This window comes from Ascidiella aspersa, chromosome 5 (assembly GCF_963924565.1).
Source record: "Ascidiella aspersa chromosome 5, kaAscAspe10.2, whole genome shotgun sequence".
Taxonomy (NCBI): Eukaryota; Metazoa; Chordata; class Ascidiacea; order Phlebobranchia; family Ascidiidae; genus Ascidiella; species Ascidiella aspersa.
Window position 1 is genome coordinate 20,065,065 of NC_139451.1, and position 144,179 is coordinate 20,209,243.

General features: G+C 37.2%; 8 protein-coding genes and 1 pseudogene across 9 annotated transcripts; 3 read left to right on the plus strand and 6 right to left on the minus strand.

Annotated features, from left to right (window-relative positions):
- The first annotated feature begins 543 nt into the window (after nt 1-543).
- Nucleotides 544-14,267, plus strand: LOC146145292 (protein Spindly-B-like). Its single transcript, XM_083390006.1, has 13 exons — nt 544-655; nt 3,749-3,870; nt 4,000-4,134; nt 4,512-4,642; nt 4,950-5,073; nt 5,367-5,456; nt 5,856-5,995; nt 6,397-6,466; nt 8,256-8,393; nt 8,990-9,090; nt 11,066-11,253; nt 11,934-12,071; nt 12,521-14,267. The coding sequence occupies exons 1-13, from the start codon at nt 568-570 to the stop codon at nt 12,658-12,660; spliced, it is 1,605 nt and encodes a 534-aa protein (XP_083246132.1). The 5' UTR covers nt 544-567; the 3' UTR covers nt 12,661-14,267.
- Nucleotides 14,268-14,878: 611 nt separating this feature from the next.
- On the plus strand, nt 14,879-21,327 carry LOC146145293 (uncharacterized). Its single transcript, XM_083390150.1, has 5 exons — nt 14,879-14,965; nt 16,918-16,986; nt 17,609-17,868; nt 19,139-19,314; nt 20,325-21,327. The coding sequence occupies exons 1-5, from the start codon at nt 14,956-14,958 to the stop codon at nt 20,701-20,703; spliced, it is 894 nt and encodes a 297-aa protein (XP_083246276.1). The 5' UTR covers nt 14,879-14,955; the 3' UTR covers nt 20,704-21,327.
- A 357-nt stretch (nt 21,328-21,684) lies between these two features.
- LOC146145294 (beta-1,3-galactosyltransferase bre-5-like) lies at nt 21,685-26,508 on the minus strand. The gene is made up of 7 exons (XM_083390277.1): nt 26,399-26,508; nt 25,716-25,784; nt 25,347-25,463; nt 24,179-24,310; nt 23,685-24,008; nt 23,454-23,585; nt 21,685-22,138 (listed from the first exon to the last, which is right to left on the minus strand). The coding sequence occupies exons 1-7, from the start codon at nt 26,473-26,475 to the stop codon at nt 21,727-21,729; spliced, it is 1,263 nt and encodes a 420-aa protein (XP_083246403.1). The 5' UTR covers nt 26,476-26,508; the 3' UTR covers nt 21,685-21,726.
- A 23,800-nt stretch (nt 26,509-50,308) lies between these two features.
- Nucleotides 50,309-56,659, minus strand: LOC146145295 (solute carrier family 35 member B1-like). 2 transcript variants are annotated; one of them, XM_083389507.1, is made up of 8 exons: nt 56,352-56,659; nt 54,844-54,935; nt 54,394-54,521; nt 53,578-53,781; nt 53,138-53,264; nt 52,380-52,504; nt 51,469-51,604; nt 50,309-51,170 (listed from the first exon to the last, which is right to left on the minus strand). In XM_083389507.1, the coding sequence occupies exons 1-8, from the start codon at nt 56,642-56,644 to the stop codon at nt 51,106-51,108; spliced, it is 1,170 nt and encodes a 389-aa protein (XP_083245633.1). In that variant the 5' UTR covers nt 56,645-56,659; the 3' UTR covers nt 50,309-51,105. The 2 variants fall into 2 exon arrangements, with proteins under 2 accessions (XP_083245633.1, XP_083245634.1); XM_083389508.1 differs by lacking the exon at nt 56,352-56,659 and adding an exon at nt 55,006-56,102.
- A 5,161-nt stretch (nt 56,660-61,820) lies between these two features.
- On the minus strand, nt 61,821-65,006 carry LOC146145296 (uncharacterized). Its single transcript, XM_083389975.1, has 4 exons — nt 64,855-65,006; nt 64,374-64,466; nt 63,914-64,072; nt 61,821-63,110 (listed from the first exon to the last, which is right to left on the minus strand). The coding sequence occupies exons 1-4, from the start codon at nt 64,915-64,917 to the stop codon at nt 62,484-62,486; spliced, it is 942 nt and encodes a 313-aa protein (XP_083246101.1). The 5' UTR covers nt 64,918-65,006; the 3' UTR covers nt 61,821-62,483.
- Nucleotides 65,007-68,015: 3,009 nt separating this feature from the next.
- Nucleotides 68,016-69,179, minus strand: LOC146145297 (small subunit ribosomal RNA; annotated as a pseudogene).
- A 42,713-nt stretch (nt 69,180-111,892) lies between these two features.
- On the minus strand, nt 111,893-123,620 carry LOC146145298 (kelch-like protein 40). Its single transcript, XM_083389937.1, has 10 exons — nt 123,352-123,620; nt 122,898-123,096; nt 121,623-121,847; nt 120,306-120,452; nt 118,937-119,498; nt 117,435-117,590; nt 115,117-115,283; nt 114,446-114,667; nt 113,797-113,921; nt 111,893-112,525 (listed from the first exon to the last, which is right to left on the minus strand). The coding sequence occupies exons 1-10, from the start codon at nt 123,516-123,518 to the stop codon at nt 112,339-112,341; spliced, it is 2,157 nt and encodes a 718-aa protein (XP_083246063.1). The 5' UTR covers nt 123,519-123,620; the 3' UTR covers nt 111,893-112,338.
- Nucleotides 123,621-124,898: 1,278 nt separating this feature from the next.
- Nucleotides 124,899-133,722, minus strand: LOC146145299 (carbohydrate sulfotransferase 3-like). The gene is made up of 8 exons (XM_083389760.1): nt 132,818-133,722; nt 131,862-132,050; nt 130,715-130,839; nt 129,763-129,902; nt 128,993-129,104; nt 128,122-128,202; nt 127,044-127,222; nt 124,899-126,479 (listed from the first exon to the last, which is right to left on the minus strand). Exons 1-8 carry the CDS (start codon nt 133,512-133,514, stop codon nt 126,155-126,157), a joined length of 1,848 nt encoding a protein of 615 aa, XP_083245886.1. The 5' UTR covers nt 133,515-133,722; the 3' UTR covers nt 124,899-126,154.
- Nucleotides 133,723-140,013: 6,291 nt separating this feature from the next.
- Nucleotides 140,014-141,338, plus strand: LOC146145300 (uncharacterized). Its single transcript, XM_083390275.1, has one exon. It carries the CDS (start codon nt 140,062-140,064, stop codon nt 140,887-140,889), a length of 828 nt encoding a protein of 275 aa, XP_083246401.1. The 5' UTR covers nt 140,014-140,061; the 3' UTR covers nt 140,890-141,338.
- Nucleotides 141,339-144,179: the final 2,841 nt, after the last annotated feature.

A 144,179-nucleotide genomic window follows, 5' to 3' on the forward strand; every position in this document is an offset into this window, starting at 1 on the left:
AAGTATTATAATTTTACACTTATAATAGTTGAGAAAACGACTTGAAATGTATTAAGACAAGTCGAGAGCAATGTTTCAATTTAAAAAAAACATAAGGAGAAGCGCATAAGTAGCCCAATACGAAAGGGCACTACTTTAAAAATTGGTTTTGAGTTGATTCGTGTTAAAATTTATTTTTCTACGTTCTTTACCGTTATATATGTGGACCTCAAATGATATAAATTATTTGTTTTAAATTTTTTCCAGATTGCTATTTTCTGCAGTAAAATATTTGTACTATTCGCAGCATTTCGAACGATAATGCAAAAATCAATTACCACTGACCAAAGTCTCAATATTTCTATGGACTTTGCCCTTAAAGTTACGTCAGGTACAAGTGTACATATATATTTAAAACAGTTTGACCAGGCCAAAGTTCATACAATAGAGACTTTGGACCAGGCGTTACAAAAGCCCTGAGATCTATACGTAATTGAGAAATTGTTTAGCGGGAAAAATAAAGTTAAAAATTGGCATCACAGGAGTTACAGTGCCTTTTCGGATATTTAACATTACCAAAAATAGAAAATGGCTCAAAACGCTAAGGAAGATATTGAAATATTAAAAGACAAACTTTCGGAGAAAGAAAAAGATCTTTTGGAAGCTGGCAGGCATGGTAAGAAACCAATATTTCTGCCCTAAAAGTATGTCATATCTCGCGGTGCAGTGTAGAGCGCACGATTACATGTGCCCCAAAGCAGTACCAAAAAGTATCGGGTTGACAGGGTGAAACTAAGTTCAAAAGTGTACTTTGCTAGTGTCACATAAAAAATCAGTGTGAAGATTCATTTTTTAGGGGTTCAGGTGTGGTCTGTTAATAAAAAATCACAGGTATACACTTGCCATACTTTCCATGCTTTCCATGCGATGTTTATGTTAATCTTTCATGCCACTGTTACCCAGTCTGCATTCTGTGGCATGTTCTCATCTAATATTTTTCAAAGCAATTTATGTGGACACCTAAACTTATATATTGCACACTTCAATTTCAGAAAAACGTCAAAACAAACAAGACTATTAGGAAGTAAATGAATTAGCCAAAAGTTGCGCCGAAGGCGCCAAACTTTTTGTAACATAAAAAAATAAATATAGCGTATGCTGAAGTACAGCTTGGGGACTGGAGGTGAACATGTCTAGGAGAGAAACAAACATAGCTAAAGGAGGCAGAAGTTCACACGAAGCGCGGAAATTTTTTGCGTTTACGTAATTAAAACAGCCAAAAATATAGTTTAAGCCTTAGGTGGAACAGCATGGCGTATGCGAATGTCATACCTGTCTATTTAACCGGAATGGCGACTATCATGATTGCTTTCTTAACTTAATAAAGAAGTACTTGCCAAATCAAGTAAACTGCAAATACACAACAGTCCTATCGAAATTTAGTACTTTTTAAACTAATAAACAATCTATATGCCTAACACTGGCTTTTCCCTGCTAAACAACGTGCTTCGTATTTCCCAAACTGTTTTCAGAATGGCACAAAAAATTATTTCCTGCCAATTTTAATGCATAATGTTCATACAAATTTTTAAAATAAATTGGATTGAATATGTGTAGAACAAGCACACGTCTTTTTAATTAAATTTTTTTGGGGGCTAATTTACTTATAAAGCTATTTTTTATCATTAATTTACAAGGATCTTTCACACAAAATTTGTCATGGAGGTTTTGTAAAAGCATTCCTTGTCAAAGATTAAATTGGCAGAAATAGGCCGAAATACATTTTGTCAGACTGTCAGAATCTTGCCAGCCTTCTGGTGACAAGCATTTTTGGCGAAAATTCTTCGGTTTTTGGTCTCCCCCCTAAACCTAAATGTGTTCGCTTAAGGAATGTATGAACCTTGCCATGTTTTAGCAATAAACAGGGCTATTAAGTAAATTAGACAACAAAACGTAGCAACATTTTTTGTGACATTAAGTCATCTTTAACAAATACATAAAGGACATGTGAAGGTACAACCTGGGGCCTGGGGGTGTACGTCCATGTCTGCTTTTCTTATTTTAAAAGTGTTACATAGATAGCTGTTTTCAGGCAAACTTATGTGAAAACGTGCTGCTCAAAACCAGATTGAAAAGCAGAAAAAATATTCTTTGGATAAATTTCCAATTTATATTGCTCGAAATAATGATATTTATAATTAAATTTAATGGAAACTGTCACAGTCACAGTGCAACATGCCCCATAGTATGCATATTACCGTTGGGATAGATTTGTTGAAAACAAAGACACATAAACCTAGCAAAACCAGGCTAAAGTTCGCGAATTTTTTTTTGCATTTGGGTAACTAAACAACCAAAAATATACTAGGCCTTAGGGGGAGAAGCATAGCCTGGTACATCCTTAATATGCCGCTGCGAATGTTATACCTGTAAATTTAACAGGAATTGGGAATTGAACTGAATATACAGGAAATCAACTCAATATAGACTTGCCAATTCAAAGTAAAACTGCCAACACGTAACAATTGTATGATCAAAAGTGTGTACTTTTTAAAATAATAAACAGTCTATATGCCTTACACTGGCTTTTTCTCACTAAACAACGTGCTTCACACTACTGTAATTTTTTTAAAAATGACACAACAAAATTAATTTCTGCCGGTTGTAAAATAGATGTGATTATATATGTGTGGAAACAACCACAATGCGTTTTGTAAATTTGATGTTGGAAAAAAAATTTTCAAAAAAAAAAATTTTTAATTTAAAATTTTTTTTTTTACTTAAATTTTTTTTTGCACCAATTTCTTTGGTTTTCTGGCTGATTCTTCGGCCGACATAGTCGCCAAGTCGCCAGCATTCTGCCATACTGCATTTTGTAATCTGGGTCCTAAGAGACCTTAGTTTGAGAATAATTGATTACAAACAACAGATAACTTTATGTGTCAATAAAATAAAGTTTTTAATTATTATACAGTTTAATTCAGGGCCATTTAAACCTTTGTTTTGCTATCTGGCAAACTGAAAAAACTGTTTTGTGCAATTTTAAATTAAACATAAAAAAAATGTGAAAAAAGTTTAACATGGTAATTAACTTATTATTTTATATTTTGACTTACCCCATTTCAGATTGGAAACTTTGGATATTGCGCAAATATGCACCCAAGATTTTTTTGAAGCAATTTGTTTGCACACCTAAATTTCATTAAAAGGAGTTGTGTCAGATTGTCTTCCCCCAGGTGTAAATAAAACTTTAACTTATGCACACTGGCACACCATAAGTTTTTGCACCGCACACCCAAGATCTAGGTGAATTTGAAGACTGACACTTGTAAAAATTAGTGCGCAGGTGCCCCAAAATTTGCACAAAAAAGCAGAAAATACAGCTGAGCAGGAATACTGTTGCCGTCACATTTTAGAGGTCAACAGGTGCGTCCTTAGTTTAAAAAAGTTTTAGAAACACTGGCGTGGGCTGCAAACTTAAGGAAGGGCATTTAATAGGGTAGTAAAGCGGTTCCAAACCAGTTGGCTGGGGTGGAATTAAAAAGGAATGTAAATTTATTGTCCAGCTGCAAGTATTTCACTAATGCACAGTTGAATAAATAATCTGTTTTGAAATGTGTTCTGCTGTGTTTTGTTCTAAACATATTTTACGTTTTTTTCTTTCATAAAAATTTATTGGGCCACAATTTTTTTGCAACGTAAATGGGCCATGGAGAACCACTGGGCTAGTATATTTTGAAGTAAAGTACTCATCCTAACTTTGAAACAGGACAAACTTTGTTGGAAACCAACTCACATTTGGAGGAAGAGGTTTTCAAACTTCAGTCCGAGCATGAAAGCATGTGCGAAGAGTTTGAGCAGTTCAAACATTCAACTGAAATGAAGTTAAAGGTCGACTGGATTTTTAAATCATATATGATCATAAAAGGTTTTTTTTTATGATCATATATGTTAAAGATAATGTACATTAATTGTATTTGTTAAAATAAACAACTTAAGTGTACTGTTTTGCTGCAACAGATGTATGAAAATGCATCAGAGCGTTATGAAAGTAGCCTGCACGAAGAGAAACAAGCACAGCTTGCTCAATTTAAAAAAGAAACAGATGTTGAGGAAAAAAGACACTTGAGAGAAATTTCCAGCCTCAAAAACAAGGTATTAATTTAAAATATTTTTTATGTAAAGGGTGTATAAATATTTTATTTAAAATTTCTACATTTAAATGCAACTGTAGCTGGATATTTTTTTGCAATGTTTATAACGTATGCACAATAGTATCCCAAATTACTTGGTCATGGCAACTAACAATTTTTTTTTTTCGATTTGTATGGTGTAATATTTAACACATTCAAGAAAGTTTATGTATCAGGGTTGGGATTTTGCACTCGCCATGGGCGAGTGGTGAGTTGCTAAACTAAAAAACAATATTTTTTCTTCTATTTATTAAAAGCTTTGTTTACCCGTGGCATAAATACTTTGTATTACTTTTATAAATACTTTGTATTTATAATTAAGAATACCTTTTCATGTAGATGCTTGAGTTGAACAATGAAATGGATGAAAAAAATCTGTCAATACAGCAACTTACAACCAAAAATGATCATTTACAAGATAAAATCACAGATCTTGAAAGCAATGCTTTTTACATGACTGGTTCCAAAAAGTAAATTTATTTAATGCATAGAAAACTATGGTGAAACGGTAAACAACTAAACTAGGTTTGTTCTGTTTTAGGTTTATGTTTAGTTGAAGTGCATAAAAAATATGCTTTGAAGCAGGTTACTCTATTTTTATGGACTAATTGAGGTTACAATAACATTTTAGAATTCCTTGTCATAACACCATACGTACTAATAACCAATCTTAAACTATTTCAAAAATAGGATAATTTTTTAGTTATTTTTTGTTTACCAATAACTTCACAGTGTTAAAATTGCGTGTTGCATTCATGCCGTGGTATTGCTCTACAGTGAGTCTTTGTCGCCAGAAATGTCGGAGCTAAGTGCGGAAATCCAAAAGTTACAGATCCAACTCAATTCACAGAGCAGTGAAATTCTTGAGTTTCAGGCCACTGTTGAAAACTTACAATTACAAGTATGAATTTTTTTTTTTAGACTCTTCCTTTTCATCTATTTTAAAAAAAATTTTCATTTATTGCTTACTATATTGGAGGACTAAAAGGCATAAGAAACAAACTACTAAGTATATTAAATGCAAAAAATGTTTTCTCAAAAATGTAATATATTAAAAAATAATATAAGAGGAATTAAAAAAAAAAACAATTTTGAGAGATTCTATTCTAATTCTTATAAAATTCTGGTAGACTTATTATGGGGCCCGAATAAAATTTTTTTTTTTTGTTTTTCTATTATTTGTTGACGTTTCAGAACAAATCATTATTGAGAATGAACGAAACCCTGCAGACTGACAAAGATACTGCGGAAAAAGACAGTATCTCCTATTATAATTCACTTGAGGTGACTGTAGACTAAAACATTCAGATAAACTGTCGTATAACTGTGATTTACCTATTAAAGAGTCGTCCATTTTAATATATTACCTAATACCTTCCAATTTTCTATGTAAGGCTGTAGCCCACAACTCGCGTTTTTTCTCTGTGTTATTCCGTTTAAGCATTGTTTTTACCAGTAACGACATTCGCACATGAATTTAATACATGTTAATACATGGCGATTACGGCTCAAAAAAGAAAATATCAAGGGAGCCCGCGATGGTGAGATTTGCAAAAAAATAAAATTTTAAGTCAATAGGAAACACGATAAATCTGTAAACGCTTCACACCGTTTCTACCAGTAGAAACCGAAAAACGCCTCAAAATTAACAATTTTGCGTTTATTTTCTGTTAAAAAACACAGGAAGCCCGCCAGGAAAACCGGGAACTTCAGGGTGAGATCGAACTGGCCAGACTTGAGGGCCAGGACCCCGAGCGTCGGGGGAATTCCCTGTTTGCTGAGGTCGAGGACAGAAGATTGAAGGCGGAGAAAAGGCTGATCAGGTATTCGGGACCAAAACGGGTCAAGGAAATTCAGACAAGGCCTAAAACCTTTGTCAATCTCTTTTGTCAATCGTAGATTTACTAATTAATACGTTGGTTTTAAAATAAAATAAGCCCGCAAAGCATTATCTTCGAGATTAGTATAGCGATCGTTTTTTGCTATTCTCAGCATTTGCCTATTTTTAACAGCTTGACGTATGCTGAACTTTGAACAAAAGTAATCATTTCTCTAAACAATTCGCTCTTACTTAATTTGATTTGAAATCTCACACTCTTATAAATTAATAATCTTTGACTTAATATGATTGCAAAGAAAACGTTTTATCACTGCATTTTGTTCATGTTACCTTGGTGAACAAGTGTCACCAACTTTTGTACAAGTGTCACTAACTTTTGTTCAGCGCCCAAGTAAAGGTGAAAAGCCTGGAAAAGAAATACACGCAGCAAGTGAACTACTCCATTCAGCTCAAGGTGCGATAAATTGTTGTGGGTAACTTGTGAAGTTTCACTGTCATACATTTTACCATGAAAGCTATAGCGGCTTGTAAAAAAGTAGCGCTATTGAACCACAGGGAGCTATTTATTGTTTCCAACTAAACTGGAACATAATACAAAGCACTACTCTGATCGACGTGCTTTAACTAAAATATTCAGTGGAAACATCGAAGTCGATTTCTTCTCGTAATGCCAGTGAATAGATCATCAAATGCTCAAGTATTTTATACTGAATACTCCAGGTATGAAGCGTTAGAGACTCAACATACGTCAGTGATGATGCATAGCAACGCGCTAACGTTTTGTCAGTCTTTGCAGAACATTGGCGGTTGCATTAACATTTAAAGACGCAAGCATTTATCAAAACAAAACAAATATTATGCTTCCTGGCAATTGATCATATTGTACTATTTGCTTACATTTTTACCCAATACAGCAAAATTGGCCAATTTATAACAGGCAATTCTTAAAAATAGATGATTTAATATAAAGCATTAAGCTCGTTAAGCGAAACTAAAGTATTTTTACTTATATTTTAGCATTCATATTTTAAGGTCCAAACCACGGGAAACAGTTCGATAAACGTTCATTTTTTGTCAAAATCTGAGCAACCCTAATAATTGGTTGGAGAAAAAGTGGCGAATTCTATAGATATTCCTTTGCTGCGCGAAAAAACAGTAGTGCACGGAACAGTAGTTATAAACAAATAAAAACGACTCAAATGTTAAAAAAATCAATGTTTCTTTTCTTATCATATAGTTGTAATCAGTGTTCGAATCGCGAACGATTCACTCATTTCTATTTTTTTTGCAACTTATATTTTATCCGAACCGGAACTTTATGAACCGGTTTTGAAATAACGATGGTCGAACCGGAGCTGAACCGGAACTTTTAAATTGTTCCGAATCGAAACCGGAACTGAACCGGATTCCGAAAAAATCCTTGAACCCGAACCGAACCTGAACCGGAAAAGTCAAACCGTTCGACTCCCTGGTATTGACCCCACAGCTGTATATGCACAAAAATTTTGCGACTGTGTTAAAAATCTACGTCCCAAAAAATGCATTTAGGTTTTACGATCCCGAATTATTGTCAAACACTCCACTGCTGTGTTCAGCACTCTTCTAAACTCTTTTTTTTCCCTTTAATTCTACGTGAGATAAAAAATATACACAGCATGAATGATGAAATCGATTATTACGTCACAATCGTCAATTTGATTTGTTTTCACCTACAAACATCAACGAAAAAATGGCCAATGCGAAATGCTTCTGGCAAAAAAGTGCAGATAGTTTAGTTTTAATTTGAGAAGGATTTGAGTGCGCAAAAGGAAATTTTACTGCGCATTTTGTCTGTGGTAGCTGTGTAATTGCGCAACTTAGAGGGAACACTGGTTGTAATAGTTAAATTTTAATGGTATATCGGTTTTTCAATTACGATTTCAATTTTTTTCCAATTACTTTTAGTACGGCAATCGTGTTATTTCATACGGCGTTTTAATATAAAATTTTCGGTGTTGTTTTTAGAAAATACAACTTGGTATAGGCGCGTGCACAAAACGTTAGGACAGGTTCGTGACGAATACTTGACCACATTTAGCAACTCTCGTCGGCCTTGATGCCAAATCAATTTGTTTCACTACAAATTTCAACTTCAACAAATAACTAAACGACACGACGCAACCGCGGCGTTGCTGGAAATTCTCTGCTCGACGATGGAATAAGTACAGCACCACTATAAACACCGCTATTTTTGTTTTACTCAGACGCAGCTGGTGCGTATGATGCAGTGCGGCGACGGTGGGGCGCACAGAGCCAGGGTCGAAAAACTGGAAAGCTCCCTACGGGAATCAAGGAGTGATGTCGCCTCCCTCGTGGAGAAAGTTGGCTTGCTGGAGAGAGAGGTATGTTGTTCATCAGCTAACTGTTAGCGTTCATTCTTGTTTTAAGTTCATTTTGGGTTTGTATTTACCGTTTATTGTTGGTGTTTTGACAACAATGGATAGTTTCTGTTTGGCAACGCTCCTGATTTTATTTCATTTTCTTTTTAAGAGTAGAGGGGCCAGGGGTGTTTTGTAAGTGAAGAAAGTCACGTTTTGTTGTGTTGACGATTTTAAGGGGCTTTCGTGCTGACAGAGTAAAAACTCACTGAAGCCAATTTTCCAACAAGCCGTGCGTGGTATATGAGCAACCAAGTTTTCGTTTTGATTCTACAAGAATTAAGCAAAAGTTAAGTGTAAATCGGAAATGTAATTTCACGAACTACACTTGCACACTTTGAACCGAACAATTTTATTAGAACTTGACCAGAACACGTTCGTTCTACTTATTATTTTTAGCTAATATATTTTTTTAAAAAGTGGTTATCTCCTTACGAAAAATACTGCCGCTTTAAGAAAGTTATCCTACAAGCCTTCTTTCATTGATGACAGCAATCATTTCCAGATGCGTCTTGTGTATTTTTTGTTTTTTATTTACAGAAAAGTTTTTGTACTGCCAGGTCGCCCAGAAAGACAGCTCGGAACTTTCAAATCTGGTAAACGCGGCCGGCAAAGACAATCACGTCGTAGAACTGCTGGAAATTCTGCTCAAGAAAAAAGAGTGAGTCTTGTTTTTTCGCCAATCTTGCTCTTGCATTTTCTGCCGTGGGTTAAATGCTCAATGCTCATGCGTCTTTTTTATTAGTTAACGTTTTTTTGTAACATTTTTTTGTAACCTTTTTTTGTGTGTAACCGCCTAACTTAAACGCGACTATTAGATTATTTCTAATACCTGGCTGTTTAGATTGTTCATATTTGGTATGACAGACACTTCTCCTATAGCTTAAAAATAGTTATCTTTTTTGACCCATTGTAATTTTTTTTTTATATTTAAACGCAGCTGGAAAGCGATTAGATTCCACAAAACAGCCTCAAAGCTACAAATTACCGCGTTTAAACAGCGATCAGATTACGTCTAAATTGCCGTCATCTTTCACCTAAATACGCGCAAGTTGCAGATAAGGTTCACCTTTAGTCAATAAAGAGAAACTTAAACTTCTTGTGCGTCTTTAAGTCTTATCGATGCTAAATTATAACTTATAGTCGGCTAGGCGAAGTAGGGATTTGCGATAATATCTGACTGGGGTCGTATTTGTCGTAAAATTGTGTCAAACGCTTAAGGCTTAATACAAGGATTAATGCAAACTGAATATGTAAAAAAGAAGATATCTCCTCGCCCTAATGCACGTTAATGACGACAATGACTTCGAATGGTAGCAAAACAGTATTGACTTTCTGGTCTCAGTCAACATCAGTCACTATAGGTTCTAGTTTATAAAAGAATAGAATGAGTCTATTTGAATAAGAGACTGATGATGCCGTGATCGGCGAAATATATTTCTCTTTTATAAACTAGAACCTATAGTGACCGATTTTGACTGAGACAAGAAAGTCTATACTGTTTTACAAGGATTAACCGAGTATTTTGGTTACATTTCTCCTATTTTTCTGTTAAAATGCTCTTGTTCAAAATCATACCATATCGTGAGTCACTGTCATCGCTGGAATGCTCTTTTCTTGTCTTGGTTAAACATGTCAAGATTAATGTTCGAAAAACATTAAAAGCTGTCTTTTCGTGTCCTAGTTTTACCCAGAAGGGCAGTTGTTTATAAATTTTTTCATCCTGTGAACACCTTACTGCTATTTAAAAGTAAATTCACCCCTTAAAAGAGCACCTGTATACACTCCGTGGTAACAATGAAGGACTGTACTCTTCCGTCAAAGTTATTTCTGGTGTGCGAAAAATATCTGCATTGTTTTTTAGATATTTAAGTTTAGGTGGGCTTCGCTCAGAACTTGCACCAGTATACAACTCTACATATTACATATGTTCTTTGCGAATTAGTCCTAAATTTCACTCCCGACTATAATGTGCACATGGCCATCGAATAATTGGATGATTGTTTTAATTGGAAACAATTCTCCGCAACATTTTACACATGTTGATAATGTTTTGAAAACTACTTCACACACGCTGCCACACTCTTTATTTGTCCCGCTTTCCCCATTGATTTATCCTTGCTTTGAACGCTCTCCTCTGTGAGGCATCGGCCAATCCAAACGTAGACTATATTTTGAAAGACCGTTGGTGAAATTTAAGAAGCCGCAACTGTTTAATCAAATTTATTTAAATTGGCAGGAAAGCAGTGCAGTTGGAAAAGCATAATTTCATTTAAGCATAAAAATGTTTTTTTAAACATCTTTGTACGATAAGCGAAATATATGTATATTTGGGTTTCTAAAGGTGCACCTTTCTACAAGCTACATGACATGTTAAACCTGTCATAAAAAAACTCAAAATAAAAGGGTGCTGGTCCTAATATAATATTCTGTAAAAACTAATAACTAGTTTTTTGAACAATTAACTCAAAAACGGGCCCTAAACAATTCACATGGTTGTTATTTTTCAAACAAATACCTAATTCCCGCCATAAAACTTAAAATTTCTCCGCTTATAGTGGGCAATTCCCCTGCGGTTGAGAACCTCTGAAATAGGACATACAGGTTTTTCATCCGCATGCTTTCCCGCGTTTCAGGAGCGAAAAGTTGGCTTTGGAAGAGGAATGCAGTCGATCTCGATTACACCTAATTGCCGAATCGCGGCAAGTCAGCGAAGCGCAGCAGGAAACGTACGCAGCCAACCGTGACCGCGACGCGTTGCGCGCCCAAGTGACCAAATTGCAAATCGAAATCACTCGCTTAAAGCTGAAATGTGGGGAGGAGGGTAAGATAATTTTTTTTTTGAAAATAGGATGATTCTTTATTGGAAAGACTATATGAGCGCTAAAACCGTTAACACCCAACGATTGTAGTCTCACCTCCACTATGGCACTGGCTCCTTGTGATATCGGTTGTCGGGGGTTGGGCTACCACAATTAAAGTATTACCACCAACCTTTTAAAACTAGGTTGGTGATAATAACCATAGGGCTTAGGCGGATGTGTGAACTTTTTACAAGGGTGAACCAACGCAGATGGGTAAATGCGGGTTGAGGTATTTATTTTTGATAGTATTGTTTGTGCCCATTGCAAGGCATACACCAATCTAAAAAATATCAGAAAACTTTATTAGTTACGATTTACGAATCTTGCAACAACTGTTACCAACTGGTGCTCATTTGTACTACGGGTGTGTTGCGTGGTTATTACGGCGTTTGTCGGCATTTGCGTGAACAAACTACATCGGTTTGTCATAGGCGTGAACAAAGTTTAAAATGTTGAAAAGCAGTGGTCCGTATACAAATCTTTATATGGGGTCTACTTTGCCGAGAAATTTGTGCTCTAAAATGAACAAAACTAATTCACGTGGTTTACAAATTATTATCGTTTCTGGTTATAATGTTCTTCTTAGGGTTTGAATGTTCTTTTTTTGTTTACTCGTCTAATTAAGAACCTGCTTTGTTAGTTCGAGGAAAGCAGGGCATTAAGTGGGTCAAAACCGAAAAGATCCCTGGAATTTCAGCGGACAGCGAAGAAGTCCTTTCCGATAACCGTCTGCAAGAAAAAGAAAATCAAGCCGTTTCGCCAAAACGGAAAAAGAAAGGTATTACTATAAATATGCGATCGTGCCTTTTTTCTTTAAAGCGAAGTCGGACTCGATTAGTTTCAGCAGAATACTCTAGCAAAGCTAGCAATTCAGGTCAGACACTCTTAAAATATCTTAAAACTGTATATATTTCGCCAGCAAATGCATCGTCAGTAGCTCTTATTGGAATGAATTCATAATTTCGATAGAATTATATACTGACGATGGCTTTGCTGGCATATACATATATATATCTTTAAGATCGTTTTATACTGTCTGACCTGAATTGCTAGCTTTCCTACAGTATTCTGCTGTTACTGATCAGGAATTAAGGTCGACATTTATCTTGCAAGGCTGTTGGTCATTTCCATTATCACATGTTCAGTGCAACATCGATAAGTTTCAAACCGACTTCGTAGCCCTGCTTTAGACGCCCCAAAAGTATCAATGTTCGTTGTTTCACTCAGATTCTTCCTCGTCTGTTTTGGCGGGCTCTACCGACGAAGCTTCCCCTTGCCTTGACCAGGAGATTAAAACCGGAGCAAGCACGCCTAACAAAGTCACTGCCCAAGCCCCCGAGTGTCCACCGCAATGCAAACAGCAATAGTTTGGGCAAATTCAAAACACTAGCAAGTCGTCAATTTTTCCTTTGCAAAATGTACTTAAAGGACCAGTTGTATAGTCCGACTTGGACAACTAGATTTGTTTCAGCATTTTAAAGTCAAAAGTGAATTGTGCTGCAGCACCAAGAATGTTTCATTGAGAAAATGATGAATTGGTTTACACCAGGAGTCGGCAACCTTTTTCTAGTCGCGGGAAAACTCAGAAAGGTCTTTGTGGGCCGCACAAAATGTTAACTGAGAATTGTGTTATTAAATTGTTAGAACAAACAACTTTTAATCAGGCGGACCTCGGATCTCTTTTTTCACTTAAAAGCGCGTTTAATTACATTTAAGGAGGCAGTAAAGTGTTGGCGCAAAGCGCTCAAAAAGGCGTTTGTTTGGTGTAAAATTCAACCTTTGTAAGTGGGGGGCACGTGGCGAGCGAAGCGAGCGCGATTTTTTTAGGCATACCAGCATTTCCTTTGAATTTCATGAAGTTTTTATTCCATTGCCGAAAATAAAGAATGTTAAAAAATATATGACCAATATTTTTGAATACGTTTTCCGTTGAAGTGCTGATCTAGTTCAAAAGACAGCATCAAAACGTAAACAAGTTGGACGTAGAAAAATCATTCGCGCAAAGCGCGAAATTTTTTCGCACTTACGTATAGTTTAAATAGTCAAAAAGTAAGTATTTTATTTTTTCAAGACTACATTAGAAGATACGCGCAAAACGTTGAAAAGATCCGGAACGGATCGCGATCCGCCATTTGCACATGACCGCTCTATACGTTGACGCAGAGTAGCTTTCATTAATTTTTTTTACTGAAATGTGAACTTTTATTTATTCTGCCATTATTTTCTAAAGAACAAAATATAATTTCTTTAAAATATGTTTTACTTGCAGCAGTTTTCGAGAACTATTAATCGTAGCCGTGCTTATCCCGTTTAATATATTTTTTCTTTAAAACGCCGTGTTTTCTGTGATCACTAAACGAGGGATATATTAATTTTTTAATCTACCACTGCTCTTTTCACGACAATTTTTGTTATTCATAAACAACTTCTTTGCATGCACCCTTTGAAGTACTGCGGAACATCGTCGGAAAATGTGTTGCACATTAATTATAACATTTACATATCATAAATGCAAAAGAAAAAGAAAAATTTTTCAGTCCACTTGCGGCCACCACTTCAGCTTGTTGTGCTGACCCCCAACCCCTTTTTCTCGCAGAGTTCTGACCCCGGATTTGTTGTAAGATGTCAACAACATTCTTGCTTTAGCCAATTATCGTAGACTAACGTTGGTCGAGTCGCTTTTGTGCTGGCTGATATTTTTACCCCCTTGCCAGATTCCCGTGCTCTTATTTCTTGTTTAACAAAACATATATGTTTAAAGCAGCTCCTTTGCTTTAAAATAACATCCCATCAATTCTCCCCGAACCTTGTTTATTGTTTTTGTCGATGATGGACAAATCGGTATATATTATCTATAACGTTTTACGGTGCTAATGTACTATTTTATACCGACGTTGTATTTTTAGTCAGTATATCTTTTAGAAATAGAGCAATGGTTTCCAAAGGCAACATATTGGTAAATGTTGGTTTCTTCAAAGGGGTCCGTGAATCAGTTAAAGTTGGGAACCACTGTCCGAGAAAGTAAGCGATGCGTTATTCAACCACATACAATGCATTTTAAATTAAAACGTTTCAGACACCTTTCGCCTCGTCTTGACGCGAGAACGATAACAAATGCTATATGCTCGTTGGATGAGTGTGTTTGTTCATTGGATCAGGTTGGCACACACAGACTGTAGATTGCTAAGACGGTTCAGTTCACACCAGGCAATATTAAAATATTTTCTAGCCTATAAATACAGGGTGATAATTAATGGAAGGTGAAAAGTTCCCTTTTAAAACTTCTGTTTAGCGCATTCGCCATTCGATCAACTCAATCCAGCACGATTAAAATACACGTTTCCCGCACCATGTAATGGTAAACCTTGCCATATATTGTTGTGACGAATCAGTTGTTCAATCATGTTTATTCGTGTACTGAACACGATTTAAATGTCGTCTACCCAACCCCGTTTTAATATTTCTTTGTTGGTCGCCAAACATTCTACGATTGTTCTTTGCTAAAGCCTTTGTGCGATTTTGTTAAGACAATAAAAAGTTCTAGGGTTCTATGTAATTTGATGCGATTACTTAGGTGCACGATGTCAGAGCCTAAGAATAGGAAGTCCTATTCTCGTAGCTCTACGATCGACTTTTTGGCAGTACAACTTGAAGATTTAAGGATGGAAAGAGGTTAGTCGTGAGATTTTGACGCTTTTTCTCTTTTTTGACTAAATATAGGGCTTAATTGCTATATTTCGTCTATTTAGCGTTAGTTTTTCAGAGGTTTCGTTGAGGTGTATGTTTCAAGGAGTTTCGTTGTCCAGGTTTACGATGTGCGGTTTTACTTCTGGGAATATAAGTATTTCAAAAATAAAATGCTTTTGCGCGACCTAAAAATAATCCTCAACCGACCCAAATAAGCTAGTTAGCGTGGTTTCCGCTAATCAAACCGCATTGCGCTTAAGTTGTATTTTGGTATGTTATAGGCCAGGGATGGCTAACGTGACCCACCACAGATTTTTAATGACCCACTTGTCTTTCTAGAAATCCTGAAATGTTATCAATCCTTTTCAGGAAAGTAAAGTGTGAAAAAAAAATCGTTGTTAGATAGCGCTATACTGTTTAAATCATTGGGCTGCACAATCTGTTGGTCGTACAAAAGTGTCTAAGGTGTGACGTGTAGACCTACATTAACTGCACTTCAGCAAATGTGTGCAGAAAAGCAGACAAAAAGCATTTTGGTTTATCGCTATAAACATAAAAGGTGGTGATCATTTAAAACACATTAAGATCTCGCAGAATAAATATTCTGAAAACCCTGGTTAAACCACGCTGAAAATCTTTTTGTTGAGGTTTTGTAATCCCATAAAAATGCTGCAGCATTTGTGAATTTTCTAGTTTCTTAAAATTCGTGGGAATCCGAATTTGGAAATCAACCAAATACCTTGAATTACCAACCCAGACAATTAACACTTAAAAGGACGCAGCAGCAAAGTTTCGCATGAAATTTGCTGACCAAAAGGTCGTGTTTGTTACCCGCGCGATAGAAAGGTTCGCCATCCCTGTTATAGGCTATTTAAATTGAGCATATTGTCCTTTACGATAATAATAATAATCAGAGAATTCGGTACTAACTTGCACGCTACACCGTTGGCTACGCCAGGTAAACGTAAATAGATGGTCGCAAAACTGTTCAACTAAGGTGGCCAAAAATAAAAAAACTTATAATGATGTTTTCAAAGATCCTAGTGTGTTTGTTTTGCTGCGAGAAATATTTTTACTTGTTACTCTATGACCATATAGCGCGCCTTGAGGACATTGCACTTCATCAAAATAAGTTCTTGCAAAACGGACAAAGCTTCAATGGCTCAATCAAAATTTCAATTTTTGTGAATGGAAAATATCAGTGCATTATAATGTATTTATAAGGTGGCAAGAGCATCGTACTGGTTCTACATAAAACAAACTTATTTCTGTAGAATAAACCCGTTGTATGAAAAGCGCTTCAGGAGGATCTTTACATGGTTTTTGTGTTTATATCCAGGTGTAAGGGCTTAATCCCTCTCCAATTGTTTTACCAATAAATCTATGTTTGAGCGACTTCAAGTGTGGCCATTACGCCGTTCATCCAACGACGCGTTTTGTCACAATTTCGTAACGTATCATGTCTATGGAACCTTAAACAAAATCCACAAGTCATATTAACTTACAAGGCTTTGCTTATACTACAGTATTATTGGCCAGTCAAAAAACAGCACCTAAATCCAGATTTTTCAAGGAGACATACCTAACTATCACTCACCATTTTTGTAGCCTATTAACATTTCCAATTTTGTGGCAAAAATGCCATAAATGGAGCTTAGCAAAATATTGTAATTTAAAGCAATTCGCAAAGCATTTAGGTCGCACGACCTCGGGAATAATGTTTTTGGGTCGCGCCAAAAAGTATTGGCGGATACTGCTTTTTACGTGGTCGACTTTTGAACACTTTGTGTGGCAGTCGGACTGGTCTAAGACGTGTCACGAAAAGGAGGGAAACAACAAATTCTAACCTAGACAACAAACATTGGTCTCCACTGGTAAATGACGTATGGACACCAAACGGGATAGCTTCCATTTGGCACTGTCTTTTTATATTTCAGCCCAAACCCAAAGGGACGTGCGGTCTTCGGAGAGCGCCAAGCTCGAGGAACTATTCAGCAAACTATTAGGCAAGTTTATTGTTATTTGGGGTTTGACGTCGCGTCGTACACCTCGCGACCAAAAAGTTTGAATACTATTTTTCAAAGGCATTCAGTTAAAGCGGTTAACCGTATGGATTGCGAGCAATGTTCTGTTTTTAAAATTCAACGCTGAACAAAGAAATTTGAAAAAACAGCTGGTTAAAATTATGATCATTAAGCAACTTTTTGTACGAAAACTATTGATTAAAGCTTTAACACATGAATCCCTTGGTTTAATTGGTTCCCTAAAATCGTTTTAGTCAAGTTAATGAAAATATTTAACTTCCTCTGTGACTAAATAGTGCCATTGAGATCGTTGTCCTCCATTAAAATAAAGTTATATTCATAACAGGTCTTTGCAATACGGAAAAAGCTTTGAATGCTCTTTTAAAATTACAAATATATTGAACGGAAAATATCAGTGCAATATATCGTACCGTATTTGTAAAGTGGCAAGAACATTGTTAACTGGTTTTCAAAAGAGCAATTTTTAACTGGTTTTCTTTAAAAGAAAAAGTGTCAAACCATAAACGATTCTGTTCTGGATATGTAAAGATCATCACTGAGTTTAATATATTTATCACCCTGGAAAATGAACCTTTTATTGTAGGTCCCGGTCTGCAGTCGGTCGCAAAAGACGCACTTCGTCGGTTTATGATGTGTTCCGTGCTGCTTGAGGTTGGGCGTTTCGAGCAGGCCAAAGAGAGCCAGCGGATCTACACCGAGCTTTTAAAAACACACGCCAACGTGTCCGCAAATGCTCTTTCGGAGCTTGGAAAAGAACTGATCGCCGAAAATCGATTTGTGATCGCTGTACTCGTTTGTCAACTTGCGATCGAATTTGCGAGTCAGGAAGGCGATCAGAATGAGGTGACATCGCAAATTATAATGTGGAATAATTAACTTGCATAGATTGTTTAAACCAGAGGCTCTTAAATTGTGAGGAAGCAACAAGAATATCTCTTGTTAACTACTTTTCTAGTAGTCGTGACTACTGACTATAGCACACAATGTTTGATTCCAATCACTTAATCTATTTATTCTTTATTTTTCATTTATTGTATTCAGTTTCAGTGACCTAAATATGGCAGAATTCTTGCTATCACTGCACACTGCACAATGATTTTCCGCTTTTTTCTGGAATGACAATGAATCTATACCAAGCAATCTTCAACTCATCTTCATACAATTTGTACATTTGACATTATCAACAACTGAAATGTTCGAAGCTGACTTAGCCAACATATTTACATTGCAAAACTAACGTTTTTCTAAAGAAACCCCAAACAGTTTTCGCATAATTTAAAAATTTTACATTTTAGCGCATTTTTCGAGGCCCCAAAAGTTTGAGAACCCCTGGTTTAAACTCTTTCGTGATTTTCGGATTTAAGTTAAACATGCAGCGTGCGACAGCTTGGATAAAGTGTTGCTTCTAAGGCAATGTACTTCTTAAGTTGGGTCCATGAGGTTCAGCATTCCGTACAGCACATTTTTAAATACATTTGCTGATAAATGCTAGCTGAAGTACATCCAACTCAGTATCTAAACTTAGAGTGGAAATTTCACAGTATTAATTTATCCGCTGGAAGTGTTTTTCGATAATTCATTTACAAAAAACAAAATGGTTCGCCTGGTAAAAAACAGTGAAGCCAACTGCGCTAAAATTATTTAACTGAACAATCTTTCTAAGTTAGCAGTGAATTTAACGGCTAAGTTAAAATAGTCCTAAATCAATTACAAACTCAGTAAATTGGTAGAAATTGCATGAAACTTAAGAAAAACATGATCAAAGTGCACAAATTCATATAGTTTCTCTCGGTTTTTGTAGCATATTAATTTATATAATCTCTTTAAAGGTTTATTGTCAATTTCGTGTCATAAAATATGTTTTTTACTTTTAATGATGCTATAGTGTAAAAAAAAGAAATTTTTCCGTGGAAGTGATCAGAGCGTTGGACACTGCACAGTTCTAGTATTCGGCACGGGGTAGCCTATATAAATTTAAGTTTTAGAATTTGTGTACCTTTTCAAAAAGGTAGTATAATTCAAAGTTGTTTCAACTATCTTTTTCATTGACATCAACTATCTTTTTTATTGCCATGTGAATTTTTCACTCACTAAATCACGTTTTTGCGTCTAGGTAGCTCATGTGATCATGAACTGCCTTCAGAACCTAGAGGAACTCACGAAACTCATGACCAGGTCGAGTAAGCAGTATCACGAAATGATTAAAGTTCACGTGATGCCCTTTATGAGGGAAGCTCTGTACAAGATCGAAAACTTGACAGGAGCAGAAAGTGACATAAGGTTTACCAGGTAACGAGGTTCGTCCAACTAGTACTGGTTCAAGACTGTCATTCATCATTTTCATCTAACTGATAGGCTAACCAAAACTAAAGTTTAACAGATAACCAAACTAAAGTTTACATTTTTGGTTATATCTATTTTTTTACAAAATGTCTTCACTTTTTAAAGTACACCCTTTCGTAAAATAAAAAAAAATAATTGGCGTGTGATATTTTAAAAATCCCATCTATGAATCTTTGGGAAATTAATTCTTGGATTAAATTTTGTAATTTCGTTCAGGGCTGCGGAGTTGGTTACCCGAGTCGAACTCCAGCCAAAAAAGTCGCGATTTCCGAGTCCGACTCCGGCCAAATGTGCGATTTCGATCCCGGGTCCGGCTCCGACTTTCCAGCCTGTATTCCGCCAATTTACTTAACTTAATACGGTGGATATTCATCAATCCACTTATAAGGGTGTCATAATAATTCATTTACCCAGAATACATGGTTAGAAACTATCCACCTTATGCTAATCCACATATACAATTTAAAGTTGGCGGCCGTATCAGTTCAAAATTTAGTACTGCGCTTGTGCACGTCGGACTCGGGACTCTGGTCTAGGTTTTGTTTACGTGGTCTTACCCGATCCCCGAGCCCAGGAAAACAAACCGACTCCGTCGAGTCCCCACTTCCCGAGTCGGACCGCATCCCTGATTTCTTTAACATAATCGCCTCCTTTTCTTATTAGTTGATGAATCTATATTTTCTTTATTGCATTTTTATGGGTATATTTACACTATACTTTTACCTTTATAATGGCATGAGCTATTAAATCAGCGAAATTAGAAGATTTTGTTTAATTATATGGCTTGTTATTTAAAATTCTACACAGAAAACAGACTACACATAAAACAGTCGGCCTAACAAAAGTACGTAACTTCGATTTCGCTTCTCTTGATATATTTGCATTAAATAATATAAAAACTTAACTATATACGCGTTGCAACTCTGTTAATGATACAATGTCCAAACATTTACCAGCTTCGTCTGTTCGTGCTTTTTCGTCGGCTTCAGCGAGTGGAGCGTACGCGACCTGGAAAGGGCCGAACAGGCCTGGCAGCGGGCCATCGGCGCCTGTCGGCAATTCTACGGCGCCGACGCCGGCCGCCAGCCGATCCTGGCCACCTGCTACCATAATATGGGCAGTTTCTGCGCGCAAGTCGGTCGCGAACGCGAAGCCCAGGGCTACCTTGAGCTGGTCGAAGAAGTTCACCGTAAGGCTGAAGAGTGGAGCACTACGCAGAGGTGGGAGGAGAATGAGAAAGAGCGACGGGAGAAGGAGGAGTGGGAAAAAGAGCGGGGTCAGCATGACATGCAAGTGGGCGCATGTGGAGAAGCTCTAGACAATTTGAGGATCTAGCGCAGGTTTTCTTAACCAAGGGGTACGTGTACCCCTCCTTGGTGGAACGAAGCACCAAAGCAGGGGATACAACATGCAGTGTGAAATTATGCGCTCCACCGTCGTATTTGTGAAGAATGCGAAATTTACGGAAGCAACAACAAAAAAGCCATTAGTAAATTGACTGATTGCTGAACTTATAAGATTGTTTTTATTGCATGCGTTCAATACGTAATTTATAAATACACAGAGTTTAATTCCTATTATTAATTTTTTTTACTTCCGACCATCGTAGACAAACACTCTACCACTGAGCTAAAGCGGCGCAACGTTAAACTGCTCGAAATTTATATTATAATCATCACCGACTGTGCGAACATCTTGCTTACATCTTACATCTCACAAATTTTCTCTTTTATTATGTAGATTAAATTGTTTTCCTTAATAAATTGATTACTTCTGAAATATACACTAATATTGGAATTAGGCCCTAATGGAGCCCCTAAAACTAGTTCACGGACCCCCGAGGGGTCAATGGACCCCAGTTTAAGAACCCCTGCTCTAGTCCTTCAAAAAGTGCTTGTAGCATGCCGAGAGCATTACGTCTGTTTTATGTTCATTGTGTTACCCTTCTTGTGAATGTTAAACGACTACAGAAAAAATTGACATTGTGGGCGTTAAAATAGCACTTGGAAATGAAACCAAACTGTTGTGAGTTGTAAGTTGTACGTTTTTCCATATTTTATGTTTTGAACAGCAGCAACGATTAATATTTGTAGTTTGCGAACCGAGGCGATAATAATCAGGTCCATAATGCCATTCGGTTTTCAATGTAATTTTCAAAACACTTCTAAGACACAGCGGCAATCCTGGCATGGTTTCACGGCACTCCGGTTGCTAAGTACTATTTAACGGCCGTCTTGTCACAACCGACAACTTCTAGGTTAAATATTTCATGAAAAGTTTTGATTTTCGACACCTTTCGAAGCTAATCACCAGCGCGCAGTTCAGCACGCAACAGAAGACGAGGAACACGGTCGAAATTCACAAAACGGCGCAATCGCTTCTTCGGCGGGAATCGAACTCGGGCCCGCTTTCTTCTAGCGCTTTAACGTAGCCGAAGTTTTCCCGAAATAGATCGACCCTGTTCGAATCGTTTGCTGGCACCGAAGCGGCGTTCGAGATTTCGGCGGCGAAATTCTCCGAACCGGGCCAGAATCCGCGGTGGACGATTTCGCCGTTGACCGCCGTGCGATCCATTAGGTTGTACACGATGTGCCAGGCCTTAAAGAATAATTCCTTATTTGAACCGATGTGCCACACGAACGGGCCCATGTAGTGCTGCGTAATCGGGTGCAGATTGTCGTCGTACACCAGCTTTATGTTCGTGGTGCCCTTTCCCAGTTTTGTTCGGAGGATTCCGGTAATGAACACGTCCTCTAAATGCATGTCGTACCTGTCGATCAATTAATGTTTTTTTTATATAAGTGTTTTATTTAAGTAGGCTACGGTTTCATATTGATTAAGACTAATAGCGTGAATTTGTTTTGTTAAGTGGATGGCACCCTGAAAAAAGAAATTAATTAACGTTTTGTCGGCAATGGCTAAAGTAAAGCAATCGATTTTTAGCAAGATTGATTTTAGAGCTGAATCTAAATTATCTGATGGTTAGCACGATAAACCTAAAAATAACTTATTTTAAAACACGCGAGACAATTCATCTTTTCGTGTATCTTCAATTTTAAATATTGACACTTTGACTGAGTTCCCAGCCAGAGGCGTCTAAAAATTACATTTTTTATGCCGGTTGGCAACTCTAAGATGTCCCTCTAGTGCAGGGGTGGGCAATTATTTTTAACCGCGGGCCGCATGTGAAACTTAAAATGCTGTTGCAGGCCAGGTCAAAAATAACATCTCAATTACACACAATATGACGTCATACTCTGATGAGATAAAACAAATAAACTAACGAACTTGTTATTACGGTTAAAGTTGTGCTAACATATGCAATTTAGGACTAATTTAAAAAAGACGTCGCGCGAAGCGCGAAATAATTGCCACTATATTTGGTTTAAAATGCCAACTTTAATTTAGATTTATAGGGATATGTGACGCATTGAGCACAGATAAAAATATAGGATACATATCTTGTTGATATAGTGGCATTTATCAAGTTGTGGGGCGCGTTGACTTAAAAGTTAAGATTAAAATACGTTAAAATTTCTCACAAAAAACCTACAATTTGTTTTGGTTTGCTTTTTGGGGCTTTAAGTTACCGATGTGTTACTTGCGGTACAACGACCACATTGCAAAGACGGTATAGATCGGGTTCATTAACTAAATTGGGTTGACAACATGTAAATCGGTAGGTTTCAGAGTTTAGAAAACTGCTGGTATTTAGTTCATAATTTAAAGGCGGAATATATTCGACCGAAGCGCAAAAAATATATAAATATCAGGATAAGTTTGTTAAACTTTCGTTGGGAAGAGCACCACAAGCAGATGACGCATTTTGTCTGTAAAAATGACAAAACATCGCGTGGCACTTACGAGGAAGACAAAAGGGATTCGCGCGAAGCGTATTTAAAACAGGCTAAAAATAGAGTTTTGCGGAAAAAGTGTTTGAGATACCGTAAAATCAAACGTGTAGAAACTTGCCCCTGTTTTTGCTTACAAGCATTTTTTTTGCAAAATTAGGCCGCGGGCCGGATTAAATCGCTTGGCGATCCGGCTCGCGGGCCGTATGTTGCTCAGGTCTGCTCTAGTGTTACCTTGGAGTGATTTGCGCCTGTCGGTAGATGTCGCTCAACATCGGAAACATCATTACGATGAAACCGCCGTGACAAAACGGAGCCAGATGCCCGAATGAGTAGGTTTCCTTCGAGAGAGCGTACTTTCCAAATCTGCAAAGAAACGATTACAAAAAATGACTTCGACCGAAATTACTAAATACATTCAGTATGTTTTATCAAAATGGTACAAGTTAAAAACATTATTCTAACCTTTCCGTTCCGATAAGTTCGCTATACATAAAAGGGCAATGCATTGCCCCGTCTTTAATAAACTTTTGCTGATTGGTTATGAAGTAATCGTATGTCAGCGGTAAATTTATGACGCAGTCGTCGTCGGTAAACGCGTAGTAATCACTGACATCACCAGTGACGTAGATGACCCATTGGTAAGCTGCCAACACTTTGTCAGGCAAGGAGGCGTAGTCATCTTTAATGTCACATTGAAGAATGTCGCCGTACTTTTTGTTTTCTTCTTCTATTAATGCTTGTAATGTTTTATTTTCCACCCTTCCGACAAGGAAAACTGCAACAAACCTAAAAAAATTGTTCAATTAGAGGCCTGTCTTTAATCCAAATAGATATCGCTAAATTGTGATTAATTGTAAAGTACAAGTGAATTAAAGAGGGTTTAAATTGCACAGATAATTAGGTTTTCCTAAGGTTCTGTTTTCATCGGATGCTTAATAAATGTTTTTACGACCCACCTTTTGTCGTTAATTTTCTTTACAGAACCCCACGACTGCCTTACGTTGTTTCTTCGTTCTTTTGAATGCACAGCAGTTTTCACAATTATCAGCATGAATATTTTGCTTTTACTTATGTCGAAAGCAGTTGGCCTGCGCATAAAAGCAGAACAATCTGTAAGACACAAAACTGTGATTGTTCTTTAAAGTAAATTGATGTTAATCATGCGCAAAATTTGTAGAACGGCAAACTAGTCATTACTGGCAGTGGCGGATTAAAGGGTTGGTACAATACCATGTTACACAGCCATGCCCCCCTATCCATGCCCCCCCTCTTATTTCGTCATTTTATCTACACAAACGCAAACATTTGGGCGCTTTGTTCGACTAGTATTTGGATTTGGAATGTTTAATGTGTTTAGAAGTTATGTTTTTGTGCACTGAAAGATGCACACAACCGTGCAAAGTGTTCACAACTGTGATCTAGCTTTTCTGAAACTGTTTTTTGACCAACGATTACGGTTTACGTATCATTCCTACACCTAACAGCCGTCGCAGACTAACCGAATTTGTTAATCAGTGATGCAAGCTGGGCAGGCTAAAAAAAATAACTAGCCTGCAGTGAGGCGTATAATTGCATTTTTTCTCCCTTCGATGGCTATTTCTCCCTTCGATGGCTAGGGGATATTTCTCCCTTCGATGGCTTTTCGATGTGTTTTTTGTATAACTGCGTTTTTGTTGCGTTTAGCGTGAATCATTGCCGTTTTCAATCTAAACACAAAATCGCCAGTATAACAGCCTTGTTCAAACATTTGGAAATTTAAATATTATAAACGATAAAATTTTGTGCTATTACTAAGCTTTTTTGTTTTGCATTTTCCATTTGACAATAGGTTAGATAGAGCCGTGACTCGCTTCGCGGGAATGCCTTCTTGAAAGTATATTGTTCATGCTTCCGTTATTTGCGCAGCAGGAAACAGGAAGTCTCCAAAGTTTCATTGTACCCTTAACGTCTACTCTAGATTCTCTCCTGGTTACTGAATACACATACATTGTGAATACATTCTTTGACAATAAAGTTAACAGGCATCCGCGGACCTTTTCCCGTTGTTAAACTTCACCATCTTTAGATTAAAAACTACTAAAAAGCGAATAAATGACAACTATTGATATAAGTAAATTTGCTCACTGCATCAGCCACTGGCTGGTGATATTCCTTGGCTTGTGTTCCATTTTAAAGTTTTCCGGCACGTCATTAAAGCTCGTTCTTTCGTCTGGACCATCCAGTAACCATTGCTCTAATTTCCTGAAAGTCGATTTCAAACAATTAATACATCGTTCATGGAGGAAAATTACGCCCTTTCGAAGGTATATACAACTCAAAGTTTCCTAAAATTATAAGTTAGCAACACCGTGACTTGGCTAGGCCATACTAAAGCTTTAATATAAGTGTGTAAACATTTCTGAAGTTTTTAAGTGATTAACACATGCTTTAACAAAAATCCCTCTGCCCAAAATGTAAAAAAAATGTTTTAAAATAAATCCGGAAACGCTTTACCTAAGACCACCTGCTCTTGGTGCTGCAATGATTTGTTTCGGTAGCTGAAAGGGTGAATATATCTTGTTGCTAAAATATAAAACAACAAACATGAGAAATTCGTTTATTCGTGTGATTGAAGGATACACGATGTTGTCAGAATAATGTAACTGGGATAAAGTTTTTCAGTGGATTTCGCCCTCTTTTCTTAGCTCGATTTCGTCTGTACGATAATAATGCACTTAATTTAGTGTATCATTAAAACTTTCAAGTCTTAAAAATTTTGATTTCCAGGTTAATTTTCGACATGGTAACTGTTTTAACTTGATCGACAAGATTATATCTAAAAGGGTATTTATTTAAATATTTGACCAACTTTGAAAAAAAATGTTTTAAAACTATTGCATTACACATTGCTGTTAAGAATTTGGTACATGTACCGTCATGAACTACCGGTATTGAATAGTTTTCGTGAAATGTGTTAAATATACGGTATATGAATTTATATCCAATCAAGCAAAAGTACGGGCATTTAACATTCTATGTTATGTCAATGACATTTCGCTACTAACAGCTTTAATCAGTGAATTTGTTGTTGTTGTCACGTTGTCTATATTGGTCCATAAAAATCATTTAAAGTAAGTTAATTATTAAATCATACAAAACTGGACACAAAAAGTCAATGAAAATGAGGGTAGGCCTACTTGTAAACAGGTATTCCGCGTTTGTTGTTCAAAAGGCAATACAGTTTTTTCCCCAAGAAAGAGTTGAAGCGCTGCATAAAAATGAAAGTGGATTTGAGTTAAGACATGTGTCTGCTCTTTTGAGTTAAAGTTTAAGAAAATTCCTCGGTTCGGAAAGTTGTTTTATTTTGCATTACTTTCTCGCCAATGTACGCTTCGCCAAATCACAATAAGCCGTATATGGCAGTAAAACGAGTGTTCTGCGAAAACCCATTTCGTTGAAAATACCTGAAGCGCTGCATAAAAATGAAAGTGGATTTGAGTTAAGACTTGTGTCTGCTCTTTTGAGTTAAAGTTTAAGAAAATTCCTCGGTTCGGAAAGTTGTTTTATTTGGCGTTTCTTTCTCACCAATATACGCTTCGCCAAATCACAATAAGCCGTATATGGCAGTAAAACGAGTGTTCTACGAAAACCCATTTCGTTGAAAATACCTGAAGCGCTGCATAAAAATGAAAGTGGATTTGAGTTAAGACTTGTGTCTGCTCTTTTGAGTTAAAGTTTAAGAAAATTCCTCGGTTCGGAAAGTTGTTTTATTTGGCGTTTCTTTCTCACCAATATACGCTTCGCCAAATCACAATAAGCCGTATATGGCAGTAAAACGAGTGTTCTACGAAAACCCATTTCGTTGAAAATACCTGAAGCGCTGCATAAAAATGAAAGTGGATTTGAGTTAAGACATGTATCTGCTCTGTTGTGTCAAAATTTAAGACAATTCCTCGGTTCGGAAAGTTGTTTTATTTTGCGTTACTTTCTCGCCAATGTACGCTTCGCCAAATCACAATACGCCGTATATGGCAGTTAGACGAGTGTTCTACGAAAACCCATTTCGTTGAAAATACCTGAAGCGCTGCATAAAAATGAAAGTGGATTTGAGTTAAGACATGTGTCTGCTCTTTTGAGTTAAAGTTTAAGAAAATTCCTCGGTTCGGAAAGTTGTTTTATTTTGCGTTACTTTCTCGCCAATGTACGCTTCACCAAATCACAATAGGCCGTATATGGCAGTTAGACGAGTGTTCTACGAAAACCCATTTCGTTGAAAATACCTGAAGCGCTGCATAAAAATGAAAGTGGATTTGAGTTAAGACATGTGTCTGCTCTTTTGAGTTAAAGTTTAAGAAAATTCCTCGGTTCGAAAAGTTGTTTTATTTTGCATTACTTTCTCGCCAATGTACGCTTCGCCAAATCACAATAAGCCGTATATGGCAGTAAAACGAGTGTTCTGCGAAAACCCATTTCGTTGAAAATACCTGAAGCGCTGCATAAAAATGAAAGTGGATTTGAGTTAAGACATATGTCTGCTCTTTTGAGTTAAAGTTTAAGAAAATTCCTCGGTTCGGAAAGTTGTTTTATTTTGCATTACTTTCTCGCCAATGTACGCTTCACCAAATCACAATAGGCCGTATATGGCAGTTAGACGAGTGTTCTACGAAAACCCATTTCGTTGAAAATACCTGAAGCGCTGCATACAAATGAAAGTGGATTTGAGTTAAGACATGTGTCTGCTTTGTTGTGTTGAAATTGAAGAAAATTCCTCGGTTCGGAAAGTTGTTTATTTTGTCTTTCTTTGGCGCTAATGTGCGATATGCGAAAGAAAATTGTGGTAAACGTGTTTTTAAAAATAAAAAAAAAATAAAAAAAATTATTTCGCCGAAATGACAATGGTCAGTTAACGTACCTTTTAATAACTTATTTTTTGTTTTATATAAGTATTGCTACCAGACATATTAATATTAATCAAAAAACAACTCCTCTGGTAATTGCAATTCTTTACCAGCTTTTCGGCAACCTATGCAAGTCGTCTTCGTCAGGGTGAATGACACTGAATGCTGAGCGCTAGTCTCCTTATGGATTTCGGAAAACAATTCTATTCTAATCAAAGGCGATTTGTAAGCAATTAAGGGGCAACCTTTTCCTAGCCAAAACCAACATCAGAAAGGTCTATGTAGGCCGAAATAAAGCCTAACTGACATGCATTTATATACAATGAGTACTTCCATTGTTGATAGTGAAGCATGCGTGTTTAATTGCAAGTCTCATTAAACTAATTTGCCTCGGCAATCAACCTCGCTATTGCTTCAATAAGTATTGCTGTTGTCTGATTACAATTCCACACAGTTTGTGTTGGCTATTATGGGCAAACCGGCTAATCCCGGCAAGCTGATCCTGAGAACTGGACATTTTATTTTTGTAAGCAATCCTTTTTATACACAAAACTTAGAAGAGAAATTTTCTGTGCGAGAAAAAGATTATGACGCAGCAATGACACGGCAATTGTTACATTATCTAATAGTAATTTCGTCACACGGGTGTTGGCTTATCGCCTTTCTTTCTCAACTTATCTCCTACAAGGAAGTTAGAATCTGTCCATATTAGTACACGAAAAGCGGCTTCTAACTGTAAACACAATTTCAATCATTGTTTTGAGATGCGGCTTATGTGCCAATTCTCAAAGCGGCGATTTAAGGTCGAACACTCTAGTACAGGGTTGTCCAAAGCCTGGCCCGCGGGCCGCATGCGGCCCGCGACCTCCTTCAATGCGGCCCGCCGCCTCTTCTAGAAAACTTTTAAAAATTACCGTATATCCTCGCATATAAGCCGACCCTAGAAAAACAACCTTAAAATGGTAAATTTATAAAAATCCGCATATAAGTGACATAACAACCAAGTATGAATACAATGGTAAAGAGGCATTGTTATTGTTTATTACGTAACTTAAATTTCTGCCTCGTACGTCTTATGCTAGTTTTCAACAGTTTAGCCTAACCCTAACCGGTACAATGTAGCCTTTGAAAATGAGAAAAGTTTATCTCGAAACGTCAGGCATTTGTAAATAAAATGTTTTCTGCAATATTGGCTGTGTGCTTTATGCTGAGAATATTCTTTATAATTTCAGTTTTACTTAATCCTCCATTACATTCTGTTTTATTCTTTCTTTTCAGACTTAGTGCCACATTTTTTACGATGGCTCAGAAAAGAAAAATCTCTGATGAAAAACGTAAATTCAAGGATAGTTGGGAATTGAGATTCCTGGTGAAAGAACAAAGTAGTCGAGTTTTATGTTTAATTTGTAATGAAATGATATCTGTTATGAAAGAGTACAATGTACAACGACACTACAGCACTCTTCATGTCACTGGCTATGATAAATACACTGGTGAGGCGCGGCGAGCCCTACTCAATGATCTCAAATCAAACCTGCGTAAGCGTCAAGAAAACATGTTTCAATTAGTGAAGCCTTCGTCTTCTACAACCATTGCTTCTTATGATGTATCACTTTTGATGGCTAAATCCAAAAAGGCATTCTCTGACGGTGATCTCATTAAGCGATGTGCAATAGCTATGGGAAAGGCCATGGGCTTTAACGATGCAGCTCGTGGGTTTGAAAAAATTCCACTCTCGCATTTATGGTTTATTCTTATTCATACTTGTCAGTTATTTTTAAGGTTTCCTGGTCTACTGACGTTGCTCAAAATTTCCAAAACTCTCTTATTCGTAGTATTCACATCTTAGCTTCTTTAATCTATTCCCCAATATGTTTTTATGATAAATATAAAGATTCATTTACACATGTACGTGTTTTACTTTACATCTGGTACGGTGAGACAGTGTATAAGAGGAAAAATGTCAACTGCGGCCCGCGATCTAATTTCCTTGCCGAATGCGTCCCGCGTCCCATAAAGTTTGGTCAACCCTGCTCTAGTACAATATGAGGAAGGATATGCGTCAATTTTTGCTATTTGTCATCTGTGAACAAGTGGCCGAACTGTTTCGCAAGGCACTGGCAATTTACCAGAAGTTTTCACTAAAAAACGCACACAGTAGCAATTGTCAACATTACATTTTCGAGTTTAGACACATAAAGCTCTTTGATAAATAGATATATTATTACAATTTTGATAAATATACAACAGAATGTTTTTGGTAAGGATGCGTTATGACAATTTTGATAATTAGACAAGAAATAATAAAGGGGCGCATGTTTTTGTTGTTCGTTAATTACTTAAAACGATTAATTAAACACGTAAAAACGGCCACTGCCACCACAATAGTTCCAATTCAGGGCAGACATAACGCCTTTTGGTTGAAAAACTAATTGATTAACGTAGTTGAAATAGCCAAACAATGTTAAGAAATGGCCTTTTACACGTTTCTTAAAGGTGGTGACTGCCGGATTTAGCCCTAATTCGTAGGTTGCCCACCCCAGATTTATACCTTATTGCTAAAAACTATTTTAAAAACACCAAACAAAAACTTGATCTTCGTTTTTTCTACTTATACTCTTTTAAACTCATTTTATCATCCTTGCCCTTAGAACAAATCGTTGTCGTCAAACTCTCTTACTCAAGTTTCGTATAGATCTATGTAGGCTTAAAGACTGTGTCCTGTTTGAGTCAACACTATTTCCCGCTTTGGCATTTAGTCAACCCGCATTGCTCTTCACTACACGGATATAACTTGCTGCGATAATCCTTTTTTTGCAGTGTTAGTTTAGCCAAGATAACCTAGTCTTTAACAGTTTGCGAAACATTTTCTACTGAACAACAAGTCTCGTCAAAAGGAATGTCTCCCAAATCTAACCAACTTGGGGAAATTCTTCCGCTTAGCGCGGACATTTGACATCTTTATTCGGAACAAACTTTAACATATATATGCCTTAACATATTTAGTCCTATTGTGCACAATTCAAGCGAGAATAATCAAAAGGTTTGTCCCCCGGTCTTATATAACTGTAGTTGGATTACATCCGGCATGAAGCCCATGAGCCACGAGTCAAGCGAAGTTGTAGAGGGCAAAATTCAAGAGGGCAAAAACAAAACTGTTTGAAGCTGTAGCCTACTGAAAGATAAGTTTGAACGTTGGTTTGACACGTTTCTTTCGCATTCACCCTTACAACAAAGATCACTGTCAATTAAACCTCACGCAAAAATACATAAATGATTGTAATACTATATTAGTAATCTTATTCTTTTTATTACTTACTTTTGGACATTTACACGAGCGTTCTAATCGCCCAATCTTTGTTTTCACCTAAGAAGGTATCACTGTACTTTTGAGTTACAATGTTATCAGCTACATGTCCATTCTAAATGCGATTACCTATACTATAGGTTCCGTCAAAATCGCATACACAGAGGACAGAGGTTTAACATTAAATAAACCTTTGTGCAGCCAGTTTGTCGACAAGCGATTCCACCCCCGGTTTTATAACGTTTATGCTGTATTAGGATATTTTAAATGTACAACTTTGACAGCCAAATGGCATTTTTTATGTAGTCCTACTGTATACAAGAGTGGTCGGCAAACTGTGGACCGCGGCCCAAATGTGGGCCGCAGAGCCATTTTTCGTGGGCCGCTAGTTACTTTTGAATGGCTTAGTGTTGTCATATAGTTGTGGGCCGCGTAATAGCGGTACATTTATTGCACTTTATTTTAAAATCTCGTGTGGCTTAGAAGTTTCATACTCTCAGCGTGGTTCAGACCCACCTGCCAAACGTGGTCCTGAGTACCTGTCGAACTACATTTTTGGCCAACTTTAACTATACGTAAACGCAAAATTTTTTGCGCTTCGTGCATATATTCTTCGTTTTATACTATGTTTTACATTATGACATGGCAGTTTTTTAGGCAGCAAGGCTTCAATAGCTCTCAAAAGAGTGGCCGCGACAAAAAAAATTTGCCGACCACTGCATCAAGACCAAGGCCAGTCATCAGGATTAACGTGTGGGGGGCATGACAATTTTGTAGCATGACGTCATAACGTTACGCCATAGAACAATTAATCGCTGCAAAAAACAAAAGTATTTAGTCATAAAAAAGAGAAAAATATATAGTTTTGGTGGGGACAAGTTGAATCCACTACCTGCACCCAATTTAACAACCCTTATTTGATTTAGTATTTATTTTAAGTGTCCGATTGTTTCATTTGTTTGTTTTTTTAATATTTTTTAAACAAATAATATCGTTACAATGTTTGGCTTCGCTTAGTGTCACATTTTCAAACTTATACATTTGATCCGTTTGTTGTTAATGGTTGTTAATGTTATTAACAGAAACTCATCATTCAGTTCGTTTCAACAAAGAAATCGAACAACCCGGTCAAATTGAAAATGATGGGTAAGTTCTCAAAACTAAAATACCTCAAGTAAAAGCTCTAATTACTATAGACGGCTTTATAAATAGTGATATATTTGTTTGAGTTATGTTTCTTTAGTGTATAAAACATCTTCCATAATTTTGAAACATATCGCCCTATCGTTTGCTGACCAATGAAATGTCATGATTTAATAGAACAGTAGCTATGCCAACGACAAGGAAAACAAATCATTTCTGTGTGACGTAATACAAAGAGTTGTATAATCGATGACGTCACACAAACATCTCTAATAAGTTTCGGTATGCTATGATATGAAATCGTTGGTCAAAAAGCAGCTTTAGAAGGGCTATATCACAGTTATTGAACAAATATGTGTGTATATTTCATCACTACTAGGGATTGCTAATTAAGACAAACATTCTCCGATTTGTAATGTTTAAAATGGAGAAAACAATGAATAATTTTAGGAGAAGTCTCTTAATAACACATGTTACGACAAGTGCTTATGCCGTGTTTTTATACTGAGGGTGGTATTTATAACAATTTCCCGAAATTAAAGATACACACACATGTGTCTGCAACAATTGTGATCTAGCCCTTCTGAAGCTGCTTTTTAATCGACGATTTCGATCGACAGATTCGGTGAATCTGGAATGGCTTTCTGGGTACCATTCCCCAAATTTTAAACTAATAAATTTATGCTGCTTTTTTCATCTATATTCTGCCCTCATTTTTTATGTTTAAAATAACGGATAAGTATCGCTTTTTAACCGCAGAATCTACGAAGTACCATCACTGGGCAGTCGATACCTACCTAAACCAAGCCATAGCTCTAGATTGCAAAGAGGAGATTACGAAAACACGACGCCAGGAGAAAACATGACGTCAGGACCTCCACAACAAAAAGAAAATGCCTACGATTCCAACTGACTCAGCACAACTGACGTATACGACCGTGACTCAACATTTATCATATTGAGCGAGTATAACAGCAGCCATAAGACCGAAATAAGAACAACATTTTCGTCAGATTGAAATACAGTTCGGAATAAGAGTAAAATAGGACTAATACCTAATAATCGTAAAAACGTTTAAATCGAAATAAATAAATCCGTCTGGATAAGACCTGAATGGTAAGAATCAGTCCTAAACAACACTTTACCTAACCCCAAACCCCACCCCTAAGTATTTTTTTAACTCCCGTAATAATATTAACCCTAACCCATTTTCCAACCCACTAATTAACCAATAACCCTAAACAGGACCAAAAATCCGGTGCCAAAACAGCGGCGCCCCAGGCGTTATTTTAGCCATTTGGGGCTTATTCGGGTACGATTTCGATCTTATTCTGTACTGGACATTACTGCGTATTTAGCTTTATTATGTTGTTGCTTTTATCACTATGGTTTTATAATTTTTTCTGCCTTAGGTATTGTTGCTTTTTAAGTCTTATTGTGTTTTCCCCAAAAAAAACGTTCCTTATCTTTCGCCCGTTCCTTGCGAATGGGAGATCCAAGAAATCATCCAATTCATGCACCCTCTGAAATTTGGTACTTTAAAACAAGGAGTCCGATGCTCACATCCAAAATACCCGAAGATAAGGAACGGTTTTGTTAAACTTTTCTACTCCAATATAGATTACAACAGCTTACCAAAAGACATCAATATTCTAGGCCACCAAATTACAGTTATCAAACCCGGAGAACCACAAAACAACAAAAAATGCTGGAAATGCGACAAACCTGGCCACTGGACAACTCAATGTACAACTCAGAAAAACAAAACACAAGAACCACCAAAAGATAACACCAACTACCCGCCACTCCCAACCCAACCTAATCCCAAACATCACGAAAAACAAGAAGACCCTATCTCCATACCAGACGACTCATCAAGCGAAGAAGACTCTGTCTATGAAGAATCAACAAACACAAAAGAAAATGAAGATACACCAAAAGACCAGTCACCAACAAATTCCACAAATCAAGAAATTCCCCCATCCCGCGGCCATCGTAACCAATCACCTCCATCCACATCCTCATCTACACAATCAACAGCCAAGAAGAGACACCACGCAACATACACATCCAACACAAGCTCAACATCACCCGGACTTCAAGAAAATATACAACTAGAGAAACGAAAGATCCACAAACACAAGAAAAAGTCAAAAGAAAAGTAATTTAAATACCTTTTTTTCACTTGTGAATTTTGCGTACGTTGACTCGTCCTCGTGTCGCTCGCAGTTACTTTACACTTTTCGTTGTAACTTTAACTCTCCTTTTTTAATCGATGTAACTTCCTTTCCATAAAATAAACATTTAAAAAAATTAAAAAAAAAAAAAAATTAAAAAAAAAAGGTCACAACTGTTCCGTAGTGTACACAAGTTGCATAAAGGACTTGGCTCACATTATGACTGCAACCTTGTTGTTTTCTTCTTCGCCAGTTGGAAGAATCTAGCCAAAACGGTTAATAGAACTTACATTCTATCAGAGAAGTTCAGCAATGACGGAAAAAAAAAACAGTTTTGCGTTTTAGTTGTTAAAAAAGCGCACTTCGTTTTGCAACAAACGGCAGGTAACTGTATGTTGAGATTTGTTTGTAACTATCTTGGCCGGAAGTTTTCAAATGGTTTGCTTTAATAAATTAATTACAATTTACCAAATTCATTGAAACAGCACATTTTATTTAATTTTTGCTGCACTTTCTACCAACAAACGAAAGTTTTTTCATGCAGTTTATCAACTTAATTTAACATTCAGGTTTTGCATTACAGCAAGCTAATAAAACCTGACTTGTGGCTTTTGGGCGCAGCAAAATTGTTCCCGTTAGGAGCTTCACTCGATGGGAAATGGCAACTCACTTGGTTAAGTGCTTGGTGTCACTTGTTGTTTGCTGACGGTGAATTAGTCTACTTCTGCACGCAGAAAAGCTGGCATTGTCGGAAGAATAAATGATGAAAACTGAATAAAATTAACCACTGTAAATATTGAAAACAAAAATTCCCGTGGATTTTTTTTCAAAAATTAAAAAAATTAAAAAAAAGTCAGAAAACTTTAAAGTCGATTTTTAGCTTTATTTTAGGTGTTAGGGAGTTGAAACTTTACCATGTTGTTTCTACGCCCAAGGCGCATCTACACACAAAGTTTCACTCAAATCGGAGAAGGTCGATTTAAAAAAAATGCCAAAAATCGCGTTTTTGTGAATAATTTTTATAAAAAATGTACATTTTTTCGTTAATTATAAAGAATTGAACTATATAAGTATCGCAGTTGGATTCGTATTGTCCTAACGCATCTTCTGTAAAAATGTCAGCCAAATCGGAGTAGGTCGAAAATAATTCGAAAAAAATCGCTGCTGTATGCACGTCGAAATTCGTCAATTTTGCCGATTTAGCCTTATGTTATATGATAGGGAATACTGATGATGTGAAATCCGCTATAATAAATAGTTAAGCGTTATATCAAACTGACAAATCTCGTTCTTATAGCTATTTGTAGGCTGCGATAAAGCTTCATGTCGTCAACCTGTTAGAAGTCGTTTTGGGAAAAGTGTTGATTTTGAAACCCAACTTGCGATGAACTGTATATATTCACCAGAAGTCTTTTTACCACCAATCTTCAGAATCCACAAACGCTACTGTTTTTGAGAAAACTTCAAAATGAATAAATGATAACTTGCAGTTTCTCCAAATGCGTACAAACTGCGAATATTTTGGCTGGATAAAAAAATATTGTGTTTTTTTGTTACTATATAAAACAAAAGGTTGTTATTCTAAGATATTTTTTGTAAGTTTTTTTTTTTAATTAAAGTTCGTTTTTTCGAAGATTGTGTTAAGTTTCTTTAGCAGAGTTTTTTTTTGAGGAGTTATTTGTAGTCGCGATGTTTGAATTATAATAATCTGACACATCTAGAAAAAGTCATTACTGGTTTATGAAACAACCGTTTTCAATGATTTATACTCGTTCCAATGTACTTGCTGCTTCCCATTTCCATCGAAGTACAAACCATGGTTGAAGTTGCTTAACTTCCTAAATCAGACAATCTCCTATAGCAACGTCAAGCATGATCACTTCGCAGATCTTGAGGAAGACCTCCAGAAACCTTAAATGTCGTTTAAAGTAATCCTCGATTAAACTTTCGTTTGTTGGTTTGCTACGACGAAGAGCTTAGTTTCTCAGTGTCCAAAATTAGACAGTGTAATTGGTTGTTATTTTAGCTTTTATTGTTTTTTCGCATTTATATTTTTGCGGAAGCCGCTTTCAAAGTTTGAAGCAAATGATGTCAGTTGACAAAAAAGTTAAAACAGACACTATTAATTTTACTTTTGAAGTCTACAACGTAATGGGATTATTTTCTTCTTCAATTAATGGGTCGTATAATAACTTATTTTTAACTTTTATTTTTTTATTTTAACTTTTTAACTACTAATAATCGCGCCTCGGATAAATCTCACCAGCTACGATATCTTCTTTTTTTTCTTTTTTTTTCATTAATTTGTTTTTCAATCTCATTGTGGGTAAAACTTTGGAAAAAGAGTAGCCTTTACTTAGAAGCTTAAAAGATAACGACAAAAAGGACCCTCAAGCACTGACTGAACCCAACAAAAAGACTTCACCAGGACAACAACATAGAAGCGTAAAACCACCAAAAGATACGGGTTAACGAAGCGACATCCAACCTAAGAAAAGAGAAGCCAATAGCAAATAGGCCAACTGAAGTACAAGTCGAAAGTCAAAGCAAAGCAAGCACCACAAACCCAGAAAGAAACCATAACTAAGGCAATAACATTAATTTATCGTAGAATTGTAGCTTTTGCTTTTATTTTTTCTAAAAAATATGAAAAAAATAAAAATAAAAAAAAATAAAAAAAATAAAAATAAAAAAAATAAAAAAAATAAAAAAAAAAAAAAAAAAAAAAAAAAAAAAACTTTCTTATTTTTTTTTAAATATCAGGATAATTAGTTTTTTTCCTATAGACCAATATATATATATGACCAAAACCAAAAAAATCTACATATATATATATATATACTTGTCCTTGACTTTGAACCTAACTTGCGTTATAAAAATTAAAAAAAAAACACTGCAGTGTCCCTTACGTAAAACTTTGTAATTTTAATAATGATATTTTAATTAATATTTTACCGAGAATCAACCAACAAACTAAAGTTTAAACGCAGATTACTTCTCAACGAAAAATAATTTTTTTACCCGCCTCTTAGGTGCCCGACAATGAAAATAAACGAACTGGGTTTGACTTTTGTACAGTTTTACTAGATAAAAAAAATACGAAATAAAAAAGGCAAACATAAGTTATTATACGACGCATTAATTAAAGAAGAGAAGAATCCCATTACATTGTAGACTTTAAAAGTAACGTTCAAAAGTAAAATTAAAAGTGTCTGTTTTAACTTTTTAGTCAACTGACATCATTTGCTTCAAACTGTGAAAGCGGCTTCGGCAAAAATATAAATGCGTAAAAAATAAAAACTGAAAATAACAACTTTGAGTTCTCACTGTCTGGTTTTGGACACTGAGAAACGAAGCTCTTCGTAGCAAACCAACAAACGAAAGTTTAATCGAGGATTACTTAAAACGACATTTAAGGTTTAGAGATGTCTTCAAGATCTGCCGAATGGTGCTTGGACGTTGACGCAAAATCGGCGAGTCCTAAACCTTGGGCTATAGGAGCTTGTGCGATCTAGGAAGTTTAGCAACTTCAACCATGCTTTGTACTTCGTTGGTCGATTGGAAGAAGACTGCACATTGGAACGAGTAGAGAAATCACTAAAAACCGTTGGTTCACCACGACGCGAACATCACTGAAAACCATTGTTTGGTTCACAACGAACATCTTCTTCTGGATGTGGCAGAATACTACTACTACAAACATCGCGAATAAAAATAACAACTCTCCAAAAAAACTCTGCTAAAGAAACTTAAAAGATTATCTTCGAAAAAAACGAACTTAAATTAAAAAAAAAATTACAAAAAATATCTTAGAATAAGAACATTTTGTTTTATTGTAACAAAAAAAAAATTCTTTTGGCCAGCCGAAATATTCGCAGTTTGTCCAAACGCACTTGGAGAAACTGCAAATCATAATTTATCCTTTCTGATGTGATTTTCTCAAAAACGGTAGCGTTTGTGGATTTTGAAGATTGGTGGTTAAAAGACTTCTGGTGAATATATACAGTTCATCTTATGTTGGTTTTCAAAATCAACAATTTTCCCAAAACGACTCATAACAGGTTTACGATCTGAAGCTTATCGCAGCCTACAAATAGTTATAAGATCGAGATTTGTCTGTTTGATACAACGCTTAACTATTTATTATAGCGCATTTCACATCATCAGTATTTCTTATCATATAACATAGGGCTAAATGGGCAAAATTGGCGAATTTCGACGTGCATATACCAGCGATTTATTTCGAATTATTTTCGACCTGCTCCGATTTGGCTGAAATTTTTACAGAAGATGCGTTAGGACAATATGAATCCAACGGTGATACTTATATAGTCCAATTCTTTATAATTAACGAGAAAATGTACATTTTTTATAAAAGTTATCCAAAAAAACGCGATTTTTGGCATTTTTTAAAAATCGACCTTCTCCGATTTGGATGAAACTTTGTGTGTAGATGCGCCTTGGGCTTGGAAACAATATGGTAAAGTTTCAACTACCTAACACCTAAAATAAAGCTAAAAATCGACTTTAAAGTTTTTTTGATTTTTTTTTAATTTTTCAAATTTTTGTCAAAAAAATTCCCGGGGATTTTCGTTCTTAATATTTATTAGTGGTTAATTTATTCAGTATTCATCATTTATTCTTCTGACAATGCCAGATTTTCTGCGTGTAGACTACTTCACCGTCAGCAAGCAACAAGTGACACCAAAGCACTTAACCGAGTGTTCTCATCGAGTGAAGCTCCTAACGGGAGCAATTTGCTGCGCCCAAAAGCCACAAGTCAGGTGTTATTAGCTTGTTGTAATGCAAAACCTGTATGTTAAATTAAGTTAATAAACTGTATGAAAAAACTTTCGTTTGTTGGTCGAAAGTGTAGCAAAAATTAAATAAATGTTCTATTTCAATGGGTTTGGTAAATTGTAATTAATTTATTAAAGCAAACCATTTGAAAACTTCCGGCCAAGATAGTTACAAACAAATCTCAACATACAGTTACCTGTAGTTTGTTGCAAAACGAATTGTGTTTATTTAACCAACTAAAGAACGTAAAATTATTATATTTCTCTGCCAGTGCTGAACTTTGTAGTAAGCGTTTTGGCTCGATCCTTCCAATTGGCGAAGAAGAGGCCGGAACAACCACAACAAGGTTAGTGATGATCGGAGCCAAGTCCTTCAGGCAACCTGTCTCCACTACGAAACAATCGCCACCAACAAGGTAGGGCCCGAGTTGCAAAGCGGAGTAGGAATTTTCTTGTAAAATGCCTCGACACAAGCCCCACAGTGATTCGGTTAAAGATAGGGAAACAATTTCACCATTTGTTTGTGCTCTAAATTATGTATTAGGTAAGTATAAGAGGAAAATGGATTAACCTTTTGTTTGTGGTGGAGTTGGTACAATTTTGACAACTCGTTTTGTTAATGTAAAATAAAAGTGGTAGGATTCTAGACCACCGCCCTTTTTTACAAGACTATTGTTTTAATCAATACTTTATTATATAATCAACCAATCGATATTCATAAGTACCGCCGACGATTTTATTAACGGTGTTAACAACGGAATTGCCCGTATATACATAACACAGTGAAGCTCTAATTGTATTTTACTACAACGTATTTTTATTTGGGAAAACACAATACGACTTTAAAAGCAACAATACCTAAAGCATAAAAAATTATAAAACCACAGTAACAACACCAACGACATAATAAAGCTAAATACGCAGTAATGTCCAGTACAGAATTAGATCGAAATCGTACCCGAATAAGGCCAAATGGCTAAAATAACGCCTGGGGCGCCGCTGTTTTGGCACCGGATTTTTGGTCCTGTTTGGGGTTATTGTAGGTTAATTAGTGGGTTAGAAATGGTTTAGGGTTGAAATTATTACGGGAGTTAGAAAAATACTTAGGGGTGGGGTTTGGGGTTAGGTAAAGTGTTGTTTAGGACTGATTCTTACCATTTAGGTCTTATCAAGACGGATTTATTTATTTCGATTTAAACTTTTGACTACTATTAGGTATTAGTCCTATTTTATTCCTATTCCGAACTGTCTTTTAATCTGACGAAAATGTTGTTCTTATTTCGATCTTATGGCTGTTGTTATACTCGCTCAATATGATAAATGTATACGTCAGTTGTGCTGAGTAAGTTGGAATCGTAGGCACTTTCTTCTTGTTGTGGAGGTCCTGACGTCATGTTTTCTCCTGATGTCATGTTTTCGTAATCTCTTCTCTGCGATCTAGAGCCATGGCTTGGTTTAAAGAGGTAAGGACTGCCCAGTGATGGTACTTCGTAGATTCTGCGGTTAAAAAAGCGATACTTATCAGTTATTTTAAACATAAAAAATGAGGGCCGAACATAGATGAAGAAAGCAGCATTAATTTATTAGTTTAAAATTCGGGGAATGGTACCCCGACAGCCATTCCAGATTCACCGAATCTGTCGATCAAAATCGTTGATTAAAAAGCAGCTTCAGAAGGGCTAAATCACAGTTGTTGCACATACATGTGTGTGTATCTTTAGTTTCGGGAAATTCTTATAAATACCACCCTCAATAATGACATCTCATTTGTCAGAAACGATAGGGCGTTATTTTTCAAAATTATGGAAGATGTTTCATCTACACTAAAGAAACGTAGCTCAAACAAATATATCACCATTTATAAAGCCGTCTATAGTAATCAGAGCTTTTAGTTGAGGTATTTTAGTTTTGAGAACTTACCCATCATTTTCAACTTGACCGGGTTGATCGACTTCTTTGTTGAAACGAACTGAAGGATGAGTTTCTGTTAATAACATTAACAACCATTAATTTCTACAACAAACTGATTAAATGTATTATTTTGAAAATGTGATTCTAAACGAAGCCAAACAGTGCAATGATATGATTTGTTTAAAAAATATTAAAAAACAAATTCAACAATCCGACACTTAAAATAAATACTAAATCAAATAAAGGTTATTTTATTGAGTGCAGGTAGTGGCTTTAATCATGTCCCCACTAAAACTATACATTTTTCTCTTTTTTATGACTAAATACTTTTCTTTTTTGCTGCGACTAATTGTTTTATAGCGTAACGTTATGACGTCATGCTACAAAATTTTCATGCCTCCCACACGTTAATCCTGATGACTGGCCTTAGTCTTGATGCAGTGGTCGGCAAATTTTTTTTGTCTCGGCCTCTCTTTTGAGAGCTGTTAAAGCCTTGGTGCCCAAAAACTGCTAATCATAATGTAAAACATAGTATAAAATGAAGAATATACGAGCGAAGCGCGAAAAATTTTGCGTTTACGTATAATTAAAGTTGGCCAAAAATATAGTTCGACAGGTACTCTGGACCACTGGTCTGAACCACGCTGAGACAATATGAAGCTTGTAAGCCACACGAGCTTTTACGAGCTTTTAAGGCAGGGTTTCCCAAACTTTTTTGGACCACGGACCACTATTTGTGAATCTGTTTTTTCGCGGACCGCAATACAAAGCAAAAATAAATATAACCAAATTTTATATATTTACAAAACTGACAACATTAATATGACGGATGAGATTGCTGCCCTCTGCTTAAATGGTTAATTCATCATAAATTCAAAGCGCAACAAGTAAGATTTGCGACACTGGATAGCAAAAGATTTCGAAATCAATAAGTTGTGAATACCTGCGGCAATTTAATTATTTTTGAAAGAGTACACATAGCCTACTGTACAACAGGGGTCGGCAATTTTTTCTAGTCGAGGGCTAGAACCAAACTCAGAAAGGTATCTGCGGGCCGCACAAAATGTTAACTACGAATTATGTTATTAAAATGTTAGAACAACTGTTAATCAGACGGGCTTCGGATATGTTTTTGCACTTAAAATCGTGTTTAGTTACATTTAAGGAGGCAGTAAAGTGTTGGCGCAAAGCTGAACAAAAGGCGTTGGTTAGGTTCAAAATTCGAGACCACACGTCGTTATTCATTTTGAAAAGTGTAATAAAACCACTTTGCGAAAACGCGATAACCTTAATGGTTAATCTAGTTCAGTGTTTGTTAACGTACTGCATTTAAGTCCGGGTGCACCTGGCAAGCGGAGCGAGCGCGAATTTTTTTGGGGTATACCGACATTTCTTTCAAATTTCTTGCAAGTTTTTATTACATTTCAAAAATAAAAATTAAAAATGTATATTCATATTTTTGAACACGTTTTCCGTTTGTATGTGACGCACTTTGGCACTTTTAGTCTTCCACAGCGCAAGAAGCGCTAATCTTGTTCAAATGACAGCATCGTAACGTAAACAAACCTGATGTATAAAGATCGTTAACGCAAAGCGCGAAAATTGTTCGCACTTACATAGTTAAAATAGTCAAAAAGTATGAGAAATGGACTCGTGCCTAGTTTGTCAAAAGATAAATTACATTCCCGGGCCGTAGGTTGTGGACCCCTGATGTACAAAATATATGTGTAACTTTTAATTTCTTGTCATATCGCCACGGACCACCTGTGCAGTCGTCGCGGACCACCAGTGGTCCGCGGACCACAGTTTGGGAAACCCTGTTTTAAGGTATAATTAATCTATTCGTATCAAAATTAGTTAAACTGGTTTAAACTTATAGATTGCACCACATACAGAGTTTGAGGTGAAGGCATGAAACATTTTCTTAGCTTTGAATTGCAAATAATATATCATTACAACTTAATGGTGAATCTAGTTTTGAACAAAAATAAAACAAGCATTTTATGAGCTTAAATTGTAACTACTGTAGTGTCTTGTAGTATTTTTTACAACTGTAACTGTCAACTGACAAAATGGGAAAGTTAATTGCAAACCTTGTGCCATTTTGTAGTCATATATTTTAAACTGGAAAATGTCCCTTTGCTGTTGCTGGTATCTTGTCAGCCTTGTATGCATTCTGTATTAAAATACAATTTTCGGCTTGTTTTGTGTAGCTTTTACAACAATATTTTAGGCAGGGCTCAGAATCGGTTAAAAATAACCCGAGTCCGAGTCCGGCTAAATATGCGATTTTGTCGAGTCTCGAGACCAATTTATGTCACCAGAAATCCCCTTATTGTGTTGATATATCCACTACATGGTTGGAACATATCTACCATTTGCTAATCCACCTTTACAATTTACAAAACAATTTTAAAATTTGGTACTGCGAATACATACGTCGGACTCGGAGCTGCGTTCTTCATCGATGTTCGGCCCTTTATTTGTTATGTTTAAAATAACTGATATCGCTTTTTTAACCGCAGAATCTACGAAGTACCATCACTGGGCAGTCCTTACCTCTTTAAACCAAGCCATGGCTCTAGATCGCAGAGAAGAGATTACGAAACATGACATCAGGAGAAAACATGACGTCAGGACCTCCACAACAACAAGAAAGTGCCTATACGATTCCAACTTACTCAGCACAACTGACGTATACGACCGTGACTCAAAATTTATCTTATTCAGCGAGTATAACAACAGCCATAAGATCGAAATAAGAACAACATTTTCGTCAGATTAAAATACAGTTCGGAATAAGAATAAAATAGGACTACTACCTAATAGTAGTCAAAAGTTTAAATCGAAATAAATAAATCCGTCTGGATAAGACCTAAATGGTAAGAATCAGTCCTAAACAACACTTTACCTATAACCCCAAACCCCATCCCTAAGTATTTTTCTAACTCCCGTAATAATTTCAACCCTAAACCATTTCTAACCCACTAATTAACCTACAATAACCCTAAACAGGACCAAAAATCCGGTGCCAAAACAGCGGCGCCCCAGGCGTTATTTTAGCCATTTGGCCTTATTCGGGTACGATTTCGATCTTATTCTGTACTGGACATTACTGCGTATTTAGCTTTATTATGTCGTTGATGTTGTTACTGTGGTTTTATAATTTTTTATGCTTTAGGTATTGTTGCTTTTTAAGTCTTATTGTGTTTTCCCAAATAAAAATACGTTGTAGTAAAATACAATTAGAGCTTCACTGTGTTATGTATATACGGGCAATTCCGTTGTTAACACCGTTAATAAAATCGTCGGCGGTATTTATGAATATCGATTGGTTGATTATATAATAAAGTATTGATTAAAACAATAGTCTTGTAAAAAAGGGCGGTGGTCTAGAATCCTACCACTTTTATTTTACATTAACAAAACGAGTTGTCAAAATTGTACCAACTCCACCACAAACAAAAGGTTAATCCATTTTCCTCTTATACTCACCTAATACATAACCTACGAGCCCAAACAAATGGTGAAAGTGTTTACCTATCTTAAACCGAATCATTGTTGGGTTTTTGTTAAGGCATTTTACAAGAAAATTCCTACTCCGCTTTGCAACTCGGGCCCTACCTTGGTAGTGGCACTTGTTTCGTAGTGGGACAGGTTGCCTGAAGGACTTGACTCAGACCATCACTAACCTTGTTGTGGTTTTTCCGGCCTCTTCTTCGCCAATTGGAAGGATCGAGCCAAAACGCTTACTACAAGGATCAGCACTGGAGAAGTAAAATAATTTTACGTTCTTTCAGTTGGTTAAAAAAACACAATTCGTTTTGCAACAAACTACAGGTAACTGTATGTTGAGATTTGTTTGTAACTATCTTGGCTGGAAATTTTCAAATGGTTTGCTTTAATACGTTAATCACAATTTATCAAACCCATTGAAACAGAACATTTTATTTAATTTTTGCTACACTTTCGACCAACAAACGAAAGTTTTTTCATGCAGTTTATAATCTTAATTTAACAAACAGGTTTTGCATTAGAACAAGCTAGTAACACTTAACTTGTGGCTTTTGGGTGTGCAGCAAATTGCTCCCGTTAAGAGCTACACTGGATAGGAAATGGTAACTCACGTAAAAGTGCTTTGGTGTCACTTGTTGCTTGCTGACGGCGAATTAGGCTACACGCAGAAAATCTGGCATTGTCAGAAGAATAAATGATGAATACTGAATAAATTAACCACTAATAAATATTAAGAACGAATATTATCCCCGGGGATTTTTTTGTCAAAAATTCGAAAAATTAAAAAAAAATCGAAAAAACTTTAAAGTCGATTTTTGGCTTTATTTTAGGTGTTAGGTAGTTGAAACTTTACCATGTTGTTTCTACGCCAAAGGCGCATCTACACACAAAGTTTCACCCAAATCGGAGAAGGTCGATTTTTAAAAAATGCCAAAAATCGCGTTTTTTTGGATAATTTTTATAAAAAATGTACATTTTCTCGTTCATTATAAAGAATTGGACTATATAAGTATCACCGTTGGATTCATATTGTCGTAACGCATCTTCTGTAAAAATTTCAGCAAAATCGGAGCAGGTCGAAAATAATTCGAAATAAATCGCTGGTATATGCACGTCGAAATTCGCCAATTTTGCCCATTTAGCCCTATGTTATATGGTAGGAAATACTGATGATGTGAAATGCGCTATAATAAATAGTTAAGCGTTGTATCAAACAGACAAATCTCGATCTTATAACTATTTGTAGGCTGCGATAAGCTTCATATCGTAAACCTGTTATGAGTCGTTTTGGGAAAATTGTTGATTTTGAAAACCAACATAAGATGAACTGTATATATTCACCAGAAGTATTTTAATCACCAATCTTCAAAATCCACAAACGCTACCGTTTTTGAGAAAATCACATCAGAAAGGATAAATTATAATTTGCAGTTTCTCCAAGTGCGTTTGGACAAACTGCGAATATTTTGGCAAAAAAATATTTTTTTTTTCGTTACTATAAAACAAAATGTTCTTATTCTAAGATATTTTTTGTAAGTTTTTTTTTTTAATTGAAGTTCGTTTTTTTCGAAGATAATCTTTTAAGTTTCTTTAGCAGAGTTTTTTGGCGAGTTGTTATTTGTAGTCGCGATGTTTGTAGTAGTAGTATTCTTGCCACATCCAGAAGAAGATGTTCGTGGTGAACCAACACGGTCACGGTTTTCAATGATGTTCGTGGTGACCAAACACGGTTTTCCGTGATTTCTACTTGTTCCAATGCGCAGTCTTCTTCCAATCGACCAACGAAGTACAAACCATGGTTGAAGTTGCTTAACTTCCTAGATCGCACAAGCTCCTATAGCCCAAGGTTTAGGACTTAGCGATTTTGCGTCAACGTCCAAGCACCATTCGGCAGATCTTGAAGAAGACATCTCTAAACCTTAAATGTCGTTTTAAGTAATCCTCGATTAAACTTTCGTTTGTTGGTTTGCTACGAAGAGCTTCGTTTCTCAGTGTTCAAAACCAGACAGTGAGAATTCAAAGTTGTTATTTTCGTTTTTTATTTTTTTCGCATTTATATTTTTGCCGAAGCTGCTTTCACAGTTTGAAGCAAATGATGTCAGTTGACTAAAAAGTTAAAACAGACACTTTTAATTCCCCTTTTAAACGTTACTTTTGAAATCTACAATGTAATGGGATTCTTCTCTTCTTTAATTAATGCGTCGTATAATAACTTATGTTTGCCTTTTTTATTTCGTATTTTTTTTATCTAGTAAAATTGTACAAAAGCCAAACCAAGTTCGTTTATTTTTTATTGTCGGGCACCTAAGAAGCGGGTAAAAAATTATTTTTCGTTAACAAGTAATCTGCGTTAAAACTTTAGTTTGTTGGTTGATTCTCGGTAAAATATTAATTAAAATATCATTATCAAAATTACAAAGTTTTACGTAAGGGACACTGCAGTGTTTTTTTTTTTTAATTTTTATAACGCAAGTTAGGTTCAAAGTCAAGGAGAAGTATATATATATCAGGGAGTCGAACCGGAACCGAACCGGAACTTTATGAACCGGTTTTGGGTCAATTTTTTCCGAACCGTAACCGAACCTGAACCGTTTTTTATAAGATTTTAAGGAGCCGAACCGGAACTGAACCGAATAATTTGAAAGTACCTGAACCTTAACCGAACCCGAACCTGTAAATAAAAGCGGTTCGCTCCTGTATGACGTCACAACTTCTATTTTACAGAGTCAAGTTACGCCATATTCGAAATTTGATGAAAAAAATATGAATATTGAATAAAAAAATCGTTGATTTTTTATTTTTTAGATATTTCAATATTGAGTTGCTGTTTTTTTAATACATCACTTAACTTAGATTAAATGACTTACAATTCAAACATTATTCTCTACATTTATCGACCCACATTTTGATATTTAACGCAAATTATATTGTATCTGAACCGGAACTTTATGAACCGGTTTTGAAATAGCGATGGTCGAACCGGAGCTGAACCGGATTCCGAAAAAAATCCTTGAACCTGAACCGAACCTGAACCGAAAAAGTCAAACGGTTCGACTCCCTGATATATATATATATATATTTATTTTTTTTTATACTTATATATATATATATATATATATATATATATATTGGTCTATAGGCAAAAAACTAATTATACCGATATTTACAAAAAAATAAGAACGCTTTTTTTTTCTTTTTTTATGAGGTTTTGCGCGAACGCACACCCCGCTAACAGAAATTATACGGCCGAGTTACCCGCATTTGGGGTAATCGCAAGGGTCAGCCTTTTTTTAATCGCGCCTCAGATAAACCTCATCAGCTACGATATCGCCACTGCGCAAAGTCTTATTTTTTAAAAACACAAAAGCAAAAGCTACAATTCTACGATAAATTAGTGTTATTGCCTTGGTTATAGTTTCTTTCTGGGTTTGTGGTGCTTTGGTTTACTTGGACTTCCGACTTGTAATTCAGTTGGCCTATTTACTATTGGCTTCTCTTTTTTTAGGTTGGATGTCGCTTCGTTAACCCGTATATTTTGGTGGTTTTTCGCTTGTATGTTGTTGTCCTGGTGAAGTCTTTTGTTGGGTTCAGTCAGTGCTTGAGGGTCCTTTTTGTCGTTACATTATCTTCTAAGCTTCTAAGTAAAGGCCTACTCTTTTTCCAAAGTTACCAAAATAAATTATTTATTGAAGACAAATTACCTCTGCAGAAATATTGTAATGTCGTCACGTTGAATCTAAAAAAACAGTAAATACAGATAATCAAACATACAAAAGAGAGATAAAATGAAAGTCGTATCTTCAGAGACTTGGCAGCCCGGTGTTTCGTCATCTATTTGCCTTTATATTTTTTATGATAATTCAAGAAGGATTTCTTTTACATCTATCCTTGTGGTAGCTTCCGTATTTTTTTGACAAAATTGTCAGATATAAATTGTTTATGTTTTTTTTGGTATCATTATATCAACTATGCCTCTTTCAACGCTAAAACGTTTGATATCAACACCAAATTAAGATAGCAATAAGGATTGAAATGAAAAATGTAATGATGAAGTAATAAGGTGTAGTTATTGCGCAATAAGCTTTGGTCATACTTAGAAGATTATCCTAAAGTTTACTGCAAAATACCTGTAACTTATTAGGCTACTTAATCAATAGAAAATTAGGAAATATTTAGTAAACGGACCCATAAGTAGTAAAGGGAGGTTTCAACAAGAGAAGGATCTTTTTATATATATATATATATATATATATATATATTTGTTTCAACATATTATTTTTTAACATAAATGTAAACTTATCTTCCACTGGGATGTTACTTGTACATTTGTCAGCCTCGAGTTCTGGTAGGTTGTGTTGCCAACAATTCGTTTCCTCTTCCCGGCACGATAGTAGAAATTCGGTGCTCGAGAACGTGTTGTAATACCAACCATTATTATTGGAGTTCAAAAGTATATGATAAATGTTTGAAGATATCTTATCTTCTGCTTATTACAATCTGCCATGCTTTTTTTGAATACAGAGTTACATATGGTAATGGAGTTTGGATATATCGGTACAAAGGGCGTTTCGTCCAACTCTGCTGGCAAGGCTGCAGTAAGTTTATTATAAGTAATAAAATCCATATTTTTTGTCGCAGATACCGTCGTTGTCAATAAGGTCTCCCGATTCGGTTAATACAGCTGATACAAAAGTTTCCAATACAAAGGACGATGTCTGGTTTTTAAATTTTTGGATAACCTTGATTATGTTTTCATTATCCTCTTTAAAATTTGTGATCTATTTTGTAAATCAAAATCGGTATAACTAAACTTTTAAAATTTGTAAGTTTTCCTCAGAGGGTCAAGATATTGAAGATGGAATCGATTTTTGATAACGTATCAGGAAAATGTTAATCTTTGAGCGTATTTGCATCGTAATCAAATTTATTGGGATATAAACTTCAAGATATCTAAAGGAGAGGTCGGGCCACAACAGATCATTATTGTCTAATGGCTTTGTTACGGAGTTCTTATCATAGCATGCAATCAATTTATGTATGTTAAATCCTGTTTGTTGTATCGTGGCGTCCCCTAGCCGGGGCGTGAATGGTTAGCAATGTGGGCGGACTCAATGAGAAATATATATTTACAGTCAAAATTTGGAAACACGAATATATTTTTCAAACTAATATTTGCCGCGTTTGAAGCATAATAAGTTTTTTAGACCAACTTAATTGTTGTTCACTGAAAAACATCTTGTTTTGCTAATTCTTATATATAGTTACAGTGGCACGAATACTGAAGGATACTTCCTATGCTATTTTGTTTGTGGGTACAAAATGACTTGACTGGGACTCAAAATGACTTGTTTACAACACTACCAGTTTGACAAGGCAATATTTGCAATTTTTCGCACCTTTACAAAACGCGACAGATATGTTTTTATTGCTAAAAAGGCATTATTACCTGTTCGCTACCTACACAAAACACAACTGGCAAGTTTGGTCGTTACAAAGCGGCTATAATCTCTTCCCTGCACCAAATGCTGCAACTTCAAAGGGAGCGTCCAAGACGGCAACAAAAATACAAGTTGTTTCAAAATACGCTAATGTTTCAAGAAACGTAAAGTTAATAAACAAGAAAAATGTGAGGTGGTTGTTGTGCGACAGAAGCCTATACAAAAATACGACAAACATAAAATTGTTTGGTACTTCTCGGTTCTTATTACTTTAAGAGTCGTTCTTACGAATGCATGGGTGTGTAGCTTGTGTTCCGTACAAACAGCATTAGGCCTAGTAAGCTCCAGTCTAGAGTTTTCAACTATCGATATAATCTTTATCAGTGGAATCATTTTAGGTGTATTCACTTGATGTTTCCATATAAAAGATAGTGCTATCACGTTTGCTCATTAACTAAACAAAAACGATAAACTGCGAATTATACGACACTTTTTTATCTAATAACAATTCATACTTTAACAGTAATTTTTTTTACTAAATTTCGAATGCAGTAGGCAGCTTAAAAAGCAATGACAGAGATGCTTAAATTTCGGTTATGTTCTTAACATTATTTAGAATTTATGTTGGTAAAAATAAATAGGGTAAAAATCTGAATGTGGCAAAGGGCAAAATTATAGCAAAAGTTGCAAATGATAAAACTTATATAATCTGATATCAGCTAGAATCTTTCTTCTGTTGGGATTTAAGCGACCGTCCGTAGATGGAATCTAAGCCCAACCCTGTTAAAAAAACGAAAATAATTTTGTGACGAAATTAAAACACAATTTATTATAGGGTTAAATAAATACTATCTATTCTAACATCTAGATATTCTAAATTATTTTTAAGGTGCGCATCTACAAGGTAATAAAAACATTATTATAGGGTTAAATAAATACTAACTATTTATTTTTATAAATAAACAAAGATCTAAAACCTAAATGTTTCAAACTAATTTCAAGGTGTCCGTCTACAAAGTGACAGAGATTAATAAAATAAGGTTTCAAGAAAAATAATAACACACAAATAGTGTCTTACCTGCGAAAACGAGGAAAGTGCTCAACCATTGGCGAGTGCTTAGCGGATTTTGAAAAATAATGACAGAGCACAAGACAGTGAAAAACTTGCGAGTCGTAGTAATCACGGAACAGGTTAAAGGTCCGAACGTAACAACCTGAAAAAAAAAGTTGACATTTCGTGCTACTGCTGACAAAATTATGGAACGCAACATGGCAAACCAGGTAAGTGGTTATGAACCCAAACTTATTTTACATTTCAAAAAAAAAAATCACAAAATTTCTCCACTTACCTGGTTTGCCATGTTGCGTTCCATAATTTTGTGATTTTTTTTTTTTGAAATGTAAAATAAGTTTGGGTTCATAACAACAACACATGATCCGAACAAAACCACAAAGGTTGTATAAAAGATCTAAAACAACTTTATTTAACAAAAGCAGAATACTATATAGTTACGCAAAAAAGCATCATCAGTTCTGCTAATTTCTTATTCAAATAGACTCTTTTTTGCGTAACTATATAGTATTCTGCTTTTGTTAAATAAAGTTGTTTTAGATCTTATTTACAACCTTTGTGGTTTTGTTCGATCATATGATATGGAAAAAAGATCAACAACTAGAAATGTCGGAGCAGGCTTAGATCCCGATATTAACAAAAATAAGAATAATAATAATATTATTATTGTTTCATCAACAAGAACAACACAGGATTTGTTTGATTGAAATTGACAGTAGAGTGTGGGTTTAATTTGTATTTTCTTCTTTTACTTGAACTTACAACAAAAATTGAACCGTAATACAGAAATGACAAACTACCATTTTTAAAAAAAATTAATTCTCTTTGTTTAAAATAATATCTATTTTTTTTTCAACAAAGGCATTTAAAGGAGCAACCCAACAGAAGAGTGAGATTCCCAAAAATTCAACACTTACAGTTAAAAATATGTAATGCTGTCCAAAGGCGGAGCAGACGCTGAACATTGCCAAATATGTAAGCACTTCGGGGTGCAAAATAACAAACTTCAGAAACAGGATGCCCTGACCGGTTGCTACAAGGCCTTAAAAGAAAATATAGGATTAAAACAGAACTTTACATAGATGCAAGTTTTTTCCTTTAAATGTGTTGTGATTGCCTAGCACAGAAGTTATTAAACTGGGGTCCATGGACCCCTTTGGTGTCCATGAACTAGATTTGGGGGTCCATAAAGGCCTAAGGAAAATAGTAGTGTATATTTTAAAAGTAACCCATTTTTAAAATAAGTTTAATTAAAAATAAAACGTTTTGCAGTGAATGAAGACTACATTCAATTTTCATATTTTTTGGACAGAAATCAGTAAATTTTAAAGTCTATTGGTATTGTGACGTCATTTTTGATAATTTCTTACAAATCGTAGCCCACGCGAAGCCAAAAAAAATATTAAGGGTCTGCTGTAAACAAAGTTTAAGAACCCATGGACTAGCATGTTCACCAAACAAAAACATGCTTGTGACAATGCGCCACTACAATAAAGTAAACCCGCATAAGTACCTAAACGGAAGATATGTTTGTTTTAGGTTTTAAAGAACAGTTGGTACTTAAACTGCTTTTCATAGTTTAAGGTGTTAATGTTGTGCTGAGAGATATTGTTTACAGTAACTGCCAGGTAAAAATAGTAAATATATTCTTTTGAAAACTCTTTAATCAACATACCAATGCCTAGAAGAAGACATGACCACAAGTTGATGTTGTACATCATGTGGTGGTGATTGGTTTGATAAGACGCTCGCATTCGCTCTTGCGTCACCCCGGTGAAACCATCCAGCGATAATGACACAAGCTGAATTAGAGATAAAACATTTACTTTAAGAATTGAGCCTATGGTCAACATGGTATTTTACTTGAAACTAAAATAAGAAATCAAAATAGGAAGGTATGACATTCTTTTGAAGCCTTAGAAATATGCATACAATTTACTGAGGTGAATCATTTTTGTTCACCACAAGAGGTATAACTTCTTGGCTCAAATAAAATTCATTAAAACACCTGCAAAACTGGCCTGTACTTTTTACATAAAAATAAAACATCATTGTTTAATTTACAATTAAAAAAATAATATATATATATATCTATACATATAAATGTTGAATTACCAATAAAATTTCGCCGAAACCAATCGAAAGCAGGTGATCAGAAACATCAACAGCACTGTCGGCATGCTTGTCTTTGTAAATAAACCCAGCTACTCCAGTCACGATCATCACAATGAACAAATACTTGGCAAGTGGATAGCGCTTGTGGGCAAATAAAACCCCAAGAATCATGACCGGTATGGGCTTGCATGCCTTGCCGATTACCTGGAAGTGAAGTTGGTTTAAAAATAAGCGATCTGGTGAATTATGTTACAACAACTAGCAAGGTGCTTAGGATTTGCTTTATAACTTCAGAATTAAACAATACGTGTCTTTTTCTTAAACTATTATCATGCTCTATGTGGAATGTTTTATGTTGGTAATGTTTTTAAACTGTTTAACTAACCAATATTGTTTTTGAAAAATGTTTTAAAATTAATACCATTTGGTTTGAAAGTTTAGTGAAAAAATATGGTTAAGTGCCCATTGCCAAATACTAAAGGTTTAGGCCTACGATTTACCCAATAACTTTATAATAAATTTGTTATGTTAAACTAACCATTTCCATTCTTGAAAAATTTTTTCAAAAAAATATTACTACCTGGTTCTATTTGTTACATTCCTAAAGTTAAATTAAACCAACCATTTGCATTGTGGTAGAGACTAGGTTTACATGTTATTTATTTTGTTTTTACAAAACCATAGATCAAATTCAGAATATAACTAAAACACTGCTTTGAGCTGATTGGCAAGTAACTAAATAATTATTAAATAACACTTAGACAGCAAGACATAATTACGTAAACTACTGCTTAAAAAAAATAATAGTTCATTTACTTGAGTAGGATAACTGATGTACAGCAGCGCCTGGTTACTTGCCACCATTGCACCCATGTAGCAAAATGCACATAATGCATATAAAAGTTTGGGTGTCCTGTCTGGCTCAGGTTTCGTATAAGACATTACTGCAGAAATAATTTTAGCAGTTAGAAAAACAAATAACACAGCAAATGTTTTGTCAAACAGCCTACTGAAAGCTATTAAAAAATGAAAACAGAACTATAAAAACATATGGTTTACTAACTCGACAACATAAAAAAGAAACATGCCAACATTGTTTTAAAACATGAACTTGATTATAAATATAAAATATTTGCAAGAAAATATTTTTTTTAAAGTTACTTTTTAGAGAAAGGATTTATTGTTAGAATCCATATATCACTTGACAAAATACTTGCGTGATTTTGTATAAATAAATAATTAATTAATTAGATATACAGAACTTACTTCCTTTGGAAAACACGGCATTCAATACACACTGAACAAAAACAAGTGCCTGTGCAAATACAAAGCGATCTCTGCCATAATCTCCCTTCGTTCTGCAAAACAAAGTTTGTATTATAAAAATGTAAAAGAACACAGGTTTCATATAAGCGTGGTTTAACTTACAAACGCTCTTGGGAAATGCCAAGCAGAAGGTAGCAAACAATTATGCCACATGTACAAGTGATCAACTGCTTGGTTTGATTGTACTTGGGAGGAAAGTCAGACATTGAGCTGACAATTTTTTTAACTGAAAGGAATTGTTTTTGTCAGGGGAAACCTTCGATTTTTTTAAATTTAATGCAAGGCTTTATTATTAGCTATCAGCACCATCACCTGAATAAGTATATTAACAAAACACATCATATTTATATCAATTGGTGTGTGTGTGTGTGTGTGTGTGTCTGTGTTTAAATTAAAATGATTTACTGCAGATGGCATTACTAGCAGAATTCTGTTGCAACTTTAGTTTTGGCACTATTACAGTACTAATTAAATACTTATAATACCTTTTAAACTTATATATATGTTCAGGGTTTATTCTACTTACGAAAAAAGAATCTAGATTTTTCGCAACATCTATTTAACAACTCGGAGCTTGTCTAGAATCCTACCACATTTCTGTCTGAGGGTATATATTGCTAATATTACTTGGGTTAGGGTGGGTCAAACTATTTTTATATTTATTTTCCATATTTTTGTCATTTTAAATTTGACAACTCGTTCCACTACTGTAAAATTACAAAGAGGGTATTCACCCAGATAAGTAGTTTAAATCTACATATAATCTTGCTGTTGTGTAACATTTTTAAAGAAATCTGATTGGGTAGACATACAGTATCTGTGCATGGACCAGCAAGAAATATTATAGTCACTTTAACCCATATGTAAGGTGTACAGCATTGCGACTAACACACCAAAAATACCAGAGGCTTTTTACCAGGCTAGCAAAGTATTTTAAATCGACTTCCGAAAAAAAAATCATTAAAATTACGCAAACTTGGAAAATGTGATCTAATACTACCACCACACAACCGCTAACCCAAATCAATATATAAACACGTATTGGTGCAAGCGTAAAAAAGCAGCGACCCGGTCAAACCAAATAGACACTTAAACTTTCAAACAGAAGTGTTAGAATTATAGACCGGCGCCATAAGATTACCTAAAGCGATGCGAAAAAACTGCCAATTAATTTAATTTACCGTAATACCTAAAGCCGACCGGAAAAGCAACTAGTGCCTGTATAAGAAACGACAACCTTAGTTCGTTCAGTAAACAACTGCTGCTGTCATAAATACTCTTAAGCATGTGGATTTGTGTACATGTACAAAACCACTCAAGCGCGTCAAGCCTACGTTGCGCATGTTGTTCGGCCATGCGTGACCGTTGACCTCACAATACGTGGCTAAATTTGACAGCTGATTCCGATTAGCTTGTTACCTCACAACCTAGTCTTAAGGCGTACTTACATTTCTTCTTGGAGTATTCCATACAACAGATAGAAAACAAATATCCCGCAGGCGTAGGTCACCACCTTTCTGCCTTCTTCAGTTTGGGCCGACTTGGCGTTACAGCCTAAAAATTGGCAGATTCCGCTAAGTCGAAATTCGTACGACGGGGATGCCTCCTGGGGCACAAGACGGAGGCCCTTCTCAACTTCATTCATACTAGCCTTATATGGGAAGGCCACATTGTCAGAATCTGTGTCGCCCGACGTGTCTAGCTCTGAAGCAATTTCTATTTGTTCTACTTTCGCAGGCATTCCAAGGGGTAATAATCTACCAAAAGAACAAATATAGGCGTTAACTTAGCGAATGTTGACCAAGGAAAAGTCGATTCGAATGAAAAGCTGCCGCACCATACAAAACTGGTTGTGCCCTGCGGCTTTGCTTACAACAGTTATACGTCGGTGGGGAGTACGTACAGTTGTACACTCGTACAGCTTTATACACAGCGACGGTGCAATATTAGAGCAACGCGAACACAATGGCATAATCACAACGAAATTGCCATGGCAGGTCACACAAGTACTGCGGGTGGCCAATGTAGTGTTTGTATGAGTCTGTTGTTCGTGCCAAAAAATCGTGACAACCGGCAATTGTGCGTAATTATCTTAAGGCGAGGACAGCTGACTGAATTTAGGTCATCTCTTACTATGCGTTGCGTAGTACTAATAAAGCTCAGCGTTGTACTCAAGCTTCCTAAGGTTATTTTGTAATAGCGCGAATGGTGGAGTAGGGTATATTCAATTTTCTAGGTAGGCTAAAACAGTTGTATCATGCGCGTAAGTCTAGCTAGGTAGGTTATTTATGCTTAGCACCTGTCAATGTTGCTACATTGTCCATTGATCGACAAGACAACTCCCAATATGAGTAAAATCTCTCTGCGGCATTAAATTATAAGCAAAAACCTGTAACACATTGCATAGAATAAGCTTCACAGGTTTTCAATATGTTAACAACGAAAATTTAAACAGTATAAACGCCGCGGGCGAACGCACAAAAACAATATAAAGTCTACATAGAGCGAAACACGTTTACAACCTGCTTTGTGTTTGAACACAATACGTCGGCTTACTTTTTCGAGTGCAACTCGTTCGGAGCGAAAGCGAACGACACATTTCGAGCGGAAGGCTAAATGTATACAAGAACTCGTTGAGTCATGTATCGCATACAGACCAACACCGAACAGAAAATACGATGATAAAACTCGCGATATGGTTCCACACTTTAGTTAAAAAGGCTGCACTTTACAAGAACTCTAACTGTCGCTTCGCGCCAAAATTTACTTCCTATTTTAGTATGTCAGGTCATTATTATGCTGCCTCGCATCACTATTCTGCCAAAAATATTTGTCCTAATGTCTCCTATTTTGTACCAACATTTCTAAATTACCTATAGTAACCCCTATTAAAACTACATTCCCTCGTAAGTGTTGTTTATTATTCAGTAGCCCTACTTAATTTTTTTCATTATTCCTAGCTAAAAATCTGGTTCCCGGTTCCTAAAAGGATTTTTGTATTTTTAAATTGTTTGAGTGCTTTATATTAGTTTGAATCTATAATTGCGGTTTTATCGAAAATGTTACCCTGTCCAACGAAATTTTAAGTCATCCAATGGGAACAAACAACTCGAATTCAGCCTATTTGGTCGTAAACGACTATAGAATTCCGTAAATAAATTTCTAATTTATAATGCGTAAAAATAAAATGCTGTAAATCTAGTTCTAATCTAATAAAAAAAAATTAGTTGTCAAATTCTGACTTTACGGAATAAAATTTGCGCACCAAATAAATATATTTGGATTAATTGCTCTCCAAAAAAATTGTCGGGCGTTAGCCGCCTGGAACGTTTGTTTTAGCAGTTTGTTTGTACCGTGCTGACGACATTTGATTCACAGAGACTTAAATCAAACTTCGTGTGTTTCTCTTACAATCGATGTTATTAATAGTTGTAACACTCATGTAAACGTGCGTTACGCTTAAACTATAAAGCACAAGTACAAATAAATTAAACTTTGTTATAGTCGTTGGTTAACAAACTTATAGCATGGTCATTAACAAATTTTAAAGTTTCTGTTCATTTCAAAATCTGTTTTCGTAAACATAAGTGTTAATCTCAATATCGCAAAACAACAACAACAATAACAACAATAACAAAGTTATGAAAATAAACATATGTAATTTTGAACTTTGGCGTATGTTGGTTAATATTTATGAATTGATTTTCCCCAATTTTTGCGAAGGAATATGACTTGACTTACGTTAGGTGGCGGTAGCAAACCGTAAAAACATGTAATGAGTGAAGTTTTGTTCGGCGTATTAAAAAGCATAAATAATACAAAGTACAAATGATATCCCCAAGGGGCAATTTTTTCGTGAGACTAGTTGAATATTATTTAAAGATTTAAAATACCTTTTTAACACCATTTAACAAACAGCAAAGTTATTTTAACTCCACGTAGGCTACTCGTTGTTTCACTGTCTTTTCGTTATAGGCTTCAACCGCTTTGTGCAACAGAAGCTATAACAAAATACTTCAAACGTGAAACCTTCAAGAAGCCGCTGTTTGTGATTTACAGTGTTGTTTTTTATCTGAATGCAAGCAAAAAACACAAAAATTGATTTCGCAACAACAAAATAAAATCTTTACAAATTGTTTTAAAACTTTTCTATTCAGCGCTGCTGACCAATTTAACATTATACTTATTACCTAGTCGCCCCAGAGGTTTTAGCGTTTCAATAGCTACATCATCCTGCAATTATGTCAGATAACAACACAAGGCCTATTTTTGGCCAATACTAGACAAAATATTTGCTTCAATCCAGACCAATTCACGTATTATTCAGAAATATTCAACAGTTTTAATAAATAAGGAATTCACTAAAAATCGACCCGATTATATTTGTAATGTAGAATTGTGGCAGTATGTCGGAAAGAAAGTCATTTTCTATTTTTAATTTTACTTTATTTGGAAATACCGTGTTGGTGATAAATTAGGGTTGCCAAATTTGATAACGCACATTCCCCAAATCTTGTGTTTCTCGTGAATACAAATCTTAATACAGTAGCCCTACAAAATTTTGAATAATATTCTAATTTTAAACAATTTCGGAGACGATGTTTGTAACGGTAGTACCAAAATATTTCAATTGCCGGACATTTGAGCATGTTTTAGCGATTTAATTTGACGCACAATTCAAAATTCAATACCCTGTCAGATTATGAGCGTCAGTTTCTCGCCAACTGCGCAGACATTATGAACGCATTTTAGCTTCTTGTAGTTGATATTCGCGTGACGTCACGAGTCTGCATGGGGCCTTTTCTCAAAAAAATGGATGTAAAATCGTTTTAAAGCGTCATTATGAATAGGACTGATAGGCGAAAGATGCGTCATAATAAAAAAATGTACGAAATTTCGGGATGGGATGGATTAAAAGGTTTAGTTAGTATTTCTCCTATATAGTTTAAGCCTTTGTTTGTAAAATGGCTTTGTTTGTAAATGCAGATCTTTAACGAACCTTGAGTATTTGAAAGCCTTAGCACTGCTTTCATGAAAATAACATATAGTTAAAGATATCGTTATTAGCGGTGATTGAAACCATACGATATTTGATCAAGTTACACAAACAAATTGGCTATGCACGACACTGCATGTGTATTCTTTTTACAGCTCTTGTTGTATCTGTTAACACAGTTTTGACACCCTTGAAAGGCAATCCAAAACTGTTTCAAGTAGAACCAATTAAGGTAGTCTGCGCAGTCATCGCAAAAGATAACAATGTTAAACATCCGTGGTTTTGTATATAAATACGATTTTTGCGATTGTGTTTTCGTTTTTCTTGAAAACGCAGAGTTCCTGTTCCTCGAACATGAAAGATATTACGACAAAATTATGTTGGGATTCCAAGCGGCTCATTACATGTGCGGCAAAATTTTTTCTGCCTTTTATGGCAAGGTTTGTTTCAAGCTCGCGTCCTAAATTGTGGCCGAACTATAAGTACGACAATTAAACTTAAGTTTTTTCTGGAGTCAAATAATTGTTATTACTTCGGATCGCCGTCAAGAATGTATAGACATAAATAAACCGATAATGTGTTTACGTCATAAATTTCCTTTTAAGAACCAACCAGCCAAACATTTTTCAAGTTACAAATGCCTTAGCTTCAAAACAGTAATGCGCTGAGCCACGAAAAAATCTTAACCCCCGTATTTCTGTTTATTACTTTTACGGGCAAACCAACGATATGATCAATATATTGGTCACGTTTTGGTCAATGTGTTGTGCACCATCGGGTAAGTTATGAGGAGAAAGTCGACCAAAGCCTAACAGATTTATTGTAACATTTTGTTGGAAACTTATACCTGAGCGCATTATATTGCCCACACCATCACCCTACAAAGGGTTCCGGCAAATTACTGAGCTTTATTCTGACCGCCTATTCCACTTCCCTTTGGGCACGCGTAAATCCGATAACCAAACACGTCTTGTGAAATGCACACAAATAACGTAAATTCGCGTGCGAAAAGTAAAAAGCTACATACGGAAAATAATTTAAACTTGCGATTTATTTTCGACCCACGCGAAGTTTCTGCTGTTCGAAACGCTGAGAGTCGATGGCATATTGTTATGTTGCCGTCTGACGCACCTTTGTGCAAATGTGGTGAAATGAAAATTACTTCAAAGACAATTGTAGCACATGAAATTTACACTACAGGTATCCTTATATTCGACCTAATTCTAATTTTCCCAAACATCAAGGGGAAACCTCTTTTGAATATTACTTTTTAGGAAAACCTTTAATTTTTTCTAAAAATACTTATTTCCTGGCACAAAAACCAGAACAATCTTAATAGCTATGACAGAGCGTGTTATTATTTAAATTCGTTATTATGTCAATTAAAATCAAAAGTTAATTATAACTTGCAATTTCGAAGTTACAGACATATGTTCTGTACCGTCAGTAGCAATTATCCAATTGAAGGTAATTGTCGGGTTAATTTTACGATTTCTATTTAAAAGTGAACTTTAAATGGTCAAGCATTTTAATTTCACTTTACAATACATTTAGTCAAACCTTTTCATCTTTATGGAAGCTGGTCAGCCAGTTTTAAAATGAAAAGTTACAGGAAGACTGTATATAATGTGCATTTCTCTTTAAAGCGAAACTGCCTTGGAGCCGTGGCCTTGACTTAAACCCGGATATACGGCGGCCTTATGAGCCCTGTGCATACAGGTAACCAGCGATTGTTAGGTGTTTATTTAGGATAAACAGCAACTTTCACCATATAATTCAACTGAGAGCCCTGGCGTTTTGCTGTACTCTGTGTGATATTCTTATCTAGTTGGACTGGCACAAAGACCTTTATATCGATATGTGAAATGTGCTCAAATTTCTCTGCGTAAATAGAAGCCCATACGTGCATAAAAATCGACTATATAGTTGGTTTGCTTTATTTTTTCACCAATTTATAGGCTACAGTAACAAAGCAAGATAAAGCAGCAATAAACAAAAATGAATCATAAAATCAAAAAGTAATTCATATATATTAATGAAAAATAAAATAAAGAATTTGTTCACACTAAAACACTGGAACGAGTACACAGATTGGCGGTTGAAGACTTAAAACAGGTATAGTTCGAAACAAGTACGTGGCACCTTCTCAAAGGAACATAAATAAATAAATAAAGTATAGAGACATTTGATTGTGCGTCGTCTAGCTTTTTGATTGTAACGTTTAGAACGCAAGTGTTCCGAACAACAAGACGAAACGCGAAAACGAAATAACGGAACTGGGAGATCGTTTTCACAAAAAACGATGACAGCAACGTATGGTTTGCAAACACAATTGTCACGTGTGCTGTTACAGACACTCGCCTTTTCGGCGGAAAAGTTTCAGCATTTTATCCTTTTATTCACTTTCTACTTCCATGCGCGCGCACGAAGCTTGCCGCCTCCACCTTTCTCCAAGCGCAAGTAACCCCAGTAGCAGCAGTAGTAGCCTCTACTTGAACCAGCAGCCTATCCAAGCCTCTCTAAAGTTGCGTAAGCTCAAATTCGAATCGCGCCAACAGGGCGACCATCATCAGCCTTCGACCACTCAGCGACTTCCAAGCGTCTTCCTCACGGTTGCACGCAGAGTCCTCCCAAGGCTGCTTCGTCTCCTCTTGCCCGTCTCGATCGATGTGGTGGACTCCATGTCGGACGAGGAGGAACAACTTCCCGAGTTGCTGCTTCGTGAACAGGTTGGCGTACGCTCGGCGTCGGCGGTGGCTGTGGTACAGTCCGAGTTTTCCTTTATCGGCTTGCCTTTGATCCAGTCGATGATGCTCTTGCGTCGCTTGCCGAAGGAGCGTTTTCGCTTTCGCGCCGGACAGGAGGACTCCAGTTCCAGCTCGCTACAACAGGTGATCGACTTGAAGGTGTCTTCTGCACAGTCGCAATCAACATTATCGGGTGCGTCGCCAGCACAATCCTGCGACACTGCGGCAGTTGTTTCGGCGGCCGCCGGTTCGGTGTGCGTCATGACGTGGATAAACTCGCTGAGGCTTACGAGTCCGTCGCCGTCCTTGTCAGCCTCCAGCATCATCGCTTCCAGATCGTCATCAGTGACTTCATCGCCCAGTCGGCCCAGCAGCTCGCGCAGCTCTCGAGGCGAGATGAAGCCGTCGCCGTCCTTGTCGAACTCGCGGAAGATACGTCCGATCTCGTCTTCCGAGACGCAAAACTGAGGGAAGAGAAAATAGGGAGTAAAAATCGGCGAAATTTTTTTCAAGTAAACACATTAATTTGATGGTTGTCGCGATAGTTTAAATATATGCTAATCTGAATTCAATATCAGCCTAAATCGGTGAATTTTTATCAAGGACGCTTGTCTATTTATTCGCGAATCTCACGGCATACAGCAAGTACAAAAAATTCGCCTTTTTAGGATTGTTTGTTTTCAAAACCGACAAATCTAAATACCGAAGCCCTGCGTATGTGTAATGGCGAGATTTTGTCAAGGGCTATCGATTTGTCGCGCTCCCAAGTTGAATGGATGGTCCCGGTAACAGCCTGTTTTTGTTTTGGTTTTCAGCTCGGGCTGGCGCATCATTCATTTGCCAAGTGCTGTCGAGGAGGCTTTTGCTATATGGAGTCGCCACTCTAATGCGTGTTGCGATGTCATGCGACCCGAGTATTATCGATTTTTTGACGAAAACCCTGGAGTTAACGAGGGGTGCCGTATTTTAGTTTTTAGCATACGATGCACAATATATGTATTACCGTTTCTCCTCAAAAACGGCTTGGGCAGTTTTATTGTAATAAGAATATCAAAGACAATACAGAAGTAGGTATAAATTTGAACGTTTCGAAAAGATACCTACTTCTGTATGAGCTTTAATATTCCTATTACATCTTACTACAACCTCCAGCCATTATGCTCCAATGTTTCATTGCGAAAACACCTTATTGGCCGACACTGAACGTTGCTTCGAATTTGCCAATGTTCAAAATCACCAATAGTGTCTAATAAAAAAATCAAATTACCGTGACGATGTTGGCCATGATTGAAAGGAAGTCGGGAAAGTCGATGCAACGCATCACGGCGGTGACGTTGTCTTCCAGACCCACCACCTTGGATACGAGACTGCACAGCTCCCGTTCCGACATTTGCATTCCGATGGAGCACGCCACTGTGGCCACATCCTATTAAACCAAGCAGAAAAACGTTATTATTTTACTTTACGTTGGCTGTATACCTTCAATGCTGATTTTAATTTACCCGCGTTTACTTTAAACTGACTTTATTGCGACGCGCTGTGTAACTCCAAATGCCCGAGGCAGTTAGTTATTATGTTTCAAGTTATCGGATGATTAAGATTGCAGGCTTGTTACGCCACATGTCGGCAATTGTAATCCTTCAGTATAGGAAACCTCATAAAAGACTACCGTTCCGCCAAATAACGGTATAAGTTAGTGTATTAGGGAACAAGAAATATTTATTTACCCGGATGGTGATCTTGCCGATTCTCTTTCTGTCCAGCATTTGAAAGGCTTGCTTGTACTCCAAAAGCAGGTCTTCTGGCATACAGTCCTCCATCTGCACGTGAAAACACAGTGTTCAGGCTAAGCAGCAAAAAAGCCAGCAGCGGATCCGCGCTTTGCAATAATCCTCGCGCTCGCGTCGACTTTACGCAACTGCGAGCGGGCGACTTGACTCGTTGTTGCGTCAAGCACTTAAAATACGATAAAATTAACTTTAGGGCCGTCAAACAACCGAGCATCGACTTCTTAATCGACCCGACGGCAGCCGCTAATCGAAGCAAGCGCTGCACCCGCTTACCTCTGGCCGTGCACTTGCGAGTCGGCGCTTACGTAACGGGCGGCAATCGAAATTGACAAAGCAATTAAACGAAACAAGCTGGCCCCTAAGGAGCCCCGATGGCGAACGAATGTCGGTTTAACTTTAAAGCGACCGTGGCGCTTACCTTTGAGTCTTGGCTGCTGTCTTGTCCGTAACCGATGAAGTTGTTGTTTGTCACGTCAATCATGCTGCGCCGCTTTGCAAAATGAAGAGTTGATATAATCCGTAGCGTGTGCGTATATTTTTGTTTGACGGCAGGGCCGCGCTGTGCTTTTTCGCTCTTCGCCTGTTGTCTGCTCATTTAGACCCCAACCCTCGCCTTTTAAACCGAGCCGGATCGAAATCGAACGAGCCTTTTTCCTCTGCTGATTGGGCCGTGCCATCGCGCGCCTTCCTTTTTTCGCGTGCGGTCGCGATCGGTACACACTGTGACGCGAGCAACAGACACGTCGTTTCCAAGCGGCGGCTATTCCGAGAATCGCCCAGCGTAGTGGACGCAGTTAGATATCCGCACTCCCTTTGGCTATAATTATGCACGTTTGCGTGAACGGAGCGGGGGCGCTTTTTAATAGACACCATCGCTTAAAATTCTAAGGACAAAATAACGTGTTAACAAAAGCGCAGAGGGTGGCTACCAACCGACTGTATATGCATGTATGATCTGGTATTTCTCGGATTTTTGAGGTTCCACTTTGTTAACGTGAACCAATGCAGAGCGGAGATTAATAGGCAGCAACACATTGCCATGGTAATGAATTTAATAAAAGATGCACTTTCACACTGCTATAAAGGTGTTCATTCAAACGTATTGCACGTTTTTTATACCTTTTTAATTGAGTGGAGAAATTAGATTTAGAAAACCGATAGCGGTTTTATCGAAATATGTCCTTTGTCAAAGTTTTCAATAATTTTGCGCCGGCCCGAACGATAAGAAATAACAAGTGAAAGTAGTATTTGACATAAAAGCAAAACTAAGCATTGGCGCGCCGCAATGGAGTGATAAGTTTTTCAGAAACTATTACCGATTTAGGATGTGGAATCCATTTTAGGTTACTATAACCCTCATTAATTATCAGAGCATAAATTTTAGCCACTTTCTCTTAAGAGGCAAAAGGTTCGATATTGAAAACATTTGCCTTTGATCAAAATAAGCAGACAAAATCAAGTCTGATGCAGCACAACGGTACGTGACAAATTAGCTTGTTTCGACAAGTAAGTGCACTGCTGCGTCAGCCACAATAGGCATATCTGCCGAATATTCTATTCCATAATTACACGTGGAGAACGTGAGTCAACACGGTTATGGTGCATTTCACCAACATGTTTCAGCTACACTATATGCTGGGGTTTCGAAAACGCACGGTTCGACTTCAAGCGAAAAAAGGTTTCGAATTAATAATTAATAAGTTGGCTTTAATTTAAACTTATTTCTGGTCTCAAACAGCCACTTTTACGCTTTGCAGGTACACGTGCTCTATGACTCAGTGTTTCTGGCGTGCACAGATCTGCAAACGGATAAAATCGAAAAGCCATAAATCATCGGTTTATTTGCAATACTCCCCCCTAACATTGTTCTCAGGACTTACTGAGCTTTACAGGGATTGTAAACTCAAGAAAGATAGGAAAGCTTTTTAACTGTACATTTAAAATATTTTTTTCTAGTATGGCCGCTGTCATTTTCAAATCGAACAACCTACTAAAAAGTAGTTTTTTTTTAATGGCTGTGCTGCTAACACAAGAATTAAAAATACTTGTATTAACATTTAAAATATCAGTGTTAAATGCGACAGAAGTATCAACACTACTCTAAATTTTTTATGAAAATACTGTTAACATCAAAGATAAATCTCTATAGTAGTTCAAAATGTTTTCATATTAATGATATTCTCATAAAGACACGACTTATTCTAAATTGTTAAGCAAATCTTATGCCATACGAATGCCACTCAATAAATGTTCGGTTGGTTTTGTCGTTTCAGCTTACAATTGTAATTTAAGTTGTTTTTACCTTTCTGAAAACCAACTTTTCTTCGAAGTTGCAAAGTTGATTTTCTTCGAAGTTGCGAAGTTGATTTACTAAAATAAAAACTATGATTTTCAAATTGCAGTCTGCAGTTGATTTACCAAACCAATCATAAGGGACTTTTCAAATTAAACATTAGTTACAAATTTACTGATAAATTACTTTAAACCGTAAATTGCTAAAACACATTATTATATTATATTTATTTCGACAACATTCGTACAGTTAAGCAGCGTCAAAAATTGACAATCGAAATGTTTTTTTCAACAACAGCGTTGCACTGTGTTAATTTTATCCAAGACACCGTATTGTTGTTTTCGCTATGACCTTCAATTGAAATCAAGTCAAACGTACCTATAAAAATTCCATAATAGTGGCTTGTGGACGGCTAAAGCTTTATTTACCTTGCGTAAATGTGCCGGACACGACTAACGTAAAGGTTACGCGCTCCCGTTTCCATTCTATTCCGTAATTAGCATTCGATTTCGCTTGCGTCGAAAATTTGCGTGATCAACGACTCCACGTTTGGGCGATATTTTTGCAATTCCAGCTAATTACCTGGCGATGTAGGGCCTTGCGATTCGGCTATTTAGAACGCCAATCGCTATAAAAAAACACCAAAACAAATTATATAGCTTGTTGCTTTTGTGCTTATTTATTTTTAAACCATTGGGTATTTTGTAGAGCTAAGGGTCGTTTTACGGAATGTTAGTTATTTAAAGAGTGTGGCGGTTGTTTTACAAAACTGCGTTGTGAAAATCTATTCAGTTTGTCTTGAATATTGTGCTTAAATTTAATTGAAGTTGCAATTTTAACATTATATAGTCTCTTTCAAATAAACGCAAACTTGACAGGAGAAAATAGGTTGTGCTTAAGTCCAGCTCGAGCTCTTAATAAAAATATAAGTTTAGTTTACCCCCAGAAACTTCAGTTGGTTTTGAAGTACTGATGGCACTGAAAATGCTTCTTATTGCAGGTAATCAACTTACGATACAATTGTTACAAAAGGAAACTTAGAAACGTCAAAGGGGGTGTCTCTCTTAAGAATGAAAACTCTTTTACCGAGGAACCCTAAAAATAAATTTCGGTTGGCGTGGACTATGGTCTGTATGAATTTTGTGATGGCGTGATACAAAACAAGTATAGACTTGAGAAACCTGCTGTTTTCAGTCCAACAAATGTGAAATTTAATAGAATCTAAATACATTCAAGGAAAAAGCGTCAAAGCGTTTTATTAACTCAAGTCTGTTTACTTAAAAAAAAATTAATTCCGTTTTTTTAATTAAACAACAGTATTTTACTTCCTCTAAATAATCAAGTTAAATCGTTTTCTCGAGCGCCGGCTCGACCGTTGCCGGCCGCGCCAGGTCCAATCGGAGGACATCACTAAGTCATTCAATCGGTAGTAGGGACGTGCGGTGTGTACAAAGGGCAGGAAAGTAATCAACGCGAGCTAATGACTCGCGCTTACTGCGAATCACTCGTCCAAGGGAAATAATTGCAATTCACTAACCCTAGCACAATCGGGTTCAGCGGGTTACCCAGACCTTTCGGCATAGGCAAGCACATGCTGATCCGGTCAGTGTAGCGCGCGTGCGGCCTCGAACATCTAAGAGCATCACAGGCCTGTTATTGCTCAATCTCGTGTGGCTAAACGCCACTAGTCCCTCTAAGACGTTAGACGCCGGCCGATTGGGTCGCGTAACTAGTTAGCAAGGCAGAGTCTCGTTCGTTATCGGAATTAACAAGACAAATCGCTCCACCAACTAAGAACGGCTATGCACCGCCACCCACAGAATGAAGAAAGAGCTCTCAATCTGTCAATCCTCACTGTGTCCGGGCCGGGTGAGATTTCCCGTGTTGAGTCAAATTAAGCCGCAGGCTCCACTCCTGGTGGTGCCCTTCCGCCAATTCCTTTAAGTTTCAGCTTTGCAACCATACTTCCCCCGGAACCCAAAGACTTTGGTTTCCCGCAAGCTGCCGGAGAGGTCGAAAACTAACGCCCCTCGATGGCTATAGTTGGCATCGTTTATAGTCAGAATTAGGACGGTATCTGATCGTCTTCGAACCTCTGACGTTCGCTCTTGATTAAAGAAAACATTCTTGGCATTTCGCGTTTCAAACACTCTTACGTTTCAATTGCAGTGCATACTGTAAAATAAACGGTTTATTTGTTTTTTACGACAGATTAGGCACTTCAAATTGAACAAAAAGAAAGTTAAACGCACGCCTTACAGGCCTACTCGGGGCCCAACCAACTGTACGGTTTTCAAGGTCGCTTGATCAATATGAACCTAATATAGAGTCTCTTTGCTCGAGATGCGTATAAGAAGTGGGTGGATTGAAGATTAAACGAATTTAACACTTGGATGCTTTGTGATAAGCACGAACCTTTTCGCGAATGTATTGCTACAAAAACGATTGTTGCAACAGCCCTTTAAACATTTCTGTCCCTGGAAGATATTGTCTATATAGTTACAGGGATCCTAAACTCTACTCGGGTAAGTTAAGAGGTTCGCGCAATTACGGTCTGGCGAATAGAAGGATTCTCCAGATACGAAATTTTGAGATCTCAACATTTTGTGATCAACCATGCCCAAGCTTAGGGAAATTGCATTGTGAAATGCAAAGCCTTCCAAGAGATTTAAGTTTAACTGATGACGAATAATTAAAAAATAGGTGCATCTTGCCTCTCAGGGCTGCATGGGCTACGGTTGTTAAACTCTGAATTAGGGTTTTCACCCTAAAAACTGTCTCATGATTACAAATTATTCATAGCTCGCAAGAGGGTTTCTGACAGATGTCGGACTTCGGATATCAGTTTGGTTACGCTTTTCAGGTGTAACGTTTACAATCAGGAAGTCTTGACATAATATTCTCAATTAAAAAAAAAACGAAATTTAATGACGCTCATTCGAGTAACCAAACCCAACGGAAATGAAAAACGTTTAAAACGTCTTCGGTTTGACTCTAGGGGTTATAAAAAATTGCCTTGTTTAAAAAAAAACAATCAGGTATTGATTAAATACATCTCGTTGGTAAAGTTTGTTGACCTATTCTTTAAAAAACAGAAAACCAAACGGCAGTTGAGTCACAGTATAGCACTCTAAAGCTATAATTTACACGTTAAAGCATGGTTTATTTGTCTCCTTTTGATCGGGAATAAACAAAAGGTTTTTGACCAAAGTTCCAACGGTGTTCCATCCCGATAAAAAGAAAGTCGCCATTTGGAACAAAGGTGAGGGGGATTTTACCTACGTCACCCGTCCGATTGCGAAAACCACCGTTTATTTGATTTTCCGCCGAATTTGCGCCCTAAAGTACAAGCACAAACAGACGCAAGAGTAACGCAAATAGGGACAGATGACATGATGCGTCTTGCATTCTAAAAGCGTATACTATTCAAGGCAAAACATATTCTCATGCTTCGGTGGTCAAAAGCCTCTCGCAATTTGACAAATGCCAATCTCTGTTTGTGTAAGTAGGGGGTAATCTGCGTTGCCTCTCCCGCACCTGCTTCTTGACACAGTGTGTTTTCACAGTGTGTTTTCCCTTTGTGCGTCAATTGCAGATCACATATAGCTAATAAGGTAACCACGCGGTGTTTGTAAAAACTGAATCGGGCAAGTCGCGAGTCTCTTTCTTTTCGAACAAAAAATCAGATTAGAAGCTAAACATTTTGCAGCGTTGCTCTTAATATTGATTAACTTTGTTTAAAGACGAAAATAAAGCACATGTTATTTTTGCAAAGTTTGTCTAGTCCTAAAAAGTAAAAAAAAACTCGGGGTAGATGCTTTTAAAACCATTCACATGCAAGAACGCTTAACAAATTTACCTTAACAAAATATTTAAGTGGTGAGTTGTTGCCCAATAATAGATTCCGTGTTTGGCAAATTGTTTAACTCTTGAGCAAAGAGGCTAATATTTGACACACAGAAAACAGTATTATTTGTTGAAAAGACGGAAATTAAAATTGGACTTTTCTATGTAGGTTGTAGGCTTTAAATTTGTATTTTATTTATAGAAGGTAGGATTATAGAAAATAGAGTCCCATAATATCAATTTTGCTTGACCAAAACTTAATCAAATTTATCAAAATTAAGCAAAAAATAATTATTTTAATTTAGTGTTCTTGTCAAGACTAGAGTTCTTTGTAGCAACAGGTAACACGATAAAACATATAAAAACAACTTTAAATGATTGAGAACCACTTGAGTGAGATCAAACTCAATCGGGAGCAATACGCCCTTTACGTCAAACAAATCCGAATTAAAAATAACTGGTCAGGGCAACATGAGTGTTGCCAAAACGCAAAGTTTTTAAAATGAAATTAACAACAACATGAAACATGCTCTATATCTTGCACACCCCCGTTTGACTTGAATTTAGTATGACAGCTATAGCTTGACAAGAACTGGTTGGTGGCACAATGGAGATCGATAAGATGATTTTTTACTGTGACTCGGCCCGTTCGCACATACTGGCAATTCAATTTTACGCGCGATCGTAATTACCGGGTGCTATTTACCCTGGCCAAAATGTTTACAGGTATTTTGTTTTCGGCTGTTTGCTCTAGGCTTAAAACTGGACCGAAAACGACTCGCGCACACATTACCGTTTTGATTGGGGCGATCTTTATGGCTGCGGGCGCCCCTTAAGGATTTAAGCAGGCGACGGCCGTTCCAATTGTTGTTTTTTGGTTGCCGTTTCCTGTTTGCCGAGGTGACAGTTTTATTCTCTGACGTTGTTAAGGCGACCGCCGCCTGTTTTGGTTCAAAAATCTAGCCGGGGTTTGGGTGAAAGCCAAGGAGTGCCTCGAGGCTTTTTCGACCCTAATACATTTCCAATGACAATTTTTTTTATAAAAAAACGTTTAGTATTTAGGCATTTTAAAGTAGTCACTTTTCACCAGGGGCTTACCTAAATTTCTCATGCAATTGAAATCGAGTCAAATTGTACTCAACTATAGCTTTCAAGCGCAAAGCTCCAAAAAAATGATTATGTTTGGTTTAAGTAGGCAAATCTTTTGATTAACAAAAAGACGTGACACATGAAGAACACAAAAAATAAAATATGCTGATATTCGTTTTACTTTTGTTGATGTTTATCATAAAAGACGGAACTCATCAGCGAACATAATCATAGATTATTTTGAAGGACCGTTCATTTTACAGAGCTCCGTACTGTGAAAATCCCCCTTTCGCACTCCGCCTTTGGTCTAAAAGCCTCTCTAAAAAATGAAAGGCAGTTACGATTCGCCTGAAGCGCGAAACATTTTTGCATTTTAGGATGGTAAACATAGTTCTCCTTGTGTGTATAGCTTGTAAAACAAGTGGGCGGGCGGGGTGACTTTCACTGGCGGACGTAGGTAGCCGACACCATGCAGTTGTTTTAGGCTATATAAATTAACTTGAATTCTACTAAACCCTCTAGTAAACATCCGTCTTTCTAGGTAAGTGCACTCCAGGGTTCTGTTTTTCTGATCACTTCGAAAAAGACCCTGAGGGTGGTACGAGCAGTGAGCTTGTCCGGAATTGAACATTGTTCATTATTCTCTCTGGCTTGCATTTCTGGCTGATGGCACAACATGGTTTATCGACTTTCAAAAAAGTACAAGTCCAACACTTAACTTGTTAATTTTTTGTTTTCAGACTGCATACTGGTAAGCTTTTTATTTTTCGTTTATTGGGTAGTTAGTTGAAATCACATTTTGTTGACCTCTGATCAAATTCACTTTTCAAACAAAGGTTATACTTTGTGTTTTTATAAAAAAATTAATGCAATTTTAAAGCTACGTTTTTACATTTTGCTCGCTTAAATCCCAGTGAATCAGCAATTTTTAAATGCCATGTGCATGCATTTCCGGGATATTCACCTCCGATCGCTTTGAGAAACGCATCTTTGGATTTGAGGCGTACACTTTTCGCCTCGAGTCAGTTTGTTACTTAACGAACACCGTTTGTTTCCCCTACATTTAAGATCGAAGGTGTGAACGTGCTATTCGTCGCGTCCAGGTCCGTTTCATGCCCGTTTTCGGATACGCGACCACGCGCGTTTGTGTACGTCAGCGGTCTGGGGGAGGGGGGCTGTCACTCTGCATTAACCTGACGAGAGGCAAAGGCGGAAGCAGGCCGCGCAGCTTCGGGTGCCGTTTTTAACCGATGAAAATCGATTGTATCGATATGACGGATGCAATAAAAAAAGCGACGCCTGACTGACAGACAGCGTCGCTTTGCCAACCTGTATCATCCCTTCTCGTTTTAAACCAGCGGATTTCCCAACAGGCAAAGACCACAGTCCCTTGCAGCTGGAGAATGTATACGTGTTGGAGGAGATCTATTAACGGCAATATGTAGCGATCCACATCCGGGCCACATCCGTTGTAGTGCGTATAGTTATGAGTAACAGGTTGCCCTTGAGCATCATGTTTCTTACGCCGGAAAACTTCGCCGCCTTTTAGCATGTGTCTGATAAATTCAGAACAATTCATTTAATAATTTATCAGGCTGCTTACACTTTGCTTTGGTTGGTTGCATTGCTTTTGGATGCAATTGAAAGAATTCGTATAGTATAATACTATAATATAATACGATATGCAACCAACGACATATTGGAGTCTTTTAACATTTTAATTGTAACCATATGGTGCTTAACAGCCTTCGCGAATGTTATTCAACCGTTTAAATAAAATGACAAAAACGTTTTAGCCATAGTGGAATCTCTATCGTTTTTTTATGAAAACAAAAATTTGTCGCAATGGGCCAGGCAGTCCTCATTAAAGCTAATTCAAAAAGTTTTCGGTTAACAACGGTGACGAACTTTCAAGTTTAAGCAAACCATTTGCCAAACACAAAAAAAATGTGCAACACAGTACATATGTAAAACTTTCGTTGCGAGTATTTTTGCCAAATAAGGAATCCAACTTCCGAAAAGTATAGTGGATGGTTAAAATCGTTCGTAACAATACAGAGTGCCTCTGGGACTTTTACGAAAAGGTTGCGGTTGAGCCTAAAAGTTGCCTGCAATCCATCTTCAGGGTCTGCTTGACGTTCCCTTACAGCGTTATCCATTTAGTCTAGGCCCTATAACTATGAAAACTGTCGATATAACGGCGTTGGATAGGCAAATTGAATGCCAGTCAGAAACAATTTGACAGCCAGATTTTTCAACGTTCAAATGCAATTATGGTATCTTCCCTACTTTTCCCGAGACTCGGCGGACGTTGTTTATGAGGAGGAGTACGAAATCCAGGATTTTTCCAGTGCTTCAAGTTTTCCTCAAAACCGCACCCCACTAATCCCTGTTAGGCCGACAGTCCAGCATAAAATAATCCATCCCAGTCGAACGCTACACAGCATGTGGTACATATAGCTATGGGCTTAGTCTTATGACCACTTTGAAACGCGACTCCTCAAGCAGCCCAAACATGCTTTTTAAACGTTTGTTTTATCGGCGGTGAGTTTGTATGGGCGCTTTAAACGCAAACGGTTTTTTGGCGACATGTGCTAAGACGTACATTTAAGTAAACTGGGTACCTTTAAAAGCTTCGGTATAGTTTTATGGAAGTGCACCGATGACTGCTGTGTGTGGCAACCCCTGGTCAGTACGATTTCCAAAGATCTCAAACAGAAAGTATAAATTGTTCTGTAGTCAAATTATCAATAGTATTTAGTAAACTATCTCATACCAGTGTTGTAATGACTTAAGTCAATGGCCTGACTAAATTGCACTTTAGTCACGGATTTTAAACGACTCGACTTTACTTAAATATTTTAAACAAATGACTTGAATTTGAACAGAGTAATTGTGTCAATAGCCTGGGTTGAAATTATGACCGATCTGCCAACAGAGCAATGCAGGCTCATTGGGTTGCAAGCCTTCGAGCCTATCACCATTGACTGCTGCAACCTTTTCGTACGTAAACTTTATTTTGAAGGAGATTATACAGCACCATATCAAGTCACAGAAATGTCGGGGCTAAATCACAGTTGTACACTTATATGTATGAGTATTTTAATGACCATCCGTAACAATGAATCTAATTTCAAAGGGTTGCTTTCTAATTGGAATCAAAATCCTTTGTTCGCGGGATTTGGCTGATTGGCCATATTGTGTATTCAGCACAGTGCATTCTTTCTAGGAAGAATTGCAGTGCATTAATTAGCTGAAAAAATGGCTTTACTGTCTTTACAAATACAAGGCAATGATTAGTTAGCCGCAGCAGGTGAAAACATCTGTCATATAGGCTTAATCACAGAACCAGCATACAAATGGAGATTGATATGCTTTAAAAATGAAAGAAAGTTTGGAAATGTTTTTCGGTTGACAGTATGTACCGGTGTCACAGTTTTAGGTACAGCAGATTTTTTTGCGAAATTAAATCGCTTTGTCAAAAATTGTGTAACGCCAAGATCAAAAACTGATATTTCATTTATAGCCGAACATGTGTATAACTTTTGATTTAAGCTCCGAGTTTTGATCAAACTGGAAGTTTGGTATAGTTTTGTCTTAAATTACAGTCAAGTTCATGTGTGAAGCGTTTTACTTCGTACGATAGGTCTATCTTTCCACATACACAGGAACGCTTACTTTATGCTTGAGCCTCCATCAGAAATCGAAATGTCACATTAGCGTTGAATTCAGATCGAGGCTATTTCCCTATCAGAAAACTTGTTTCGTTGGTGTACAACAAAAAAATATTTTTTTTATTTTGGAAAACTTTGGTATTGTCGACCGAGTAGAATCCACACGTAATTTCATAATTTTGCGTCGCCGATATTACATATAGATTGCATAATATTACTAAACACTTTCAGTGCGGGGCATTTCGATTTAAAAATGCAGGAATAAGCAAGTACAAAATCAAATTTATTTGAAGGAAAACCTTTTTAAGTGGATTTGCCGAGTTTACTTTAATCGCATATACGTGTTCTGACGATGCCGTTTTGGTGCATAATTTTTAGGATCACAGTATAGAATACACCGAGTTCTGGAGATCTGGACTTTAAACAATAACCCACGAATGCTTTCTCGAACCAAGGAAGAAGTGAAGCGGAACCTTTCGTTAAAAAGAGAGAGCGGGAAGTAAGAGAGAAAATACAAGCAGGAATCTGAACTATAGATTGAACAAGATTGCCGAGGATGTGTTATTGGTGCAGTTCATCAACGTCGATATTCCCTTGGTGTTCTGGAAAACACCGGCCGATGGCATTTCGCTTGACAAAGCCCGGCGCCAGTGCAAAGAAAACCTCCAGATTCCATTTGAAGTTAAATAGACTATTATTTAAGTACGGCATTAGACGACTTAAAGTTAGTAAAAACCTTTTTTATTGAAAAAATGACTCACTTCTCGTTGACCGCACAACAAGATATTCAAAAGGCCTAAAAATAACCAAAGGGAAGCATGCAGCGCAACATTTCATCGTATAATATCTCAAGGAGTAAACAAGACATCGATCAGAAATTTTTCCACATTACTCAAAGCAATCTAAATTACCCTGTTATTAGGCTTTTAATAAATGAAACATATTAAAATATTAATATTCATGGCTAAGTTAGGTTGCCTTAAGTACTGTTTAAAACTTTCTGACCAATATCTTGTTTACTTCTGGAGATATTACGCGACGAAATTTCGAGATGAATACTTTCCTTTGGTTAAAAAATGGCAGACCCGAATTCACAGACTAATGCGTTCCGCCTAACTTTTCCCTGTGAAGATGGACGGGTGCAAACCTGTTTGTGCTGTTTTCACAGTCGACTTGCAATGTCAGAAAAACCCATACGCCCTTCTCCTTCTCGCTCAAATTCCCTCGAGTCGACCTAATGTGATTTTTGGTAATTAACAGTCGACCTAAGGTGATAAAGTAGATTGTATACTGGTCAACACACAAGTTACGCAATTTGATTGAAATGCAAAATAAGTGGATTGTCGCCCTACTAGTTGCAGAAAAAGGGCATAAAGAATCATAATATAATTTAACGGCCGTCTGGAAGTTGTGCCGCATTTCGCCTCGATACATAAAATGCGGCCTTGCGGAACTGTACGGGCAAATTTCCGAGTAAGCCCACGTCAACAACTGAACCTGAGTTAAACTTATCGGTTACGGTTCAAATTATAACGAAAGGATATTTAAAAATCAGAATGAAATATTTTGAATACCATTTGGTTATTTTAGTTTAAAACATCCTTTTTTACCGGAAAAAAACATTCACGCCCAAATTGATAACCATAATTGCAATATGCCTGTTCAAATGTGCACATTTCGCAATGAAATCTGTTATTTAAATTTTTTTTCGGACAAATTCGAATTGCATGTAACAAAGGAAAAGAAATGGAGGTTTTTACAGTCATTGTTTCCAAGTGAAAATGGTCGTGACTACAAAGTGAATAGACTGCAAAGGTGAAAAATTTGTTTAATATTTAATCGGACGCGAAGACAATGTCGACAAAACGCGCAATTCGCGCTCCAGGTACAAAGTTCTGCGGCCGAAGCCGGGAGGCAAAGAAGGAGTTCGCTCGATTCTTGGCTTGCGCGAATATCCCACGAGACTTTTGCCGAACTTAGAGGTCGTACGGCTCGCGCTTTTCAGAGCGTTTGTCACGTGACAATATACGCTTTCTTTCACGATGGGAGAACTGCTTTAAAAACGTTTTAAGCTTCACCATGCTAATGCCAAGCAACTCAAAGTTACTCGATGCAGACACGAATGACAAAGAAAAACGTGAGCTTTTGTAGGTAAATAAGGTAAATGCGCCCTATTTGCCGAAAACATGCGTTTATGTTTATAAGTTTGAAATATATTAAGGTGTAAACATATATATGGTTGCACAATCCAGCAAACCAAAAAGAAGCACATTGCAAACTCAACTCGGCCTAATCTTTCTATTTGCATTTGTGTGCAAAAAATTGTCATGTACTATAAGTTATGTTTATTTTAAAGATGGTAAATATACAAAAATGACAGCTCAAATTGTTGCTTGTCAAACATATCGTTTGGTTGTTTTGGGGCATTTCAAAGTGCCATGCGCAATTTAGGACACTTGTCTCCGCTGATTAGTTTCTTTAAACGTTTTCACAAAACTGCTTTTTTTCAGTTTGACATCGCTTAAGAAAGCTAGCAACAAATGTTAAATACAAAGCATGTGCTTAAACTCATCCATTTATGCAAGTAGTTCTCAACCTGGGTGCCATTTGTAATGCACAAGGGTGTCGAGAGATTATTGAGAATCTGATTTTTTCTCAACTCTTACAACTTTCGTGTAAGATTAGAGCGGAATAAATCCAAATAAAACTTCCTACGTTGTGCAGAGTTGATGTGTGTTGTTCCAGTCCGTTTATTGTGACATTCTCGATTTTACCTACGCAAAAATGTTGTAGCAGCCGCAAGCCATCAAAGGTTGAGAACCACTGATTTATGCTATTGACGGGATGAAACGGTAACAATTAAAGGGACTTCCGCGAAGTCATGATGTCGTGCTCCAAACTGCCATACATGGCTTTTATTAAATTCCGCGCGTGGCCTTCTACTTAAAAACAGCTTTCACCTTCAGGCCAAATCCTGCATGAAGTTCGAGGCGACCGGCGCCACCAACTTACCATCAAATCTGTTTTCGCGTGTCTGAACGGAAAAAGTGACGAGACGGTATGTTGGCGAAAGCGCAATGGTCACGCCGCAGTGAGTTTACGACGGTAAACAACGTTTTCCTCGAAAAGTCCCTTTATTCTTAGACCCATGCGGGCCATGCCCCCAATTAGGTGGAGTTCCGGTTGAACGCTATGCTTTGCGCAACAAACTTAACCTAACCTTTTTTCAAATGAAAAAAGGCATGTTGCACAGCCAACGCAAAAACATGGCTTTTCGATTCTGGTCTGTTGGATTGTTCGTTGCGCTTCGAATAAACACTCGAAATAAATGCGATTTTAGGAACGCGATTTATAGTTTTAGATTGCAATGAAGTGAGTACAAATTGTGTTTCGCCTTTCATTAAAGTGTGCGTTCATTAACTCCATCTTAAGTTTAAATTAACTACACATTGATTTGATGGTCGCATAAGATCTACACGTGTTGTGAAGTTACACGCAATCTAACGACAATATTTGTTCCGTAGTCGCATAATACGGTTGCGGTACGAAATCCGAAAACCTAAATGAACTGCAGTTAGCTATTGCACTTCCGCAGTGACAAATTTGGGCAAATTTGGCAAGCTAAACGGAACGCACCTTGCTTGTTTTTCATTCTTTGTTTTTTTGGCGCTCTGTGGAATTCGCCGTAGGCCAACAAACAGCGCGTTGTCGTAACTTTTTCATGGCGCAAAACACCACTGTCTTTGGGTCATTCAATGTCTGCATCTGATGTCTGTGAGATGTGATATAGTGAAGCGGGAACCCAAATAGACGCTTTCGTAACATAAACGGTAATGTTAGAAATGACTAATGCCCAAGGGTGCCGGGAGATTGTTAAGAATATGATTTTCGCTCAACTCCTACAACTTTTGTGTAAGATTAGAGCGGAATAAATCCAATTGAAACTTCTTACGTTGTGCAGAGTTGATGTGTGTTGTTCCAGTTCCGTTTATTGTGACCTTCTCGATTTTACCTACGAAAAAAAGTTGTAGCAGCCGCAATCTATTTATTATTTCTAAGGGGTGTCGCAAGCCATCAAAGGTTGAGAACCACTGATTTATGCTATTGACGGGATGAAACGGTAACAATTAAAGGGACTTCCCCGAAGTCATGATGTCGTGCTCCAAACTGCCATACATGGCTTTTTCAAATTCCGCGCGTGGCCTTCTACTTAAAAACAGCTTTCACCTTCAGGCCAAATCCTGCATGAAGTTCGAGGCGACCGGCGCCACCAACTTACCATCAAATCTGTTTTCGCGTGTCTGAACGGAAAAAGTGACGAGGCGGTATGTTGGCGAAAGCGCAATGGTCACGCCGCAGTGAGTTTGCGACGGTAAACAACGTTTTCCTCAAAAAGTCCCTTTATTCTTAGACCCATGCGGGCCATGCCCCCATTTAGGTGGAGTTCCGGTTGAACGCTATGCTTTGCGCAACAAACTTAACCTAACCTTCTTTCTCATGAAAAAAGGCATGTTGCACAGCCAACGCAAAATCATGGCTTTTCGATTCTGGTCTGTTGGATTGTTCTTTGCGCTTCGGATAAACACTCCAAATAAATGCGATTTTAAAAACGCGATTCATAGTTTTAGATCGCAATGAAGTGAGTACAAATTGTGTTTCGCCTTTTATTAAAGTGTGCGTTCATTAACTCCATCTTAAGTTTAAATTAACTACACATTGATTTGATGGTCGCATAAGATCTACACGTTTTGTGAAGTTACACGCAATCTAACGACAATATTTGTTCCGTAATCGCATAATACGGTTGCGGTACGAAATCCGAAAACCTAAATGAACTGCAGTTATCTATTGCACTTCCGCAGTGACAAACTTGGCCCAATTTGGCAAGCTAAACGGAACGCACCTTGCTTGTTTTCCATTCTTTTTTTCTTTTTTTTGGCGCTCTTTGGAATTCCGTCGTGCAACAAACAGCGAGTTGTCGTAACTTTTTGATGGCGCAAAACACCACTATTTCTGGGTCAATCAATGTCTGCATCTGATGTCTGTGAGATGTGATATAGTTAAGCGTGAAACCAAATAGATGCTTTCGTAACTCAAACGGTAATGTTAGAAATGACTATAGGGATATGCTTTTGGTATGCTTAGAATCTATGGTGACGCAGTCATTTGGTGAATAAAAGCAAAAAGGAATTTAAATTTGAAAAAGCAATAAACAACAGTATTCGAAATATTTACATGCAATGTCATCCAGTATTATACCTATACACTTTTATAGACTTATGTAAATCAAATTAAAATCAGAAAAATTATACACACTGTGTTGGGGAACAGTAAACGCTGTAATCTTACAGCGATAAATATACACTTTTATAAACTTACAAAAATCAAATTAAAATCAGAAAATTATACACACTGTGTTCGGTAACGGTGAACGCTGTAATCTTACAGCGATAAATAGAGGAAATCTTGCAGCGATTAAAAAGCCCTGTCACCACCCCGCTGTTGTATTTGTTCAACAAAGCAAGCGATAAAAAGTCGATATCGAATGAACCGGTCTCCCGTCCTGCTGTTGCGGGAACCGGTGTTAAACAAGAGAGAGGCGAGTGTTGCGAAATACCCCAGGGACAATGCGACGGTTGCGAAATATCCAGTAGACATGGCGCGATTTTCACTTCTGGGGTGTATTTACGAGGTCACGACGAGATTCGCCTAATGAAGGCGACCGCACAAAGGCCAACTGATAACTAGGTTTGTACGGAAACGTGAAAGGTGGGACAGCGAAGCAACCTGGTGTCTGTAGGTTCTGTAAAAGATGGAAAGCTGCCAAGTGCGGATAAATTAGGGATAAATAATAAGGAGAATATAAATATTGTATTGCGAAACTATACTTGACACCTTTGCAAAGATTTTACCGAAATTAGTTGACCTAATCAAGACTAAGTTTTTTGCTAGCTTGGTCTTGCTTGCACTAGAATCTTTATTGGGCAAACTGATTTATTCGACAAACTGATTTTTAGTGTATTATATTGTTAAATCTTTAATTCGACGGTGGGAAATTGCAGAAATGTTATTTCCAGCAAAATAACACCAATGGAGTTTCTATGTACACAGGGTGTCTGTAATAATCGACTTTCGGTGTTACCAGCGTGTAAAGTAGCAATAAATCAAGGCGGTGGCTTGACGAGTAATTGACAGTAGGTCATAAAGTATAAAAATTCCACCCAAAATGTCAATGTCATAAATGTGAATTCGTTTAAACACGGGCGTTTTATATTATACAATCGAACCCAATTCACCCGTATTGAATACACACTTTTAACAACAAAACGTTTTGCTAATGCCTGAATTTTTTTTTTTCTGATGTCGCGAACTCACCAAACTAAATTGTAAGCTGGTGCAATTAATTAATTTAGTTGTTTAATGTGTTAGTGAACACGTAACAGCTGGATTGTTTTTAGTAAGGTATATTTTGAGTTTTGGCCAACCTTGTTAACATTTCCTCAATATTAGCGGCACAAGATTAACAGCAGATCTAAATGTAAAAAGCCCTCCTAAGGTGAATTATCTTGTTAATAATCAAATTTGGTCAAATTTTAAAGACGACTGTAATTCATCTTAATGTTTAATCATCGATTTGGAACAGTCAATTTTTACAAAATTCTATAAAATGAATATATCATATCGATGAAACAGTAAAGGATCAGTGAAGTAAATGCTTTCCACCTTTAATGCCGGATCTTGCGAAATCTGGTCAAACCTTTCCGATTCGCAAAGACACAACACCGGATATTGGACATTCCTCGAATATCAGGGTCTATTTGCGACGCTAGACAAACAAGACACGCACCGGTCGTGACGTCACACTGACGCAAGAGGCCTCGAAAGGTCACGCAAACGACGCATACGTGTTTGGTTAGGCCATTTTAAGGGGGGAGGGGGGTCAAACGAGAATCTTTAGGATATTATAGCAACAGTGGCCTCTACGTGCTGGTTTTGTGTTAGTCTTGTCGGCATACTGAATGGTTAAAAAGGCGGGAAGTCATTATCGACCGGTTTGTACCACATTAAGGACTAAATGTGCCTGACTTAACGCTATAGGCCAGACAATCCAATCTGCCGCTGTGGTGAACACTAGCACGGCAGTCTTTTGTCAGTTTCGTAAAAAAATGCCGTTTCACTGTTGCCATTCCGGCCCGCCTGTTTGCTATTCCGAGAACATGCTACAGTTTCTTTGAGGGGGTATACGTGACATTATTTACCTCAGACCAAAAAACGATAAAATACGTGTCATTCAACCGGTTTGAACCGTTTTCCTTTAAAATTAAAGAGAATACGCTTGAATCAAAACATCTTTTGGATTAAAACTAGTGCGGATTGATAAAAGAAGTTGTCCAATTAGCAAGAAATGGTATGTCATCACGCATATTTGTGGTTTCACAAATGTTTCCACGTCTTGCCCATAAACAAACAAACACAGGAGATCAGACGCACAAACAGAGAAACCCTTACGGGATACATCATCATTTGACCATTGCAATGTGTAATTAGTTTAAAGGTCACCCATTCCTGACCGACAGCAAGATAATTCTGCATTTTACGATAATTAAGGCATTAGTTACGCTCGATGGTAGAATTGTACACCGGTATGGCGCGACATGTGTGATGGCCGTATTTCGACCTTTTGTGACCTGTTGGAAATATATTAATCTTACTAATATGCTATCGTTAACAACAGTTGGCCTGTTTAGATGTAAAACAAATGCCGTACACTAATTAACCGATGCGTATGTTAACAAGGATACCACTTAAGATAATGCAAAACATAAAAATGTGTTCCCTATATAACAAATGCAGTTTTACTCGGGTGTTTAAGCCTTGTGCAATTAATCTTTAACGGATCGCAGACATCAAGTATAATCTTCCTGCTTTTCCACACAAAATGTGTTTACCTAACTCATTCCCTTAAGAATTTACCTTTAATAATTTTGTTATCTTATGGTGAGAAGTACGATAAAAGAGCTATAATAGCAGTGGTTCTCAACTTGTGCAGCACACCACTATAGTGGTTTACCCGTTTCTCAGGTCATGCGACAAAGGTATGCATATATATATAGTAAATAGTACTGTGACGGCGTTAATTTATTTTCTTTCGTTGTCATTCCTGATTAAACTATATTCTGACGTCGGTAGCTGGCGGTAAAGGAGATTTTTTTAATCATTTTCTAAATTTAAAATTCAAATAAATTTTTGCAAAATGTTTGTTTGTTTTTAAGGAGCCATTAACAGCTAATGTAAAGTACTCGGCTAAAAAAGCCGAAGAAACACTGCTGGAAAGCGTTGACATGTTGTTTCCATAACAAACAGCTTTATCACCAACGCAAATGTTACCCTGACTTACCTGATGTTAGGCTAAGGCGTGATAGGCCTGAATTGCAAGCAGCAGACCCATCGGAATTTTACGGTCGTAAACTATATAGATGTTAATTTGAACAAGTCAAAATTCCGAACGCCGTAAAAGGGCGAAACGATTCAAGGAAAACTCGTTAAACGGACAGAAATGATTTGTGCTCTTTGGGTGTTAATCTCGACCGAATGCCGTCACACAAAAACGTTTCGTCCTTCAATGGCGATAACCATAATATACACACCTAGTCTTTAATTAGTAGCAGAAAAGTTTGGTTCAAATTAACCATGTCTAATTTATTGGTTACCCTCGTCAAGTCCCAGTCCAAATTCTTGTCAAATAAAGTTAAGTTTTAATTAATTCATTGCACTCAAAATAAATAATAAACTAATTAAATAAGGCGCTTAGTTTTACACAGCAACACCAACAACAAATAACAATTTATAAGTTCTATTTTAAATAATATTTGACATAAAAAGCCGTTTTTACTGATTTAAATGTCAAGCATTTTTCCCGAAAGGTTTATTTCAAGTATAGTGTCTTAAGACTTAAATCATTGCAACACTAGTGGTAGATCTTTTGCGCTACTGTGAGATTGATCAGAAACATCAGACTTGTAAGCCCAGGAACACAAGCTTGACATCAAGCCTTAATGACCTTAACCTCCAGGACGAGAAGATACGAGAACTCGAAAGTTTATCTACTATAATTTTTATATAGCACTTTTAGAGTGCTGCGGGTCAACACATTTATTTTAGTCAACGATTTTATTTCTGTTCATAATATGCACGGACTATAGCAATAATGAATACCATTTACTTCATAAACACTGTATTTTATGGGCTGACACCTGTTTAAAGTGTCAATACAGGTGTATGATCATCAAAGTCTCTCCAGGCCAGGGGTTCTAAACTTTTTTACCGCGGACCCATAAGAAATGTTTTGTCTTCTCGTAGACCACTGTAGGCAAGAATTTTAGAGATGCATCATAAATTGATGTCACAATACAAATAACGTTAAAAAATCTGCTGCTTCCGGTCCAAAAAATGAGTCTAAATATACATTCAGTGCAAAAACGTTTTACTTTTAATTCAACACTTTTCTTGGAAAAAAATGATTGCTCTTTAAATATATACTAATAGTTTATTTATACCTTCATGGACCCCCTGAAACTAGTTCACGTACCCCTAAGGGGTCCATGGAACCCAGTTTAAGAAACCCCGCTCTAGGCCCACAAAGGGTATAATTTATACTTACGTTCTCTGTATCGGTAGCGGGATGAAACAATTCAGGGGGTCTAAACCATTTTTATCTTTATATTTAACTGATGAAACCTTCAGTTTCATTCTAATTTGGTGTCGAATATTTATACATTTTAATACCCCGGCCGTTGGCTGAAGAAGAATTTCGATATGATGATCGCCCAACCCCCCAAAAATAGAACAAAAAACAATAAAACTTGAACAACAATATGGCGGAAACCCCAAAACTCGAAGTTGCCTCTATGAAAGTTTGCATAAATAAACTGGCTTTATATTTAATTAAACTCGTGGTCTTTATATTATTTAATTAAACCTCGTGGTTGTAGCTCAGGCACATTTTATCAGTGGTATAACATGAACAAATTTACCACGGTTTGGCCTGTTTGGTATGAAATTATGTCAACCACAAGGTGCAAAATTACGTAGATTTTAGACCGAATTTAAGACACATCGAAATGAAAGAGGAATATTCCCGAATAGCGGCTTAAGTCACAGCGTTTTCCTTTCTCAGGTCGCTTGTTTGGAAATTTTTATGCGATCATCGCGCTCCATGGGGAAGAGGGATGATTCGAAAAAAAGCGAAAGCGGTAATATGCAGTGGAGTAAACAAGTCATTTTAAAATGACTTAAGTCCTAGACAATTCATTTGCAAAATAACTTAAGTCCAAGTCAAGTATTTTTGAATAAATAACAAGTCAAGTCCTAGTACAAGTCACCAGTTTCGCAAGCCGAGTCCCAGTCAAGTCATAATTAGAGCAAGTCAAATTCAAGACATATCCCCCCCCCCCAGCTGAGAAAAATAAAACCTTAAATTATTGGAATTTTTAAACTAGTACGATTATGAACAATAACTGAACTAAAAATAAAAAAAACGCTTAACATAGATAGCTTTGTTTTATGTGCAAATATTTGGATAAATAGCTCAATTTTATAAAAAAATGCTTTTCATTTTAACCCAAATCATTTGTGCAAAAGACTTAAGTCAAGTCAAGTGAAGTCATTTTATCCAAATGACTCAAGTCAAGTCAAGTCATTTGAAAGCAGCGACTTAAGTGCATTCAAGTTAAGTCATTGACTTACGATATTACAACACTGCTAATATGTGACACGAACCGTAGGTGTTGGACAGAGCTTTTTGAGAAACTCCCCCCGATCGGCGATCCCTAGTATTCCAAATTTATTGCCTATGTTCGACGAATGAAAAAACTGCTTCCGTTTCTTTTCTAAAACGGTCAAGTGACAGGACGATCGCGGTTTGTTGTCTGAATAGACCTTTTAAAACAGCATTCGCATTATCCATTTTGTTTGCCGTGATGATGTTAGGTCGAATACTTATCAATTAATCGCGACGTCACGCTTTTTAACAGGCGGGGACGCCCGAATTTTGGGTCGATTTAAATATTTCCTGGAACAACCAAATATCGGATCGATCGAATACTAATTAAACCCCGTATCAATTGTAAGCCTATGCAAAACGTTTTTCATTAAATAAATCTATTTAAAAAAATAGTTAACGAGGCGATTTAATAAGATGGTCGATTTAACTAGAAACTCCTGTCGTTTTCTTTTATTTATCTGCCATTTGCGCATCGCCTGAAGTCAAGTTCTCTATTGCTTGAGTGCCGAAACTTATTTAATTTTGTGGAAAAAAATTGAAAACGTGGACATAATTTAGTTTAAATGTCCGGTCAGCAGTCGAGGAGCCACCCGATAGACTCATCGCCCAGGACTGTCATCCGTTTATCCGATTTGGTGGCCGATATATAATAAACCGTGAGATTATATGCTGGTGTGCAGTGTGTTCCTTCAAGCTACAATGGCAGACCACAGAAAGAGCCAGGCCGCATTTGCTCATGGAAGACCTAAAACGTCCAATGTTCTCAGCCTGTTAGACGAGCCCAGGCACGCCGATGCAAGCCAAACCCCGAAGGTATATTGGAGGCGTTGGGGCAATAGTGGTAGAGAGGGGTATTGTTGATCCCCTACTCCTAGTTTCATTTATTGGCCATCCATTCATCTATATCTAAACTTTCACCTTGTTGCAATAATATGAGTATACAGTCGGTACAAAGGGGCGTCTCGAAGGTAGCACCACTTGGGGTTACCTGACCTTGTGATCTTTATATAAAGATGTTGCTCTATGAGAGCGTGTAAATAGTGTGTTTTGTATCCGTGTGTTCTACAGTGTGCTACCCTTCTTATTTCCTCAGAGATGAATCATGGATAAAAAAAGTCAAGTGAAAAATGCTGGGTTCACCAGTCACCACCAAACTAAAACGTTTATATGAAATCCGCCTTTAACCGATGAATGGTATTTCGTCATTTGCTGTTTTGTATATTCATTTGTTGTATAGTATATTGAGATGTATTTTTTAGGACATTTGTACAGGCTTACGAACTACACAGGCCTTAAATCAGAGACAAACCGAATAGCGAAAATTATATACGATTCAAAACAGTACGAATATTAACAGCTTTTCGCGGTTAAATAACCGCTAATAACTGGCCTTTGGAATATGTAGCAAAAATATATAGTCAATAACTGATTAATTTACCAAAGACTGATTGCCGTATAACTAACTATGCGCCCATGATTACTTATAGCTGACGTTTTGTCCAACCCATGTAAATACCAATTACCAACGATAAAAAACAAAGGGAATTAGAGTCCAACAATGCTGAACGTTTTGTGCTATGATATATATATTTTTTTAAATGTTATTTTTATTTTTTTAAGGGAATTTGATTCTGACCTAAACGTATTTTTAACGTCCAATATATGTTTGTATATCTATGCAAGGTTTCGCCTCTGGATGACCAATGTACCATCTCAAAAAAATCCACCAAATCGTTCAGGTTTTCAGGAGGCGAAAAAATACAGAAATGGCCAACACACGTTGACGTCTATACTATACGATTTACAGATAGGTGTATGTCGGTAACTTTAATCAGTCAAATAAAATACATATTTCAATTCTATACCAACTGTAAGAGAGAAAACCTTTGGACGCACAAAACGGCAACAGATTGATCAACGGTTTTGTAGCGATTGAATGATAGGTCGCCTAAAATTCCACACGTTTATTTTTGTCATCGGATTTCTATCGGGCATGTTCGCAATTGCGGCCTTTTATGGGATTTGTGGCCAATCTAGGGCTGCCAAGCTAAACAGAAAAACAAGGTTTCCAAACCCTTGACGCACAAACGTTGGCGTGAAAAAACCGAGAAATACCTGCAGCATATTCAACGCGTTTCACGAGGATTTTCTCAATCAAAACACGGCACATTATTTGTGTCTAAATGCCACAACTCTAGTTTAGATGCGTAGAGCGCACACACCTACTGCGTAATAGACGACGCTGAACACAATCGATGACGATTTGCATGCCTTTACCGCAGATCCTCGGCCGACAGTCGCTTATATGTCTGTGACGATGTAAACCGTGGTTTTCCCTGAGGAATGCTGAGAACGCCAAAAGCGGAAGATCGAATGCGTCAATTTGCCGATTGAAAGCGATTTGCTTTTGTTTTTCAGACTATAACACTAACGAATCTTCTGACGCAAACAACATTAATTTAAGATCTGTTAAAAAACGAAATCGGCCAACATCTAGAGGAAATTCCCTGTAAACATTATTACTTAGGCTCTTAACTGTTAGAAACACGGTCTGTGCTCGCAACCACGTTGAAGTAATTTAATTATATTTGGTATTATTTATTTTTGTGAAAAACATTCTGCAATTAGTTTTTATAGCCACACTCTTTCAAAGCCATTGAAGTCTGTGTTGCGCTGATGTGTTGGTCAGGGCTTTCACGTGGTTTTTGCAGTTTTGTTGGTCAAATGTATGGGCAGCTAGACTTAATAATAGTAACGGTATTTTCGCTTTCCATGTGTTTGTTCTTTATGCTCTTTTGTTTTAATGTTTGCAAAAGAGCACAAAAATAAAAAGAATCTTGAATCTTGAATGTCGGATTAAACTTGTACTAAGGTGTTCAATAAACGACTGCTTAACGCAAACATGCCATTTTAAACTAACTATGTTATAACATTGGCTCAAGACCCGTGCTGCGGTTGCTCGTAAATGCGGGTTTAGCTTATGACTAAAGGCATGTCAAGTGTTGATCTGATTAGCATCGACATCCCGATTTGGTCGGAGCAGGCGCGCGTCATCTCCCCAAAGCGGGTTCAAGGCCCAAACAAATCAGCGCAAACCGCAGCCTCTGCATTTTTCGAGAAGCTTTTACTCCGGTTGCACCCTGAGCCTAGCTAGACCAAACAAATCCTGCCTTGAAGCCCAGGGCGTTTATGCGAACGCTGTTTCTCCAGAAGTCCGAGACGCTAAAGCATGGCCTTGCCCGCGAGAACGCCCTGATGACCACAGTGCCGGTCTAGACACTGACCAGTATCGGCGTGATGTCATGATTTCGGAGTCGATTCGACGTCAAACGATTACACACCGGAAGAGAAGAGCACTTGCAAAATTCGTAGCGCAGTTGTTATAAGACTGAGTGTGTCAATGACACTCTGCACTCTTGTACTCTTGTACTCATCATAGTGTGAAGAGTAGAAGCGAATCTATTTTTATAATGGGGGTGATGATAACTTTCTCAAACATGACGTTATCAAATTACGTCAGGCCGAAAGGTTGACTATCGGTGCAGTCAAAGACGAGCGTTTATCTGTTTCTTGCAGATTTGTATTTATCTGTTATTTTAGTTGACCAAAAATTCAAATTTCATTTAGTTTAAACGTTACGTGACTTTGCCACCACCCATTTAAAACTGACTAATTGTTTAGGCCATTCTATCATCCATAAAAATCCGAGAAACAAAAACGCCGCGTTTAGGCTCGGAGTGGAGGAGAACCCAGTGACTTGTATGGAAATTACATTTATCGTTTATTACCGAAAATTGCTTTAAAACAAATCACCAGCAATTACGATTGCCGTAAAACCTATACAACACGGGAACAACACGAACAATTTTACTCCGCAAAATTGGGCCAACGAAAACAAAAAGCGTCGTAAAAAGACATAAACCTTGATTCGAAGCGTTTTTCCAAGCACTCGGTAAAGGCTACGAGCAAAACATTACCACCAGCAAAGAGACAAATCAGAAACCAACGAGCGGCAACGATTTGTTGGTTTCATTTTATGCACGCAAGATCAGAAATTTTAGATCGCAAAGATATAGTTAGTTGCAAATTCACATTACGACGCCCTTCTTGCTTATAGTGAGTACGAATCTTGAATAGACACATAAAACTGAAGTCATCGCTTTTGTTATCATATGGCAGATTCATTACAGGCGAAAAAGTGAAAGTCTGTGTTTTAAAACGCCTGACGGTTTTAGGCCGATCGAAGGTTTGAACTTTTCCGCCACCCATAAAAGTCCCAGCAATATTCCTAGAAAGTTTAGCTGACGAGTAGGGGTCTGCAAAGTGGAATCCAAAGGTATTCGATAGGCAGCGTTAATCCAAACTTTCTCGCGATAAAACGAATAAATTAAATCAGTTCCGTTTACCCGACATAAACGGCAGAAGTTTTGTAATACCATGCCTAGTTAGAGAGTTATGCCCGTGGCTCCCCAATCACCTCCAGGGGGGGTTGCAGGTCCATGGTTGAGAAACCCTGGTTTAGGCCATTCTATTTGCTTTCATAAACATACGATGATCAAAAATGCCGTGTTCAGGTTCGGCGGTATGGAGGAAAATCCTTTTACTTGTATGGAAATAACATTTATCGTTTATTAGCGAAAATTACCTTAAAACAAACCACCAGCAATTACGTTTGCCGCAAAACCTACAACACGGGAACAACACGAACAATTTTACTATAAGCAAAACTGGGTCGACGAAACCAAAATGCGTCGTAAAAAGACATAGACCTTCATTCCAAGCGTTTTTCCAAGCACTAGGTAAAGGCTACGAGCAAAACATTACCACCAGCAAAGAGAAAAATCAGAAACAAACGAGCGGCAACCTCGCGTGTTACACAACAAAATCCCCGTGGAAATAAGCGGTCGTAAATCACAAGCTCGTAAAGTGAAATCGCCGTAAAAAAACCGCCACAATACCACCGAAATCGTCCCAGAAATAGCAACACGTGTATTCAACGGCTTCCGTTGTAGCTGCTCCAGTAAAGCGGGTGCGACCACCAGGGCGCATTAAACCTTTCAAAACAAGAGCATTTTTATCATCGCAAAAACGATCGGCCTTTGTTATTGTGGGATCAGGCCACGCCGAGCGACGAGGACAGGTCTAAAACCTTTTTTGTCTGTCTGCCAATTTGCTTCTTTTCTTGTGTTTTTGTCCTTATGAGAAGAGAAAGATAATTTTGACATATTCATTATGTGTAAATTCGAACAAGGCAAAATCGGTTGGCATTGATTAACTCGTCGACAACTGGCTATTTTCACATTTGCCGTAGCAATAACTGTATGCAAAGCGCTTTAAAGGTAATAACCTAATCTTGTAGCAGTTTTAAAATCAGTCGCCGTTTTACAATCGATCACAGGGTTTTAACAGAAGATGATATCGAATTATTTTACCCTTCAAAGGTTTCTCTGAAAATGGGTCAATTGGATTCTGTTGACTTTTTCAAACAAATTCCGACAAGACCTGATAAATCAACGCCAGGTAATATGTTTATCTTGGCATCATTAGTATCTGAGAACGAGAGAACAAATCAAACCTTAACGGCCAATAATGGATTTATAACGAAATACATTTGTAGAAATCCTTCGCCGCCGTTTTTAATAAATATATTGACTTAATAAATCTATTGATATGAAAGTTTATGTTCTAGTTTGGATAGTAACTCATATATTTTTTCGTTGTCTGCCTGCGCAGTTTCATTTACCTTTTACCACTTTTGTCTAATTCTATAGGCAATATGTGCACCATTACAATGAAATACGTCATATACCAATGAATATACGTCAGGCAAAAATATTTGTATATTAAGCTATAACAAATATGATTGGGGACATACGGAGTTACAGAAAGTGTTCATGCGCCCTAACAAATGAATTCCATATTTATAATAATTTCAGCTGCATTTTTCGGTAATCGTTTCCAACGTTTATTGCCGCCGCTCAGCGCGTTTTCGTGAAGGTTAAATTCGCCCTCTGCCGAAATCGAAACGACATGTGCGGCCAAATGTTTACTAACACAACGAGCGAACGCGTGCCACAATTAAGCGTTATACAACCGCCTTCTTGTTATTGTTTGGCGATTTCGCGGAAACGGAGTCTGGGGCGAACTGCAAACAATCGTTAAAATAATCGTAGTGTTTCGGTTGTAAACATTTTCTACAGTTGAAAGCGTTTTCAGTTAGCCTTTTTGAGGTGTTAAGAATTGCGATATGCAAGCACAAGTAATTTCCAAGGACAGCCATTTATAAATCTTGGATCACATCACTTATAGTAAACAACTTGCGTATATACGCCTTAATTTGACGTTGCTGTGATGCAGATGTTTCGTTTGGCGTGTTAAATATCAAAATCAGTGTTAGTATGCACGAGCTAACCGTAAGGACTACATTCATCGTAAACATTTCACTTTCCTAATATTAGTTTTAGGAGTTTCGTGGTATTTTGTAAAACAAAATTTTAAATTTAAGCGTCTCTTTATTTCCACAGTTAAGCGAGCAAATAGCCCAACTACTTTGAATAAAATAAATTATGTAATAAGACATATGCTTTGAATAAAATAAATGATGCAACAAGACATATTCCACGTCGAGTTCGTGTAATACGTTTTACCGCGCAATATGTTTTTTTCGAAGAATGCTATTTTGCAGATAATTACTCACATGAGAAATATTTTTTAAATGACGTAACTCCAGAAAACTGTTTTCACCACGTGTAACAAACTTACCAAAACTTTTCCAACTTTATTTTCCGGGAATTTAAACATAGCCTATAGAACAACGGTTCTGGTTATTTATTCAGTGTACTTACTTAATTAGTTGGACTAGGGTTTAGCGTAAATTTTGTGGAGGGTCTGTTTCGTGCAACGAAATATATAAGGAGTCTATAGTCTTATGCATATAAATTGCAATGAAATAAATAAAAATAAAAACTTTTCGTTTTAGCATTAGAAGTACCAGTTGTGTTCTGCCTAAAACATTCTTGTGGTAAAGGGTAATTAGGGCCTTAATTAATACTAAAATTAAAGGGCTTTGGAAACTAATTTAAAAAAGAATGTTAAATTACTAAATTTTCGTTTTCCACTTAACCAATGTCACAGTTAAACCCTTAGGAACCCCACCATGACGCGTGCCGCCGCATTGGCTTGTTTACGTTCAAACAAAACCACGTGCTTTGCGACGTCACAAAGACGATTGTCATGTCGTGCGGTCGGCGGAGACGATAGCGGGTCACGGGAACCCTACTCCAAGGACATATGGCGCTATTCGCACACCTTGTTTGAACTTAATACAACGCTGTTTTCGGAAGTGTGCTAAACACTCACGGAACGGGCACCGAGACACCAGAAATTGCCCAATTGCGTGTTATTGCTTCCCTTGCTGATTGATTGCATAAAAACCACTGGCCGAGCAATACCTATTCCAATTCCGAGCTCTGAAATGTAGCTCTTTTGTTTATTGCAAACTATGGCAGTGCAATTAATTGAAAAAGTTTTCAAACTGGGTGGTCGCGTATCGAGTTTATGAATTGCGAGTGAAGCCAGGTCCATGACAAAATGTTATGTTTATATAAATTAAACTTTTGTCGTTTGATATGCATATTTGTAAACTAATTTAAAAAAAATTTTCCCCAACAATTGTGTGCGAAAACAGACAACGATATTCGTATTTTGTTCACTTTGAAAGGGTCGCAAAATGTTTTAATATATTTGGGGTCGAAAAAAGTTGAGAAGCCCTGGTTAGAACTATACCAAGTTCGCTGAGAATTTATAAATAGAAAAAAGCTTTACCTTACTCCTTGGCGCCTGCAGTCAGTTGACGGTGCCATTTTAAAATGTCTGATTTCCGGACGTCCAACCTTCTTTGTTATACCCATATATCAGTATTTCCAGCGTTTAAAGTGTTAACCAGACAATACATCGGCGGAAACTACACGGAGTAGCGCCTAAACGACAAAAATAGTGTTTGCAAACATTAGAGTAGTGACGGTGCACGCGCAGTTTTATTTGACCAGTGGCGCAACCCGGGACGTTCAAATTGATGGCACAAGACGCGAGCGTCCGATGGCTAAGCGACTCTTTCGAGTTTAAAAACTGCGTACAGTTTGATAACTGTAAACACATAGTGTTTTGAAAAATTGTGCTTACGTAAGAACAAAAGCCGTACTACGACTTGGGTTCTTCGACTAAACAATGTATTTTAACAACATTGTTAATACTATAACACATCTGAATTGTTCTATACTCGAATTTTATAAAGTTTTATTCATATTAAAACAAGAAAGAATTGTTTTTTCTCTATATCAGGCAATAAATTAGACTTATAACTTTGCAATTTTGCACACTATTATTTGAGAATGGCCTTAAACTAAGTTGATTTCTTTCAACTTAATAGTTGTCTAAAAAATATCAATACACAGAAAGTGTAACCAATGCCTAAAAACAAATAGTAATAACCAAACAAAGCCGGTAAATGTGTTACGCCAAACAGCAGGATCTCTACTTCACAGCCTGTGGGGTTCCAAGCGCTACACTACGTGTCTTTTAACTGTATTAAAATAGGCGACAAGTAAAACAATAAAAAGTGACAGAAACGTCAATTATCACGGATTTAATTGTTTTCCAAGCTAACCCAAGCCCGACTGCCCACATTGGTTTTCGATTACGCGCATCACAACTACGAGAGGAGAAAATAGTGTAAGTGTCAAACGTAACTATTTATTAGGTGCCAACGGAAAACGTGATAAGATCAGAAATAAAGCGTGAAAGGTGGAAAAGCGATATACAGCAAGTGAGAAAGAACGAGTGAAAAGAACAACAATAAACAACACCACAGCGCGAACGCTAGCTTGCTTGCTTGCTCCCAAGCTATGCTCCTAAAAAAAGTGACCAACCGACACCAGAAATGAAACGAGACTGCCCTCGTGCTCTCAGACGGTTTGCATAGCCAACGAAGGAGTGTCCTTCAGGGCCAAAACAAAAGGTGTAAAACAATAAGTGATTACAAGTGAAAACGCTCCTTCAGGGCCAAAACAAAAGGTGTAAAACAATAAGTGATTACAAGTGAAAACGTAAATGTGCAACGGCAAGAAACGAAATAAGACAAAAAGTGAAGTGCAGTGAAGCTGCAAAGCCAAGTAGGGAAAATCAAATTAAACAAAGAAAACCAATATTAAATTACACAACAAATGCTTATTTTATATGTTTCATGTCAAAAAACTTCCAAAACACATTTAGCATGACAACTGTTCTCTTAATACCATTTTTGTGCCAAGGCAAGTCCAGGTTGTTTTATATGATTAAATACAACACAGAATAGATTACGTATTGAAATTATTAGTAACACCGAAAATCTGGATATCATTGTATGTAACTTTTGTGTACTGCTACCTTATTAACGGTATTTCAAAAATCGTTGAAATCAAAATCGACAACCCCCATTCTTCGAACTAAAAAAACACAGCACAACAAAGTAAAAGTTGTAGATGTTTTATACAAGCCCAAAACCATATCAACGTATAAAAATAAAATTCCATTTTAACGTAGGCCTATACATTACAAGCACACTGCAAGCTGTTCGCGACAGGAAAACATATTTGTGCTATTTTTACATGTGCGTTTTCGGCGCGAATGTTTTTGTAAGATAATTAATTTCTCTGTTGAAGGGGAAAAACGAAAATAGCACTCAGAACATCAAATATGAGTGTTCGGTGACCAATACGAATTCCTACGTACTCGTTTGATTAAACTAAAGTTTGTTTGCTTTGTTACCTTGCATTTTAAAATAGGTATATAAACCCCCTAGAACAGGGGTGGGCAATTATTTTTAGCCGCGGCATCAAATCCTGAGAAACCTAAAATATTGTGGCGGGCTGGGTCAAATATAGGATCTAAAATACATACATTATGACGTCATATTCTGACGGTGTAAAACAAATAATTAACCAATTTGTTATTACGTTTAGAGTTGTGCTAAAATGTGCAATTTAAATCGGATTTAAAGAAGGTCACAAAACGTCGTGCGAAGCGCGAAAAATTTGCGACTATATTTGTTTAAAAATACAAACTTTAATTTAGATTTAGATGGTACGTGAAGCATTGAGCAAAACATATACATTGCTTGATATATAGCGTTTACTAAGTTGTGGGGCGCCCAAAACTTAAGATTAAAATACGTTAAAATTTCGTACGAAAAACTTACCTATAATTTTTTTCTTCTTTTTTAAAACTAGTTACCGATGTGTTACAAAGTTTAACATACCTGGCCTAATATTTATGTAAATTTTAAATATTAGGCTAAGTTTGTTAAACTTTCGTTGGAGAGAGTGCCACTGAGCAGAGGACGCTATTTGCCTGTGAAGTTGCCAAAAAATCGCGTGGAACATACGAGCAACACAGAAGCCGGATCCGGCCCGCGGGCCGTATGTTGCCCAGGTCTGCCCTAGAAATATCATCAACGATCGAATTGTTTGGAATGAATTTACTTCAAATAGAACGTCTATTTCAGGCAGTAGCTCATTGATGACAATTTTCCACTAAAACACTTTTTAGGTGCTCATTTGACAACCAAAGGTTGAAAAACAAGCTTCTTGGGCGGTTAGTTAAGGTAATCGACTGTGCATTAATATAAATATATATATATATATATATATATCAGTGGCAAAACATACCACAGTACCTGTCGATATCCGAAAACAGCAACAGTCTCGTATTGCTGGCAATATCCGCTATGTATATGTGAACGTCAAATTAAAACCACGAGCGAAATCCTAAAATTAACCCATGGTTAAAAATTGGGATGCTGTTTATAGGCGTAGTCGCCAGTTGTGTTTATGAAGTCATTATAAGGAATGCGCCCTGATACGAACTAGCTCAAACAGATATTCACCAAACAGAGGGTCCGGTTACTACACAGCTTCATTTGAGACAGCTGCTTATTAGTATTAAACTTTTTTTCTCCTGTTTCTTAACGGCGTTTTTGTGAAAAATGAGAATAAAGAGACAATTATTTCACTTACAACTTTTTTGAATTCATGGCGCGCTATTTTTTGTATGATTTTAAAGGGCCAAATCACGGGCACATAAAATATATTACTAGTTCTATCCTTTGTTAATTTTTTTTCAGAAAAAAAGCGTGTTGAAAATAGTAGCATGATTGTAAAAGCTTTTTTTCGCGTGAATGCTTTATGTACGGCGCTCCTAGACCAGTTTGGCTTTTGGGGCCGCGACTATAGGAAAAGGTCGACCTATATGTAGGCTATAACCATTAGTTTTGTTTTGAAAGCAAAAAAATAAGCTTTGGCGTAACAGTTTCTAATATCGAGATACTTTCATGGCAGCACCCATCAAGCTGTTATTAAAAATGTTTCTTCACGATTATGTTTATCGATTAATGATTTTGGCCTATAAATTAGGACAAGCACAATCACAGTAAAACCCATTTTTGTGAATGCAAACCAAGGCACCTATAAAACAAACAATCCTTTAAAAGTTACAAAAAGCATTTTTTGCTAAGGATTGCATTAGTTAAACACATTTCGAATTAGACAGTATTTTGCTTCCCATTTAATGCAGAGATTAAAAAAGCAAGTGTAACTATACGGTGTGAAGGCGATTAAAAACGAAAATTGTTTTAATAATTAGGGAGGGGTTTGCAATACGCCTCTGCAAATGGGGCATGTATCATATGATTAAAATCACTCCAACCTTTTTGAATCATTTAAACTTATCCACTTTTCGCGCAATGTCAGTCGTTTACACCGCACATTAGCACACAATATTTTTTTAATTATTAAAGGGTGTCATGAAAAAGTAAGGACCATCGGGTAGGACCATATTGTCCAGAAGAACATGTTTCTAAAAAATAGACATGTCTTTGCTACTATAAAACAATGACGACCTGATGCAATTTCTGAGTGGTCGAAAACACCTTTGTTTGGCAAAAGTGCTCCACAAGGAGAAATGCAGCAATCAATTTTGTAGCCAGCTGGTGACAATACTAAGGCGTGACACGGCGACAGCACCAAAAGATGCATGTTTCTCATTAGGGTCAAAACATGGCAGGTTGCAAACGGGCGCCTCGTTTACGGCCATCATCCGAGATCTGGCCATGTGGTGCGAACGAAATCAGGTTGTAACCAAAGCGCAGGGATTTGCATAGAGCGACCCGCGCCTGTGCATTATAAACACGACCAGTCAAATAATAACCCACACCTATCTGGGTTTTTTCGTGACAGCGCGTATAAACGCTGCACTAGCGCGCGTCACCGCAAAAAACGCCTTGCTTCCCCTATCTACTTGCCACAAACGCGTTCCCGAGGGTCAAACGCGTTCCCGAGGCTCGCATTTGCAGTGGCAGACAGTTCGAAGCGATTTCGGGCACCAACTCATAGAAAGCGCGAGACTCCCAGCACGGCGAGTCATCCAGGCCAAGATTCGACCTGCATTGTTGTTTCTTCACTAAATCCATAAAGAAGGTACCTTCTTTGCGTCTTGCCTCTTGTGGTATTTTTACCGAGACACCCGAACTGCGCATTACGTAATGATTGTTTAACTCGGTAATTTGAACCAGCACGCAATCATTGTCCTTGTAATGACAAGCCCCAACGCTTATATGAGCAAAGTTGTCTCAAAGGCACATACTGAAGCCCGAAGTGCGGTAGCCTTATCAATTGTTGTAGGTTTATAATTTGCCACTGGCAAACACGTTTTATAAATATACATTTGCATATAGAACACTCCTTGTGGTATAATATAATGTTTCAATTAGGACGATGGTGAAACAGAAACAATGGCACAAGTCGAAAAACCACAGTCCAACTGGGCAATCTTGCTGAACAATTTTTGATGCATCTTTCCTGTCAGCTATAAAACAGCCCAATTCATTTATTTGCATATTTTGCGTTGGTTGATATACAAGTCACGTTAATAACCTGCCCTGAAAATAACCCATATTACTTACTTTTAAAGCCCTTTGTTGCATATTGCTTTACCTAACACTAAAGTTAAAAATTTAACTTAGAACACTAAAGTTAAATGTGAAATTCCCGGGGTCTCTCAGTTTGACCCTACGTAACTTTATTTATTTTCGCTGTCCTCACATCGAACAAAATTACGCCATATATAAGCATAAAGAGTTTTTACAAAATTTGTTGTTATTATAAACGTAAAGACTGCGTGGTTAAGGTCGTAAATGCCAAACGCTTTCAGACTCTGACCAAGTTCACTGAGCAGTCTTCAGGGGGCCACAACTTGTTTTAATTATTAAATAATAGTTAAACTCAAGTAACGTTTTGTAAAGAACTTTGGTTGAACCACTGGGTTAAACAAAGCAAAGTAATGAACTTGCTTGAGTAAAGTCACACTTGTATCGCATTAAACAATGTGTTTGAGATTTCTCGGTAACGAACTATAACGAATCAACGGCATCAAGCAAGTTGACCAAAAGAAACAGGATTAAACCTTGTCCACAAACTCTCTGTGGGGCGACATGTTAAGTGGTCGCCGAATGCGTGTTTTTGTAGGCAGTACTTTGTAGACAATAAGGACAATATAAAGTACTAATAATCACGCTGGATGTACAGACCTTTCCATCTTTTGACAGACATGAGTTTATACTGCTTGAAATACATATCGAAACGTCAAATTATTTCAATACATTCATCACCACGGATGATACGCAAAAGAAAACAGAACGTTATTAGACCCTGGCAAAATGCTCTTTTGTCAAAATAGAGTATAGCAAATCGATCGAGCTCTTTGTGTTTATCTAAAAGGACTAAATCGTTTTGAGTGGCGTGTGATTAATACATATCTCCCAAATGGCAGGTTTGGGATCAAACTATTTCATCATTTGGTAAGTTTTCAGCAATCTGAGCTGGCACATTGGCTGTTTGTATAGGTAGGCCCTCGATAGATATGATTAAACAACGTAATGCAACACTTCATTGCTATACGAATACGTGACGTTGTTTACCTGTATATGTACATTATTCGGCGCGCCTTTATTTCAAATTATTTATTTCGACAAATTGAAAGGCAGGTTCACGTGGCACCGCAATACAAACAAGTCGAGAAGCTCGAAACAGCCTGATGTCGTGACCACCACGATATATGGGGTCAAAGTCGAATAAATGGGACTGGTGTCCATAAAAACATAATAATGAAATTGTTAGCCAACATGTGCCGCGTATAATTTTCGTGACGCGCCTTTCTCGTTTTGTGGTATTTTAGCTGAGTCAAAATTAGAGTTCAAAGTTTCATGTGACTTTGGGATGATCGTGACTTGCAGTTCCCAAAATAGTGTCACAATGCATAGAAAGGATAATAATCAAAGTAATTGCTATTGTTAATGTCTGCCTTATTTTATACGCGCATGTAAAACAGCTAACTTGAGATCGTTCGATAACTTAATTATGTATTATCGTGATACCGTTTGTCGAAGCCAAATCCGTATGAAATGGTTCCCTGACTTGTATAACAAACTTCGAGACTTTCCAAAGCGTTTTGAGTTAGGAATGATGTCTGCAACTTTATAGGTAATAAAATTTTCTCTGTTTTTAAAAGGTTTAGTTTGCTGGTGTGAGTTTCGTCCTCTCACAGATGCACACATGCTGTTAATGCCATTTTGAACTGTACATTACGTCGGAAAAACTATGGCACAAAATAAAAGCAACCCGTTACTAAAAAGTAAACAAAGAGTGACGTAAGAAGTAAAGTGGACCGCCGACACGATTGACGTTTCAGGGTCCACCATAAAGGGTCCGAGGTTTATCCCATGGGCATTATAGCTGTGCGGTGTACACCATTAGTGATAAGGTGAATACGTAAAAAATGCATGTAACAAAAATCTGATGAACGGTGAACTATAATTAACTGGACTGAAATGAAAATAAAATACAACGTTTTAATAGTTACGACGACAAAGTAAAAACGAGAGTTAAAACCTGTGCTCGTTTATGAGTAAAAGTGAAACAAGGTTGAAACTGAAATTAACTATAAAATGTTTAATATAATTATGTGTGCATTATAACTTTGTTCGACATCGAACATCGTAGGCATTGCAAAACAAAGGTTTCAAGTAACATTGATTACAACGAGTCACATGATATATCGAAAAAGTCCAAATCCACGCAAATAAGGCAGCCCGAATATCGATATGGTGGGAGGAACGTGCATTAATTATTATCGAGCCGATAAGTTGTCTTCGCTGTCAAATAACTTATTTGTCGAGTCGAGTATTTAGTTTTGGGGAGAACGGCCTAGAAAGGCCAAATAAAAACGCTGTAAAACTGCGGATGCGGGGTGGTATACACACAATTATAACTAGTGGCGAACAGGTTGGTAGGGTAACAAGGTTATTAAACTGATAAATGGTTTAACGCAGGATTGACATTTTTTGCGAGAATGAACCAACAGTTAGGGATGAATAAAAGGCCTTTGTGGCATGTTTTAATTGAGGGTAAATAAAGTGCACAATTCTGTGATTGGGGTAAACAAAACTGAAATAAAATTAAGAAACATTGTTTTACAAAACCTCCAAGTTAGTGATGTTGGAAAATGTTGGGTTCTATAGTGAAATCTCACAAACTTTTAATTCAAGTTTATACAAATCGGTAACCGTTTAAGTTTTACAAATCGGTAACAGAAAATATTAGGTTTCATAGTGAAATCGCACAAACTTTTAATTCAAGTTTTACAAATCGGTAACCGTTAAAAAATATACAGTATTCTTCCTGAACGAAACTGTTGTGGTTACACCAATAGCTTTACGCTGTCACTTTTCGATAGGCTTCTACTTTCATTACTTTAAAATCAGTTTTATGCTACCCATTTTTTCCCGCCCTATCCGACAGTACTATGATGGGAACGCGCTAGTGTTCGGAAAAAAATGATCGTCATAAAAAAGTTTTTAAGCTACTTAGTTACGCACGGTATACAGACTTGACCTGTTGTAATCGATTTCTGGCGAAATTATGGGTGAATGTCACGAAATTCAAAAAAAGTCGATATATGGATTTTTTGGGAAAGCGTATACCTGTTTAACTCTTAACCTAGTTTAAACGTCGTGTTTGTTCTATTTTATATTGAGTAAGTAAAAAATGTCAATCAGCAGGGATTTGGTATCATACTTAAGTCAAGTATACTTCCCAAGTTACGGAAGTAATTTTTGTTTGTTTTCTCAGTTTCAGGATACCCTATAGCAGTGGTTCTCAACCGTTTTTCTTTCGTGGCCCATTTACGTTGCAAAAAACATTCTGTGGCCCAAAAGTTTTATCAAAGAAAAAACTGTAAAATAGGTTTAGAACACACAGCAGAACATATTTCAAAACAGATTATTTATTCAAACGTGCATTAGTAAGATACTTGCGGCTGAACAATAAATTTACATTCCTTTTCAAATCCTCCCTAAGCCATTATTCCTGTATTATTAAGTATAGTGACACAAATGAAACTAAATCTAGCTTTTTTAAATTGTTCTGTGGCCCACCTCAAATGTTCCTATGGCCCACCAGTGAGCCATGGCCCACTAGTTGAGAACCGCTGACCTATAACATGTTTTTTCGGTTTTCAACTCTATAGGCTGACCTATAATAACGTGTCAGGAACTACGTACTTCATCCCGGTTTTGACTCATCTGAAAGGAATTTCTATAGCAAACATGTGACGGTAAAAACCTATTTCATCTATATATGTTATTTAAGAATATTTAAGTCGCACAAATTATTTTCGCAGGTTACATAACACCATTAAAAATAAGATCTAAAAAATATATAATTGGCCCGTTCCGCCCGCTCCGGGTATTTAAAACAGTAGAAGATCAATATTTTGGCATTTTTTACAAAGTTGCGTTGCTTAATTTTGTACTTAAAATGTCAACATGTCAAAGAAGATATAAAGTCAGGCGTTAATATTAGCAATCAAGCCCCACCCTTGGATGAAAGATCGTTTAATTATACCTGACGCTTGACCATCTGTAGAGCTTTTAGAATTCGCGCTGAAACGCTTTTATCGGGTTCTAAAAAACGCCATCGTCTAATTAGAGTTGAAATATGAAGACATATTTAATGAATTTTGTGGTTCGATTTTATATAAGTGTTCGGACAACATTTGCTATATGTTAAGATTACATTGTGCCGAAAATTATAAAAAAGGTAATTTAGTTGATTCTTTAGCGCCGCTAGCGAACATAATGGACGTATTTGCGAACTTTGCTAAAATCAATACAAAAATTTTATGAAAAGAGCCAAAAAAAACTGAAAAAATTAAAATTAATGCAAACTTTCACAACGCGACCTTGTTCCTTACATTTATATATCAGTACTATCGCCTTCGCACAGCGTATACTAATGAGGACTGTGGAAATAATGACAAAACCCAAATAAAACTTAAAAAAGGGGATATTGAGACTGTGATTCAACTACTCTATCTATACCTGCTAAGGTTTATGCAAATAGAAAAAATGAAAAGAATCAACGCCACAATGTGTCTAGCTTTTAAATTCTATTAATTTTAAAATTTCAAAAAATTCATATAAAAAGATGTGAGACTTGTTCTCCGTTTTTCCTTTGCAAGTTGTGTCTTTTGGGGCGTCAAATCTTTATATAACAATAAACGGTTATACTGTTGCTACCAGACATTGTTTCAATAGTGAAATTATTATTACAAAATTTCATCAAAGTATATACCAAGGTTTCTGAATAGGTGGTCGAAACGGTGCTACTTTAATACAATTTTTATACTTTGATAAAATAACAATTTTAGAATTAATAACAACAAACCTTATATTTATTTACTTAACACCGCGTTTAAAAAAGGCAAAAATAATTCCCTTGTGCCATAGGCAGTTTGATATATCCGACCTTCCACAGTGACGTAACCTGCACCATAATTTAAGAGGTGGTTAGCGAGGAAACTTAATTAGATTTTCCAGATCACCTTTTCGGCAATAGAATTAGACCAAGACATAAACCTTTCACCTTTCGCTACTTTTATTTCTAAAGTTTTGGTACTTATTGAAAGCAAACAGGTTTGACTCCGATTGAGGACAATAATAATGCAAGCGAAACCAGTTAATTTACCTGTCACCTTACGAATCTTGAACGGCTTAAAATTAATTGTTTGTATTTTTATTTTCTGTGAAACACTACTGTTAGTTTACAGTACAGTGGTACTGGCATATAGGGTTTATTATAGGTAATTCAGGCATGTTTGAGCATGTTAAGATTATGTTCCTGCATGCAAATGTTATATAGTATTAATGCTTTTGTTTGGAAACTTCTTGACTGAACCAGCTGGGATCATGCTTCTTACAATGATATATTATATTGCAATAAGGTTAGGGTTGAATATACTGTATAATTTGGCAACCAACGTGATACAAATTTATCAACCTAGCTGCAGAATTCTGTTGCAAACTTACAGGATGCAGTGAATAATTTCACCAGGTGAATTGAGAGCTTTTTCACCTCAGAAATAACTTCACGCATAGTAATCAAATGAAATGTATGTGCTCCTTTGTAAGTGCGCACGTTCAGGTGATCAACAGCTCGTTTTAATAGAGATGCCCGTAATATCGGGTCGAAGCTCCTGTCTAGTGCCAAATGATAGTATCGGTTCTCGTCCGTTACTAGGCTGGTATCGTGCCGATCCGATGCCAAACTAATGTATAGGAATTTTAGCTATGATTTACAATTTAACGCACTGATGACTACTATGAAAGGTAGATTTATCAAAAAATAGTAGGTTAAAAATCAAACTTTTCCTAACATTAAAATAAACTCGGCCCAAATAACCTGGAAACCCACATTTAAACGTTACAATAGTTTTCGAAGTTTCTGTTGAGCATACTAATTACGTTAATGGGTAGGGTCGCGATACTTTACTTCCCAATATCGGGTCTCGGAATGAAATTCAAAGTATCAGACGTCACTATAGTTTAAGGTTTACAAAGCCCTATTGGGCCTATTGTGTTATCCCTAAGATTCCTACGTGAACCTTCATTAAAACTTTTAAGGCAACAAAGACAAGCAGAGGTTGCCAGTCATCGTAAGTATAATCGAATAATCTGTGACGCATTGATGTCGCCCCTGCAGCAAACCGCAATCAACAAAGCTGAGTCACGCGCGCGCGACAAAAGATAAAATCCGGAACACTTCCATATTCGTGCACCAGACGCCGGTCTGGCATACGGCTCAACTCCCTTCGCGCCATTTGGTCGATCGATTTTCCGCAACTCATGCACAAGCATTATGGCGGCCACTGTTTCGCCCGAGCGAAAATATTCTCACTTGCCGCATGCATTCTGATTTTTCGGCCGTCGCAAAAAAGCTTCAAATTTGCCACCAAGCCTTTTCTCACCCCCACACACATAGATCGGAGCCTTGCGACTTCCTAACTAACCATTATAGGTTGCCCGTTGATGGGAGCCAAACGCGAGAAAAGTCTCTGAGGCAACGTTTTGCAATTTTTTTGCTACCATTTGAAACACCAACAGAACGAAACAATTATTGAGCAATGGATATGTTACCACTCTTTTTAAAGTGATTGTGTCAGTGGCGGTTATTACGGTTTGACTTTGTGAAAACCAATGAATAGACACATGCACCAAAGACACCAAACAGTTCAGCTGAATATAAACACGGAGTTATAAGAGCAAATTTAACGAAATACAATCAGTTAATTTTAGAAAATCGGTATTTTATTTTCCAAAACTAGGTTTAAGAGTTATTGGTTGGGCTGATTGGGTGTGTGTTGCAGCAATAAGTTCAAATTTTTTTACGCTTTTTTTTAAGCTTTTAACATCATCAAATCCTCATTTGTGCAACTCTGCATTCGAGTTTAAAAATACGTGAAGTCATTTTTCACTCGTAATACAATATTTAAAGGGTGCTTGGGAAATCATAATATGCATTAATTATAATGTTAGACACAAGATTTAAATTGTCGATTTATTGTGAGATTGTTGCTGACCTTTTCCGTATGTGCCTAATAGAATACATCAGCAAATATAAGGGCTGTTGGCAGAATCTTAGGAAAATTGGTTGGAATTTGTTTTTCATTGATGACATTTTGGAAAAATCGGAAAGCTTAGTCACAGCAATCTCAATTTCGTTAAACTAATATTGGTTCCAAAAGCAAAGTAAATGGCATAGATTCGAAGACGGAACAAATCCATTCATAATTCCACTTTCTCCTTTTCTATTGCTGAAAAACAGTGTTGCAATGACTTGACTTAAGTGCACTTATGTCACTCTTTTTAAATGACCTGACTTGAGTCTTTTGGGCAAATTGTCCTACCTGCCATGATTCCAACAAGGCGTACTTTTTATAAAGTAGTGTGTTTGTTTGGGTAATTCGAAAGGAAAGGACCAGTTCGTACAGTCTGCGGCAAAACGAGGCCCAACGCGAATCGATTGCGGTATACAATGACTCTATGTTGGCAACGCCCCTTCAGTGCGACCAATCAGAAGGTGGCACACAGGCGACCTGGTTTTCTTTCAAACGAAATAGCTTTTTGTTACGCCTTGCTGCATAATGTTGCATTCTGCTGCAAACGGAAACTATAAGGCCTTTAAAGGTAGGGAGGGAGAGACTTTCCCAAAGGTACAATATATTTTTCAAAACGCTATTATTGGAAGAAGTTAGAATTACCCCCACAGACTGGCATGTCCAAAAATATGTCATTGGGCACGCTTTGCAATAACCTGGCGTTTTAAATATGCTGGTTTGCATAAATAAGTAGAGCCCGGCGATTTGACAACTTTTAATTACACCAGACCAGCAGACAATGCTATCGGTTATAAAACCTGTTACACAATTGCTTTTAAAGCACCCTTCTAAATTCTTTTGTTGGCTGGTGACAATTTTTCTTTTTCGATAATTAATTAACGTAGCATTTTTAATTGTAAAACCCTTGTCGTGTTCTACAACAGTCGACTGAAAGGGATTGGTTACAGTAAAGCATTTGGTGCTAAGAAACCTACTGTATAGCTTTATTGATACGCAGTCTTAGCGGCAGTGCGACGTGTTTAAACCCAGTTACCAAAAAACACTTTTGTACTCTACGTACACTGTTTGTTTTTCATATCTTCAAAACATACCAGAGATTTATTAGAATAGTTGTACTAACAATTCAATCAAAAGCCGATATTCTTTAACAAATATAATTTATGACGAGGGGTGTAGAACAAACAAATTGATAAAAAAAACGCTATGCAATTTAATGCAAAAAATGAATTTAGGTTGTACAGATTTATTTCAACGCGTATGGGATTGTGTGCTTGTTTGCATTCGTTTTCAACTTCACTCCACCTCGCTTGTTACCGATCAGTGTAGTCCTCTTGCGCCACATTATTTGACCGTTTGCTCTTTCAGTATTCACTTATATTGCGACAGCGGACAAACTTACATAAAAAAGACAATAAAACTCCAGTTAAGAAATGTAATGCTTACAGGAGGGCCGCACATCAAATAAACACTAATTCATATTATCAGCGTTTACTAGAAAAACTAATGAGCTACTAGGTTGCAACTACGGCAGTTTTTTTCAGTGCTGTCTACTTGTGGATTCGGAAATAACTTTTCCTACAATTCCAATGAAGCCTTTCTTCTACGGATCGGCTCAATACAATTAACATTCTTAACATAGGCGTAGCCAGGGGGGCCTGAGGGGCCACGGCCCCCCCAAAAATTTATAAATATTTTACTCTTAATACTCTGTTTTTTAGCATTCATGAGCAGTATCACCACATTCAATCACAGGCATGCCACACCTTCAATTGTCATGCATTGTTACGTCACAAACCATGTAGTTAATATAAAGTTTGCTATACAATAATTTGCTACGCCACTGAGTCTTAATTCAAAACCAGCTGTTAAACATAACATCTCAGTCAATATGCGTGGCAAAAGTTTGTTACACCTTGAACGTACCAGACAAGTGTAATTGTTGTAAAACAATTCTTTATTATAACAACATGACACTAGGAAAACTTCATGAATGAAGATTGTTTTGTAATAGACGCTTCCCATATGAGTTCAACAGTATTAGCAGGGTTGCCTACCGTCCTTATTTTTAAGATTTGTCCTTATTTTAAAGGGCCAGGTCTTAGAAAACTTAAATGTACATATTTCTAAGAAATGTCCTTACTTTCGACTAGCGTCCTTATTTTGTCTTATTTTTCAACAATTACAGAACTTCGATCGTTTTCCTCTGTTAACCGGCGTTTAATAATATTCTATCTATAATTATGCTTTTGCGCCGAGATTTTATGACATTATAAATGAAAAGGTACTCCCATGACGTACAAGTCTCAGGATTTTACTTCTAAGTGGTGAGATAGGTAGGGAGTGGTACAGCAATTTTGGCTGCTGTACCAGGATACAGCAGCTGACGACATTTTAGCAGTAAACAGCAGTACAAGGTTACTGCTGTTCAGGCTACAGCAGAATAGGTTGCGGCGAAGGCATCATTTTTTTGCAAAGTGGTTGGTAATGGGGAAATGGGTGCAGTGCAGTCGACACTTCAATTAAATCAGTAAAGTTAGAAGCAGGGGTGGCCAACACTTCGATCGCGATCGACCGTTTGATCACCACATTTCACCTAATGTGTCGGATTTTTAAAATAGCGTTCTTCAAGCAACATTAACAGCAGTTGACCGAAAAATAAACCATAAACCTTGATAAATTGCTAAAGCAGATTGTTTCTGGCATGTCCAAAAACAATTTTTAAATGCTAATCTAATTTTTCGGTTGTCCTTATTTTTGAGTCCATGTCGATGGCATCCCTGTGCATTAGTGCAGCGGTGTAGCCTATGGGTTACATCGCAGTTCAAACAGGAAACAGATAGAGCAAAAGTCCCAATATGGTGCACACTCATAGCCTTATTTATGGAAAAACAGCTGGAAGAAGGTAAAGGGCCGCACAAAAAAAAGAAAAGGGCCGCACACGTTGTCCACCCCTGATTTAAGTAAAGTAAAATATAGCAAAGTTGTGTTTGAACACAGATCGGCATGCAGAAACCTGCCGCCAATGGTTTTTGATTCCATAAAGATACGCCCTTTTAAACACTAATAAGAGAAACGACATAGAAAAAAAAATCTCTAATGCCTTCAGCTACATACCGATGGAAAGCAGATAACGTAAAAAAAACTTAGAGATAGATTAAATGCACCAAATTGCTAGATGAGGGTCCAAACAACATAAATAGTTGACTTTATGCCTCGGCTTGGAGAAAGTGACTAAAGAAGCAAACAAACAATGATATACGCACTAAATTATCGCAAATTCCCTTTATACCTGGGCGGTTTTCAGTCATTTCTGCAAATTGATTTAACCGGCGTGCTCCAAAAACAATCTCGGGTTTTTACGTCGATAGACCGCTTGCAGCAAATTAGGTTAAAATACGCTATAGCCCAGCCATCATAACAACCGTAATGTTTTGAATGGGGTTCGATTGAACGTTAGCCCGCTTATGACCTTCACGTAATCTTGTTAGTATACGGCAGCAACTGATTAAGTATAGCGGTGTTTTCCAACCTTTTTAAGTGACATAACACTAATTGAAAGAATTGCGCCTTGATCCAAACGAAAGTTATAATAATTATAAAGAGGGTTCTTCCGACCATTATTTATTCTGTACCGACGTTTTGATAACCTATCCAGGTAATCTTCATCAGGGCATATAAACTTGTAACCCTGCAGAGGTATATATACAGCGAAGAAAAACGACGAAAAAACAAGGTGGCGAACAAGGTGTTTTTTTCTTCACTGTATATATACCTCTGCAAGGTTACAAGTTTATATGCCCTGATGAAGATTACCTGGATAGGTTATCGAAACGTCGGTACAGAATAAATAATTGTCGGAAGAACCCTCTTTATAATTAATATAATGCCTGGCAGCAACAGTATATTCATTGAAAGTTATAATATTATTGAAATAAACAACACAACTAAAATGTATTTGCTTTTTTGCAAGTGCAATATCTGGCCCTGTTTATCTGAGCACAAAATTTATATTAGGGCTGTATTGTACTTTAGCAGCTTTTTAAGTACGCGCATTCTCGCAATTACAATCTGTATTACACAACAAGCGTTATGATTACGCAACAATAAATCAAGCAAATCGAGTTAGAACATTCAAACCGGTGATTGTGGACAGGTTTATTGTGAAAAAACCAGCAACTTTCGACCGGTGTTCTAGTTAATATATTGCATTTCTTGTCAAACACCTGATGAGCTTTTACGCAACACCGGTTGAAAATCACTGCAGTACATTGTAGTAAACAAAACTGTTTTGCTTCGACGGTAAGGGAAAAAGCCCCGCAATGACAAATAGCCGCCAGTGAACTTTCAAAATACGTCACATTGTCTCACTACGGCTCATATTTTGACGCTAGGCCGACCATTACGCAAATTGCAAAATTGATTTTCGAACGTGTTAGCTAAATACGTTGCATAAAAGTGGTCTGTTTTTAAATGACTGGGAATTCCCTAGAATGCCATGTAAAGTATTTTATAATGTTTTTCTTGACACAATGCGGCTTATTTCATAGGTTAGAAAGTTTTGTTGCGTGTTTCATCTCACCCTTGAATGACTTAATAAAAAAGAATCAAGTGCACTTAGTCCAGTTTTAGCTGTCTTCACTTAACTCGAATGGTTTGTTAATTGTTTAGTAATGTAAATTGTATTTTCTTTGCGGCCTGGGGTGGATCTAAGGGGAGGGTGGGGGCACAAAACTGTTATTTTTAACCTATTTTAACTAAGCAAATTTATTTTTTTTTCGCTTCGCGCGAATCTAGTTACGTTTCTAGCATATCTTAACCACGTAGTTAAGGATTTCCGATTATATCGAATCGGAGCCGATACCCGATACCAAGTAGTGGAACCGGTACTCGTACGATACTAGGGTTGAATTCGATCCCAAATATACATCGGAATTTCAGGGTTCATTTATGGTCAAACTCAGCGATTTTTTGCTTGACTTTTAAATGCGTTAAAAATATAGCATGGTTAACAACCTTATCTAACTGAACTTCGCAACGCTAAAGCTAAATTAGGCGCAATAACGTAGAAAACTTGCCTTTGAAGGTTCATTCTCATCTATGGCCTTTTTAGCTTGTTATGACGGTATTTGGTATCAAATCGGATTGCGGAACTTTTTGCCCAAAATATCAGTTATCTGTATCGGAATAAAATGTCACGTATCGGCCATCCCTTGTAGAACGATTTCATTCTATCCAATCACAAAAAAGTGCAATATTTCGCACCATTAAATAGGATAAACTAAACACAAACTACAAAGAATTATGTTGTGAAAAGTTAACAGTATACTGTCTAAACCTGAAAGTGGTATTGCGCCGAAGTATACAGATAAACAACATTTGTGAACGTAAAATAAATATTAAATACACTTTTTAAAACTCATTGGCGTTTAAAAACCTTCCCTTCAAAAACACAGTGGATCAAACACAATAAAAGTAAAAATTAGTTGAAATCCGGATCCTAGAATTACTCCGGTGGTCAGATTATTTGTTAATAGCATGTGCCGTCTCGATAGGCCTATTATCATTTTCTTTCGTTTTTTCAAGTAGAAGTTTTAGGTTTGTTAAAACTTTAAAACACAAGAATGAAAACCCTTAGTTTGTCATCCTAATCACTACAAATCGAAGCAAACGGACTTTTTCGACTTAATTTTTTTAACATGTACACAAACCTGCTATAGTAAAAGTCGTAATAAAAGCTATATAAACAGATTAAAATGTATCAAGTTTCACAACACATACTGGCTATGTGTTTCTCAGCCTTTTAAGGCTAACAGGACCACTTACAAATACTAAATAGAGTGTGGCACCCCTATAAGATTTTTCCGTTTACCTATAGGTAATTAACTAGAATGTTACAATGAACGGAATTGAACAGGCATCAACTCTACACAACGGTAGAAGTGTTAATTGGATTTAGTCCACTCTAATCTTACACAAAATGTGTTAGAGTTGAACAAAAATCAGTTTCTTGAAGATTCCTAAATCTTTCGCGGAACACTCAAAGGTTAAAAATGGCACCCCAGGGTCCAGCGGCACCCCGGTTGAGAACCACTGCCGTATTTACTGGCTCGATTCACACAAAAGCGAAATTATAAAACAAAAATTGCAAATGATGATTTAAGGAAGGATCCGGTGTCACCGCTTAGCTCCGATGCTGTTTGGGTCAACGCGCACCGCTGCGCATGCGCAAAGAGCGCCTGCGATCCCGCGCACGTGATTGGTCGTCTGTCGCCACTCTCTAGCTCCACCGGGCGAGCGCGGGTCGGTAGGCAGAAGCATGTGAACGTCGAACATCTGCACTGATTCAAAGCGGTCTCCAGTCCTTTAAAAAACATGCAGTAAAACAATTTTCGGTATAACTAAAAAAAAATACAGTATACTTACAGAGGTATTAACCTCGCGGGCCGCATTGTGCGCTTTTTAGTGTGTAACTTAGTTCCTATTTCCCAGGTTACTAAATTAAAGTTAGGTACCGAATAGTCGCAAATCGCTAGCCTGGTGAGCTATTACGGTGTCCCTGTCGGTCTTCCATAAAGATTTAGACAACTATAGTATTTTTTTCATTTTTTCGAATTAGTTAATAATTGTATTTTTAGCTTTTCAGTTTTTAGATTGTAATTAGAATACCCAAAATGAAAAAACAAACAACATAGTTTAACCCCAAATTTCCTCCAATTATTTAACAATCACATTCGATAAACTGTACACAGGATACCTATTAAAACGCTGTTGGACAGAAAAGCATTTTCGGTAAGATCAAAAAATATGTAAGAACCAAGATTAAAACACACAAGCATTTCACAAATTAGTTAAACGTAGTTTTCTAAATGTCAAATTATACCCCTCGGCTTTTCAAATAATTGGTTATTTACGAAAAGGTACTTTTAGGCGTCTGTACGTTTCGCGGATGTTTAAAATTGGTAACTGGTCAGTATATAATGCGACTATAGAATAATAGCAAACGCCCTATAACCGCGAATTTTAACTGAATATACAATAATATATTATCGATTTGGCAAGTAATCAGTTATGTTTCAGGCTCTTGAAAAAAAAAATTCGCTTGATGAATTTTGTTAATTATTCAAAAGGCGTGGATCTATTCGACATCTATTCTATTCGACAAAACAAAAAATAATGAAAAACGCAGCAAACAGCTGTTAATTAAAATCAAGACCAATATTTGTTTTCGCCGTATGCACGCTCTTTGATTAATTGGGGATGCATTATAACGGCTAACGTGAGTACTGTAATTTGCATTTGAAAATGCGCATTGTGCAAAATATAATATATTATCATTAATATTGCAAGTAGAGCAATTACCTTGGAAATAATACACCCTTTGAAAGTCCTTAAACTTGCACAAATAACCAAATTGAAATTATATTGAATTTTAAGCAATCGATGGTTTTCCTTTATAAAAGGCGGTTTAAGATACAATTTTTCTCTTCCAGAATTGTGAAGTGTTTTCAACAACGATTTTAAAATGTGACATTTTAAAAATGTGGAACAATATTTTTATTTTAAAATCTCCTGCATTCGCATTTAGGCATTTGCTTTTAAATTAATTAAGTTCTATATTATTCAAAACCTCACCTCTGCGTCACGTGACCGCCCACTGCGCAGAGGTTGTCGTTGACAACCGACACGGTCTGTGCACAACGGTTGCCTGGAAACGGGACATTGGTTTTCCAGCCACTGTTCTCGCGAATATCGAGCAGCTGGGGAAATAACGTGAGACACAGCGTTAGAATGTGATAAATCACATAGGATTAGAATAAACAGAAATGTGGAATGAAACTGTGAAAAAGGTTTTCGGTAAATGGAGCAAAATTTTTGTTTTAACGAGCTGGACTATTTCAACGCTAATTTCTTAACAACCCCGGGTAAAACTGCAAAGTTTATTCAAGGTTTATCGCCTAATCTTAATAAGTAGCTGGTTCTTCTAGTTCGCGAGAAGCAAATTTTTAAGCGCCAATGGTCTGATGCATGCGTATTTACGCTGTTGCGCAAATGCTGGCCTCTCGCCCTTGTGGTGTATATAAGAGTAAAAAAGGGGATGTGGTAATTATATGCAACAGTTTGCAACACACTCCATAACGGCTAAAATGTATTCCAGAAGTGGACCACACTCGTACCAACAATGATATTCGAGGCGCAGATACTTTGGAGATCTTGTCCCGAAATAGTCTGTGACACACACACACACACTAGCACACAAAAAAGCAAACCCACAAACACTTGCCTCAACGCTTGGCAGTGCCCCGTCCGATCCAACTCCGCCGACCACGTATATCATCGACCTGGTATCTCTGCCCGCTAACAGGGCTCCACTTTCGGGTGAACCGACCCCTTTGGTCCTGGGGCCAGCCGACGCGCCCACCAGGAACCTGGGAACCTGAAGAGCGTGGGTGGAGGTCCATTGATTGGAATCCCCGGTTAAAAAGTGGACAGCCGACAGTATTTCCTGTGTTTAATTAAAAACACTGTGTTTTAACAAGATTTGTCGACACAAAGGGCCGCATTGCGTCAAAGACACAGCAGAATACTCTAATAAAGCTCGCAATTTAGGTCGGACACTATTAAACCATATTAATATATTTCGCCCGCAGAGGCATTGTCATTTTTAACAGTGTCTGACCTAGTCCAAGTGTATATATCTTTTAATATATTTTAATATTGTCTGACCTTAATTGCTAGTTTGCTTGTATATTTTGCTGTTGCTGATCAGGAATTAAGTTCGACATTTATATTGCACGGGTCAGTTCCATTTTGTCACATATTCAGTGCACATTGCGTCAAAGGTTTAAATACTTTTGTGGCTTACATGCGATCGTACACGTATTGACTATTGAGATAAAATGTTGCAAAATCACAAAGAAAATTTCTACCATAATGCAGAATAATATTACGAACCTTCTCCGACGTTTTTCCACCAATCACATAAAGCCTGTCACGCGTGGACGCGCAGCCGTGGCCATACGTTGCCATTGGTAGATCAGGACCACGTGACCATTCGTCACGGTCGAAGTCGTAAACGTGAACCGACGACAAAGTATTAGCCTGGGATAACGCCTTGCCTCCTGAAAATCAGGAATATTTCTATATTATATTTTTTATTTACCTTGTTTTTTAAACTGGTCCGAGTTAAGTCGTATAACTTACCTATAGTGAAAACTTTTATATCACAATCATATATTCAAAGGAAATGTCGAACGGTTGTAAAAATACCTTCAAATCTCATATTTCATTAACAATAAGAATGTTGAGATATTAAATTTTTTTAAAGGTGTATAACAAGTTTAGTCGTTTTTTTACGAATTTGTCAATATTTTATTTTGTATCAACCTTACAAAATCAAACTGTTCAGCTGGCAACACAGCGAGTTTATTTACTTCTATTAGAAAATTAAAACATTCGAACCAGTCGTTTAAAAAGTCACTCATACAGGCGCGAGGGGGGCAAGGTGTGAACAACCACAGCACGATATTGCCTGCTGCATCCTATTCGTAACCAAACAACATAGTTTAACCCCAAATTCCTCCAATTATTTAACAATCACATTTGATAAACTGTACACAGGCTGCCTATTTAAACGCTGTTGGACAAAGAAACATTATCGGTAAGATCAAAAATTAGAAAAGAACTAAGATTAGAACACTCAAGCATTTCACAAATTAGTTAAACGTAGTTTTCTAAATGTCAAATTATAACATTCTACTTTTCAAACAATTGGTTATTTACGAAAAGGTACTTTTAGGCGTCTATAGGTTTCGCGGATGTTTAAAATTGGTAACTGGTCAGTATATCATTCGACTATACAATATTAAGCAAACGCCCGGTTTAAGATACTGCTTTTCTTTTCCAGAACTGTCTGACGAATGTTGTTTTAAACTAAAAATTTGGCACGGAATCAATTTCAGTTTTGTAAAGCTTGCCAGCCTATATAGTTTTTGTAAAAACAAATTTGTAAAGCTTACTAGCCTATATATTATTTCAAATATTTTTTCTGGTTTCCTTTGTTTATTAATATTTAAATCAAGTCCAGTGGTTCTTAACCTTTGTAAGCATCGGAACCAAATTCGAACAGTTGATTTTAAAAAAGAGCAACAGGAATATTACCAGTTTATTTCGCTACCCATTTACTTTGAAAACTCCTACTTTCTTGCATACTTCGAAACGTCCTATTTGTTTTCAGAAGGCAAGCTTTATTAGAAAGTTGTTATGCCATCGCGGTATGATACGGGCAGGCGCGGATCCAGTATTATTGCTATTGGGAGGGATGACATTTTTCAGGTATGACGTCACAATGTTTTCATAAATCGTTCTATTTTTTTAACCCTTGTGGGAGCCGCTAAAAAGGTGATTAGGAGCCGCATGCGGCTTTCGGAGCCGCGGTTAAGAACCACTGATCAAGTCAATATGTTCAACACAAAGTTTTATATGCTGCCCACGATATTCATTTCTTACAGTTTCCGGTCCCGCGATGACCAATCCATGCATTTTTGGAACTCAATTTGGAATATTTGGAGACCCCTGACCTAATGCAAAACTGAGTGAATGCCTTTTTCTATAACTACCTACATTCTCCCTAATAAACTCGTTGTTGAAGGAATTTAGTTCTTATAGAATAGTTGGAGAATAGGCATGCAATTTTTTACCAAAAAAAGGCATTAGTCATGTTTATAATCCGTAACTCAGGTGTTGCAAACCTAGGTGGTGACTATCGTCAAATAGGTAATAGAATATTATGGTGTATAGCCAACTTTTCGTGATTAATACGTTTTTTCATTTGCCATAGCAAACAATATTAAATCCATACTTTACTGTCCAACCGAACAAAAAAACGCGACGTAAATGCAAACGAAGCCATTTATCGATTGCATGAGCGAGTATCGATTGCTAACGTTAACAAACGGAAATCAAATTTTATCAATCGACATATTTTTAACGAATGCAAAGTGCACGCGGTACTAACAGCTGAAATAAACGAAGAAAAATGTATTTACCATGTTGCTGACATTTAAAAAAATCGAATTAATTCGATCCCGAGATTACCAATCACTGCGTTGTTTTCATTAAAAAAAATTGTTTATGTGACCGATTTACATATCTGCATAAATTGGTGGTATCTGAACTAAACTACGGGAAAGGTGTAGTTCTTATAGTTTTGCAGTGCATGCCACCGTCCTTCACCGGGTACATTTAGCAAACGCAATTTAATCAAGTTTCACCTGTGACGTAAAACTTTCCCGCCAATTCGCCGAGTCCCATCATGCATCTGGGTTCCTCGAGTGAAGCACGCTGTCGCCAGGACAAACACTCAATGTCGAAAACAAAGACCTTGGAAAGAATTTTTGACTCGGAGCCGTTCTTTTTCAGCTCTAGCCCTGAAAACCAAAAACAATGTTTAACTAAAATCAAACTGTAGTGGTCTAAATAAAATACAAAATGTGGATTTATTTTGCCTAATTCCCATGTGAAAAGGTATTTTGAGTGGCAAATTTGTTTATAAATATTTTAGTGAAATAGCTTGTTTCAATGAGAAATTGTGTTGAAATTATTTTTGCAAATTAAGATGTCATTGATTAGAGCAGGGGTTTTCAACCTTTTTTTGCTCATGGCCCACTAAATTAGTAAAAAAATGGCGGTGGCCCATTTAACTATTATTGAAGTTCATAAATTTATACCTGAAATATTGCATAAGGTCAAAATACTTACAATACGACTGATTGAAAAGTACCCTGAAACACAAGTAGGCCTAACACAACTACGGGAACGTCGCGGCACACCGGTTGCGCAGCACTATAAATGTAACAAAGAATAATACGAAAGCAAGGTGATTGCCATTGTAAAAAGAAATGATGTTACAAACAAAACACTAGGTCGAGGTGTTTGTTATTTATCTGTCGGACTCTTATGTGTTCATAATTGCATGCTTTTTGACATCACTGTATGCAAGGCTCTGTGGCCCACTGAAAACAGCGTCATGGCCCACTACTGGGCCATAGCCCATAGGTTGAAAACCTCTGGATTAGAGTAAATATAAATTGGCCTCGAAATACCTATAAAAATAAAGTAAACGAATAACAGGAGCAGCGATTTTCGATTCTATTCTTCTTATCCGCCTGGACTTTTTTATTAGTTTTAAAAATAATGCATATAATTGAATCACGGATAGAAAAACATTGGAACCATGGAAGCAAAACAAGTCATGTAGGAGCAAAATATTTGCCAAATATCACAGCTATTTGGCAATAGTTTTCAAGACGAATAGCCAAATCAATGCCAATAAAATTAGATTTAGAAATATTTTACAAGTTCTGACATAAAAGTTATAGCAGTTGTAGTGGGATAAAAATAAAACTTCAAAGGTAATACGGAAGCTTGACTCTTTAATGCAGTGGTTCTCGACCAGTTTGCCGCGGCGCTCTGAGTGGCATTTCTATTGCTCAAGGGTGCCTATAGGTATTTAAGAATTTTTAAGAATCTTATTTTTGCTCAATTGGTAAGCTTCTTGATACACCTATCTGTATACGATTATAGACCATACTATCAAATTATATTTCCTACACGTTCGATTGTGTTATTCCAAGTTTATTTATAGTGACATTTCAGTAAAATACTGAAGGAAAATTCCAGTCGGTGTGCCGAAAATGTATTGATTATTTATGAGGGACGCCGTAAGCCATGAAAGGTTGAGAATCACTGCTTTAATGAAAGAGGGTTCACTTGCCGCCAATAAGATAAACCGATCCGTTTTCGCTGGCAAAGGCCTCGGCATTCTTCATGACAGGGAGCGTTGGATCCAGACCGCTTCGGTCAGAAGGCGTCTTCCCGTCGCCGACGCCTTCTTCCGTTTCCGTAGTTTGATTCCCGCAGTAATAGCGACTCGAAATGGGGTCGAAAACGACCGTTTTCCTTCCGTTGGTAAAAACCAGTACGCTGGCGGTCGACATACCGGCGCGCGGCCGAATACAAAGTGGTATTTTCACCGGGGTTTCTGCGTCGGCTATTTCGATATTAAAATAGGGAAATTTCGCGAACCGCATTGTCAAGTCGCCGTGATGGAGATTCGATTCCGCGGCGTTATCACCAGCCGCTTTTCCGGCTTCTTTAGTTTCGTCATCATCAGTTTGCTCATTGGCACCACCGCGCGGCGTTTCGTTTTCATGATTATTAGCGGTTTGACTTTCTGCGGCATCTTGTAGTTGACCTTGAGCTTTTACGAGCCGTTTGTACTCCAGTGCGGCTTCCACGTGAGCGCAGAGGTTCGCATGGCACATCAAGGCCTTTTCCTGGAATATTGAATTAATTTTGCATATTTTTATAACGTGATTTTTTTACACAATTGATAACATATCCAACAACAAAGTAAATGTTTTGGTCTGCGATGTAAGGATTAGGAAGTAAAAAACAGATTGCCATGCAAACGGAACTTAACATGCTGAAGGTGTGCTACGTAGAAAGAAGTGAAAATCTACTTTGACCCGTGACACAAACGAAATCGTGTGGATTTTAAGCGTTTTAATTTTGCGAAACATTCAAAAGTATACTTTACACCAGTGGTCAGCAAACTGTGGGCCGCCGAAATATGGGCCGCACAGCCATTTTTAGTGAGCCGCAAGTTACTTTTAAATAGTTTAGTGTTATCATGTAGCTGTGGGCCGCTTGATAACCATACGTTCATTGCACTTCATTTTAAAAGTTAGTGTGGCATGGAATTCTTAAATTGGTCCACGTGACCAATGTGGTCCTAAGAGCCTGTCGAACTATATTTTTTGCCAACTTTAATTAAATGTAAACAAAAATTTTAGCGCTTCGCTCGTATATTCTTTATTTTATAGTGTGTTATACATTATGGTATAGCAGTGTTATGGACATCAAGGCGTCGTGTGGAATTTATCCTTAAAATCAAATATCCTGAATCCGCCACTGTTTTGTTGTGGGCCTTCAATATCTCTGAAAAGAGTACTTTGGGCGGCGACAAAAAAAGATTGTCGACCACTGCTTTACACGCACAAGCTTTAAGGCTTCACGGTGCTATTTGAATGAATTGAAAATCTCATTTGGCTGTCCCTTGTTTTCACTAGTGACTAACATACCTTTGCTATGCATTCGTAGAGGAATTTGTCGTCAAGCAAAGCAAGTCGTACGTAGGAAAATATCTCGCCTATGCTTACGCCCCTGTTGGCAATATCGTAAGCCACCCAGGCAAGAGCAGCTTCGTAGACAACCTGTTCGCTCTCGACCTGAAATGAATCGTTCACATTTTCAACGATGGAGACCGAAAGTTGTACGAATTCCTTGTAAAAAAACAAATAAATACCAAGGGTAATATATCTCAATAAGAATATTAAAGCCCACACAGAATTATACGTATCATTTTAAAAGTTTCGATAAACTCTTTACTCATTTTCGACATTCAAAATGACATCCCTAATTATGTATAGGCTTTGATATTCTTATTACGTCATACTATAACCTCCCATCATTATGCTCCAAAGGCTAATATAGTAGCCCGTGTTAAGTTTATTTTTGTTTAACAGTGGTAACGAATCTGTTTAACATATTTGTAATGCCATTGAAAATAACACCTTTTCTATCTAATCTAAACCTTAAAAAACGTAAACGAAAGGTTGCTTTTTATGGCGCCACGTTAACATGTTAGTTTGTGACGTTACGTTTTGATATAACTTTGTGTTGTCACCTCTGAAATAAAATTGTCATGATCTCAAAACAAATATCCTACCTCCGCTACTGGAGACTGGGTAAACCGATTGCACAAACCTTACCATAACATCTTCACTAAAATAACACATATTAAAATATTTCAAAAAAATATTTAAAATATTTCAAAAAATATTTCTCGTTTTATTTAACTAATCGTTAAAAAAAATGTACCAAGAAACACAAATAGAGCAAGTTAGAATCCAAAATACCTCTCGACACCTTTGGGTATGACAATAGGCACGACGGTTGAGAACCACTGGTTTAAACGTTCAACCCGCTTTTTCGATAATTACAGTATATAATGCGTGCCAAACATAAAGGTGTGCATAATTTGGGATTTTTTTAGTGCAAATTTTGAACATGACAAGAAAACAGCAGTATCAAAATGCCATAGTTAAATACCGCGATAAGTAAAAAAATTGGAAAACTTTTATAAAAAAAATAGCTTTTCGATCGAAAAAATATATATCTAAAAGTTTAATTTCGTAATGTTTGTAGGCCTTCAAATAAGGCGCAAGGATGGCATTCCTACAAAACGGATCAATCAAATGATGCCCGAATTCAACAGTTCTATCATATAAAAATCGAAAAAAACCTCATGATATTTTCCGAAATAAAATCCATCTCTTTCGTTGTTACAACAACTTTTATCCTCAAATAAGCCAAAATCCACAAGCACTGACGCTTACCATCAGCTCGTCGGCGCTCAGCAGATCAATCACGTGATCCTTACACAGCTTCAGAAAGCCGTCGGTTGACGTCACAATAGAGAACCGCCGCGTCATCAGCGCAAAGGCGGCGTCACGGAGCTCGGCGCAGAAGAGCGACTTGGCGAAGGCGTAGACCTCGGCACAGTTTTGCGCGCCCAGACGACTCGTCACATACCTTTTGCACTTGCCATAAAGGCCGAGCACCTGCGAAGCGGCAAGACAAGAAAAACGTGTTAACATTTTTTATAAATCAACACATGCACATATATATGTGTGTTAAAAAATGTGATCTAGCCCTTCTAAAGAATCTGCTTTTGACCAACGATTGCGGCTTTCGTATCACTGTAGTACACCGAAAGGCCATCGCAGACTCACCTAATCTGTATGATGCAAGAAGAGCAGGCTAAAAAACAACTAGCCTGCAGTAAGGTTCGAACTCACGACCTACGGTCATAACCGGACCGTCGCTCTACCAACTGGGCTACACAGGCTCAGCAAAGAGCGAGTTAGAAACAACCATACGCCAATGTTTGCCACATTCCGTTAGTAAAAGCAAATTCTTATTGAAGGGGATCCAAAGTAGCACATCATTATTCAATGAACACATGCATTCACATACATAGGTGTGTTAACAGCTGTGATCTAGCCCTTCTGAAGCTGCTTTTGACCAACGTTTATGGACTTTTTTAAAAACAAACGTACCCTAAAGCCACACAGACTCACCGAATCCGTAGATCAACGCAATCAAGGCAGGCTAGAAAAACTATTATAGCCTATAGTGAGGCCGCTCTAGGGCAAAACACCTTGACTTGCTGGCCTAAGCCTTTGGAGCAATGTAACTTAGCTTGAGAGGTTCATAAAGCTTACTATAATTTTGTTAAATAGTTATTTCCATTTATTCGTTTAACAAAAATCAACTTTAAAATTCGACACAAAGATTTATGTCCGTATGATCGTCAATCCTCATCGTTTTCCGGCCTACTATTGCCAGGCATACTTCAGTTTTTCATCCCTTTGTGTAATGATTTAGAGACCAACTTTTTTATACCACACATAATTGTGCAAATCTTACGTGAATTTGAATATCAAAGCCCATACAGAAGTAGCCTAGAATCCTAGATATCATTTTGAACGCTTTAAATAACTATTTATTCCTTTTCAGCGTAGTCTATGTTAACTATTATGTTGAAAATGAATAAAGAGTTATTAAAAACGTTCAATTATTTGTGTTTTACTAAAATGTAAGGAATTCACCTGTAAAATACTGCATGTAGTTAGTAGATCCTGTACGTTTTCTCCGTTCACTTCAGCATTCCCGGTGTAAAGGTATTCCAGGACGATTTCGACCGACTTAAAATCGACGCCTTTCAGTTCGATTTCGCTCTGATGCTGCTCGATGACGTCATGCGTAAACATGGCGCGAAAATAAGGGGAACCAGCTGACAAAACGACTCTGTGCGATATAATAAAGGAGTTTAGCAATATCCTATTGGGGCTTTTGCAATAACGTAAAGCTTGTAAGCAAGGTTGTGCGAAAGCTTGTCGAGGATCCAATACAATTTGTGTTTATATAGTGCCACTTGATTCCTCTATTTAGAATTAGACAAACACGGCCATATAAAAAGATTGTCGTAGAAAGATTTCTAGCATATTGAAAGCCACACTAAAGCCTTTTGAGTTGTCCAACGTCATCTGTTGCTGGTATTACCTGTGGCAAGGCTTCAGTTTCTTTCCCTGCACTACAAGCGTGACGTCGACCAGTTGCCCGGCGTCTCGCAAGTTGTTGACTCCCCAGAGGAGCAGCCACTCCTGTGGGATGTCTTCCGAGCTTCTGGCCTTACCCTTCTCAACAAAATCGCGAATTTCGTCAGACATCTTTTTCCCAGCGACAATACTTCTTCCGTTGAATGTTTTGTTCGCTTGCTGTTTTATCAATTTGCTTGCTTTTTTAGAGTATATAGACGTAACTTCAATTTTCTGCTTTCTTCTGGGTGAAATTAAACGGTAGAAACTTCAAAATCTGAAACGGTAGACGTGGAAACCTATCGCGTTCTACTTCTTGGTTGTTTTACAAAAAAATCTGCTCAGTAAGGGCTACATTGAATTGATGGACAATTTGGCGATATTTTATCTAGACCCTTATCATTCGTTGGGTCGCGACGAGGTATAGTTAAACTCAAAGAGCCATCAAACGGATGATTTTACTTTGAACGGTAAAAGCGAGGAAAATGACCGCAGCAACTTGTGACGTTTTGTGTGCTGCCGTTAAACTTTATTCACTCATGCATCAGCCTCATTTGAACAGATACACGTGATACTAGTTCACTTACAACTCAGCTTATAATAGTTAAACCAGCGAAAGTTAATGTATTCCTTAATGTATTTAGTTAAGGTTTGGAATTTACCAAGAAGCAAAAGTCTCTTGAGTTTACCATTTTTTCACACAAAGCTGATGAGAGACTTTGTTCTAGTTTACAGGTAAACCTTTTTATATAAAAGAAAAATATAATAGAATAAAGCTGCCACCACGAAGAAATCGAAACTATGTTTAAGTACAAACAATAGGCTGTTTTACAATTGCAGTTTTCGCATTAGACTGATTGTAACAAAAAAGACGACGGCTGTTATGTTATGCTTTTGATTTGCCCAAATCAATACGCCTGTTTCTCTGCACATATTCTTACAGTAGCGCTTGCTGCCCTGCAACTAAAATGAAGTCGTTACAAGGCAACGGCGTAAATGCCAGAACATACCCTCGCACAATCAGTTGATTAAGCAGCCGCTTTAGCACTTTGCGGCAGTGAGCACAGCTGTCGTACAGTAACCAGCATCGCAAAAGGTTTCAAATGTGATATCATTGCAAGCGGCCGGATTATTGTGCGTTGCGTTTCAGTTTTAAACGATATCATATATGTGTGTATCGTACATTGATTCTTGTTGTAGGTGATAAACGATTCCTGTAGCCGTAGCCCCTAACAAAAATGTAATGTCCGAATAAACTCTTTGTCTGTTGGTCAGCCTAACGACAGGTTCAAATTTAAACCATCCCGCCCTTTTTAAATCTGCTGCCTATCCCAATTTCAACATATACCACAGTCCCTTTATTGTGCTTAGGAGACCGTTTTGCAAACATCCCACTGAATAAATATTCGCAAGGTAACTACCGCTTATATTTCAACCTTTATATGAAAAATAATGTTAAATGTTCTTTTCAGTATTTAATTATTTTTCTGGCTAAATAGTCATACCATCGTGTAGAAAACAGCAAAACAGGATAATTTATTGTGCAATTTCGTTTCTTAGTAGCTACACAGTGCGAACGGTAGGGAGGGAACGTTGATTTGACTGACATGATGATGGGAAAAGAAAACGACAGACACATAAAAGCGCAGTCGCAGCAAAACAAAAAATGTGAAAAAAATAGTTCAAGGATTATGTCGCTTTGTAACGTATAAATAAGGACAATTTTGAAGGAGAGTTTTTTCCACCCAATACACCACACAAAAAAGTAGTGTTCAGCTATAAATTTCTTCAACAAGTGAATGACATGCTCTACATAAAAATAAAATAGATATAAAAAACAAAACCAAAATTGGTTCCCTTGGTGAGCCCTTATTCAGTGATTTAGGGTAAACAAAACGACACACACATCAATAGACCAGGTGAAACCGTTTAGACGTTGCAAAAACGGCTTATCTAAAATGTTCTTGCAGGCATGACAAGGCAAAAAGTTCCCCGCTGCATGCGAAATTTGACGACAAACGCAATAAGCAAAATTCGTAACCTATTTTTTGCAACAACGCTGAAGTTTTGAAGAAAAAAATAGTTAGAATGGAAAGCAATACGATCAACAAAAAGTAGACAAAAAGACGTCCTAAGTAGCATTACGGATTTCAAAATATTTTAACGAATTCCGCATATAAGATTCTTCACAATATACAAACGATGACATAGTGTTTAAATAGTGTTCGCTATACATCGAATAATTTTTTTAAGTAGTCCAAAAGGCTTGGGTAGTTACCAATTACAAATAATTTCGAAATATTACAGGTAGATTATGGATTCGACGGTATAACAAAATAGGAATGCACAAGAAAAGAAAATATCGACAAATTAAAATACAGGTCTTGAAATATTCCTTGAAATGATTCAATGAACCTTTAAACATTAAAAAATTGATACGGTTCATAAAGCACAATCAAAAAAACATTCCATTAAAAATAAACACGAAATAATATTACAATCATAAAGTTGGAATTGAACGCTAATGTAGCTAACCCAAAAACGCGGTTCTTTAAAGTGATTTGTTATCTCTATACACATATTTGCACACACTTGTATTTTATGATTTATTTGCACACACTTGTATTTTATGATTCATTTTCCTTCTTCTAATATATGAGTGAGTGAGAATCTACTCTTACAACTACTCGCACTCTGGCCCCACACATCTATTCGACTCCTAATAACACGAGTAGCTCACGTTTGATCGTAGTCGTCTCGTGCTTATCCTACACGAGCAGATAGCGAGAGAAATCGAGTAACTCGTCCCGCGATTTGACTCGAGTGTACCCGAACAAGTCGAGTACATCGCCGCATTGCCGCTGAATCGAGTTGACCTGCTCGAAGGTCAGGTGAGTACGCCAACCCTGCATGGCGGCGGCCGAGTCGCGACGAGTCGAGTAGGGATCCTTCTTGACGCCCATCGGATTTCTACTCGCTCCCGACCCGGTGTTCTTGCGGATCCAAGACTTGATTTGCGGTTGGAAATCGAGTCCGGCGAACTCGTAAATCTTCTCGGCGAAAAGAAAGGGCTGCAGCGCCAGATCCTCATACCTTTAATATTTTGTTAAAAAAAGTTGTTTTTTGTAATTTATTTCATATTTGCTAAACAGACAGATAACAGCCGTCATATTTAGTAAATAGACAGATAACGGCTTTTTCGGTATGTAAAAAATACTAAGGTAAGCAACAAAGGAGCATAATGGATGGAGGTTGTAGTAAGACGTAATAAGAATATCAAAGCCCATACAGAAGTAGGTATCATTTTGAACATTTTGAACATCATGTTGAAGCAAATGAATAAAGAGTTATTCGGAACGTTCAAAGTTATACCTACTTCTGTATGGGCTTTGATGCTGAGCACTCATTTTTTCCTGATATTTATTTCCGAGCCATTTGTGGGGAACCTACAAATAACCACTGGCGTAAAAATTGCTTTTCTGGTGGGGCAAAAATATAAAGAGGTTAATTAATTATCAGTGTATAGTGAAGTTAATTAAGTGTGTAGATGTGAGATAGCTAGGCCGCAAACCGCACGTTGTTTGTGGTAGTGTGTTTGCTTTGAGCGGTAATAAAAAATGGACACTGTTTGGACGGTCGTCAAAAGTCTATGTATACCTTATCCTCAGGTACCGTCCCTTGAGCCACTTGGTCCGCGTGGTGTTGGCCAGGCCGGCCAGGGCGTTGCTTCGCAGCCGGTCGCACGTGTTGACCGAACTTTCGACCAGCGGCCACTTCTTGTTTATTTTCAAACGCGAGCTCAGAATGCCGCGTGGGTCGCGCACGAGGTGAATGACCTGGGGTTAACAGAGACCGATTTAGGCCGGAGAATGGTATCGAAATGCGATGACGGAAAAAAGCAGCGGGCAGCGCGATTCTAAATTTGTATAGAGTGACTGTAAATTTACACGGGTTGCGTAAGTTACCTTATTCAAACGGCCTATCTTTTGGGCTAGCGTAGCTGTCCAATCCCGTGACTTTATTGCGAAAAAACGAGGCAAACAAGTTATAGTGACAACCAGATTTGGATTAATTGTAATTGATGTAATTAATTACAGGTTTTACCACAGTTTAATACCGTTATGACCGACGTTGTAAGTACGAAGTCCACTGTAGGCTAGCTTTCTTTTTACCATTAGTAAAAAGCCGGTCTTTTGACAACCTGTGGCCACTAGAGGGCATGAAAACTGCGTCTGGCAGTAGGGAACGTTTTTTACCGTTTTAATTGTGATAGGGGTTGGTTATATTGGTTAGAGATAAGGGTTGGCTGTTGTTATTATTATTATTAATATTGGTTTTACTGTCCCAAAAGCAAATTTTGTCAGAAAAAACACACTGAACCAGGCAAGTCATCAAGTGAATAGTAGCTTGAGTACGGTGCAATATTTAATGTTTGTTATTTTTCCATTACCGCCACGCCAAAAATCTATTACTTGAAAAAATGTAACAACTCTGGCTACTTTTGACCATTATAAAGTGCTAAAGTAGCGCAGGCGGTATAATATTTTCAAAAAACACCTTGGTTTATTCAGACTTTAAACGTTTACGATGGCAACGATATCACTTTAGCATCGGGCAAATACTTCACAGCAGGTTTTGGCTTAGATCACATATTATCAAGCATCCTTAATTTGCACCACTTAAACACAAAAAATACCGCACATTATAATGTTTATTGCCTGTCGAGGCGCCTTACCTTCAAGTCCATAAACGGGTCGTCCATTATGCTCTTCAGCTGGCCAATATCGCACAAGCGTATGACCTTTATGACAGAGATCTGTAAACACAATACTCAATGCTCGGTGGTTGAAGAGTTACTTGCTTAGTGACGGTGCGGGCGACATGAGTGAAACCGTTCTTATGTTTGTCAAGGGCACATCTTAAATCGTGATATACACAGTTATCTATAAAACGTGACGAAACATTGGTGAATATTATCTTAATCGTGTGGTTCTTTGATTTCGATTTTTTCAAACGTGACGTTTTAACAAGTTGGTCATCGCTGAAGTTCGATGTATTACACAACACATGTTATATAACATGCTGAATAGTGGTCGTTTTTAAAGCAGTTTACCAAGGAACAACGATATGGTGATAACAGTATATGCCTTGTACAATATGTGCAAAGTATTGACATTGACTTTCCCACGATTTGTTTACTTTTTTTATCGACATTTACAGAAAGTGTTTTCCCTGAAGTACAGATCATCCCAATGGACGTCCTAATTGGTTTCTTTTGTTGAATAATAATTTTTCTCATAGGACAATTTGGTGACATTTAACAGACGCCTATTCATAGTAGAATTACATGTGCAAATTGTTCTTTTTATTTTTTTTTGAGCTTATTTGCGAAATAGCTCTTGGTCTTCTTATTCGTAATACTACAAAACAGTATAACAAAATATATAAACGCATTGACGCGTTATGTTCAGCAAACAGTTTTCGGGTATACTTTATAAGCACATGCACACGCGCAGTCGCGCATGCTTCCTAGAGAATAATGGCCAGCAATAGCATATAGGGTTAAAAAGTATTAAAACGCAAATGGCGAAACTTTATCGCCCAACCTTATTATGACGACAAAGGTTCATGACCCTGGGCAAGTGTAGTGGACCACATCGCTTGCAGTTAGTTCCAAACGGACACAGGTCGCGGCCGCACAGCTGGGCTGTCTTTTGTCTTAAAAGGTAAGAGTCAAATGAAAATAAACGATGGAGCATAATGGTTTAAGGTTGTAGTAAGACGTAGTAATGGTATCAAAGCCCATACAGAGGTAGGTATCATTTTGAACGTTTCGAAGAATTCATTGTCGAAAACGTTGAAAATAAACGAGATTCGCATTATATTTCCGCACAATTTATTTTTCCTCACCCTTTACTGAAGTGCTATGAAATGTAACAACCAACGAAAATCGTGACAGAATATCGCTAATGAAATATCGGAAAAAAATAGATGACTTAACACTTAAACTTGCGACACATATTTTATGGCTATACCTAAACTATTTAGACGAAGTACTTTCGTCCAACGAAAAAAACTTAGAACTTGTACTCTAATAACAAGTGTACATAATAATAAGAAATACATTGAGTTTTTCTTTATTACCTTTTTCGTTATTTAGTTTTGTCATAAAACTCGTAAATTATTTTATATCTTAGTACATAATTTGTCGTGGGAATTGAGAAGTCTACCTATTTTTTAAAATTATCTCACAGATTTAGTTTACTTGTCATCTAATTACAATGCACTTCGAACCGGTTGGCTGACGACTCGGACTGGTGCTTTGTGAATCTGGTGGAGCCATTATTTCCGAAGTGGTGAAATGTGACACACTCACCGAAAGCAGAAATTGTTGATTAGGCACTCGACATCGACGTGTGATTTGCGCAACGGGCCTTTCATCGTACGGTAGAGGTCGGAAACGTCTGGTACGTCGCACTTTAGCAGTCGGTGCAGGTGCTGGACTTTTGCAAGATTCTAGTAGAAGAACAAATGGCATACTTTTATTGATTGGGTATTTTATCGAAATCACTTTTGTACAAATAAAATAAGACGGGCATGGCTAGTAGGTGTGTCACTATTTTTATTTATGCGTTTTTATAATAAAACACGTTTCCAATGGCCGCATTGCTACATAGTGTAGAACAGTGGTTCTCAACCTGGGGTCCGCGGTCCCTAGGGCTTTGGGCGGTTTATTGGGGCAACGAAGGAAATACTGAGTTAATATTGCTTTTTATCGATGCTAAAAATAAAATGCAAAATACGATCCTACAGTTAACGTATATGCTTATAGACGAGTAACAAAGAGATTATCTAAAGGGTGAGTGATTCACCACGCAACTACGAGCTCAAAAAGGAGTGTCGAATAGATATTATAGAAAAGCGAATAGTGGTGAGTTGAGACATTGCTCATGGACGCACCATATATATCCATCGTTCTGTTACAGGCGCTGTTTTTTTTGGAAAAAAACAAGACGATTAAATACAAATAAGTTATAGTTTTGTTATCTGCCGATTCTTCAATATAGGTACTGTACAGGGCCGGCCAAATTTTGACGATACTTAGCCCATTTTGGATGAAACGATTTTTTTCCTTTATTTATTGTCAGGTGACCGCCACCAAAACAATTGAAAAAGTTTGAAAACCACTGGTGTGAAAGGTACCCTTGTCGTGGCACACCCTTTAAAGACAACCGACTAACGGTTTCGTACTTTTTGCCATTTGCTAACGATTTCGCTTTCTTTCGGTTGGGCCAAACGCCATATAAAACGAGTCGCCCAAAATGTACCTGTTCGTCACATGTGCCTGTGAATGGGTAGAGCGGTTCAAAGGTGTAAAAGGCGTCGCTGTGGTAGTTGAAAAGTTCTCCAAGAAAGGTCGATCCGGATCTGTAGTTGGTGACAATTATCACACCTATTAGGGAAAAAAGGGTATAAATCATAATCAAGCAGCGGGCAATAGTGCGTCCTAAAAGGTTTTACGGTTTACCTTAAGATTCCAATTACATTACCCGGTAAACTTGAAGGACAAATGCTTTTTTGGATTCCAAATTTCCCATTTTCAAAAGCAACAAATAAATAGCCTGAATTCGATTTTTAAACCTTAAATATAGCGTTTATTTGCATTTAATCTCCATTAAAAAATGGACTGTGCGGTCGAGGGTTAATTAGCAATCTAAGTTATGCAGCTTATATAATAATGTTACCTAAATAATAGTTTTCTTGGCATCGACAATTTGTAGATCTATGCTTAGAACAACCGCCATTGGCCAGATAATTAACATTTAGGCATGGCGCCGTTTTTGTTATTACAGAATAATTTGTCGGTGCCCGTATTTGCCAAAAAACAAATTTCTTTCGTATTTAAGCAAAACACATCAAATTTTTTTTTAAATATCCCAAAGGCTAACACCGTAGGGACCGGGGTACGTCAAATCTGAGTAAATTATGAGGAACGTCGTTGTATCTATTGCTCGCCGGGTGAAGTTGTAATTCGACTTACGCCAATTATTATGAAACGTAAAATACCTACATGAGGTTAGCGAAAATAGGTTTTACAAATGTGTAGAATTATAGTTTTACTTAGCTGGCAGGAAAATATATTTTACGCCAATAGAAATTAAAAATTCTTTTTGCCATATTTCAAATTAAAAAAATCCACAAAGAGCACATTTTTATAAATATAATATCATATAGGCCTATATCAGTTTACCAATTTATGTGCAACCAGAATTTTGTTTTCACCATTGGAATTCACGCAGAATCTTTTATTCGAAAGGGAAGTTAAGACATAATCGGATAAGATAAACACCGTACGATTATCTTAAGAATGTTTATAAAAACAGATAAAACATAAAATAATTTCTTAAAATTTATTCTTGTTCCGCAGGTATGCCGAGACCCTGTAGATTTTGTTTTCCCATGCCTTATATTTACCTTTGGTCTGTTCTGGCAGAAGGTTGATCGACGCGTTGTAGTAGTGCTGGAACTTTCGCCTGTACATGTCGGCGTACCTCGTCACGCTTCTGACGTAGGACAGGCGCTTCGGGTCCACTACGTCAGACTCACGTGGTTCGATCTTCGACTTTCGGCTCATCGGATCGACATATTCTTTGTCGGTGTCGTCTGCTTAAACGAGAAAAACGATTTTACGCAGTTCAAAAATAGAAATTGGAAGACTTACTAAAATCATAAAAAAATGCTATCAGTAATTTTGCTTCATATGTAAAAAGCACATTCCAATTACGCGTGTCATTTCATAATTATAAAATCAAGGACACCGATAAAAAAAAAAACGAAAAAAAAAATTATTTTGTTAAGCCTCCTCCTCAACCGAGGGGTTAAGAAGAAAACAAAACTGCTGAGATTTTATAACCCTAAATTTTCCCGGGTAACGACTTTACTTCCTGTGAAGGATGTCACAAACAAAGTCAGTCCACTCAAGAATACCGTAGCCTACGTATCATAATAAAAAACACCCCTAGTCTCTGTCCACTGCATCAACTGTTAAACAAGATCAGTAAAACTGAAACGAGAATAAGTCAGTTATTGTTTGTCTTTCGCTCCACACTGTTAATCTCCGCAGACACCTTTGATATAAGCTCATCTCCGCAGACAATTCACAATTAAAGGGAATTTGACTTGGTAACGAAACCAAAAACGTTTTGCTAAACAAACTCAGCGATTCTACAAATAGCTTTTCAGCAGCTAAAATGATTATCACGAAAATCAAACAAAAAATCGCCTATGTTCGATATGTTTACAAAAATGCATAAATGGACCATAGCTGTAAATGTAAAAAATTGTATTATGTAAGATAACATCATATGTTGACGCCTTCAAACTAAAGTAAGTTTCTAAATTTTAACAACAAGATAGTATACTGCTTTTACCTAGGTTGGCCGAGTCGTTCGCAAACAAATTTGAACGCATTTTATCCATGTTTTTCGGCTTTTCAAGAGATGCTGATCTGATGCTGTCGGGGGCAAGCTTTGCCAGTTCACTGCCATTGCTGTCTTGCTTTGCCCGTTGTAACTTCTTTATAGCCGCTTCGACTAGGTTTTTTGGCTTATGTGGTATAGCGTTGTTTTGCAATGGGTCAACATTGACTGGCCTTGGATTTTGGGTTGTATGCAGCTTTCCCGCAAGAATATTCAAAGCCTTGTCTAGCTTTTTCGGCGGATTCCAATCGCGCACCTCGGACAATTGTTTCGTCACAGAGGTGCTTTCGTCCAACGGCTGGTACTTTGCAGCATTCGTGTTTTTAAGTGTCGACTCAGACTGCTGAAAGTTGTTGTAGTCTTGCGTTTCGTCCACGCCGGTAAACCGAAAATGTTCAGTTAACCTTGAGGTTTTGTCAAAAACTCGAACGAAGCGCGTTTTAAACATGTCGCCGGGTAGCTGGGACACCGTCAGGAAAATTGAAATGAAGCACAGAGTTGCAATGATCGTCAAACAGATGTGCTTGGTGGTCATTATCCGAATGAGACAGTCAAATCCTTGCTTGTTTCCGGGCTGCCACGATCGCATGCGACGAATCCTGCTTTTAACCATGTTTGATCCTAAACGAAAGCCAAGTGAGACGCCCATTAGATGACAGTAAGCGCTTCGGCTTGGGCGCTTTCAAAGCTGTCAAACAAAAAACAACAATTCACAATCGTTGACCTAGGGCAGAAAAAAAGAACAAAGGCTAAGCGATGACCACATTCAAACATAAAGCGCATATTGTAAGGAAGGCTGGAAGTCAAAACTGACGTAAAGATCTGTATTGTTATTCTTTAAAGGTGACATAAGTGCGTCTTTTGTCGATTCGCAATTGGCATTGTGACATGACAATAAACGGCAACACTTGACAAAAACATCCCTGTTTAGGTTTATACAATACAATTTTAGTTGGTAAACTGTGCTGCTGAGAGTCGAAATATGATTCTACTACAATTAATCACACATAGTTCACGGTCTTGGTTTAGTTTTTCACCTAAAGTTAACGATTGTAAACTTAGCTAGCAGCTGGCAAGAGTGTCGATTGTTTCTGAATATTTTTCTTCCTTTTTGTGACAATATTGGAATTCCCCTTTTTGGATTTTTGGATACGCCCCTGGTACACAATGATTTACACTGTGACGCCGTGTAAATGTAAAGTAAAAAATCAACCACATGTTATGCTTTAACAGTCATATTTTTCAGTTGCAATTCACAACGGGCTTCAAATAAGTTCTGGAGAAGTTAGTTATAACAGGGCCTCGACAAAAGACTACACTTTGTACCTAATATGATATCTGAATTCCTTGCGCTGTTTTTTTGTAAATCCAATTACATTTTGTGTTTTTTTATACACAAATAAGGAATGAATTAAAAATTATATCGCTAGGAGTTTCGCACAATAATCAGCAAACTTTTACAAAGGGGTGGCGAGCAAAAGTTTGAGAACCACTGGAGTAGGCCAACGAATACCTTTTGTAACGGCGGTTGTGCTATTTAATTTTTTTCCACTTAAAGTTGCATTTACTTAGGTACAATTTAAAGTACAAACTGTCTTGACATGTTTTGACACCAGAACATTTCAAGCCTTGATGGCAAAACAATCGAAATCCCCAAGGTATTTTAACCCAGTATGGCGAAGAAACAAAAATATCGATTTGCTGTTTGACGCTGCAAGACTTATGTGTTGCTGCAGAAATAGCTTTTGCTGAAACTACAAGTTTGAATAGCGATACAACCCGAAAACAAATGTAGTATTCATAGTTACAATCTAAATTACGTGCAATGTTTTCAGTGGCGTAGCTAGCCGAAAATTTTAGGAGGGGAAAAAAGTTTGAACTTTTTTGTTTAGCCTTTGTCATTGTATTAACCGCCGTAACGAACACTATAACAATGCTAGCAAACTATTTCGAGCATGAACTGACTAAATGTTAACGCAATACTCAAAAGCCATTCAAAAATAAAAAATAAAACTACATTTGTAAAACTAGTTTAATGTATAGCAAACGTAATATTAACTACATTTGTGACGTAACAGTGCATGACAATTGAAGGTGTGGCATGTCTGTGGTCGACTGTTGTGGTACTGCTCAAAAGTGCTAAAAAAAACAAATGTTAAAAATTTTTTTTTTTCTGGCTACGCATATGAATTTTGCAAAACGTTGTGTAAAAGTAATGTTTTTTTTTCCAATGCTGGTAACAAAATGGCCCCAACATGATATTACAATGCATGCTTTGTTTGGTCATTGAAAATACGTACAGTGGCCAATAAGCTTAATTTCAAATTATAAAGGTTAGTCGGTGATTGTTATAAGAAAAAAGGAGTCGCTTAGATACAGTTTTTTCTTAAATTACATTGGACCACTTTGTTTGCGTTTCAAGCAATTCTTCTGTCCATTTTACGTAAACCTAAACGTACCTGTAGCGATCAAAATCGTGAAAAAAATATATAGCGATCAATTTAAAACAAAAAGTGGAAAAATAATGTTTTGAAGGAACAAAGTTAAAGTTCTTTCCGTCGGCAAACCCCCATTCTTAACCCAGCGGTAGAGTGCAACCAGGCTTTTAGCCAAAATACCGTTCACGCCTTTTTAAAAATATATTCGCCATTTCCCGAAGCTTAAAAACGCACTTAGGTAATTAGATTAGATCCAAAACTTTCTCCCCCAGCTTAAAACCGTTCCAGAGGTGTTTGGCACCTTTTTGGCTGCGGGTTCGCCAAGGCGTGGTCCCGGCCACTTAACCAGATTAAATTGACTTATATACGTTAGCATCTGAGCCACAAAATTGGTGACCCTGGACCGATACGTACATTACTAATTAAGTGTTTTAGTAAAAAGAGAAATACGAGTTTTTAGAAACGTGAAAGTTTAACGAAAAACCTATTAGTTCTTTTTTCTGTGCCTGCTTTTTATTTTTGAATCCGATTTGGGGTATTCTTGATAAAAATAAAAAAACTTACTAAAGCCAAATGCTTTTTAGGCTATTTCCTAGAAGTTAATCAAATAAATCTCGGAGTTAATGATTTTAATCAACTCAACGAAGCTTTGATAACTACAGAATTCTAATTAAAACGCATATATACAATGTGCCAACCGTGATAAAGCTGTGAAAGCTTGGTTTAAACGTGTTATTTCATCTCACAAAGCGACCGCTCAACATTGCAATAAAACAGGTTCTCAAAATTTTGTAGCTTGCGGCACACTAAGAAGAGAAACAAACATTAGGAAACACACTACAAAAAAAACAATAATATGATGCCTTGAGAGTTATTACACGAAAGACAATAACTAACTACCGTTTTTGTTAACAAGTACAAAAGTCCGCGACAAACTTAAAAACATATGGAAGCACATTGGTTTGCCGCGAAACATATAGTTTAAAATTCACTGCTAATATTAAATTACTTGCAATGCCGATTCTCACAAGACTCTAGGTCTCTTATCTACTTCTCAGCCCAGCGTCTAACGTTATTTGACGCCGTTATCTGGTGCGGGAAGCGCGTTCGAGCGAAAGACGAAATCCCAGCGGAATTAACGGCAAAAGTATCGGCCGTACAATTAACGACCAAAATGTTAGTTTTTTTCCCAGTTGCACCACGAGGCCTTTCGCAGTCTGAAAAGCGACAGTCGATAAATGCGCATTACAGGCATTCTTTAATCGATAGATTTTTGTCAAGATATCGGAGACAGGTTCTCGGTTTGCCGCACCAGGCTGTGTCAAATGCTGTTTTGTGTCGCTAAAAAGCATCACCGCGGAACAGACCGTATGCAATACACCCTATAAGCGTGACGACCCACGTTGAACCGCTTAATATACCACTTGTACCTGAAAGCACACTACAAACAGGTCCGTAACTATGCTTTACCAATTCCATTGGTCCCGAGTGGGTAAACTATATGGCAAATTGGCTTTTTTTAAGGAGAAATTTACGTGTTCGTTCAGGTATCTGTTCGGAATCGGTAGAAATGCAGAATTTGTTCCATCCACTAGCAAAATTTTGCGCGTAAGATATATGCTTACCACATCTATCTTTCACTTATAGTGCATGAAGGCGCCAATTAGAAAAAAGTTTTCCCTGGAAAAACTTTTTTGTTGCCTTTGGGAAGAAAGTCAGGCGATTTGGGAATTAATTATTAATTATGGCCGAGGCGTCGTCGCTCTCAGTTGCTTCTGATATTTCACAAGATTAAAAGCGAATCGCTGGTGCGCTGCTGAATAATATTTCGTCGATAGTGGACGACAGGAGCGATATCAATAGAGTTACTTTACCGAAAACGAAAGAAAAAACGCGTGGCGCCCAGATTGATTTTTTGAATTTGTAGCTGGGGAGATTAAAGTATAAGAGACTACAATTTTACATAGAGAGTCAGATGGTAAATTCACGTGTAATAAATTAGTTATGCGCAACAGCCTTCTGAGTACGTATCGCTGCAAGTCTACCCAAAACTGCTTTATCGTCGAGTCTATTAATACCATATTTTGCGCCAAACGAAGGTAGATTACCATTATTTGTGTGGATATATTCGTGATTCGAATGGTTCTTTGGTGCGTTTTGAAGTCAAACTAAAGAAAAGCAATAACGCGATTAGAACCAGTTTTCTCATATATAAAATAGTATTGAAATAAATCAAAAGAAACCAGTGCCTTCTCACATTATTCGCAATCGAACTTACAGTAACTCATATAATGGTTGTTACAGCTGGTGGCCTCCCTAAAGAAGGTGCGTTCGTTAATGAAATGTGAATACCTTCGTACAGGGTTTATAACCAATTCTGTTTTAAAATGTAGCACCACGCTAATAGGAAGTCGTTCAAGGCCTGCCGCTGAATAGTCGCGAAATAACACATTTCAAATTTGACTGATCCTATAACAACACCTAACAAATCGCGTCAATAGAACCTCTACAATGGCCCTTGAAGCAAAGAACATTAAACTCAGAGCATGCGAATACATTGGTTAAAACAGCTATAACTTAACGTCTTGCACTCTATTCGCTTATGCTTATCCTTACGTAAAAGCTACCAACTGAAGTCATTCCAGCAATCTTAAAGATGGGCTACAGCCAGGGCTGGGGAGCCGGAGCCGGAGCTGGAGCCCGGAGCCCGGAGCTAAGCATTTTCTCTGGAGCCGGAGCTGGAGCTGGAGCCATTTTTATTATTTTTGTGGAGCTGGAGCCGGAGCCGGAGCCAGTTTTATTATTTTATGTGGAGCTGGAGCCGGAGCCGGAGCCATTTTTCAATTTGAGGGGATAAAGCTACGAAATTACATTTTGTTCCATCTCCAATATTAGTTAGCCAAAAGCAATTTTTGAAAACTGGCCTTGGTTTGAAATAAAGCAAGTTTACTGTAAACTGATATAAAATATAAAGGGGGGAGGGGGAATTTTGTAACTCGTATGGAGAAATTTGTGTCACAATATTAATCTCTTCTGGTTGTCTGTCATGATATATATTGCAAAGAGGTACAAAAGGGAATTATAGAGGCTATAGAGCTTATAATAGAGAGTTAAATTTCTGTTCTAAGAATTACATTAAAATATTAATGTTAACTTCAGTACAGACAATGCACAAGACAAACAGGATATAATGCTAAAAAAGGGCTCACTACAGTGAACTTACACAGGGCGTCACACAATTAATTCGTTTTAAACTCTATTGTGGTAATAAATTCCTTGCAGATATTATTATTCCATGATATCTGTATTTGAAATTATTGCTCCGAAAAATCTGCAGCAGTTGATTATAATTTTTAAAAACAATAAATAAAATGGGCTTTGTTGTAAAATGGGCTTTGTTTGCACAAAAAGACCATTGTTAGTGACAATCAAATCCAACAGATTGTTATTCCAAAGGCGTTGACTTGTTCCAAAGAAAAACAGTTTGATAACCACTGTGTTAAGGCAACTTGATTTCTGTATCTGTTTTATCCTAGTGTAGCTAATTTTACGTTTTATTTTTCAGAAATCTAGACATAGTAGCGTATATGTAAAATGGCTAAAAGAAAGAAGTCTGCAGTCTTTAAATATTTTTTAAAATGTGATATGTCAGGATGTTTCATTTGTCAAGTCAAGGTGAGTGAAACCATTTGCAGTGCCAAATTAGTAGGAAAAACTTTCAACTTGAAAAGACATCTAGAAAGAAATCATCCAGAGGTTTACCAGAAAATGGATGGCCAAGACTCTGAAAATAGCTGTGCAGGGTCTGGAAATCAATCCTTAAAAGATAAAGGAATGTCAAGAGAAACGATTCATAATTTTTTTTCAAATGAAAAAGTTAATGTATCAATGACGAAGAATAAGTTTAAACAACATATTATTGAAATGGTGGTAGAAAATAGTATTCCACTAACTTTCTTTTCTTCAAGAGGTTTTAAAGGATTAAATGGAGAACTGGCAGGTAAACTTGGAGTGTCTTTGGAAAGGCATGAAATTAGAAAGATGGTTATAAGGGCAGCAGCAGATCAAAAAAAGGTATTAAAAGAAGAACTAAGAGACAAATTTGTCTTTCTTAAGATGGATGGCTGCACAAGGCACAGAGTTAACTATCTTGCAATAAATGTGCAGTTTGTTAATTCCAACAACAGGCTAGATATTCAAACGCTGGCAGTTCGTGATACTCGAGCACAACACAACAGTGATTTTCTTCAGTACACACTTGAAACTGTTCTCAAAGAATTTAATTTGACAAAACAACAAATTTTAGCCATTGTTACTGATAACGCTTCGAACATGGCAAGTTCAATCGAAAAATACAATGAATCAAATATTTTAACAGAAGCTGAGATTGAAGAAGACAGCTTTGAGTTGGATGTTTTAACTGAAGTTGAGATGGGTGAAACCAGTAGCATAAGGGGAGTTTTAGCAGAAAGTGAAGCCGATGAAAATAATAGTGATTTAGATGAAGTATTGAATAGTGTTTTGTGTCTGCCAGGAATGTCAGATTATTCGAAAACAGCTCATATGCGTTGTGCAGTTCACACACTGCAGTTAGCTGTGAGAGATGGCCTTAAGGACAAATATATGGATAGATTTATTAGTAAAGTTCGTCAAATTGCTATAACAGCCAGGACACCCAAGATAGATGCAATTCTAAAACGGAAATTGAAAAAAGGTGCAATTATCGACCAAGCAACAAGGTGGGGCAGTACCTATCTCATGATTCAACGTTTATTAGAATTAAAGGACAGTTTACTGGATCTGGCACACCCTAATATCACTTTAACAGAAAATCAATGGAATGAAATCAAACAGCTGGAAGAATTGCTACGACACCCTTTCCTTGCAACAAAACGAATGCAATCTGCACATTTAACACCAGGCTCTTTCTACAAAGAGTGGAAGACACTCATTTTTAAGCTTTCCCAAATTGGTGGAAAGTTAGCTGATGCAATCAGGACCTCAATGCAACACCGGGAGACAAAACTTATGAACAATGATGTGCTTTTGTCGGCGATATATGTTGATCCTATGTACAGAATAACCTTAAACAGGGAACAAGCACTAAGAGGCAAACGTGCATTAGTTGATATAGCCTTTCGTATGCATGAATTCTCAAGAACAAACGAAACATGTGAAAATGCCACATCTTCATTGAGTGAACATGAAACATCCTCAACAGCTTCTCTATCTGACGATTCGCTTGATTTTGAAAAGCATCTGGATAAACAGGCTAAAAGGCAGCGCCTTGCAAATGAAAGAGAAGAACCAAATCCAGAAGCTGCATTTAAAGCATGCTTTGAAAAGTCATTAATTGAATTGGAAAAGATTGACCGGTCCTCTAAACTTAGTGTTCTTCAAGCAATAGAGCACTATCCAGAAAATGTTAAGAAGGTTGCCTACACTGTAACTGCTCTTCCTCCTACTCAAGTTAGTGTGGAACGGTTGTTTTCAGCTCTGCGTATTATTCGGTCTGACCTTAAAGCTTCAATGAGGGAGGATTTGCTGGAAGCCATTTTGTTTCTGAGATCAAATTTAGTGCGATAAACCTTGTTTTAACTGAAACAATTATTAGCGGTATGTTTAACAGTACGAGCACTATAAAGCCTACATTTTATTCGTTTTTAAACTTTCATTGCTCTTGTTTAATTTTTTTATTACATTTTCGTTAGTTTTGGAATTAGTGATTCATGATTTTTTGATATTGAGTAACAAAGAGTTCATTCAAGAGTAGGATTTTTTCCTAATTTAATGTAAACTGCTTCTTTTTTTAACAGAATTTGAAATAGATACAAAGCAAACTACTAAACTGATGTATTTTATTGTGTAAAATCCTACAAAACATATTTAATATAGCCAGGACGAAAGCAGCTTTCAAAAATGTATGCCTATAGATCTGAATCCATTGGATAAGTGACTGGTGGCTCCGGAGCTGGAGCCGGAGTCATTGGGTGTGTGTTTGATGGCTCCGGAGCTGGAGCCGGAGCTAAAGGATATGAGTTTGACGACTCCGGAGCTGGAGCCGGAGCTATTGGATAAGTGCCTGATGGCTCCGGAGCTGGAGCCGGAGCCAATGCTATTTTATGGTGGCTCCCCAGCCCTGGCTACAGCAGTGGTCGGTAAACTTTTTTGTTCGCGGCCCAAAGTACTCTTTTCAGAGCTATTGAAGGCCCACTTCGTAAAACACTGCGAAAACAGTGGCGATTCAGGATATTTGATTTTAAGGTGAAATATTAAACGGCGCCTTAATGCCCAAAACACTGCTACATAATGTCAGGTGAAACATACAATAATTTTTTTTTTTTTATACTTTGACCTGATGAAGCACGGTTGTGCGAAAGCTTGTCGAGAATCTAATACAATTTCTCTTTATACAGTGTCACCTGATTCCTCATATACAATAAAATGAAGAATATACTCGCGAAGCGCGAACAATTTTTCAATCAGTCAGCACCACATTTGGCATGTTGGCCTTTCCAAGCTGAGCCAATTTAACGATTCTATGACCCACCAACTTTTAAAATAAAGTGCAATGATTGTTGGGCTATCACGCGGCCAACAACTACATGATAACACTTGACTATTCAAACAGTAACTCGCGGCCTACTAAAAATGGCTCTGCGGCCCACATTTGGGCCGTGGCCCACAGTTTACCGACCACTGGGTTACAGGTTGATAAGCCAAAGCCACAGACGTTCGTGCGAACCTGTAGTGAACATTTCAAAAAGCAACCCCCTGCCTTTTAGCGTAATATAAGTTGGTCGCTTTTTATCGTGTGGTTATCTCTATAAACCATTCCAATTTGGGGCTAGTTAGGATAAAAAACACGTTGCTTGTGTCCAATCAATCAATAAAAAACGTTTGCAGGTCTACACTGAAAAGTTTTTTTAGTAAAACCTCCTTGTCTGCACAGTAGCCAGTGTATGCAAAACTTAACTAAAGCAAATCTTTTAAAAGTTGGGTGTTAGAAAGTGCCTCATTAAAGGTTTACAGGAAGCAATTAGCCAAAAAATCTTCAACAAGCAAAGGAGGTGACAGACCAAAACGTTTAAAAAGCCTTGCTCTAAAGAATTTCGCTAAAAAACATTTTAATCCCAACTATGAGTAATGCAAACCGAATATTTGAAAAAGAAGATATCTCCTCGCCCTGATGCACGTTAGTGACGACAATGACTTCGAATGGTAGCAAAACGAAATAGAATTCTATTTGAATAAGAGACTGATGATGTCGTGATTGGCGAAATATATTTCTCTTTTATAAACTAGAACCTATAGTGACTGATTTTGACTGAGACAAGAAAGTCTATACTGTTTTGCTATGAGTAATGTGTAGAAATTTCTGATCGATATCTTGTTTACTTCCGGAGATATTACACAAAGAATTTCGAGCTGCTTACTTCCCTTTGGTGCTATATGTAAGAGCACTTTGCACAACTTGCTGTTCGTTTACTACACTAGGTCCAACTTAACTTATATTTCATGTATCACATCTCATAGTTAGGCTAGAGCTTAAATGTAAAGCCTGCTTTTTAGTGGTGAAACGTCGAACTGGTAATTTAGCGCGGCATTTGTCACGATTACAACAGCGTGCAGATTGGGGTTGCCGAAAACGTTTACCCAAGCAGAACAAGCACAATTCGGTGGTTACTGAGGCATAACCGCCAGCCCGTGATTCACAATTGTACGATGCTTTGTTTCGTATTTGCTGGCGATAAGCGTGATGCAGTTGCAGTTCAACGCTGACCAGTGGTTCTCAACTGCGGCGCGCGCCTTAATCAGGGAGGTAGGGTAATAAACTGTAAAAAACGGTTTCCTTTTCCAACCTAAATGTAATAGTTATTCGCTTCGCGGTAATCTTTGATTTTTTTATGTTTTGTCTGATTTGTGGAACACTTTAGCTCACAGTAACCATGCATAAGCATTGCATGTTTCTCTCATTTTTCAAAATATGTTTTTTATATACTTAAACAAAAAAAAACATAGATTTTATTAGTAATGCGGCGCAATAAGCCATGATATATATATAGCACCTCTGATATTAACGGATTTACTTCAAAGCGACTAAAACACAATAAAGACAGATGGAAGTTCGCGCGAAGCGCGAAAATAGTGTAAGTGCATAGAAATTTGCCAAAAAAAATATTTTTTAGGGAGCATGGCCAGGTGCCCGCTCTGGATCCACCCCTGCTCACATTACTTTTAGCCAATTGATGACCAGCAGTGGTAGACGGATATCTGAATGGCCCAAAGCATAAAAAAAAACGTATAGGTTTAGACCTGTCTCAAAGTTTCATTTTTAGCATGAGGTAAAACGCAAGTTTGTATCAATGTATGGCCATCAGCTACTGTATGTGGTTTATGATTGAATGTTATCAAGGCATGGTACGACAGCTTCGGGCTGATATATTTTCTTAAAACGGTCCGCAAAAACACACATCTTGCTTAACAATGATGGGTGCACAAGCGTTCAATGGATGCTGAAATGCGACACTAGACTTGATCGACTATAGTCTTAGAAAAAATATAAGATTAGCCCTACATCAAGTACTGCGCGTTCTACTCTTTTGATGATAGTCGAAACAATTGTTTTAAAAAAGGCTAAAGTGAGAATAAGCGGTGGGCTGAACGTGAAATTCAGGCGGGCCGCGGGTTGGACATTGCTGTCCTACACTGATTTCATTGTGCATCCATCAATCAATGAAATCAAGGTTTTTTAGCGCACATAAGAAATCTGTTCACTGAGAGTGTAGCGAAAGAGCTTAGCTCACTAATTTAACTGCACTCCCTAAAGTCGTAAAACAATATAATCTGCATTTAGTATATCAACCATTAACACA

What these genes read in the sequence shown, in the direction of transcription:
- LOC146145293 (XM_083390150.1), top strand. An exon ending in ACTATTCAGCAAACTATTAG is followed by an intron (nt 16,987 to 17,608) that starts GCAAGTTTATTG and finishes CTTTTATTGTAG; the next exon opens with GTCCCGGTCTGCAGTCGGTC. An exon ending in AGTGACATAAGGTTTACCAG is followed by an intron (nt 19,315 to 20,324) that starts GTAACGAGGTTC and finishes AACATTTACCAG; the next exon opens with CTTCGTCTGTTCGTGCTTTT.
- LOC146145292 (XM_083390006.1), top strand. Translation starts at nt 568, where the DNA reads ATGGCTCAAAACGCTAAGGAAGATATTGAAATATTAAAAGACAAACTT. An exon ending in ACTACTCCATTCAGCTCAAG is followed by an intron (nt 6,467 to 8,255) that starts GTGCGATAAATT and finishes TGTTTTACTCAG; the next exon opens with ACGCAGCTGGTGCGTATGAT. An exon ending in TTGGCTTGCTGGAGAGAGAG is followed by an intron (nt 8,394 to 8,989) that starts GTATGTTGTTCA and finishes TTGTACTGCCAG; the next exon opens with GTCGCCCAGAAAGACAGCTC.
- LOC146145295 (XM_083389507.1), bottom strand. Translation starts at nt 56,644, where the DNA reads ATGCCTGCGAAAGTAGAACAAATAGAAATTGCTTCAGAGCTAGACACG. An exon ending in GGAATACTCCAAGAAGAAAT is followed by an intron (nt 54,936 to 56,351) that starts GTAAGTACGCCT and finishes TTTGTTTTGCAG; the next exon opens with AACGAAGGGAGATTATGGCA. An exon ending in AGCATTACATATTTTTAACT is followed by an intron (nt 51,605 to 52,379) that starts GTAAGTGTTGAA and finishes TTTTTTTTTCAG; the next exon opens with GTTGTTACGTTCGGACCTTT.
- LOC146145296 (XM_083389975.1), bottom strand. Translation starts at nt 64,917, where the DNA reads ATGATTGACGTGACAAACAACAACTTCATCGGTTACGGACAAGACAGC. An exon ending in TCGGCAAGATCACCATCCGG is followed by an intron (nt 64,073 to 64,373) that starts GTAAATAAATAT and finishes TTGGTTTAATAG; the next exon opens with GATGTGGCCACAGTGGCGTG. An exon ending in TCATGGCCAACATCGTCACG is followed by an intron (nt 63,111 to 63,913) that starts GTAATTTGATTT and finishes CTCTTCCCTCAG; the next exon opens with TTTTGCGTCTCGGAAGACGA.
- LOC146145298 (XM_083389937.1), bottom strand. Translation starts at nt 123,518, where the DNA reads ATGTCTGACGAAATTCGCGATTTTGTTGAGAAGGGTAAGGCCAGAAGC. An exon ending in TCTACGAATGCATAGCAAAG is followed by an intron (nt 119,499 to 120,305) that starts GTATGTTAGTCA and finishes TCAATATTCCAG; the next exon opens with GAAAAGGCCTTGATGTGCCA. An exon ending in ATCGGTTTATCTTATTGGCG is followed by an intron (nt 117,591 to 118,936) that starts GCAAGTGAACCC and finishes TTTGGTTTTCAG; the next exon opens with GGCTAGAGCTGAAAAAGAAC.
- LOC146145299 (XM_083389760.1), bottom strand. Translation starts at nt 133,514, where the DNA reads ATGGGCGTCTCACTTGGCTTTCGTTTAGGATCAAACATGGTTAAAAGC. An exon ending in CAGGCACATGTGACGAACAG is followed by an intron (nt 129,903 to 130,714) that starts GTACATTTTGGG and finishes TTCTTCTACTAG; the next exon opens with AATCTTGCAAAAGTCCAGCA. An exon ending in ACCTTTGTCGTCATAATAAG is followed by an intron (nt 128,203 to 128,992) that starts GTTGGGCGATAA and finishes TTGTGTTTACAG; the next exon opens with ATCTCTGTCATAAAGGTCAT.
- LOC146145294 (XM_083390277.1), bottom strand. Translation starts at nt 26,475, where the DNA reads ATGCAGCGCTTCAACTCTTTCTTGGGGAAAAAACTGTATTGCCTTTTG. An exon ending in ACCAGCCAGTGGCTGATGCA is followed by an intron (nt 24,311 to 25,346) that starts GTGAGCAAATTT and finishes TTTTATGCGCAG; the next exon opens with GCCAACTGCTTTCGACATAA. An exon ending in AAGAAAATTAACGACAAAAG is followed by an intron (nt 24,009 to 24,178) that starts GTGGGTCGTAAA and finishes CAATTTTTTTAG; the next exon opens with GTTTGTTGCAGTTTTCCTTG.
- LOC146145300 (XM_083390275.1), top strand. Translation starts at nt 140,062, where the DNA reads ATGATTCAACGTTTATTAGAATTAAAGGACAGTTTACTGGATCTGGCA.